Source organism: Apium graveolens, chromosome 11 (assembly GCF_009905375.1).
Source record: "Apium graveolens cultivar Ventura chromosome 11, ASM990537v1, whole genome shotgun sequence".
Taxonomy (NCBI): Eukaryota; Viridiplantae; Streptophyta; class Magnoliopsida; order Apiales; family Apiaceae; genus Apium; species Apium graveolens.
Window position 1 is genome coordinate 186,519,662 of NC_133657.1, and position 141,746 is coordinate 186,661,407.

General features: G+C 36.4%; 6 protein-coding genes across 6 annotated transcripts; 2 read left to right on the forward strand and 4 right to left on the reverse strand.

The window, feature by feature from the left end:
• The first annotated feature begins 72,043 nt into the window (after positions 1–72,043).
• Positions 72,044–76,949, forward strand: LOC141697287 (SEC12-like protein 1). Its single transcript, XM_074501581.1, has 10 exons — positions 72,044–72,368; positions 72,443–72,540; positions 73,498–73,618; positions 73,719–73,810; positions 74,362–74,461; positions 74,551–74,623; positions 74,698–74,818; positions 75,911–76,030; positions 76,430–76,500; positions 76,616–76,949. The coding sequence occupies exons 1-10, from the start codon at positions 72,216–72,218 to the stop codon at positions 76,810–76,812; spliced, it is 1,146 nt and encodes a 381-aa protein (XP_074357682.1). The 5' UTR covers positions 72,044–72,215; the 3' UTR covers positions 76,813–76,949.
• On the reverse strand, positions 76,865–79,524 carry LOC141697286 (hypothetical protein At1g04090-like). The gene is made up of 3 exons (XM_074501580.1): positions 79,363–79,524; positions 79,183–79,259; positions 76,865–78,744 (listed from the first exon to the last, which is right to left on the reverse strand). Exons 1-3 carry the CDS (start codon positions 79,413–79,415, stop codon positions 77,165–77,167), a joined length of 1,710 nt encoding a protein of 569 aa, XP_074357681.1. The 5' UTR covers positions 79,416–79,524; the 3' UTR covers positions 76,865–77,164.
• Positions 79,525–81,195: 1,671 nt separating this feature from the next.
• LOC141696633 (tRNA-splicing endonuclease subunit Sen2-1-like) lies at positions 81,196–84,069 on the reverse strand. The gene is made up of 2 exons (XM_074500750.1): positions 84,002–84,069; positions 81,196–82,267 (listed from the first exon to the last, which is right to left on the reverse strand). Exon 2 carries the CDS (start codon positions 82,186–82,188, stop codon positions 81,457–81,459), a length of 732 nt encoding a protein of 243 aa, XP_074356851.1. The 5' UTR covers positions 82,189–82,267; positions 84,002–84,069; the 3' UTR covers positions 81,196–81,456.
• Positions 84,070–101,439: 17,370 nt separating this feature from the next.
• On the reverse strand, positions 101,440–102,117 carry LOC141696262 (secreted RxLR effector protein 161-like). The gene has a single exon (XM_074500427.1). The coding sequence runs from the start codon at positions 102,115–102,117 to the stop codon at positions 101,440–101,442; it is 678 nt and encodes a 225-aa protein (XP_074356528.1).
• Positions 102,118–108,364: 6,247 nt separating this feature from the next.
• LOC141697726 (uncharacterized) lies at positions 108,365–109,551 on the forward strand. The gene has a single exon (XM_074502232.1). It carries the CDS (start codon positions 108,718–108,720, stop codon positions 109,348–109,350), a length of 633 nt encoding a protein of 210 aa, XP_074358333.1. The 5' UTR covers positions 108,365–108,717; the 3' UTR covers positions 109,351–109,551.
• Positions 109,552–109,879: 328 nt separating this feature from the next.
• On the reverse strand, positions 109,880–117,945 carry LOC141698303 (protein BTR1-like). The gene is made up of 8 exons (XM_074502975.1): positions 117,836–117,945; positions 115,789–116,027; positions 115,597–115,700; positions 114,358–114,551; positions 112,502–112,581; positions 110,947–111,060; positions 110,815–110,876; positions 109,880–110,299 (listed from the first exon to the last, which is right to left on the reverse strand). Exons 1-8 carry the CDS (start codon positions 117,906–117,908, stop codon positions 110,209–110,211), a joined length of 957 nt encoding a protein of 318 aa, XP_074359076.1. The 5' UTR covers positions 117,909–117,945; the 3' UTR covers positions 109,880–110,208.
• Between the last annotated feature and the right edge of the window lie 23,801 nt (positions 117,946–141,746).

The window sequence follows — 141,746 nt, forward strand, 5'->3', positions numbered from 1 at the left end:
ATTCCCCCGAAAAGTGCTTCACTATCAGCATAGAATAACTGAACACCCTCAGATGTTTTACTTCTAGATTCTTCGCCAAACTCATCCCAGCTAGCAAGGGTTCATCTTCGGCCTTATTGTTGGTGAGGGGGAAAGTGAACCGAATAGCCTAGCATATTTCAAATCTATCAGGATAAGACAGGATGAGGCATGCCCTATACTTTGACCCTGCGACTAAACAATCGACAAAGAGCTTCCATTTTCCCGGTTGTCAAATCAACTGCTCTTTGAGCATCAGGTCCTTCTATCTTGAGAAGGTACATTCTACCATGAAATCAGGCAGTGCTTGTGTTTAATAGATGTTCTCGGCACATAGTCCATATCATATTCACCCAACTCAATTGACCAGACGACCATTCTTCCCGAAGCCTATGATCTTGTCAGGATCTTTTTGAGTGGCTAGTCAGTCACAACGTGCACGATTCTTCCTTGAAAATGATATCATAATTTTTGGGTGGCCATAAACAACCCATATACAAACTTCTCGGTATTGAGGTACCTGGTTTTAGCATCTTTAAGCATGTGTGATACATAGAAAATTGGATGTTATTTTCCTTCATGTTCCTTCACCGGGACTGCTCCCAGGGTTCGGTCTGAAACAATGAGATACAGCTGAAGTGTCTCTTTCGGGTCTGGCCTCATCAACAGAGGGGCTTTAGTCCAATACTCTTTTACCTTCTCAAAGACTATCTAGCACTCAGGTCCTCATTCGAAGTTTTTTTAGCCTTTCAGTACATCGAAGAAAGGCAGTGCCTTCTCGACTGATCTTGATATAAAGCGCCGGAATGCCGCCAATCGGCCTGTTAGCTTCTAAATGTCCCTGATACACTTTGGGGGCTCCATATCCAACACTGCCTATATATTTTCCGGGTTGGCTTCTATGTCTTGTTCACTTACCATGTATCCCAGAAACTTTCCACTTGCTACCCCAACCCCAAAAGTACACTTGCTCGGATTAATTTTCATGTTATTTTTTCTTAGAGTTTCAAAACATTCTCAGAGATATTCGGCATGATTCTGAAATGGTGACTTAACGATCATATTTTCTACAAAACACTCCATGTTGCTCCCAATTTATTCTTTAAAGACTTTATTGACCATACATTGGAAGGTTGCCCCTGAATTCTTCAGACCGAAGGGAATTTTGATGTAAGGGTATGTTCCCTTCGGCATGATGAAGGTTGTCTTCGGAATGTCGGCCGTGTTCATGGCTATTTGATGGTAACCTGAAAAAGCGTCAAGAAAGCCGAGGACTTGGTAGCCGGCACTAGTGCAGACTGGACTTTTAGCGTCGGTTTAAATAGCACTAAGGCGTCGGTCAAGTGGCGAAGTAAGTGTGGGAGACGCTATAGGTATGGACCTACAACGTCGGTTAAACGAGCGACACAGAATCATTAATTGTGTCGGTTAAATGACACACGTCATAGGTTAATCAACCGACGCTGTAGGTTGACTTATAGCGTCTGTGTTATAGATCTAACCGACACTATTTTTTGCCTTACAATGCGTCGGTTGGACAAAATGCCGACGCTTTTGGTTTGATTAATTGTGTCGGTTATATCCAATGCCGACGCTATTGGTTCTCATCTGTTGCGTCGGTTCACTAAAATGCTGATGCACTTGCTTGTCACCTGTTGCGCTGGTTCACCTGTTTGTTAACCGACACTATTGCTTCTCACCAAATGCATCAGTTAGCAGAAATGCCGACACACTTGCTTCTAAACAATAGCGTCGCTTAGATAGAATGCCGACACTTTTTGTCACTGAAAAATAAATTTTTTCCTGTTTTCTATTGATATTTTATATATTTTCTATAAACCTGTTTCATTAGACAATTAATACTAAAATCCCAAAATACAAGTACAACAAAAAATTAAATTGTATGATAGGGATAAATAAATCCTGATTGTGTAATTAAATATCACAGTAATTATACATGATTTGGGCTGCTAGGCCCAATAAGAAGATGTATGACATTCAGACCAAAAAGGTTAACACATTGATCAGGCCTGATGGACCAGATCAGGCCTGATGGAACAAAGAAGGCCCAAAAACCCTGAATATTAATTAATTTCGTAATTAATTAATAAGGGAAAAATCAGGTACTGAGAAGAGTCCTAATAAGGACATAAGTCCTTGCAGATTAACCTCTAAGGGACCTAGAAGGATAAGGAATCAGTTTCCTACTATATAGGACTCCAAAGTCCATTCTAATTCTGAGACTTGGCTACCAAGTCCAATTCAAGGACCACCAACATCTATATAGAGGGTCTCACCCCACAAATCAGAACTACATTTTTTGGCTTGATTCTTTAATTCACGGAGATACGTAGGCATCTCGTAAAGGCAGAGTTAAGCTACGAAATACGAGAACAGCCATTAAAGGCCTTGAGCTCCCGAACCTTAGCAATAAATACAGCAAATAATAACCTTAGTTTTTTATCCATAACATTTGGCACCGTCTGTGGGAAAGCACAACAATAACCATGGTGAAAACACGGAGAACGGTTAGAGCCCTTGGAGGAGGAACACCAACGGGGACAACCCAAGTGATTTCTTCAATTGTGGAGGTACCTCCTCATTCAACCTATGCAACCACGCAAGGAGAAGCCCAGATAGGGGCAACTGAACCTCAGCCACAAGGGACGATTCCCTCGGCTACTCAAGGTACGAATCCCCAAGTTTAACAAGTACATGCACCTGAGAATTCTCGACCTATCGGGTACGAATATTCAACTATTGTTACTACTAACCCCCCTTATGGGATGCCCCTTTACCCCGAGGTTGGAGGAAGTGGACATGCTGGACGTAGTGAAGCACGAGGGCGCTCACCCCCATACATACGAAGTTTGGCTCCTATCCCTGAGGATCAAGAATTTTCTGGTCCTTACACGGAGAGAGACTCCGAATCTTCAGATGATGAAGTAGCCCCAAGAAAGAGACGTGCTGGCAAAGAGCCGATGGCTGATGGTAGCCAACGCCCTCAAAGCACCCAAGGGGCGAATCCCCAAGAAGTGCAGGAAAGAATCAGGGCTCACGAGGCTGAGATTCAAAGGCTGAGGCGCGACTTGGAGGCGCTCCAAACCACCAGACCCTCAGTACCTCCTAGGGGGAGAAATCCTCCTCCTATCATAGACCTGGATGGTCCAGTGCAGAGAAGGGCTGTTGTCCCAAGGGCTGATCCAAGCAATCTTCTTCCCCTTGGAGATCCTAATGATCCTACTCCACCCTTCACTGAAGATATAATGAATGCCCATATATCAAGGAAGTTCAAGATGCCAACTATAAAAGCTTATGACGGCATGGGAGATCCCGCTAATCATGTTAGAACATTCTCTAATGCACTGTTGTTGCAGCCCGTAAATGATGCTATAAAGTGTCGGGCCTTTCCTCAAACCATGTCGGATATGGCTCAAAGGTGGTATAGTCGTTTGCCCCCGAACTCTATTGGGTCGTTTAGAGAATTAAGTCAGGCTTTTATTAAGCAATTCATCAGCGGGAGAGTACATGAGAAAAGTTCAGCATCTCTTATGAGCATTGTGCAGGGAACAAAGGAATTCTTGAGAGACTACCTGAATCGTTTCACAAAGGAGGCTTTAAAAGTCCCAGACCTTGATGATAAGGTAGCCATGATAGCACTGCAACAAGGAACTAGGGATGAGTTTTTCAAGATGTCCTTAGCCAAATGCCCCCCTGAAAGCATGTTGCAGCTTCAGGATAGGGCAGGGAAGTACATCAAGGTGGAAGAAAGCATGAGGAAGACCGTAGTGAGTAATGAGCCCACTGGAGGCAAGAAGCGGAAAACTGATCTGGAGTATATCGCTAAGGAAAAGTATCCTAGAACCGAGCAAAACCCTGATTCAATCCCCAAGAAGGGAGGACCTGGGCAAAAGTTCACTGAATACGCTAAGCTGAATGCTCCTAGAAGCCAGATCTTGATGGAAATCGAGAAAGATAGAGATATTCGTTGGCCTAAGCCCTTGAAGGCTGACCCTGCAAAGCTAGATAAAAGCAAGTATTGCAGATTTCACAAAGATGTTGGTCATGGCACCGATGAGTGTAGACAGCTGAAAGATGAAATTGAGTTCCTCATTCGAAAAGGAAGATTGAACAAATATACTGGAGAAGGAGGGGATAGGAATAACAATGGAAGAAAGAACTTTGAAGATCTTAGGAGGGACCAAGATGATCAGGGGTGGAATCCCCAGCCTAGGGGACCTGTGATAAATACAATCTTCGGAGGACCACGACCCCGAGGGCCTATGATAAACACAATCTTTGGAGGACCAACTGCTGCTGGGTTATCCAAGAACTCCAGGAAAGCGTATGCCTGAGAAGTTATGCATATTGTTGGGGAAGCCCCGAAGAGGGCCAGGACAGGAGTAACAATGTCTTTTGATGATTCTGATATGGAGGGTGTGAAATTTCCCCATGATGATCCGTTGGTTATAACCCCGATAATAGGGAACAGCCCAGTGAGAAGGGTCATTATGGATAATGGTGCTTCAATGGATATCTTGCTCCATGAAACCTTTTTGAGGATGGGATATAATGACTCCCAATTGACCCCAACCGACATGCCAATATATGAGTTTACGGGAGTGGAGTGCCCCGTAGAAGGGATAATCAAGTTGCCAACAACCATAGGACAAGAACCAAGGCAAGCAACTCAGATGTTGGACTTCGTGGTGGTGAAGGCCGGTTCGACTTACAATGCTATCATAGGAAGAACAGGGATACACGCCTTCAAGGCAGTCCCTTCTTCCTACCATTCAGTTATGAAGTTTCCTACCCGGGATGAGATTGGAGAAGAGAGATGAGACCAGAAAATGGCTAGAAGCTGTTATGTGGCCTCTTTGAGGGCAGATGGAATTGGGGGGCAGGTTCTTCCTATTAAAGATCTGGATATCCGAGAGAATGATGAGAAAAGGGGAAAGCCAGCAGAAGACTTGGTTTCAATTCCTTTAGCCCCCGAAGATCCTGAGAAGGTGACTTTTATTGGAGCAACGCTCGAGGAGCCCCTTAGAGGGAAGTTGGTGAAATTTTTGCAAGAAAATAGTGACGTATTTGCATGGTCAGCAGCTGATATGCCAGGCATAGACCCGAAACTGATTACTCACAAGCTGAATGTGGACCCAAATCGGAAGACAGTGAAATAAAAGAAAAGAAGTTTTTCTCCAGAAAGGCAAGAAGCTATAAAACAGGAAGTGGAGAAGCTCTTGGAGGCTGGTTTCATTGAGGAGATTCAATTTCCAGAGTGGTTAGCAAACCCTGTAATGGTGAAGAAGGCCAATGGAAAATGGAGGATGTGTGTGGACTTTACTGATCTAAATGATGCATGTCCTAAGGACTGTTTCCCGTTACCAAGGATCAATACTTTGATAGATGCCACTGTTGGGCATGAAATGCTGAGCTTCATGGATGAATTCAGTGGATATAATCAGATCAAGATGCACATGGATGACATTCTAAAGGTATCATTCATCACTGACTTTGGTGTTTATTGTTATCTAGTTATGGAATTTGGCCTTAAGAATATAGGAGCCACCTATAAAAGGTTGGTAAATAAAATTTTTAAGAATCTTATTGGCAAGACTATGGAAGTTTATGTCGATGACATGTTAGTCAAGAGTCTAGTAAAGATTGACCATATAACCCATGTGAGGGAAGCTTTTGAGGTCCTGAGGTACCACAAGATGATGTTAAATCCTACAAAGTGTGCTTTCGGAGTAGGGTCTGGAAAATTTTTGGGATTGATGGTCTCCAAGAGAGGGATCGAGGCTAACCCCGATAAAATAAAGGCAATCCTGGACATGGAACCACCAAAAACTGTCAAGGATGTTCAAAAGCTCACAAGAAGGGTTGCTGCGTTGGGACGATTCATCTCCAAGTCAGGAGACAAATGCTTGTCATTCTTCAAGTCACTAAAGAATATTAAGGACTTTGTATGGAATGCGGAAAACCAGAAGGCATTCGAGGAATTAAAGAAATATATGGCCCAGGCCCCATTGTTGGCCAAGCCAGCTTTGAATGAAGTTTTATTCTTGTACTTAGCTGTTTCAGAGAGTGCCTTGAGTGCTGTATTGGTTAAGGAGGAACTGAAAATCCAGAAACCCGTATACTATGTCAGCAAAATTCTGCATGGTGCTGAGTTGAATTATTCAACTATTAAGAAATTTGCTCTAGCCTTGGTAATGGCTTCAAGAAAGTTACGACCTTACTTTCAAGCTAATCAATTTGAGGTGGTAACGAGTCAGCCCCTGAGAAATATCATTCATAGTCCCAAGGCTAGTGGGAGATTGATCAAGTGGGCAATAGAGCTGGGAGAGTTCGACATCAAGTATAAGCCACGAACGACAATAAAAGCCCAAACATTAGCTGACTTCATGGTGGAATGTACCATACCCAACCAAGAAGTCGGGGGGCAGGAAGATAACATACCTCAAGACAAGGAAGTTGATAAGGGGGATGAAGAGAAGGTTAATAAGGAAAAAGAATATTGGGTTCTCTATTTTGATGGAGCATCAAAAATGAATTCAAGTGGAGCAGGTTTGGTTTTACAAAGCCCTGATGGGTTCTTAATTGAGTATGCCATAAAGTTAGACTTCCCAACCACAAACAATGAGGTAGAATATGAAGCTCTGATAGCTGGTCTTGGCTTAGCAGGGACACTTAGAGTCAAGAACTTAAAAGTCTGTGAAGACTCGAAGTTGGTCATATCCCAGGTGAAGGGAGAGTTTGAGGCAATGGATGAAATGATGGCTAAGTATGTCCGCCTGGTAAGGGCCGTGATGACCCAATTTGATGAATGCCATGTTGAGCACATTCCAAGGGAGAAAAATGCTAAGGCAGATGCGTTGTCAAAGTTTGCTTCATCTGAGATGGAAGAAAGCTCTGGAAGTGTATACTATCGCGTTTTGAAAACACGGAGCATTGATGTTAAGCTTGTGGCTCCTATAGGCCTGGGGACATCATGGATTGATCCCATTAAGGCTCACATTCAAACCGGTTGGTTACCAAACGATGCTACTAAAGCACAAAAATTGGTTGTTCGAGCATTAAGATACTCTTTGATAGATGGAATTATGTATAAAAGATCTTTCGTGGTTCCCTACTTAAGATGTCTCAGGCCCGATGAAGCTCGCTTGGCTCTTGAAGAAGTACATGAAGGCATATGTGGGCAACACTTGGGGGGCAGGGCCTTGGCTCATAAGATAACCCGTTTGGGCTTCTATTGGCCAGAAATGATGGTTGATGCCAAAGAATATGTGAAAAAATATGACCGCTTTCAGAAGCACGCACTAGTTGTTAGACAACCCCCCGAGATGCTGACCTCTATCAACTCGCCCATCCCCTTTGCTATGTGGGGAATGGATATACTAGGGCCTTTCCCCATGGCCATGGCACAAAAGAAGTTTCTGATTATAGCCATTGATTATTTCACCAAGTGGATTGAAGACAAACCCTTGGCCAATATCACAACTAAGCAGGTTGCACAATTCATGTGGGAAAGTATTATGTGTCGGTATGGGATTCCCCGCATCCTAGTCACTGACAATGGAACACAGTTCAACAACGAGGAATTCAAGAAGTATTGTGAGGAAAATGAAATTGAGTTGCGATTCACATCTGTGGCTCACCCGCAAGCCAATGGGCAAGCGGAAGTGGCAAATCGAATAATCTTATATGGACTAAAGAAGAGGATCGAGAAGTCAGGGAATAACTGGGTGGATGAAATACTCCCCATACTATGGGCCTATAGGACTACCTGTAGAGTCACGACTGGAGCAACTCCCTTCATGTTATCATATGGTGCAGAAGCAGTTGTTCCTGTAGAGATATCACATTCCTCCCCCAGGATTCAAGCTTTCAATGCTGAGGAAAATGAAGAAGGGCAAAGGTTAGCCCTGGATCTAATTGATGAAGTACGAGATGAGGCATATGCGAAGATAGTGGAATATCAGAAAAAAGCTTTGTTCTACTACAACCTAAGGGTTAAAGAAAGGTTCTTCAAACAAGGTTACTTAGTCTTGAGGAAAGTGGAAGCTTCTGGTGTAGGACAGAAAAGGAAACTTGCCCCAAATTGGGAATGGCCGTACAAAGTCAAGAGTGTTCAGGGTAGAGGAACCTACAAGCTGGACACTATGGATGGTTTTGAAGTCCCGAGAACTTGGCATGCAGAAAACCTGAAGGTTTACTATGTGTAAAACAGTTAAAGCACGATTCTCACTTGTCAGAATGATAAGTAGGTTTAAAAGCACCTTGAAGCTTTGCTTGCTTAGGATTTTTCTATATAGAAGTTATGTTTAGATTTTATCAGGGTTGAACCCATTTCATGTAAGGTATCAAGAATACCAAGTTATAATATAAAGCCTTCGACTTAATCTTATCCTATTAGATTGATGCATTGTGAAAGATAAAACCGAGTTATAAACTTGAGTTTGAAAAATCGAAAGAAAAATACGACGATACTTGGGCAAAATATGACTGAAAACAATAAAAGTCAATTACAAAGTTCAATATTATCTAAGAAAGAAGAAATACATAAAAACTTAGGCCTTGGAAGGCTGGGATTCTTCGGAACCACTATCCGAAGTCTCCTCGGATGTCTCTTCAGTCGGTCCCTCGGAAGTCCCCTCGGAAGTCTCCGCAGAGGTTCCCTCGTAACTATCTTCAGACGCTTTGGATGCTACAGGAGACGCTGGTTTAGGAGACGCTTTCTTTGGAGGCTCTTCTACCCTGGCCTTCTTTATAATTAATAATATGACAAGAATTACAGAAGGGGGGTTGAATGGAATTCTTGAAACTTTTTCTTGAAATAAAATGTTCTAACTCAAATATAAATATAAGTGTATTGATTAGCACAATGCGGAATAAAACTTAAGTGAATCAAAACACAAGTAATTAAAAACAAGAGTCTTTAAAAACTTTCTGGTGGATTTGAATGATTCCACCAGAGATATATATTATATATCGAGAGAACTCTGTGTAATGCTCACAGCTGCTTACAGATATAGAACTACTGAGAATACAGAGAAATGCTAAGAATTCTGCTTATAAATGTTTCTCACTTTTTGTATCTCAGATCTATATATATATTTGCTACTTCTTGGTTTATATATTACCAAGATTACAAAGTCAAAAGATAGGATCATTATAAAAACTATCGGGTCTAATACTTTGCAACTTTGTTCTCTATTACCCAGTTAATAGGCTTCCTCATTCCATTTGCATACACTTCGACGCATGTGACTATGCTGTCACTGTCAACTGATATTTGAATTCTTTATCCGTTGAGTACATGATCATCCGTCGAGTTTATGATCATCCATTGATGGCTTTATTGATCATCCGTCGACTGCTATATTGAACATCCGTTGATAGCCATTTGATCATCCGTCGATGGCTTTGTTAATCATCTGTCGGTAGCTATTATGGCACTTGACTTCAATTCATTTATGCAGAATTACAAGACATCATCTATGTATAATTAATCAACCTATTCTGCATATCTAGTTAAAGTCAACATGACTTATATGCTACTACAGAATCTATACAAAGGTGTATGCAGAAATATGCTACAGACTCATTATTACATAAGCTACTCACTCGATGGATAATAAGTCATCATCCGTCGGGACTATAATGAGTTATCCGTCGGAACTATAATTCTTATCCGTCGAGTGCTACATTATTTCAATAAGTAAAATCTACTTAGGTGTTTTGTTCATGTAATCATCAAGTACACAACATATGCACAACAATCTCCCCCAATTTATGTCTACTGGAATTGTAGCCATAAATTAAGAGATACTTGATGATAACAAAACACCCTAAACAAACAACTTTAAAAGAAAGTAGATAATACTGAAAAGTGCTTCAAATAACAAAAATTGGACAAAGTTTTGCTCACAGTCATTTTTCAAGATGCTCTTCTAGCCTGAGCAGATTTATCTAGTTCCTTGAAGGTTTGGATCTTCTTCCAAGCTTTCTGTTGTTTTCTTCAATCTGATTTTGGAGCTGCCTATGGAATTCTAGTTCATCAGATTCTGAGAGATTTAGCTTTTCTTGCATTTCCAAAAGAGTCTCATTGCTAGAGATGCTCAATTGGTCTTCTAATCTAAAGAATCTTCTCACATCTTTGTCATCTATGAACTCCATCAGCCAGTAGGGCCTTAGATGCACTCTTCTCCCTGTGTAAGGGATGATTAGAGTCTTTGAGAGTGCATTTTTAGCTCTAACACTCCTTAGTTCTTCAATCTTCTTCAATACTAGTCTTCTTGCAGTAACATTGAACCCAAAGTTCTTCTTGAAGGATGAGTAAACTTTAATCAGTACAGCTTGGCTCTCTTGAAAAATCCTGTAAAGTGGCCACCGAATCTCCTTTCCTCCTTTGAACTTGAACACTAACCTTTCAGGTAGGTTTCTGTATGCATCAATACCTCTTACTTCATCTAGTTCATCCAGATAGAGATTTAGATCAGAAAATTCTTTGATGTCACACAAGTACAGATAGTCTCCCCTATTGACTTTGGGCTGAGCTTTGACTATAGATTTGGATTTGAGAGGTAACAGCTTCACTTTCTTGACTGCTCTTGACTTTGTCCTTTTTGGCTTGCTAAGGATTGGTAGATTGAAGTCTGGAATTGGTATGTTCTCCCATTCTATTGGCTCATCCTTGGGCACAATAGGTTCACCATGAATATTTCTGTAGGGATCCACCACCCTTATGTCTTCAAATACTACAGAGGGCTTTGTTGCTTGAGTTGTAGCTGGTGTGGATTCCTTAGAAAATTGATCTTCCAATTCCTTGTCAACAATATCCAGTCTCCTTTTAGTTCTTTTAGCCAATTCTTTCTTTCTTGGAGATTTCTTCTGTTCTTCAACTTGCTTCCTTGATTTAGTAGCTTTAGATGGTTGAGAGGGTATTTGTTGTGATAAATTTACAGCATGTAGCTTGGCCAAGATAGCAATCTGCTCTCTCTTCTGTTTAGCCTTTTTAGCATCTAGAGCAGCCTGCTTCTTTTCCTGCTTCAATCTAGCTTTTTCTTCTCTCTTTGCTTGAGCAAATTGAGGATGTCCAGCCATCACACATATTTCTTTCCCATTTCTACAAATCTTAGCAATCCTCCTTTTAGAAGCTGAATCAGCTGGATCTTTATAGAAGGCAATTGATCTTGACAGAAGCTTCTTCTCATCAGGCTTGGGTGTCTCATACACAGTGTTCAAGGGGTTCTTCAAAGATGATTTTGAGTAGTTTTCCCTTGGTTTAAGAATCATTTCAGCCTTTGGAGACTTGATGCAGGAAGATTGTCCTCTTTCCAGATAGTTCATGCTCATCTCATTCACACTAATTTGCTTGAATTGAGAGTGATGGATGGATGACTTAACTGGCTCCTTGACAAGTTCAAACTTCTTCTGTATCTCCTCATCAATCTTCTCCCAGTTGACCAAACTCAACTTTTCTTTCTCAGCAACTTTCAAGTTGGCTGCTGCTGCTTGAATCAGATCTATACCATCTGTGACTGGTGGCTTTGAGATAGTAATTGAAGGCACAATTACTTTACGGATTTGTATCTGAAGCTTCTCCCCCTCACTTGGTCCTTTCTCCCCCTTTTTGTTATCATCAAGTTGAGTTGTGGAGGGGGTTTGAGCTGCCACCAGTTTTTGGATTAGATTAGTCTGTTGGTCTTGATGGAGATGAATGGCAGTCAAAGATGCTTCGATAGCTGACACTCTTGTATCCAAGGATTCTATCTTGGTTGCAAGATCAGAATTTTTCCTTAATTGCCTCTTGATGTCAATCATTGCAGTGTTTGTAAGTTTAGAGTCTATTTTATCTGAAATGGCCTTCTTCATCTCCTCAATATCACCCTTCATGATGTCCACATCTCTAGCATGCTGGAGGCCCTGGATTTGCTGAAGTTGCAGGGAGGCTAGATGTGCCTGAAGAAGCTTCTTGGTGCTAGAATTGGTAGTAGTTTGAAGAGCAGTGTGAGTTTGATTTATTAACTAGATCAGGGTTGTCTTGAAGTAATGCTCATCACAGTGCTTTGAGAATGCCCATGATGGCATACCTGAGCTTGAGCCTACTTCTCCCCCTATGTCCATTGCTGCATATTCATTATCCCCACTCTCATCTCCAAAGAAATCAACTGAACCCCCAGTCTCATAGTCCACATCACCAGCTGTAGAAGGCAAAGCTGTGATGGCATCCTTAGCCCTTTGCATAGACTGGGTGGTATGCACCAGATTAAGCATCCTTTCTGCATTGTCATTGCCCTGTTTAGCTAGAATTTGATAAGCTGGAACAGGGTGAGTAAATGCCTCAGCATCCAGGGAAGCAGAATCTATAACAGCTTTAGGATGTTGAGATAGTCCTTCCCTGTCTGCATCCTGGACATTCATTGACTCACTAGCAATGACATCCATCCTTATTTCTCCAGTACCTACATTTCTCTCATTTTCTCCCTTTTGTTGCATCAGGGTCTCACCCTGGCTCCCCACCCTCACACCCTCACCTTCACCTACTAAGGTGGGACTCCTCTCACTCTCTTTTGCCAATCCTGAAGAAATGGATTGCAGATTTTTACTCATTTCCTCTCCTTTTTCCTAGGAGCAACCCAGACTCTCACTCAAAACACTCTTCTCTCTAAATCCCCTAAGAGTGACTGTACAACCATTAAATCTTCTGCACTTGAAAGAATTGAAGTTTGAAGTTGTGCAGAGATACTCGACGGATGAGTGATATCCATCGAGTGAGTGGTTTTGCTATCCGACGGATAACTGCTGTTAGGCTTATCCGTCGGGATACAATCACTACTCGACGGATGAGCAATATTCATCGAGAGAGTAGAAATGAATGAGCTGGGAATAGAAACTATTATGGACTCTGTGCTGATTGAAGATATTTTAGGCACAGATGACACAACAGTTCCTGAAAGAATTGGCAAGTGAGCCAACAAATCATCTAAAAGATGATGCTCACTTGCACTCGATTTTGGCTTCCCCAACAGAGTTAAAGAAGGGGAATCAGGAATTGATGTGTTTATCATATCCACATCCAGAGAATTTGTTGGTGAGTATGGTGTTTGAGGTGCTTCTATAACTAGAGATTTTGGTTGTGATTCCACATTTATTGGAGCCATATCAAGCTGAATTTGTGAAGGTGCAGTGACTGTGTCTTTAGCACCAGTTTGCACAGTGTGTGTCCCCTGTGCATCCCCAAAGGTTTTTGATTTCTTCTTTCTGGCATAAGTTTGGGGTGAGCTTGTGTCCCTAACCCTCTTGGACTGTGCTCTTGGTTGAGAGTTTTGTTCAATAGCTACATCCTTTTGGGAGGATGCAGCTAGAAATGAGCTTTTGTCCTTTTTAAGCACTACAGTTTGTTGGGAAACTGCAGTGTGGCTAGGCTGGGATTCACTCAACTCTCCAACCTTATTCTTGGGGTTTCTTTTATGTTCACCCCTTCCCTCACCTAACTTACCCTCCTTCACACTCCCCTCTTTGGCTTTAGTGGATTTTTCAACTGGCATCTTTTGGGAGATACCAGAGGGGGCTTTCTTTGATTTGGATTTTGAAATAATAGTAGGTTTGACAGCTTTGGTAGGCAACTGTTTGGTCATTGGCACAGTTATCATAACTACTCTTGAACTCAAAGAAAGTGTGGAGGTTGGAATAGTTGTAGGGATGGATGAACTTACCTCACTTACCTGAGGTGCTTGCATTACAGGAAAGTAGAACATTGGCACATCCTTGTGATGATTGGCCATGTTCAAATCTGCAATAATCCTTCTCTCTTGAACCCAACAATCCAGTTTGTTGTTTGGGTTCTCAAGCACAATCTCTTCACAGAGGTGGTTAGCCAATAACATAAGAAATCTAACATAATACACATTTTCACCTCTTTTATTTAACTCCCCTAATTTAAAACCTAACTCAAACAAGACAAGGTCACTGAAATTATAAAATTTATCTGTAACTAGCATGTATAGCATGTTAAGCATGGAAATATTCACTGAATCAAAATTACTGATCTTTCCTGAGAAAACCTTTGTAACTACATCACACAAGAAACTCCACTCTTTCCTAAGACCCATTCTTCTAATATCACTCAGTTTAGAAGTAGGAAGTGCATCGTGCATGGAATTGAGCATATTGATTATATCAGTGTCAGTGTGTGGTGAAGTCACATTGTTATCAGGAATTTTGAAGCATGCTTTTATCACATCACTATTTATACAGAATTCTTTACCTTTAATGGTTAGAGTGATGGTCTTATCTGTAGAGTTGTAGGTAGCAGTGGTCCACATCTCTTCAACAACTTCACAGAAGATTGTGGGTGATTCCAGCATGGCAAAATTGAGCTTGCAATTCTTTACAAAGTCCATCATCTTGTGATAGTCATCTGATTGCTGAATACCCTTGTTCACTAATGCAGTGAAATTGTTCTTCTCATAAATAAACCCAGTTTGAGACATAATCTTTACAACATGTGCCATTGTTAGAGAAAGAGAGTAAGTGCTTTGAGAGAGAATGAAATTAGAGCAGTTGAATTGAGAATGATAAAAGAAAAGCAATTGCAATGAAATAAGCTTTTATACTATCTCAAAAATAACTGATAAAAATAATAATGTAAAAATAAAGTAACCAATAGAAATTGCCTAAAATAGCCGTTTAAAAATAAACTGTAAAAATTCCACTCATTATCCGTCGTGTTATGCTTACAAAATGTAAGTATACTCGATGGATAATGTACAGGGAATTAACGGCTGAGATTAAGACAATTCGACGGATGAGGATAAACTGTTATCCGTCGAGACATAAAATATTCCAAAAAAGTAATTGATTTTTATTAGAAAATTGTATTTCGACGGATGACCAAACTCGATGGATAAGGGTCATTCGTCGAGATGTAAATTTTGACTTAGCCAAAATTTCATCCAAGACTGAAAAATCAATTAAATTTCTGGCTGCATTTCAACTTGCAAATTAACTCAGATAGATTTAAGAATAATTAAGCATACCTAACTCACTTACCAACCTTGAAAATGTGGATTCATCCAGTGGCTTGGAAAAGATATCTGCAAGTTGCTTCTCACTGGGAACAAAATGCAGTTCCATAGTACCATTCATTACATGTTCCCTTATGAAATGGTACTTGATATCTATGTGCTTTGTCCTTGAATGTTGTACTGGATTTTCAGTGATGACAATTGCACTTGTGTTATCACAGAAAATAGGAATCCTCTCAACTTGCAAACCATAGTCTAGCAATTGATTTCTCATCCATAAAATATGTGCACAGCAACTGCCAGCAGCAATATATTCAGCTTCAGCTGTAGAAGTAAAAACTGAATTTTGCTTTTTACTGAACCAGGACACAAGCTTGTTTCCTAGAAATTGACAGGTTCCTCTTGTACTCTTTCTATCAATTCTACAACCTGCATAATCTGCATCTGAATAACCAGTTAGATCAAAACCAGAATCTCTAGGGTACCAAATGCCAAGGTTTGGTGTTCCCTTGAGATATCTGAAAATTCTCTTAATAGCTATTAAGTGAGATTCTCTAGGATCAGCCTGAAATATAGCACATAAACATGTAGCAAACATTATATCTGGCCTACTAGCTGTTAAGTACAAAAGTGAGCCAACCATGCCTCTATAACTTGAAATATCCACAGACTTTTCAGTAGTGTTTAATTCAAGCTTAGTTGCAGTGATCATGGGAGTTTTTGCAGATGTGTAATCCATTATATCAAACTTCTTTAAAAGATTAAAAATATATTTAGTTTGACTAATGAATATTCCATCACTAACTTGCTTAACTTGTAAACCAAGAAAGTAAGTTAGTTCTCCCATCATACTCATTTCATACTTACTTTGCATCAATTTGGCAAACTTTTTGCAAAGTTTCTCATCTGTAGAGCCAAAAATAGTATCATCTACATAAATTTGAACAAGTATACTATAGCCATTAACATTTCTGAAAAATAAAGTTTTATCTACAGTACCTCTTGTGAAGTGATTTTCCAAAAGAAACTTTGATAAAGTATCATACCAGGCTCTAGGTGCTTGCTTCATTCCATAAAGTCCTTTCAAACGATAATAGACATGTTCTGGAAAATTTGGATCTTCAAAACCAGGAGGTTGACTGACATAAACTTCTTCCTCCAAATCTCCATTCAGAACGACACTTTTGACATCCATTTGATAGACTTTGAAATTTGCATGGGCTGCATAGGCTAAGAAGATTCTGATGGCTTCAAGTCTTGCAACAGGAGCAAATGTTTCATCAAAATCTATTCCTTCTTGCTGACTATAGCCCTTAGCAACCAATCTAGCTTCGTTCCTGACAACTATGCCATTTTCATCCATCTTGTTTCTGAATACCCACTTGGTGTCTATTGGATTCTTTCCTTTAGGCTTGGGCACCAGCTTCCATACATTATTCCTTTCAAATTGGTTTAGCTCCTCCTGCATAGCTAAAATCCAATCAGGATCCAACAAAGCTTCTTCTACCTTCTTTGGTTCTTCCTTGGAAAGAAAGCTGTTGTATAGACATTCTTCCTGAGTTGCTCTTCTTGTTTGAACTCTAGAAGAAACATCACCAATGATAAGCTCAAAGGGGTGATCCTTTGTCCATTTCCTTTGTTGAGGTAGATTAGCTCTAGATGAAGAAACCTCATTATTGTCTTGATGTGTGATTGAGTTTTGATTGTTAGAAACTCCCCCTGAGTTTGTGGATCTTTGATTTGAGAAAGGGGAGCTTTCTATAGGTGATCTATCTTGACTTCCTGCTCCTTTTGATAACCCGACGGATGGTGAATTTTGAGTACCGACGGATGAAGCTGGTTGTCTTCCGACGGATAACACAGATTGCCTCCTGATGGATGAAGCATTATGCAACTCGACAGATGTTGAGTTTTGTGCTTCATTGGTAGTAGATTTATCTGCATTATCCTTAGATACTATTTTTTGATCACTTTCATCATCACTGTCATCACTAACCATCTCCACATTATCGAATTTGAGGCTCTCATGGTAATCTCCATCTTTCAGTCCTTCAATCTTTTTATCATCAAACACAACATGTATTGATTCCACAACAATGTTGGTTCCTAGATTGTAGACTCTATATGCTTTACCAACAGCATATCTAACAAAAATTTCTTCATCTGCTTTAGCATCAAACTTCCCATTTTGATCAGTTTGATTTCTCAGAATATAGCATTTGCAGCCAAAGACATGAAGAAAGTTTAGAGTTGGCTTCTTGTTCTTGAATAATTGATAGGGAGTCATGCATCTTGCTTGATTAACCAAAGAAATATTCTGAGTGTAACATGCAGTATTTACAGCTTCAGCCCAGAAATATGTTGGTAACTTAGATTCTTCAAGCATTATCCTTGCAGCTTCAATAAGTGATATGTTCTTCCTTTCCACTACTCCATTCTGTTGTGGAGTCCTTGCTGCTGAAAACTCATGCAGAATCCCATTTTTCTCACAAAATGCTCTCATGACAGAATTCTTGAACTCAGTTCCATTGTCACTCCTGATTCTTCTAACCTTGAAATCAAGATGATTATTGACTTGCCTTATGTGATTGATGATGATTTCACTAGCCTCATCTTTAGACTTTAGGAAATATGTCCAAGAGAACTTTGAGAAATCATCTACAATTACTAGGCAAAATCTTTTCCTTGAGATGGACAATACATTGATTGGTCCAAACAAATCCATGTGAAGCAGTTGTAAAGGCTCTTCAATTGCTGAATCAAGTTTCTTCCTGAATGATGCTTTAATCTGCTTCCCTTTTTTGCAGGCATCACACAGTCCATCCTTAGAAAACTCCACTAGAGGAATGCCTCTGACCAGTTCTTTCTTTACTAGCTCATTCATGGTCTTGAAGTTTAAATGGGATAGCTTCTTGTGTCATAGCCAACTTTCATCCTGACTTGCTTTACTGAGAAGACAAGTTACAGATTCTGCATTAGATGAGTTGAAATTAGCTAGGTACACATTTCCTTTTCTCACACTAGTGAGAACCACTTTGTTGCTTCTTTTATTAGTCACAACACAGGCTTCTAAGCTGAAGGTTACTGAATTGCCTTTATCACAAAGCTGGCTGATACTCAACATATTGTGTTTGAGACCTTCCACTAAAGCAACCTCCTCAATGATGACATTGTCCTTTGAAATCAAGCCATATCCCACAGTATAACCCTTGCTGTCATCTCCAAAAGTGATACTTGGGACAGCTCTCTCCTTAAACTCTGTGAGCAGGGCAGAATCACCAGTCATGTGTCTTGAACAACCACTATCCAAGTACCAAAGATTCTTTCTGTTTCCCTGCACACATCAAAATCAAATCAAGTTGATTTTGGTACCCAAGTTTCCTTGGGTCCTTCCTTGTTAGCTTTCTTTTTCTGTTTCTTAGTCTTTGTCTCATTTGGCTTAGGAATTTCAGATTCATCCTTAGTCATTTGAGTTGAGCCTTTGAAACCATTCATTGCAACAGAATTATCATGCATATTGTGACTAACAGGAAATGGCATGCTATGTGTAAACATGTTATTCCAGTAAGGCATGCTACATGGCATTTGTGGCATACTATATGCAACATAATAAGGATTAGGTGCAAATGGCATATTAGCAAACTGTGCATTCATGTTCTGTGTAGACATAGCATTAACAGGCATAGGAGGCATGACATTCATGTTAGAAAATTGAGGTTGCACAGACATGGAAGTTGGCATGGTAGATTTGTAATTAACAGACAGATGATTTACACTACCACACTTGACACAGATTTTTCTAGGAGTATATTTATCAGGTGTGTAGTTATTGTGTTTGTTAATCCCTACTTTACCATTCCTGTTGTTTTTCCTTTTAGTCTCTGTTTTTACCTCAATCTTTTCAAGTCTGTCACTTAACTGTTTGACAGTCATGTGACCAATATTAGCTTTTTTCCCTTTCTTAACTTGACTCGACTCTCCTGAAACAAAGTTCTTGGAAACATACCCAAACTTCTCATTCAGCTTAACTAGTTTGGCTTTACTGATGGGCTTGCTCACAGCCGACGGATGATGATTTTCATCAATCGACAGATAACATTTTTTGTTATTCGACGGATGATCCTCGTCATCCGTTGAGTCTACATCTGTTAGCAGTCCATCTACCAAATTAGGTTCTAGTTTCTCTTTGTTCTTTTTCCAGGCTTCATCACAAAAGGACTCAATTCCTTGAACTTTGGTGATTTGAGCATGGACATCCCTCGATGTTTTCCATGCCTTAATCACCTCTTGTTCACGCTCGAGCTGCTTCTTCAATATTTCTTCCTTTTTCAAGGACTCAGTTAATTCCTCCTTCGAAATATTACACTCAATTCTTAATTTCTCAAAATCAATAAACTGAGACTCAAGCACATTATTCCTCTCACTTAAAAACAAATTGTTTTCTTTGATTTTAGCATTTTCTTTAGTAAGAGACTTAAGTGTAACACGCAAATGATATAACTATGTAGACATGTCATTAATGGCATCATTACACTCAGCTTTAGATAAATGTGCAAGGTTTGTAGTAATTACCTGATTGCTTGAGGAACTTGTTTCTGTCTCATCAGACTTGGCCATTAGGGCTAGATTGACATAGCTGACATCTTCATCCAGACCATCTGCTGCCCAGTCATTTTCTTGTGTAATAAAAGCCCTTTCCTTTTGCTTGAGTAGATCAAAGTATTTTTGCTTATAATCCACAGACTCAAACCTTTTCTTACTGGAATCTGACTTCCTACACTCACTGGCAAAATGCCCTGCCAAGCCACATTTGAAACATTTGAATTTTGACTTATCCACCATGTTTCTATTTGGCTTGGCTGTTCCAAAGTTCTTCTTGAACTTGAGCTTGGCAAATCTCCTGGAAAGGAATGCTAGGTGCTCATCAATGTCCTCATGTCATCTTGGCTCAATGAATCTTCACTTTCTACTGCAAGCCCCTTGCCCTTGTTCTCACAGACCCTTGAAGTTGATTCAACAACTTCCATCTTCACTTCCTTCTCCTTTTCCAACTCAGCAACTAGTGCAATGGATCCTCCTTTCTTCTTTCCTCTCTCCATCCTTTCATCCTGCTCTATTTCAAGCTCATAGGTTTTCAGGATGCCATACAGTCTCTCCAAAGTAAACTCCTTATAATCCTGTGAGTTTCTTATTGAGACTGTCATTGGTTTCCATTCCTTTGGAAGAAATCTAAGGAATTTCAGATTGGAGTCTTTTGTCTGATAGACTCTTCCATGCAACTTTAGAGCATTTAGTAGTTTCTGAAACCTACTAAAGATGTCAGTGAGAGACTCACTTTCTTCATTATGAAAATGCTCATATTGCTGAATCAGGAGCTGCATCTTGTTTTCTCTAACTTGCTCAGTGCCATCATAGATGATCTGTATTGTATCCCAAACTTCCTTGGCAGTTTTGCAGTTGATAATGTTGTCAAACATATCTCCATCAACTCCATTAAACAGGATATTCATGGCCTTTTTATCCTTCCTGACTTGTTCAATGTCAGGATCAGACCATTCATGCCTTGGCTTGGGGACTGATGGCTCGTTTCCTGTTGCAGCTTTCATTGGAACATGAGGGCCTCTTTCTATGCAGTCCACATAGGCCTCATCTTGAGAAAGCATGTGAAGATGCATCTTTACCTTCCAATGATGGTAATTATCTTTATCCAGAAAAGGAATCTTGACTCCAACATCCTTCTTGTTCATCTTGCTGTACTGTTTTAATCTTTAAACTCTTTGTAAGTTAAGAGCTTGCTCTGATACCAATTGTTAGTCCCTTAACAATATGACAAGAATTACAGAAGGGGGGTTGAATGGAATTCTTGAAACTTTTTCTTGAAATAAAATGTTCTAACTCAAATATAAATATAAGTGTATTGATTAGCACAATGCGGAATAAAACTTAAGTGAATCAAAACACAAGTAATTAAAAACAAGAGTCTTTAAAAACTTTCTGGTGGATTTGAATGATTCCACCAGAGATATATATTATATATCGAGAGAACTCCGTGTAATGCTCACAGCTGCTTACAAATATAGAACTACTGAGAATACAGAGAAATGCTAAGAATTCTGCTTACAAATGTTTCTCACTTTTTGTATCTCAGATCTGTAATAACCCCAAAAATTTTGGACTTTTTATAACCCTTATGAATAGTGATTTTGCTGATTATGCTGAATAAGAAAACTTTTCATGCCACACTATGTAGGGGTTCTTTTATTGATATTCTAAGATCTTATTAGTACTCTATATAGAATATAAGTGTATGTAAAGATCGTCAGAATCCAAATTCAAATACTTTGATTTTTCCCGAAAACCCACCAGATACAGAAATAATTAAGTATAAGGTAACATAATTAAAAGGATTTTAATTCAAGGATTTTAAGAGATGATCATAAAAGGAATATAAAATATTGAGAAAGGTTTAAGGGAACCTAAGTAATGAGATCCCGAGTATGATCCCTCAAACGATAAACGAGAACGAAAGTTAAGCGAACCGTAAAACAAATAAACGACCAAGGGACAAGCACATACAAGTAGAATGGGAAGCAAGCTTCTAAGAGAAGCTAAAACAAGTGGTTAAAAGAGAAGGTGATATCATCAAACCATAAGGGGAAGACATGTGGCTTGGAGGTGAGGTCATCCAAGTGATGTCATCACTTTATCAAAGAAATCTCCAAGTATTCATTTCACAAACACAAAAATCAAAAGCAACCAAAACAAACATATTTTCTTCTTCCCCCATCTTTTTGCCTCGACTTTTTAAAGAAAATCAAGGAAGAAAATTCCAAAACCCAAGCTCCACTTAATTAAAATTCAAGAGGTTTGTTTCTTTAGCTTCCATAATTCATAACTTAGATGAGCCATAAGTTTAAGCTCAAGATTCCATGTTTAACATAGCTAATCAATTCATCAAAGTTCTTGGTGAATAGTGTTTTCAAGAAACTAACTTTGTGTTTTCTTATGTTTTCTTCAAGATCCAAGCTTAGTAGAGATAGTTAGTGGTTATTTAAGGCTTCCTAAGTGATTCTCCACTCTCCAAGGAAGGTATAACTTCTCAAACCCTTAGTCTTAAGTTTTGTTGGTTTGGATTTCATAATGTTTAGATGATGGGTTAGTGTAATGGGTGTGTACTCATGTTTAGAGCTTTGTTTAGTAAGTGGTTTTATTGATTTTGTAGTTAGGAGTGATACTTGTTAGATTTGATGTTCTTTGTCTTATTTTGACTTGGTTTAGATGAATAAGTTGAGATCTTGAGTTATATTTAAATGATCTTGTATTGTGGTTGAATGATGGTGGAATGGTGTTGATTGGTGGTGGTTTGATGTTGAATTGATTTGGTAAAATTTTGGGAAATCGCGTAAACATAGCCGTCGTAATGCCCGATTTACCTTAGATTGTTTTTGTTCTTAACTTCAGGACCCATGAACTCACTGTAAGAGTCTGACCATTGCGGAGAAAGAAACTCCAGCGCGGGAAGCTAAAGGAATGGAGCGAAAACCTTAGCTTGTTTAGATAGTTCATGTTACGATCTTCGTTTTGATATGTGGTTCGCTTGAATCCGATGTACGGTTTAGGAGAAACGACCGTTTTAAGTAACGGCATTTCGCGAACGAACCATTACCCCTCGCCTTACTTTGAAACCTTGGTTAAGGCCCTTAAATGACTAATTGGAGTATGAAACAATTATGTAAAGTGGATTAGGCAGTTGGTAGAGTATCGCAAAAGAATCGCCTTAAAATTCTTAATGGTTAATTTATTAAAAATGGTGGAGCCGAGGGTACTCGAACGACTTATGTGATTCGTTAAGCGTAGAAGTGACCATAAGCGAACATTAAGGTTCAATTGATTAAAGTCTAGTTTCTTAAGCGACCGGGGTTTAATTCCGACTTATGTTGTTCTTCATAGGTTATCGTACCCACTCTAAGCTTAAGTCTATCCGGGAGCACTCAGGCAAGTTTTCTACCCGTTATACTGTTGTGGTGATGTATATATGTATATGCATTATCTTGTGATAGATGCATGATTGTTATTAGCAAATCTTGCGATATATTGGAGCATGCTGATATGGTTTATATGCATGCCTGTTTCATAATATTGATATCTAACTATTGATTCAAATGCTTATAAGTTGCATAATACCTATGCTAGAGATAAGCAGTAATTGCGTATACCCTTAGTATAGGGGACCCAAAGGTGAACATTTTTCTAAACCGAGAGTCGATGTTCCCGAGTATTATATATATATATAGATATAGTTTTCAAAACTATTAATCGAATAAGGTTTATTCGATAACTTTATTTTAATTAATGAATATTAGTTTTAATATTCATTCAAGGACTTATGACTCTGTTTATTTTATTTAATGAATATTAGTTTGAATACTCATTCAAGGACTTATGACTCCGTTTATTTTATTTAATGAATATTATTTTGAATATTCATTTGAGGACTTATGACTCCGCTTATTTTGTTAAATAATATTCTTTATTTTATTAAAGAATAATGTTTTGATAATCAAACGTATTTTCGATTATTCAAATAAAGATCGTACTTTCGTATAAGTATATCTTTGGTTATTTATTATTCATTTCAAGTATGAGTTTTAAAACTTCTACTTCAATTATTTTTATAGAGATTATCCTTTATGGGAATATTATTTAAATAATAATATTCAGATATTGTCTAATAGATCGGGACTGATTTATTTCATTAAATCAGCATTACTCCAAACATTCTTAAAAATGTTTTCGAGTCTTCAAAATGATTTTTAAAGGTTAGAGCGGATCCTAAAACTCGTTTTCAAATTTAAGATTTTCCTTTTTGAAGGGGACTTGAATACTCGCTCAAAAATCTAAGGGATCCGGCTCTGTGGTATATTTTATATTCGCAACGAGGTTGCTGTTTTGATAAATGAATTGATTACTTACCCAACGTTCGGGAAGTAAGTCCATCTATTTAAGTCCGCATAAGCAACATGGGCTCATTGGGCGTCCATGAAAGTGTAAGTGGCTCAGTGGGAGTCCATCAAATGCGTAAGTGGCTGAGTGGCAGTCCAGCATAAGGTCCTATTGCGGCCAGGGTGATGACCAGTGGGGAATTCGTCCATCTACTAGTAGAAAAGATTACTTATTGGTATCTTTGCCTGATCAGCAAGATATCAGGTTTATGCCAAGGTTTTCTCCTTTCCAGATTCATTGGATATTGCAACTCTGTTTATAATTTTCATAACAGAGGTTTTCAAGGAGTGTATGAAATGTATATTTATAGGTGTATATATATATCGGGACTTAATGAAGTATCTCGTAACTTCATTATTTATAATGATATTTCAAAGATTGAATCTATCCAAGTCTTTTCTTGTAGTCTCATCTATGTGATGAACTTTTGAAACTGATTATACCTTGAACGGTGGTAGTTCAAGTAGTATTCGGAAAAGATATAAGTATATTGGAGTATCTTGTAACTTCATCTTTTCAACTTATATCTGGTTAATGATTATCTTATGCATGACAAAGATTTTCACAAAAACGTTGAGACAAGGTTATATATATGAGATCACCTTGCAACGATATTTTTATACAGTTATAAACTGGAACTTTGTGTAGATTATACATGTCAGAGGATTTTAAAGATTGTGAATAGTATATATGTATATATATTCTAAATATTTTGCGACTTGGTCGCATTAAGATATCAACTTGGTTCATTTCTTCTTGACCAAGACTTTCATGAGTACTATGAGAATGCTCATATATTGTTAATTATTATACATATTATTTCGGTGGGCTTGTTGCTCACCTTTGCTTTCTTCTTTCATCACACAACAAGAGATAGACAAGATGAACAGGACCAAGCTCCTAATTTGCGAGCGGATAGGAAACGTTCCGCAATTTCCTGTATGCGTTGATGCCGCTGTAGCTGAGGTAGAAATTACCAATAGGCTAGGCGTTCAACTTCTGATGTACCAGACTTATGTATCTATATGAATTGTAATAATGGCAAGGAAATGTAAATTTATTCAGAAACCCTTTTGTGGTATAATGACTTATAATTGTGGAATAAAATGACTTGTGTTATTTTTGGTATTCATCTCTGAGACTATAACTTGTGGTGTGTGTGTGTGTATTGTGGGGTCACAGTACGCAGTGGTTGGTTGTTTCTTAAGATTAAGAGTTGTTAAGGGAATTGGAACTCGTGACAACCCGGATCCCCGACCCCAGATTTGGGGCTGTTACAAAAATGGTATCAGAGCTAAGCGTTATAAACCTCAGAGATGAAGTGACGTTAAAATAATAAGTTCACTAAGATAATAAGAACTCTTGCCAAGTTCATAGTCGGACTACCTAATGTAGTACTGACAGTTAAAACCCTTATGGGAACCCTTATAAATATCGTGATAAAAGCGTAGTTCGTTATCGTATATGGTAGCGGGACTCCGAACCCTGAGGTTGAGGAGCAACGGCGTGATGATGTTCTATTACTTATTAGGAGATCATAATGTGGATCCGATAGAGCGTCCTAATGAGGGACCGGATAATGCTCATGTTGAGGATGTAGCCGTTGAGGAGGTTGTCCCAGAAGAGACTGTTGCCGTGGATGATCCTGACAAGATTGAATAAAGGACCACTAAGGAATTGATGACCATGGTTAGGGCGACTACCAGAGGTAGGATTGGCCGGTCACTACCGGAGGTTCGTTCAAGTTTGTAAAGATAGTAGCCCCTTTAACGTGGCTTACTCATAAGACTGAGAAGTTCGAATGGAAAGAGAAATGCGAGAACAGCTTTTAAGAACTAAATCAAAGGTTAGTGACGACCCCTATGTTGGCGTTGCCGGATGGAAAAAGGAGATTTTGTGATGTATAGTGACGCTTCGCATAAGGAATTAGGGTGCTTCTTATACAGCACAGCAAGGTAATCACATACGCGTCAAGACAATTAAGAGAATATAAAATTCGATATCCCCGCCCATGAGCTTGGGCTCGTGGCAATAGTTTTTCCCTAAAGATTGGAGGCACTACTTGTATGGAGAGAAGTGCGAGATTTACACAAGCCATAAGTGCTCTAGTGCACTTTCACGTAGAAAGTGCTCAACATGTGCCAGAGGAGGTGGTTAGAGCTAATCAAGGATTACGATTATGAGATTCTTTATCATCCAGGGAAATCCAAAATGGTGGCTAATGACCTTAGTATAAAAGAGAGACTCAAGATGAAAATGTCTTTGGGAAAGTTGATAAGAGATTTTGATAAAATGGAAATAGAAGTGAAGGTAACCGGAGCCGGTACCGAAAAGCTGTTTGAGATTGCAATATAGCCCGAATTATTGGAGAAGATCATATTGTGCCAAGAAAAAGTGATGAATAGAGGCAGAGAACCAATGACCAGAGAAGAGATTAATACCTAGAAAGATGATGAGAGAATAATAAGGTATCCCTACAGAATTTGGGTTCCAAATGTTCAAGAGCTTAAGGACTGGATCTTAGATGAAAGTCATAGTTCGAAGAATAAGAGTTAGGGCAAACCCTGAATGTGATAGTCAGGGAGGACGCCATCAAGATAGAAGGAACCCATAACATAATGAAGTGGAAAATGAGGATTTAAAACATGTAGGATGACCCCGATTATGGGGAGGATGAGAAAACATTTCATACTGAGAAAACAGAAGTTGAGCAAGATAGGGAGAACCAGGACGGTACTCCTATGGGGCAATTCATGGACCTGCCTAAACAAAAATTATAATTTTATTCCCAAGCACCACCCTGAGGAAACAATGCGGTGGGAAATTCTTTCAGGACCTTTAAGTCGCTAAGCTCTCAGAGTTCCAAGGAACAAGCTGACCTAGCCGAGGCAAGAGCCTGGCTAAAGGAAATAGAGGAATGATTTTATATTCTAAATGATTGATGAAGCGCAAAAGACTATTTTTGTCACTTACCTTCCTAAGAGAGAGGCCACCCACTGGTGAAAGGCGAAGAAAGACACGGGGCCAGAGGTTATAATAAAATGATTAAAGTTTAGTCAATTGTTTTTGGGAAAGTACTTCCCAAGGTTATAGAGATAGTGTAAAAGCTTTAGAGCCAGAATAAAGGTGGACAAGTATGATGAATCATGAAGCTAAGTTGTAAAAGTTGTCAAGATTCGTTCTGATGACAAGAATCCCAGAACGACGTGATGTTTGAAGTCAATGAGTAGTGGGTTCATGAAATGATTGTAACAGAAAAGAAAATAAAGAGAAACTGAAGTGGAAAGGAAAATAAAGACAATAGAGTTTGAGGAATGATAAGGGAGTTGGGTATGAGGAAACCCTAAAGACTCGTAGCAATAGAAATAGAAAAGTATGTATTCATCAGGATGATGGTGATTCACCATAAGTTAAAGTTGATGGTTGAAGGCATAAGAGATACATATATTTTATCCCATGTAAGTTGGGAGGATTCGAGGAAACCTTGAGATAGTTCGAAGGATAAATAATGAGACGCGGATAGACTGAGGAGACAAGAAAGTAAGAAATTAGGAAAATTGGATGAAGAAAGTGACCTTCAAGAATGTGAAGTGTAAGACCGGTGGCATGATACCCAAAAAGGGAGACGCCAAGTATGAAAGATATCCCAACATTGAGATGACTGTTGAGATAAACAACAAAAGAAAATGAGGAATTATTAAGAAGAAGTTCACGTTGAACACGACCAATATCTTCCAGAACATCCCTGTTGTCATTACCAAATTAGGAAAGAAAAGCGGGTAACCATTGTTATCTTTTGAAGGCCATATGGGTTGACCTCATTTTGAATAAGGATGCTATTGTGAAATTGGTATAGGCTATCTGGGTGGGAATGATTGAATAAGATAATCTATCAAGGATATATGACTTGATTTATCCATGGAAGGATGCAAGTACCTTTTTAAAGGTGGAATTAATGATATAACTTCGATAACTTGAGATGAACCATAGGGGAGTGCATGAAGGTTGGCATTTCACCCTTAATAGGGACAGTATGAGTTTTGACTGTATGAATTGAAAGGATTAAGGTAACAACAACCTTTAACGATCAGTGGAGAAATTTTTCAAAAGTGTATAAACAATGGTTCTAGTATTAGTAAATGATATTTTGATATGCCCTGTATTTAGGGAATACAGGAGGAACGATTTAAGGATAACCTTAGAGGTTTTATAAGGAGAAGGGTAATATTCAAAGTTCTCAAGAATAGAAATTTGATAAAGGAAAAGTGGCGTAATTATAATAATGCCAGGTGGGCACGTGTTAAACCATAAGAAGTATAGATTGAACCAATGAAGGTCAGAATTTTTAAAGCAAGAAGGGCCCAAGATAAAAGACGTTCTAAGTATGATCGAGAGTCAGCCATGATAATATTTACATTTAAAGACTAAGGCAGTGACTTATGGAAAAATGGTGATTTTTTTTATCACAAGGACTTAAGAAAAGCATTTTTACATAAGCAGTGATTTGAAATGAGGTAGAAAATTTAGTGAAGGTGGTTAAAATGACATTGATTGTAAGGAAATATTACTATCAGGAAAGGCCAAAGAGGTGGCCGACACTTTAAGTATAAGAAGACAATTATCGGCGCTCGTGCCAGAGGAATACAGTGATAATGGTTAAAGCCGTGAAGATTGTATTATGGTTTGAAAGATTGACACTCCTTCTGATGATTGTGCGATACTCAACCGTGATAGTAGTTTGGTAAAGATTTAATTTATGAAATCGCCGTGAGCGAGCCATCTATCTTATAAGGTCATATCTTGAGATAAGCCAGGACCATGTTACGAAAGGACTAAATGAACCTTTGAGCTTCATGTCTCCTAATAAAGATATATGGTTAATAATGGTATTAACCTGCTATCGTTGCTTTCATTGAAACTCTTCTGCAATTTTATCTGCTTCATGTCAAGTATGTACGTCAGGATCAGGAGTATTCTTCATGGATCATGAATGGTGATTATGTTACCTCCTTAGAAGGATTCGATACGATATGTATGGACTCCGGATGGTTAGATATTAAGATTTCATGGAAAACGAATGACTACAGTAGGTCAATGGTGGACCATAGTAATGCAGGAATGATTCTACAAGTAATGAGCCGATTACTTACAACCGTGAGAGTTGTATTGGAATGGATGTTGAGATTGAGTACCACTAATCGGGTCGTGGTGGTGTATAAGTTATCATTGATAGACTAATTAAGTAGATTATCTACCTATTGAATACTTATTCCTTCTTATCAATAGAGAGTCGTATTACTACACGAGGAAGGTTGCGGTGCAATCATAAAATTCTAATAACGATGATGTTTAGAATGAAATCCCAGATTTGATTTTCGATGTCGAGGGAGTTTCAAAGGTGATTGTGTATAAGCTCGAGCAAGAGCATGGGTCCATAGAATGATGGACAGAATAGAAAAAAAATATTTAGGCATGTGAAATGCGATGCTATTATACTTGATGTTGATTTATATACATATATGTTTTGTTCTCCTATGATAAACCTCTATAGTTCAGAGGTAGATTCCAAGCCAGATATTTTGTGGCAGTATATATTTTTTATATATACAATTCTCCTCAATTCGTTATTTTCTCTCCTTTTCATTTCATGTAAGCTGAGAAGAACAACCCTTCCAGAAGGGGAGGTATTGCCGAATGACTATCTATCTATGTGATAGAAGCCTAGTAGGATACCACATGTTGTTTAATTGCTTGTCAAGTACTAAAGGCTGGCCACCTTCTGTACTAACTATGCTATATAACAAGTGTTCATGATCATAGTGATCTCTCAATAAATTCTTTTACTTCTATACGATGGATCAAGCTTTCAAAGATAGAAGCAGCTAGAAAGGAGTAGTATCAGTGTGGTGGTATTCCGAATCTAACACATTCGTGATACTAAGGTTGACGTGGTTATTAAAAGTTTATAAAACGCTAACGAGCAAAAGTATAACCAGTATAATATTAGGAATGGAAGATAGTAACGATTACGAACTGGAAAAGAATGGGTATTGAGAAGCAAGAGCTATAATGCTAGAAGCTATGATGAGAGTCTGTGCAATAGACTTGAAAGAATTTGGAATGGTCACTTAGCACGGATTGAGTTTTCTTACGACAATAGATGGTATGTCAGTATCGAGATATCACCTTATGAGATCCTTGAGGGAAGATAATGTCGATCCCCCTTATGTTAGGATGAAGTTGTAGAGCACAAGATGCTCGGACCCGAAGTGGTCCAATGGACCAAAGACATAGTGGATCTAATCAGAAGACGGATGACAGCAACCCCAGGATGGATAAAAGAGGTATGCTGATTTGACTCGAAAGGACAAATAGTATGGAATAGGGGACCTAGTAATGTTAAAGGTATCCCTTGGAAAGGATTGATGAGGTTCGAAAAGAAAGGAAAGCTAAGTTCACAATTTGTTGGACCCTTGGATATATTAAGACGTATTGGGAAGTTAGCATATGAGCTAGACCTACCCCCCAAAACTGTAGCAAGTTCATAACGTGTTCCACGTATCAATGTTAAGAAAGTGTAATCCGGATGCCAGACAAATAGGGGCATATGAGCGCATAGGCATGCAACCAAACGTAACCTATATGGAACAACCGGGAAAGGTTATAGATTGAAAAGGAACAAGTGCTTAGGAGAAAGGTTATCAAACTAGTCAGAGTTTGATGGTAGAACCACAATGTGGGAAAATTGACTTGAGAGTTAGAAAGTGCAATGCTAAGAAAGTATCCCTATTCATTTTTATCTGATTCCGGGACAGAATCCTTTTAAGGAGGGGAGACTGACTGTAATAACCCCAAAAATTTTGGACTTTTTGTAACCCTTATGAATTGTGATTTTGCTGATTATACTGAATAAGAAAACTTTTCATGCCACACTATGTAGGGGTTCTTTTATTGATATTCTAAGATCTTATTAGTACTCTATATGGTATATAAGTGTATGTAAAGATCGTCAGAATCCAAATTCAAACACTTTGATTTTTCCCGAAAACCCACCAGATACAGAAATAATTAAGTATAAGGTAACATAATTAAAAGGATTTTAATTCAAGGATTTTAAGAGAGGATAATAAAAGGAATATAAAATATTGAGAAAGGTTTAAGGGAACCTAAGTAATGAGATCCCGGGTATGATCCCTCAAACGATAAACGAGAACGAAAGTTAAGCGAACCGTAAAACAAATAAACGACCAAGGGACAAGCACATACAAGTAGAATGGGAAGGAAGCTTTCAAGAGAAGCTAAAACAAGTGGTTAAAAGAGAAGGTGACATCATCAAACCATAAGGGAAAGACATGTGGCTTGGAGGTGAGGTCATCCAAGTGATGTCATCACTTTCTCAAAGAAATCTCCACCAAGTATTCATTTCACAAACACAAAAATCAAAAGCAACCAAAACAAACACATTTTCTTCTTCCCCCATCTTTTTGCCTCGACTTTTTAAAGAAAATCAAGGAAGAAAATTCCAAAACCCAAGCTCCACTTATTCATAATTCAAGAGGTTTGTTTCTTTAGCTTCCATAATTCATAACTTAGATGAGCCATAAGTTTAAGCTCAAGATTCCATGTTTAACATAGCTAATCAATTCATCAAAGTTCTTGGTGAATAGTGTTTTCAAGAAACTAACTTTGTGTTTTCTTATGTTTTCTTCAAGATCCAAGCTTAGTAGAGATAGTTAGTGGTTATTTAAGGCTTCCTAAGTGATTCTCCACTCTCCAAGGAAGGTATAACTTCTCAAACCCTTAGTCTTAAGTTTTGTTGGTTTGGATTTCATAATGTTTAGATGATGGGTTAGTGTAATGGGTGTGTACTCATGTTTAGAGCTTTGTTTAGTAAGTGGTTTTATTTATTTTGGAGTTAGGAGTGATACTTGTTGGATTTGATGTTCTTGGTCTTATTTTGACTTGGTTTAGATGAATAAGTTGAGATCTTGAGTTATATTTAAATGATCTTGTATTGTGGTTGAATGATGGTGGAATGGTGTTGATTGGTGGTGGTTTGATGTTGAATTGATTTGGTAAACTTTTGGGAAATCGCGTAAACATAGTCGTCGTAATGCCCGATTTACCTTAGACTGTTTTTGTTCTTAACTTCAGGACCCGTGAACTCACTGTAAGAGTCTTACCATTGACATTTTTAGATAGTTCATGTTACGAGCTTCGTTTTGATATGTGGTTCGCTTGAATCCGATGTACGGTTTAGGAGAAACGACAGTTTTAAGTAACGACATTTCGCGAACGAACCATTACCCCTCACCTTACTTTGAAACCTTGGTTAAGGCCCTTAAATGAATAATTGGAGTATGAAACAATTATGTAAAGTGTATTAGGAAGTTGGTAGAGTACTCGCAAAAGAATCGCCTTAAAATTCTTAATGGTTAATTTATTAAAAATGGTGAAGCCAAGGATACTCGAACGACTTATGTGATTCATTAAGCGTAGAAGTGACCATAAGCGAACATTAAGGTTCAATTGGTTAAAGTCTAGTTTCTTAAGCGACCGGGGTTTAATTCTGACTTATATTGTTGTTCATAGGTTATCGGACCCACTCTAAGCTTAAGTCTATCCGGGAGCACTCAGGCAAGTTTTCTACCCGTTATACTGTTGTGGTGATGTATATATATATGCATTATCTTGTGATAGATGCATGATTGTTATTAGCAAATCTTGCGATATATTGGAGCATGCTGATATGGTTTATATGCATGCCTATTTCATAATATTGATATCTAACTGTTGATTCAAATGCTTATAAGTTGCATAATACCTATGCTAGAGATAAGCAGTAATTGCGTATACCCTTAGTATAGGGGACCCAAAGGTGAACACTTTTCTAAACCGGGAGTCGATGTTCCCGAGTATAATATATATATATATATATATATGTATATATTTATATATATAGATATAGTTTTCAAAACTATTAATCGAATAAGGTTTATTCGATAACTTTATTTTAATTAATGAATATTAGTTTTAATATTCATTGAAGGACTTATGACTCCGTTTATTTTATTTAATGAATATTGGTTTGAATACTCATTCAAGGACTTATGACTCCGTTTATTTTATTTAATGAATATTATTTTGAATATTCATTTGAGGACTTATGACTCCGCTTATTTTGTTAAATAATATTCTTTATTTTATTAAAGAATAATATTTCGATAATTAAACGTATTTTCGATTATTCAAATAAAGATCGTACTTTCGTATAAGTATATCTTTGGTTATTTATTATTCATTTCAAGTATGAGTTTTAAAACTTCTACTTCAATTATTTTTATAGAGATTATCCTTTATGGGAATATTATTTAAATAATAACATTCAGATATTTTCTAATAGATCGGGACTGATTTATTTCATTAAATCAGCATTACTCCAATCATTCTTAAAAATGTTTTCGAGTCTTCAAAATGATTTTTAAAGGTTAGAGCGGATCCCAAAACTTGTTTTTAAATTTAAGATCTTCCTTTTTGAAGGGGACTTGAATACTCGCTCAAAAATCTAAGGAATCCGGCTCTGTGGTATATTTTATATTCGCAACGAGGTTGCTGTTTTGATAAATGAATTGATTACTTACCCAACGTTTGGGAAGTAAGTCCATCTATTTAAGTCGGCATAAGCAACATGGGCTCAGTGAGCGTCCATGAAAGTGTAAGTGGCTCAGTGGGAGTCCATCAAATGTGTAAGTGGCTGAGTGGCAGTCCAGCATAAGGTCCTATTGCGGCCAGGGTGATGACCAGTGGGGAATTCGTCCATCTACTAGTAGAAAAGGTTACTTATTGGTATCTTTTCCTGATCAGCAAGATATCAGGTTTATTCCAAGGTTTTCTCCTTTCCAGATTCATTGGATATTGCAACCCTGTTTATAATTTTCATAACAGAGGTTTTCAAGGAGTGTATGAAATGTATATTTATAGGTGTATATATATATCAGGACTTAATGAAGTATCTCGTAACTTCATTATTTATAATGATATTTCAAAGATTGAATATGTCCAAGTCTTTTCTTGTAGTCTCATCTATGTGATGAACTTTTGAAGCTGATTATACCTTGAACGGTGGTAGTTCAAGTAGTATTCGGAAAAGATATAAGTATATTGGAGTATCTTGTAACTTCATCTTTTCAACTTATATCTGGTTAATGATTATCTTATGCATGACAAAGATTTTCACAAAAATATTGAGACAAGGTTAGATATATGAGATCACCTTGCAACGATATTTTTATACAGTTATAAACTGGAACTCTGTGTATATTATACATGTCAGAGGATTTCAAAGATTGTGAATAGTATATATGTATATATATACTGAATATTTTGCGACTTGGTCGTATTAAGATATCAACTTGGTTCATTTCTTCTTGACCAAGACTTTCATGAGTACTATGAGAATGCTCATATATTGTTAATTATTATACATATTATTTCGGTGGGCTTGTTGCTCACCCTTGCTTTCTTCTTTCATCACACAACAAGAGATAGACAAGATGAACAGGACCAAGCTCCCAATTTGTGAGCGGATAGGAAACGTTCCGCAGTTTCCTGTAGGCGTTGATGCCGCTGTAGCTGAGGTAGAAATTACCAATAGGATAGGCGTTCAACTTCTGATGTACCAGACTTATGTATCTATATGAATTGTAATAATGGCAAGGAAATGTAAATTTATTCAGAAACCCTTTTGTGGTATAATGACTTATAATTGTGGAATAAAATGACTTGTGTTATTTTTGGTATTCATCTCTGAGACTATAACTTGTGGTGTGTGTGTGTATATTGTGGGGTCACAGTACGCAGTGGTTGGTTGTTTCTTAAGATTAAGAGTTGTTAAGGGAATTGGAACTCGTGACAACCCGGATCCCCGACCCCGGATTTGGGGCTGTTACAAAAATGGTATCAGAGCTAAGCGTTATAAACCTCAGAGATGAAGTGACGTTAAAATAATAAGTTCACTAAGATAATAAGAACTCTTGCCAAGTTCATAGTCGGACTACCTAATATAGTACTGACAGTTAAAACCCTTATGGGAACCCTTATAAATATCGTGATAAAAGCGTAGTTCATTTTCGTATATGGTAGCGAGACTCCGAACCCTGAGGTTGAGGAGCAACAGCGTGATGATGTTCTATTACTTATTAGGAGATCATAATGTGGATCCGATAGAGCGTCCTAATGAGGGACCGAATAATGCTCATGCTGAGGATGTAGTCGTTGAGGAGGTTGTCCCAGAAGAGACTGTTGTCGTGGATGATCCTGACAAGATTGAATATAGGACCACTAAGGAATTGATGACCATGGTTAGGGCGACTACCAGAGGTAGGATTGGCCGGTAACTACCGGAGGTTCGTTCAAGTTTGTAAAGATAGTAGCCCCTTCAACGTGCCTTACTCATAAGACTGAGAAGTTCGAATGGAAAGAGAAATACGAGAACAGCTTTTAAGAACTAAATCAAAGGTTGGTGACGAACCCTATGTTGGCGTTGCCGGATGGAAAAAGGAGATTTTTTGATGTGTAGTGACGCTTCGCATAAGGAATTAGGGTGCTTCTTATACAGCACAGCAAGGTAATCGCGTACGCGTCAAGACAATTAAGAGAATATAAAATTCGATATCCCCGCCCATGATCTTGGGGTCGTGGCAATAGTTTTTCCCTAAAGATTGGAGGCACTACTTGTATGGAGAGAAGTGCGAGATTTACAAGACCCCGGATTTGGGGGTGTTACAAGATCTATATATCTATTTGCTACTTCTTGGTTTATATATTACCAAGATTACAAAGTCAAAAGACAGGATCATTATAAAAACTATCGGGTCTAATACTTTGCTACTTTGTTCTCTGTTACCCAGTTAATAGGCTTCCTCATTCCATTTGCATACACTTCGACGCATGTGACTATGCTGTCACTGTCAACTGATATTTGAATTCTTTATCCGTTGAGTACATGATCATCCGTCGAGTTTATGATCATTCATTGATGGCTTTATTGATCATCCGTTGACTGCTATATTGAACATCCCTTGATAGCCATTTGATCATCCGTCGATGGCTTTGTTAATCATCCATCGGTAGCTATTTTGGCACTTGACTTCAATTCATTTATGCAGAATTACAAGACATCATCTATGTACAATTAATCAACCTATTATGCATATCTAGTTAAAGTCAAGATGACTTATATGCTACTACAGAATCTATACAAAGGTGTATGCAGAAATGTGCTACAGACTCTATACAAAGGTGTATGCAGAAATGTGCTACAGACTCATTATTACATAAGCTACTCACTCGATGGATAATAAGTCATCATTCGTCGGGACTATAATGAGTTATCCATCGGGACTATAATTCTTATCCGTCGAGTGCTACATTATTTCACTAAGTAAAATCTACTTAGGTGTTTTGTTCATGTAATCATCAAGTACACAACATATGCACAACAAACGGGCTCAGGCTCCTCCTCAGAAGAAGATTCCTCCTCTTCAGAGCTGGACTCGAGCTCCTTCCTCTTTTGGCCTTGGCCTTGACTCCCCGATGGGCCGTCCTTGATCAAATCGGCGAGCTTATCTGCAATGCCCCCAAGAGCTAGAACTCGAACAGGACAAGGGAAGGAAGATGGTTCAAGGATTTCTGGAAACTCATCCTGAATAGCCTCCACAGCGGCATCCCAGCCTTCCTTGTAGCTGACTGGATGAAGGAGGGCATCATGCTCCACCATTAAATCCTTGAATTCCTGAGTATCCATCCAGTCGTCAAAGGCCTTGTCCTTTTGAGCCTTGAGGATAACATTCTCAGCCCGGGCCATTTCCAAGTCAGAAGTTGATGAGGCAAGTTGGGCTTCAAGGGCCTCTATTCTTTGGTTGGCCTCCTTCAGCTTTTTGTTCGTATCCTCGAGACCAACTTTCCAAGCCTTGGCTTGGTGAATCGCCCCTTGAAAATGGGCGTTCGCCTACAAGATATGCAGCAAAAGTAAGAAATGGGAAAAATCAAAAAGGCAAAAAACTATAAATGGCAAAGGAAAAAGACGTGCCGTCGTCAAAGCCTGAGCTCCGAAAAGCTCGTTAGCCTCCAAGTCCTGTTGAAGGACAAAGTCTTGGTAGTCACCCGGGGAAATGGAATGCATGGACCATTTCTTGGCAAGCGCCATGTTACCAACAATCGAATCCTTGCCCCGGATTCCTCAAGCAGGTTGGAAGAAAGACCCTGGTTTTTGTTTGGTACGTAAAACTTGGTTGGGGCCTTCCTCGCCTGGTTCCTTTTCCTGGAGTAGGAACTCCGGGAAACGATCCCCAAGGCGCGGTCTTTAAAGACCTTTCCAGCATGCTTCATCCTGGTCATTTCCAGGTCTTTAGGCTTTGTAGCCTCCTCAATCTTTTCAGCCACTGCAACAAATAAGATAAGTGAGTTGAGAAATTAACAAAGTGGAAAATGGAAGAAATAAAGACAACTAGAGAAGGAAGGAAACATACTCTTTTTAGGAACGGGAGAAAGGCCGCGTTCTACAAGAACGGTCTCCCTGATAAGATCCCAAAAATGGGAAGTCCCGTTATCTTGAGTAAGGAGGTTGAAAGCTCTGATCTTCTCCTCAGACAAAACTATATTATTAGGACTCTCATCTACGGCTAGCCCAAAAGACGAGCAAAATAGGGTGCCCCAATCGCCACCCTCCCAAATGACGTACAGAAAATCTTTCTTCCACCCCAAATTGTTGTCAGGGATGGAGTTCCCGTTCACTATGTGGGAAACGGTTGGGCGTTGGTTTAAGGAAACCCACCCCGGATTCTTGTCAGGACTATTCTTGAACTGGAAAATCTTTCTGAAAACAGCAACAGGGGTAGGGACATTGTGCTTGGCGCATTGCGACAGATAGCACAGAATCAACCTCCAAGAGTTAAGAGGGAGTTGTCAAGGGCTGATGCCCACATCAGCTAGCAAAACAGGGATAAATGGGTGAAAGGGGAGTCTGATACCTACCCTTAGAGTATCCCTGTAGACGCATAGTGCGTCCTTCCTCCGCTAATTGGCCCTGTCGGTCGGACCTGTAAGAACTAGCTTGAAAGGATCCTTGATTTTGAAACAACCACTCAACTTGTCCAGCTCCTTTGGATCCCGCAAGGCACTGATATGGTCGTGCGCATCTAGATGCGCATCAGACGGGTACTCGTCCCCTCGGGTGTTGATCATATCGATCAAGGAAGTGTACCTCGATCGAATGGGGAATTCATTGGACTTTCTGGCCACATTCATCTTGGCCAAATGAGTCATTTTCTTATTAGCCATCTGAAAAAGGGCACATAAGGAGATAATTTTAAAATGCAAACAATGCAAAAACAAGCACAAGAAGAAAAAGGGAGAAGTGTTACCTGAAGTAATGCTCCTAAAAAAAGGCTTTGGGGCATAAAATACTCTGACCTACTGTTATTTCTCTGAGATTCTTAACAGAAGAAAAAAAGAAGGAGAATTTAGAAATGAGAAAGTGAGGATCAATAGACTCTACTCACTCCTTTATATAGGAGAAAAAATAAAGTTGAAGGGACAAGGAGCCCAGTAAAGATAAAGGCCCAAAGGAAAAATCCCAGAAATGGAACATTCCAGAATATTCCAAGAAATTCCAAAGAAATTAAATAAAAATTTCTGAGAATTCTTGAGAATTCTAAAGAAGGTGTTTTAATATATTAAAGCTCATATTAATAAGAGGCCCAATGGAAGGCCCAAATCCAGTTAAGATTTGGAAAATCGAAGGCCCAAATCCAATTAAGATTTGGAAAATAGAAAGCCCAAATCCAATTAAGATTTGGAAAATAGAAGGCCCAAATCCAATTAAGATTTGGAAAATAGGAGGCCCAAATCCAATTAGGATTTGGAAAAATAGAAGGACCAAATCAAAGCCCTAAAAAAGATAAAGCCCGAGAAAGGCCCAATCCAAATTGGATGAGAATGAAGCCCAATAAGACCAGGATTGAGGTCGAATTCTAGGTCATGAATTCTGCTCGAATTCTTTCGAACAGACACCCGAAACTTACGGGTATAATAGACCAGGATTGAGGTCGAATTCTAGGTCATGAATTTTGCTCGAATTCTTTCGAACAGACACCCGAAAATTACGGGTATGATAGACCAGGATTGAGGTCAAATTTCAAGTATTGAATTCTGCTCGAATTCTTTCGAACAGACACCCGAAAATTACGGGTATGATAGACCAGGATTGAGGTCGAAAGTCAGACCAGGATTGAGGTCGAATTCCTTAATCAAGCACAATATTTTTCAAGAATGGGTGCAGAAACCTAGACTTAAATCCAGGTCGAAGAATCGACTGGGATCCTGGTCAAAACCCAGGTCGTGAATCCTAGTCGAAATCTAACGACCAGGAAGCAAATAAGCACAGAAGTCTCGACTAAGATCTAGGTCGAAGGTTCGACTAGAATCCTGGTCGAAACCCAGGTCGTGGATCCTAGTCGAAACCTAACGACCAGGGAGCAAAGAACGACACAAGTTTTCGACCAAAATCCAGGTCGAAGGTTCGACTAAGATCCTGGTCGAAATCCAGGTCGTGGATCCTAGTCGAAGTCCTTCGACCAGGATTGGAAAGCTGGCCCAAAATTCAACTAGGATCCAGGTCGAAATTTCGACTAGGATCCTGGTCAAAAAAGGGCTGAAAATTTGAGAATATTTGTGAAAAATTGCAGAAAATTTGGAAAAATCTCGGGAAAAGGGAAAATTCCTGAAAAAATACCAGAAAATTCCTAAAAATAGGGAGAAGGAAAGAAAATAGAAAGGGAAGTTTTTAAACGACCCTGAAGCCGCATACAAGGCAAATCGTTGTAAACGTGTAGGTCGCTCGACACTTTACGCAAAACGATACCCTGAAAGGGAATGAATGAACTTAACTTTTGCGGAATCTTATACGGTTTCCCAAAAGTTGGGGGGCAAATGATAGGGATAAATAAATCCTGATTGTGTAATTAAATATCACAGTAATTATACATGATTTGGGCTGCTAGGCCCAATAAGAAGATGCATGACATTCAGACGAAAAAGGTTAACACATTGATCAGGCCTGATGGACCAGATCAGACCTGATGGAACAAAGAAGGCCCAAAAACCTTGAATATTAATTAAATTCGTAATTAATTAATTAGGGAAAAATCAGCTACTGAGAAGAGTCCCAATAAGGACATAAGTCCTTGCAGATTAGCCTCTAAGGGACCTAGAAGGATAAGGAATCAGTTTCCTACTATATAGGACTCCAAAGTCCATTCTAATTCTGAGACTTGGCTACCAAGTCTCCTATACCAAGTCCAATTCAAGGACCACCAACATCTATATAAAGGGTCTCACCCCACAAATCAGAACTACGTTTTTTGGCTTGATTCTCTAATTCACGGAGATACGTAGGCATCTCGTAAAGGCAGAGTTAAGCTACGAAACACGAGAGCAGCCATTAAAGGCCTTGAGCTCCCGAACCTTAGCAATAAGTACAGCAAATAATAACCTTAGTTTTTAATCCATAATATTGTACAACTTAAAAATTATATATTATAATAAATTTAAAAAAGTTAAATATACCAATCTTGGAAGAAAAGTATATATTGAATTACAAATACCATCCAACTCTTTCTATTATATTTCTCTTACAGATAAAATAACACATAATGTGTCTCCCCTAACAAGTACTTCAAAATCTTCAAGTCCCCTTTTTCTTTCTGTAAATCGAGATCACAAAACTACATATTGTCTTTTGACACGAACATGAGATGCTTTTAAATGCTTGAACATACGTTCTCATTTTTCTCTGAAATGTTCAATAAAAAATAAATTCACAATCATGCAAATTATAACCAACACGAAGATTCTATATTTCAGTTAAATGTTTGAAATAGCAAGGTAAGAAATGCTTTTATGCTTCTCCACACATATTGTAAATAAATAAAATCAACCAACACATCCAATTATAAAATGGTTATATGCTTCTATCAAGTACTTATAGCACAAATGGAGGATCTAAAAGTTTAAAAGAAATTACCTTGTCAGAAACATTCTAAAGTAAAATTTTGTGCCCAAAGCTCTAGTATCTCTTTAATTTCCTTTTTGGTATAGTTCCTTGAACCAAGACCCTTCAAAATATGAAAGACAAAGTATTAAAAAATTCTCTATTTGAACAATATTTGTAAAACAATGTGGAGATTATTTTTCTTACCACTTTCCAATTTCTGGTGGAATTTTTTTGAGAAAGCATGATTATGTCATGCATGTACCTCATAACAAAAAAACCACACTCCGTGCCTCCTTCTTGTTGAGGACACTGCGCATAAAGCAACATCATTTTTCAAGTTATATATAAAAAAAATAAAAATCAAAATTAAACATGTAAACAAGTAATATCTGAACCTCCGAATGATGCTAGAGAAATTCTTTTCTATTATTCATTAATCCACCTTCTCGTACGTATAATTTATACGCCCTGTGAATTAAGCATACATATTCACATTTATTATGAAATTAGAATAATACATTATGCAAAGTTATATTTAACTTACGTCAGGGCATGTGTTGCCAAACGTATTTTCCATTCTTGTTTCAATGGATCAAACACATATATAGCACTTTCCTTGAGACAAAACAGAAGCAATATCCAATGGTTGTTACAATGATACAAACATATTACACTAGTAATAAAATTACTGATAGAGACTTATTTTGTTCGTACTCTTGGATGTATGGTGCTAGGATAAAAGGTTTTTTTTTTATTTTCTACCAAAACATTTGCCATGTAATCAGCTGCTTCCCGTTGACGTTGATAGTCACGATTATGTGTTATGGCTAATCTAGATGGCAACATGAATCCAAATGTATCCTTGCACAAAGTTCTAACGTACCTACAAAATTTACTTATCACAATAGGCATGTGTGTTGATAGATTTTAAAGTAATTAAGGAAGAAAAAGATTGGTCTTACTTTAGAAATATTTCCAATACGGATATGTTTAACTAACTCATTTTCAAAAATTGATCAACATTTTCAGGCTTGATGTATATTGGATCCTCTCCATTTTCTTCATACTTAAAGACCTCACTTTTTTAGTGGGAGGTCTCTTATTAAGCAAGAAACGTAGAGATCGACAATGCTCACTTGAGTGTATGGTATCATTAAGCAATGGTGGGGTTTTCCTTTATAGGATTCACTGAACCTTTGCTTTCAACTTTTTTTGGCACCTGGACATTTTTCTTGAGGATAGTCTCACTCTTCTTCTTCTCCAATAATATCGGCTCCTATAGTCAAAAACAATTACAAACATGAAAAACTGCAAATTAACGAGAGAACAAAATTCTTGAATAAACTTTCACCTCATAAGACATATACCTGCCCTAATGTCATAAGATCCTTCGGCCATTGAACAAAGCTACCCGCTGCATTTCCTACCGTCTCATGTTCATCACATGGCACAGGAAGTGGGGTTAGTTGATATTCAGCTACAACATCATCAACTGATACTTTGATATTGTGAGGCATAATCAGGCTATTATGAATCATATTAACCCCCCCCCCCACTATTTAATGGAAAAACAGTCCCCCTTGCTGCAAAAACTCCCCCTTTCTCCAAATGTATCACCCAAAGACAGCAAAGTGTTGGAGCCTGGAATGCATAAATTAGCACAAATACAAAATAAAAAATATCAAACCGCTAGAATCCTCTTTGTAAATTAAGAATTAACATTTAACCTTAGAGTTTAGATATTCCAAACAGAAAGGTTTATTTATTACCTTGAGATTTATGAAATGATCTTCTCCATGTACTGAATCATGTACTGACTGACAACTGCTTCGAACAATTTAATTTTTTGGTGTACCAAAATTATTCATAAACTGATCACCTAAAATTGACACACCCATCTGCTTCAATTGATCAAATATACCTTCAAGCTTTGAATTCATCATTTCATTCATCTTCTCCTCAAACTCCTTATGGACTTTCTTAGTAATTTCTTGTATAATTGTGGCCAACTCATCCACCGAGACGAGGCCACTATGTTTAGTTTTCCCTAATCCAAATACATCTTTAATTTTGGCTCCTCCACCAACCCCTCTAACACGTCATCCGTGCTCTTTCTGACCAAGTGCACGTGACAAAATGTCATCGTGGCCTTCTGGAGTCCATGAACCATCTGAAACCTGCCTCTGCAACTCTCCTTGTTCATAATATTCATTAGAAAGTGAAGCAACATTAGCCATCAATACTATATGTAATTTAACACAAGAATAGTTTAGTAATTTACCATTTTGTCAAACACTTCCTTCGTCTTGTCATTCAGAAAGTAATAACCTCCGCCCTCCTGAGGTTTTGTACGTGCTCTAATCCAATCATAGCTACGTTCGGTAAGCTCACTCAATAAAGTTGATGATTTAGTGGATTCATAACCACTCAAAGAAGCTATGGGGTCATCAACACACCACTTTGTCCTCCTTGTCGCATATCCACTAGGTCCAAGATAATGTACATGTTCATTATGTTGTTGACTTAATTTTTCTTTTTCACTTATTTCCTGTTTAACACAAAAAAAGGTGTGAGTAAAGGAAGAAAATAAGACAGGGGAGAACCATAAACTTCCACAAGTAAACAAGACACCTGAGAATTTTAGGGGCATCATTTTACCTTAAACTCCTCTGTTTCACGCCTTTTTTTAAATAATTCCCACATCTCCTCGCTGATGAAATTGTATTTTTCACATGGATCATTCCCTTTGCGCAAGTAATTTTTGGTCAACTTACTCTTGAAATCCATCCACTGCTTCCCTGCTCTTTCTAAGACGTTCTTTTTATGCGAATCATCCAGTTTCCAATGACTCCGAACATAAAGATAAAATTACATATTTAATCTAATATGCAGACATGCAGTGTGCGTGTGAACAAGTATATACCTTACAAAGAAAAAGAAATACAATGACAACAAATGGTAACTATGCATAAAAATAATTCACTAAGCTTACTCCACAAAACTACTTGCCAGACTTTAAAACTTAATTACTATATAAATATTCAGTAACAATAATCAAACATGATTTAAAAATAACAAACCAGTAAAGCAGAGTTCAGGAGAAGCATTACAACATCACACATGCTGCAATAGGTAGTCCCCATTGTAAATTTAATGTTAACCTCATCCAAAAGCGTTACTAATTTTAGTCAAAAATATTATCAGCTCATTGCAGCCATCTCTCGCAACAGGGATAAGCATATGCTGGTCTCTGGTGGAGTAGGATTCACTGTGCAGCTCAAACCGCATCATTCAAGGCTGAGGAAATATACGTAAATAGCGCTGTTTTCACCTCTTCTTCTTTGAATGGCCTAAGCAGCATGCTATTTTGTTCCTCTGAAATGAAATTGATTCACTCCTGCTATTTTTTAAAGGCCAGTGCATCAAAAGAACCCCCATTTATAGTAGAGGGAAGCAACAATATAGAAACACAAACTACAATCGAAAACAACAGCCCTAAACAACAGTGGGGAAACAACCCTAAGTAATCTATAAACTAGAATAATATACCCCTTATATAGTAGCTTCAAAACCCCGCATACTACCATGGCTCTCTTCTCATAACCCATGTAAATTTCCCCTGCAGATATTACGAGTATCAAGCAAAAGCTTAGTACAAATGAAAAAGGAGGGCGACTGTTTAATCATGGCACTGTCTACTTCCTGTTCCAGCCTATACAGAGGCAGCATCAAATTGTCCAATCTCGTATTTGAGAGAAACTTCCACCTTAATTATGTCTCGATAATCCACCAAATCCAACAATACCAATAGGTCATTCATTATTACCAAAACACTTACCAAGACTAGTTAAACCCATACAATGACAAAATATCCTAACAAAATATTTCAGAATACAAATATCCTGACAGAATACAATGACAGAATATCCTGACAAAATATAACAGCACAAGCAGCAGTAACATAGGGCAACAAACAATTTAGACAGAAAACATAGGGAGATGGAGATATATAGCCGACAAACAGAATGACATAACAAGGTATCTGAACACTGAATCTGACTAACCCCCTGGCCAAAATTACAGCAGCATTTGCAAAACAGAGAATGACGGGATAAGCAACTGTAAAGTGAAATTACTATTCCATCTTGAACATGTAATCCAGGTAGACTAACTGAATGAAAAGAAGATATGAAAGAAGAAAAACAATAGCTTTTGCCAGTGACCTGCTGAACTACTAACGATAAAATTATTTATTAAATTATTTGTGTAACTAAATTTGTTGTCTCAGTTGTTTGAATCAAATTTTTATACATGTTTGGCTAGGGAGCTAATATTGTTAAGTCTCATTCAGTTAATCTGATAATCTTTATTTTCTTCGAGTTCTTGAAATTTATGTCGAAAACAATCTACGATATCGATATAATTCTAATAAACTAAGATTATAAACATCAATGCCATCCAAGCTAAGGAAGGCCATTGAAGCAGTAAAAGATCAAACCAACATCAGCATTGCTAAGGAAAGTCCATCTAGTCTACACACATCCACCATTTGTTGTTTATTTTCTTGACCACCACCACGTTAGCGAGCCAATCAGGGTATTCAATTTCCTCAATGAACTTGGCTTACAACAATTTCTCAACTTTGGCTTTAATGACCTTTTGTCGCCCTAAAGCAAAGGTTCTCTTCTTCTTCCTTACGAGTTTAGCCTCGGGCTTCACATTAAGGCAATGCTTAGCTATCTTCGGATCTAATGCGGGCATGTTTTCGGGACCCCATGTGAAGACATCATGGTATTGCCTTACAACTACAATGACTTTCTCTTTTAGGTCAGGCTCCATATTTTTCCCGATACGGACCATCTTTCCCGAGCATATAGCATAGAGCTCGACCTCTTCCACTTCAGCCGCCGGTTATACAATCGGGCAAGACAAGTCTGCCCCAAATTTCTCCAGTTCAATATTCAACAACTGTTTATTCCCGCTCGGTTCGGCTTCCGAACGCTTTCTTTTCCCATTTAGGTCGTTCTCCTCATATTCCCAGTCTTTTTCAAGATCTTCAAGCATAATAATTCTTGATGTCTTTTGATTCCCCTTCATCTCCCTAACCCCTTTTTCCATGGGGAATTTCAGCTTACGATGAGGTATGGAATTTACGGCTTGAAAAGCAGATAAGAGTGATCGACCAAGAAGTGCGTTATAAGGGCTCTCAACCCTCACAATATAGAATTTGGCCTATTTTCAGCAGTATAGGGTATTTTACCGATAAGAATATGTAAAGTGATCATACCTTCACATAGGATGTGATGTCCACCGAAGACCTCGAGGGGTGCTTCACGGCATGGCTCCATTTGTTGGTCGATTAGGTTCATCTTAGTGTATGTCCGATGGAACAAAATGTTTACTGAGCTTCCTCCATCCATCACCACTTTCCATATCTTATTTTCTCCAGTTATGGGATTGATTACCAGCAGATCCTCGTGACGGCATATGACATCCTCGTAGCCCTCTTCGGTAAAGGAGATGGGCATGGCCTGTCTTGCAAGGCAGAACTGATACAAATTGTAGACTTGGAAGGCGTACCTCTTCCTAGCATTCTTGTTGTCGAGACCAAGGGAATTTCCCCCCAAAATGGTCTTCACCTCTCCCCGATACTGTTCTTCTGCCCATCTATATCTTACATCACTCTGTTTCAGCTTGTTTCTCAAATACTTTACAAACTCATTCAACTCATTGGCCTAGATCATCTTCTCTATTAGCTTCTTCAGGTGGAAGCATTCATCAGTATTATGGCCCTTATCCTGATGGTAATCACAGTACTTATCAGCATTTTTCTTGTGATCGACCATTTTCATTTTGGCAGGGCGGACGAAGCCTGGCTTGCCTTTAATCTCTGGATAATCTTGGAGATTGGCGCGTTAAGAGGTGTGAACGCGGTTGAGTCTCTATCTCTTCGCCTTTCCAGGCCCCGATCAGTTGGTTTCTTCCCTTCAGTCCTGCGATCGTCCCTTCAGTCACGGTTGGACCCTCGGGAGTACTCGTAGCGGCATGGCTGCCTGCCTTGGTCATCTCTTCAGGATTCTTTATACCCCTTCAGAATTTCCATTTTCCTCCAAATGTTCTCACCCCTTACATATATGTCATTAAGGGATTTAGGGGGTAATCATAAATGGAAGATAACAGTTTTTTTACTTTTAATTGGGTCCAATCCAATGCTCAGATACCCCATATCTTTCGTCTTGTTCAAGTTCGTGACCATACATGCTTCCTCCTTGAACCTGGCTAGGTAATCTCCTAGAGACTCGTTTGTCCTTTGTCTATAATGGATGAGATTCTCAGTGTCTTTCTCCCTTCGGCACAAATGTGAATAGTGCCTTATGAACTTTCCCTTCATCTGTTCATAAGAGTGGATCGAACGCGGCCGAAGCAATTTGTACCACATCGAAGCCCGTCTGTTCAGGTATGTCTTGAACATCTTGTATAACATCATTTGACTGTGGCCCATGCTCGTCATCACCAATTCATACTTGTCACAATGGTCTTCGAGATCTCCCCACCCATTGAACTCAGTCATCTTCAGGAACTATTTCTCTTCCCCTGGAAGAGGCCGATATGCCTCGATCTCTTCCTTCACCACCGACTCTTCTTCCTCCTGATCAGAGTCTGAAGTCAATGCGGTGCGAGCCAGATTCCGTGAACTCATCTTAAAAATTGGTGGTTGTGATTTTGGAATAGTAGCTCGGAATTCTTGAATATAAAAGTATGTTCTTTTAATGGAGATTAGAGTGCTTGATTCAGAATTATGGGCTATTTTCGAAGGGGTTAAAATGGCTAGAGGATTGCTAGTGCAATCTTTCTCTATTGATTCTGATTCTAAAGAAGTTGTTACGTTATTAACTTCTAGTTCTATTGGTTGATGGGATAGTGATGGTCTTGTTCAAAGAAATTTCAAAGAGCTGGATGGGTTATAAATTATGATGGCTTTAATTTTTCTCCTAGAAGTACCTATTTAGTTTCTCACCTTCTAGCTAAAATTGCTTTGGATACAAAAGCAGGTAATGTTTAGAATGGGGTTTTACCCTCTCTTGTGCATGTTGCGGTCTCTGCAGAAGCGCCTATTCCTTGATCTTGTATGTTTGTTTGGTCTTCAAAAAAAATATATCAAAAGAGAGAGACAGTCGACATCATCAAAATTGATGTGTCAAACTCTTCTTACATGGCTTACATCATCTTTCACTGTCTTTTCTTTACTAATTTATTTATTTTGTCTCTCCCCGTTAATTCTCTTTCATACTCACTTCTCATCCATTTCTTTCTCATTATCATTTTTAAAATATTTCTTTTTCATCTATTTTTATAATGTTATTTTATTTTTCATCAGTGTCTATCAATTTATTTTTTACTTTATTATTTATCAACTTATTTTCATTAAAATTATTCAAATATATATTAAAACAAAAACTCACTAATTTGAATATCTAGATATCTACAATAATACCAAAAGAGACAGTTGATATCATATAAATTACCATATCAAGGCTTCCTCAAATTATTTACATCGCCTTTCACATCACTTGCTATTAAGAGAGTTTGACACATCATCATTGGTCTCTCATCCTCATTTTTATCTATTTTTTTATAATTCAATTGTATTTTTCATTAAACGTTAACACCATATTTTTAAATTTATATTTTGTTACTTATTATCAGCAAGATTATTCGAATATATATTAAATAAACATCCACTAATTTAAAAAGTTATTTATACTAATACTAAAAAAGATCATTGATGTCATCAAATTTGATGCGTCACGATTTCTTTATTTCTTATGTCATATTAACTACTTTTTTAGTTTAATTAATTTGAATAATGATAAAGATTAACGAGAATTCTATGATATCCTAAATGATACAGAACAAATTAGTTAACCGATGGACTCCTAATTTTAATCATTTAATAGCTAATCTAAATACGAACACATAAGATCATGTATCGATTATGATTCATGTCAATTAAACTCTTTAATCATGAACATGAAGTTTGTTAATTCCCAAATTACATATTACCCTTTTTTTATTTTTCTCGCCACGGAATTTTTAACATATGACATTTTTTAATCAACTTTACCTAATAGTTATATAAAATTAATAAATTAAAAAAAGTAGTGTTAGTTACCGTAAATACGTTCCTAAAACTTTCCTGAATAACGTTGCATGACATTTGTCACGTTTTAATTTATAGACGCGTATGTTTGTGTGTGTATATATATACACACACACGAATTTCATACAATTATTAAGAAATTTACTAAATGCGGAGCTTACACATCAACATTTATGAATAGTTTTGGTAACCGTTTTGAGGACTACAACATTTCTAATATCCTATATATATTATTTATTATTTATTATATTATTAACATTGTTTAAAATTATTTTATACTAAAATTGAAATTATATAATTTTAACATGTAAAAGTTATCATAACTGTGCATACGGTTATTAATCTAGTTCATTATAATTAGAATGTAGTATGGAATGAAAAATTTGGATATTTATTTTATGATAAATTATCATCACATTTCCTTTAACTTAATTATAAAACGTAGGTCTACCATTCCAAACCCGGATGCCATTTTTCTAAAACTCTTCCGCCAACACCCCTAAGCCATTTTGCTGACTTCCCTCCCTTTTTTATTGAACTTTTACTACAAAATGGGGTTGTGTAGTAGTGCACATAAGGTGTTTGAACGAGATGAGATTTGTTATTCGACTTTGATTATTGGGGAAAGAGGGTGTGTTGGGGAGATGCAGATATTGACTTTAGTGACGAGCAAGTGGTTGTAGGAACTATGATGATTCAGCTTATGTAATTTATCAAGTGTGTTAGCCTATGTATTTTTAAAGAGTTTGTCAAATTAAAGCACTTAAGTTTAAACTTTTTCTTGGATGAAATTAGATTATAGCTGTATTTTGAAAATGATTATGTTTCATCTTGCTTATTTTATGCAAGAAAAAAGAGCGATATACTAAAACACACGATCATTTTGTCAAAGTATATATCACTGGCTCTTCATATTTTTCCTGCTCATTTTGTGTTTCTTCGGTGGAATATCTTTGCATTGTCATAAATCTTATTTTCTTTCTTTGGTGAGTCTTCTTGTAATATCTGGGGTATAACGTATATTTATTTTTGTCAATAAATAAATATTATGTGATTATTATGTGAATTTTTGGTGAATTACCTGTTAATTGGTGTATATGTTTAATGTTTATATGTGATAAAATTTAGGAATTTTAATTTTTATATGTCTAAATAAAGTATAGATAATTTTGATATTTTTCTATTAATTTATATGTTGTGTTAGATATATTTGATAATGTCATGACTAATATGATTTATGTTTAGTTTTCAGATCTTACTTAAACAGGAAAAATCAGTACTTAACTAAAATCAGCACTTATACTGAAGTCAGAACTTAAGTTATCAGTACTTAAGATTCATGAGATATTTATCAGAAGATAATATCAGGACTTAAAGGACACGTTCAGATAAGGAAGGCGGCTGATTGAAAGGAAAAGAAGATCAAGACAAACATAAGAAGAGATATGCATGAAGAAGAAATTATACGAAGAATAGAATACTTGAAAAAAAAGATATCTGATTGATATATTTTAGGAAGCAAAATTATATTACATATCAATTAGCAATTATCTTGTAACTGTGTAGTATATAAACACAGACATAGGGTTTACACTATAAGTGTTATCGTCATCGAGAATATTATTCATTGTAACCCTAGCAGCTCTCGTGATATTTGTTCATCACTGAGAGAAGACAGTTCTATATTGTAACAGAGTTTATTGATTTGAATAAAGTTTGTTTTCTGTTACTTGTGTTATTAGAATTCGATTTGATTGTGCTATACACTGTATTCACCCCCCCCCCCTCTACAGTGTGTGTGACCTAACAAGTGGTATCAGAGCCTATCTGTTAACACAAAAACAGTTTAAGATCCAAAAACAATCTTGTCTGAAGCAAAAACTCCAACCAAGCCCACCAAAACAGAAGAACCACCAAAGACACAAATTCATAGTCAATATGAGACTATTAGAGTTCCCATATTGAAACCGTCTGAATATCCCATATGGAAGGTGAGGATGACTATGTTTTTGGAAGCTACAGATCCAGAATATCTTGACAGAATCAAGGAAGGACCTCACAATCCAACAAAGCTCGTTGTTGCAGTTGCAGGTGAAGCAGCAAAGTCTGTACCAAAGGAGAAGAGTGATTACAATGCTGAAGATATCGCTTCAATTGCTAAGGATGCGAAGGTACGACACTTACTGCATAGTGCCATTGATAATGTAATGTCAAATAGGGTAATTAACTGCAAGACTGCAAAGGAGATATGGGATGCCTTGGAAACAAGATGTCAGGGAACTGATTCGATCAAGAAAAACAGGAAGACAATACTTACTCAAGAGTATGAACACTTTGACTCAAAGACAAGTGAGTCATTGACTGATTTATATGACAGATTTGTCAAGCTCTTGAATGATTTGTCACTGGTTGATAAGGAGTATGATCTTGAAGATTCAAACCTTAAATTCCTGTTAGCTCTTCCTGAAAGCTGGGATTTGAAGGCAACAACTATAAGAGACAACTATAATCTTGATGAAACGACTCTTGATGAAATTTATGGGATGCTCAAGACTCAAGAACTTGAGATGGAACAAATAAGCAAGAGGAAAGGAGGAAAGTCAAGGACAGTTGCTCTTAAGGCTGAAGAAGAATCTCCCAAGGCAGCTACCTCAAGGAAAGGCAAGGGTAAAGCTCTCTTCACAAAGTCTAATACTGAGTCATCAAGTTCTGATAGTGATGATGACTCAGAAACTGAAAGATTGCCTGAGACGGATGCTGATGAAGAGATAATGAAGCTGTGTGCTCTTATGGTGAAAGGAATCACGAAGATTGTATACATGAAGTTCAGGAAGGGAAAGAAGTTTTCCAGGAGAGGTGCAAGTTCTGATAAGAAGAATTTCAGAAAATCTGAAGGCAAAGGAGGAAAATCTGACAGAGGAGATTATACAAATGCTAAATGCTACAACTGTGGTGAAAAAAGCCACATATCTCCTGATTGCAAGAAAGTGAAGAGTGATAAAGGCAAGGCTCTTGTCACAAAGAAGAAAAACTGGACAGACACCTCAGATTCTGAAAGTGAGGAGAACTATGCCTTGATGGCAAATACTGATATGGCAAATGCTCAAAGCAATACTAAAGCTGCTGAGTTAAAGGTACCTCAAATTACTTATGCCTTTCATACTGATGATATTAATGAGTTGAGAAGATATCTTAAAACCATGTTCATTAGCTATAGAGACCAAACTTTAACATGTGAAAGATTAACTTCTGAAAATCTTGCATGTAAAAAGAGGAATGATTATTTAGAAAAAGAGTTAGTCATGTTCCATCAAACTCAGAAAGATAGAGATGATGCTTTCTATGTTAGGAATGAAGTACTTAAAATGAATGAATCTCTAAAAGCTGAGTTAGAAAAGGAAAGAGAGATTATCAAGACTTGGACTAACTCTGGCAGAACAACTCAGAATTTTTTAAGTAGTGAAAACTGGAAAGAGGGCCTAGGTTATGGAGAGGATAAGAATGATAAAGGAACTGTAGATATTAAGCCTATAGTTGTTAAACAAAAGCCAAAGTTAAAACCTGTTAAGTTTGTAGCTGTAAAGTCTGATATTGAGAAATCAGAAGTTAAAAAGGAATTAACTTCTGACAAACTAAAACAGGAAAAGACAACTGAAGTAAATGTAGACTTAATGACAAAGAAGCAGCTTAAGCATAAGCTGAAAGATGTTAAGAATGCAAACAAGGTAAAATCACCTAGGAAAAATAGGAATGGAAAGGAAGGTGTGAATAAAAGCAATGATTATAAGCCTGTTCCTGATGCTCCTAGAAAAATGTGTCATAACTGTGGAAGTTCTAACCATCTGGCTTCTTTTTGCAGGAAGAATAAGAACATAAACTCCTTACCTTCAAAGTCAGGAGTTAAGAGTCAGTTTGTTAGATATAAGCCACAAAATCCTTGTTTTCATTGTGGTAGTTTATGGCATTCCATTTATACTTGTAAGGAATATCATAGTCTGTACTATGATTATTATCAAATAAAACCTTCTTTAAAGAAAGTTAGCATTGTTCCTTCTAGTGTAAATTCTGATTCAAAGTCTGATAGTGTAAATTCTGATAAGAAAAATGTTAACATAAACTCTGATGCTAAATCCGCTGCAAATGTTAACAAACTTAATAAGGCCAAAGGATCCAAGCAAGTCTAGGTCCTTAAAACTAATCCTTAGTGTTCTTTGTGATTGCAGGGCAACAGGAAAAACATCCTAGTTCTGGACAATGGATGTTCAGGACATATGACTGAAAATAAAGCCCTGCTATCAGACTTTGTGGAGAAGGCTGGCCCAAGTGTTTCTTATAGAGATGGCAACATTGGAAAAATGTTGGGATATGGCAATATCAATCTTGGGAATGTCATCATTAAAGAAGTAACTCTAGTCTCAGGACTTAAACACAATCTGCTGAGTGTTAGTCAAATCTGTGACAGAGGTTATCATGTGGATTTCTTTGAAGAACACTGTGAAGTTGTAAGTAAATCTACAGGCAAAGTTATTCTGAAAGGATACAGGCGTGGTAACATTTATGAAGCCAAGCTTTCAACAAGTACTGATGGTTCTGCAGTCTGTCTGATTAGTAGAGCATCAATTGAAGAAAGCTGGAACTGGCACAAGAAACTTTCTCATTTAAATTTCAACAATATAAATGAATTAGTCAAGAAAGATCTTGTGAGAGGACTGCCAAAGTCAGTATTTGCTCCTGAGGGCCTTTGTGATTCTTGTCAGAAGGCTAAACAAAGGAAATCTTCATTCAAGAGCAAGACTGAATCATCAATTCTTGAGCCTTATCACCTACTACATGTTGATCTATTTGGTCCTGTAAATGTCATGTCTATTTCAAAGAAGAAATATGCCATGATCATAGTGGATGAGTTCACCAGATACACATGGGTGTATTTCTTGCACACAAAAAGTGAAACTGCATCTATCTTGATTGATCATGTCAGGCAACTGGATAAATTGGTCAAAGATTTTGTGAAGATTATAAGAAGTGATAATGGCACTGAGTTCAAGAATTTGATAATGGAAGAGTTCTGCAAAAACCATGGAATCAAGCAAGAATTTTCTGCTCCTGGAACTCCACAGCAAAATGGAGTTGTTGAAAGAAAGAATTGAGCTCTTATTGAAGCTGCACGAACTGTGCTTGATGAAGCAAAGCTTCCAACCTATTTCTGGGCTGAAGCTGTGCAGACTGCTTGTTTTACTCAAAATGCAACACTCATTAACAAGCATGGAAAGACACCATATGAGATGGTGAAGAAAAAGAAGCCAAATCTGAAATATTTTCATACATTTGGATGCAAGTGTTTTGTTCTTAAGACTCATCCTGAACAGCTATCGAAATTTGATCTAAAAGCTGATGAAGGAATCTTTGTTGGATATCCACTTTCCACAAAAGCCTTCAGAGTCTTTAACTTGAGAACAAGGGTGGTCATGGAATCTATCAATGTCTCCTTTGATGATAAGAAAATTACTGGACTTGAAGATTTCAATGATCATGATCAGCTGAGATTTGAAAATGAAGACTTAAATTCTGATACTGAAAATCCTGACAGTCTAAATCCTGATATTGCAAACTCTGATGGATTGAGCTCTGATGTTATTGAAACTGTGGTGACTACGCCAAAGGAAGATGAACCTGTGCAGGGGGAGCATACTAAAGATCCAACCACATCTCAAGAAGCATCAGAACATACAACTGGCTCTTCAAGTTCTGATTCATCAAGTTCTGATAAGCCAAGTTCTGATAATTCTGAAAATTTAAATTCTGAAGGATCCAACTCAGAGAGCATAGTTTCAGGGGGAGCATCAGAAGATGTTGATGAAGATGGCATGGATCATGGGGGAGCATCCAGTTCTAGAGAAAACCTTCCATCTACAAGGAAGTGGACTAAATCACATACACCTGACTTAATAATTGGAAATCCTGATGCAGGTGTCAGAACTAGAACAGCTACTTTAAGTGAATGTCTTTACAATTCTTTTATTTCTCAGACTGAACCAAAGAAAGTGGAAGAAGCTCTTCAAGATGCTGATTGGGTGCAAGCAATGCAGGAAGAGTTAAATGAATTTGAAAGAAACAAAGTCTGGACCCTAGTGCCAAGACCAAAGAACAGATCTGTTGTTGGTACAAAGTGGGTATTCAGAAACAAAACTGATAGTGATGGCATAATTATAAGGAATAAAGCAAGGTTGGTTGCAAAAGGATATTCTCAACAGGAGGGAATTGATTATGATGAAACATTTACACCAGTTGCTAGATTGGAATCCATAAGGATATTTTTGGCTTATGCTGCTCATAAAAAGTTTACTGTCTTTCAAATGGATGTGAAAAGTATTTTTCTCAATGAAGAATTGGAGGAGGAAGTATATGTTGAACAACCTTCAGGCTTTGTCGATCCCAATTATTCAAATTATGTCTACAGGCTTGATGAAGCACTTTATGGCCTTAAGCAAGCTCCTAGAGCATGGTATGAGACTTTAGCTCAGTTTCTTCTGGAAAGTGGATTTAACAGAGGAACTATAGACAAAACAATATTCTACATCAACCATGGAAAGGACTTACTTCTGGTTCAGATTTATGTTGATGATATCATCTTTGGTTCTACAAATGACAGACTTTGCAAAAAGTTTGCCAAACTGATGCAGTCAAGATATCAAATGAGTATGATGGGAGAACTTAGATATTTTCTGGGATTTCAAATCAAGCTTCTCAGCAATCTCAACTCGATGAAATCCAATCCTCAGTGGAATTGCTTGTCTCTCTTCTCTTACCTGCTGATGTCAAAAAGGGGGAGAAGGTAATTAAGTCCAAATGCAAAACTGTTAAGACACTGAAGGGGAAGGATGATGAAAAAGATGACCAAGAAAACTCTGGAATGGGTGGAGGTCATGGTCAAGGTAGTGGTTTCTCATCAAGAAGAGCTGAAGCTACAGGTCATAGAACAAGTTCTAATAATGGAAAAAGAATTAGTTCTGATACTAGTAAAAGGATAAGTTCTGATGAACTTTTGGATCTTGATAAAGAATTATCAAGACAGTTATTTCTTAAGGAAAATCCAGGAATGGACTTTGAGAGTCTGATGGAAGAAGAAGCTAGACTTAAGTCAGAAAAGGTCAATTCTAAATCTGAAGCTTCTGTTGGTAAAAAGAAACTTCATAAGGCCAAAGGCATTGTGATAAAAGAAAGGACAAATCCTGAAGCAACCAAGGTCAAATCACAATTGCAAATAGATCCAAGGTCCAAGGGCAAAGAAAAAGTTGGTGAACCTATAAAGGTTTATGTGCCTCCTGTGGATGAAGAAATTACTGTTGAAAATGTTGATCTTACTCTGACTTTAAGGAAGATTTCTATGACAACCTCTGACATGGTTCAAGTTGTTCAGAGTCAAGATATAGTTAGTTCTGATATTACAAAGAAGCAAGTAACCTCTGACATAGCTCAAGTTGACTTGATATCAGAAGATAAGGAAAAGGAAACCTCTGACATTGCTCATGTTAAACCCTCAAAGTTACTCCTACCAGGTATCACCAAAGCCAAACAGACTCAACCTTTGAAGACTGCATCAAGTGGTTTTGAAGTAAGAGTGGTTACTGGAAAGGAAGCAAGAGATAAATCTGGATTGGGTAGTGCTGATGAAAGAAGAGTACAGAACACAACCAATGATCCAACTTCCTTAAGTGAACCAGGTATTGGAGCAACTCCTGAAAGATTGAATAAATTAGAATCTGTACAGATGGTTTTCCATACCTACTTGAAAGAACACATCTTGTTGTACTTCATGACAAATGGCAGGGTTAATCATATAAGGGAAAATGCTATTCCACTAAAGTATTTTGAAGAATTGGAACATGTATTATTCTTACTTTAAGTGAATGACAGAATAACAGAAAGTGCTGCAAACTATTTGAAGAATCAAATTCATAGACAGAAAAGGCTTTATTCTGTAAAGTCTGACAACACATATCTTCCAAAGTACAAAGATCACAAGGGTGATATTGTTGAGATGAAGCCTAACTCTGCTAAGATTATAACTACCTTTCTGGGTTATAAGGCTGTAGAATTCAATCTTGAGTCTGATAAGGCGTATTTGATCAGACTGGATCAGGATATAAGGAAAGCTAGAATTAATGATCTCAGGGTTGTATTTTCCAAACTGGTGAAGATTCTGTAGAACTTAAAGATGCTAAAAGGAGGATGATTGATGAACTCAGATATGCTTAGAGATGTTTGTTAAAGAACTATCTCAGAACAACTCCTGACATCAGAGAGATCAGAAAGTGAAGCCAAGTCAAGATCTACAACTGCTCAAATTCTGATATGAATACAGACTGAAGTTGTTATCAGTAGTTAAAGTTGGTAAAGCTTTAAGGACTATAAGTTGTAGTTATCTAGTCAAATTATCATGCATTTGTACTTAATGTTTTTGACATCATAAAATATCTGTTAAACTTGTATATTATGCTAATTTACAAGTTGGGGGAGATTGTTAGTTATATTTGATAATGTCATGACTAATATGATTTATGTTTAGTTTTCAGATCTTACTTAAACAGGACAAATCAGTACTTAACTGAAATCAGCACTTATACTGAAGTCAAAACTTAAGTTATCAGTACTTACGGTTCAGGAGATATTTATCAGAAGATAATATCAGGACTTAAAGGAAACATTCAGATAAGGAAGGCGGCTGATTGAAAGGAAAAGAAGATCAAGACAAACGTAAGAAGAGATATGCATGAAGAAGGAATTCTACGAAGAATAGAATACTTGGAAGAAAAGATATCTGATTGATATATTTTAGGAAGCAGAATTATATTCCATATCAATTAGAAATTATCTTGTAACTGTGTAGTATATAAACACAGACATAGGGTTTACACTATAAGTGTTATCGTCATCGAGAATATTATTCATTGTAACCCTAGCAGCTCTCGTGATATTTGTTCATCACTGAGAGAAGACAGTTCCATACTGTAACAGAGTTTATTGCTTTGAATAAAGTTTGTTTTCTGTTACTTGTGTTATTAGAATTCGATTTGATTGTGCTATACATTGTATTCACCCCCCCTCTACAGTGTGTGTGACCTAACATGTTGTTATATGATAAAGGATTTATAGATTTAATAAATTATTTTTCAGATTAATTCTAAATTATTTTGAATCATCGGGAATCGTCCAACTTTAACCATTTTTAGAACTAGGAAGTATCAGAAAAACTCCTTTCTAACCTAATTTAATTATTCCGAGCATTTTCCGTGTTTTGACTTTTTCGATCGGGAGTACGATTTTACCTGTGCAATTTCCGGCGCAAAATTTTACGATCCAACTTTCGTTTCGGTAAATCGATAAAACCCGTATTTTCGAGAAACGGAATATTTTAATTAAATTATTATATTATCTTCTCATAATTCGTGTAACCAAAGCGCTGAGACCAAGATTGTAGGTACAAAAAACCTGGTTTTGATAATTATCCAAAAACCGGTACCGAATTGGATCAGTTTAATTAATACTTAGTGATTAAGTATTCTATTTTCATATCCGACATTATCCAACGGGTTACCAATATTCCAAAAATATAAATATTCAGCACAGTATCTTATTTTGTACAGATAAACATAAACAAACAGTAAAATTAGATAATTTTCCAGAGAAAGCAGAATTATTCATCGTGTTCTTCATAATCAAACGTGAATTCGAAGACGTTATCGAACTCCGATTTGGGCATGCAAGTAGTCAAATCGAAGCTCTTGAAGAGTACAATCAAGTTTTACAACCTATACCACTGCAGAAATATTAATTAATTCTCTATTTATTTTATAAAATTCGAATTTAATTATGATTAAATTATGACTTTTTGATTTTGAGGTTGTTTATGTGTTTCGATGATTGCATGTTGTAGATCATGAAACTCTGGTGAATTTGGTATATTATATGTTGAATTTTGAGTTCAATAACATAGAGAAATTAAGGTTTGATTCTCGAATTCATAAGAGCATGCTATTGAAAACGTTACAACATATGTCGGGAATTAGGGTTTATGTTCATATGAATGTTTTCGACCGATTTTTGGGTATTTTTAAACCGTTAATTCTGGGTAGGTTATAAAACTACTAACAAGTTTGGTTTTATAAGAGGAATCGTGTGGTGTAGTTGGATTTGATAAAGAAGGTCGGAACCGCGTCGCCGGAGTTCTTAAACTCGACGACGACGCTGATATTTGATCGAGATTTTCGGCCGATTTGTTGATTATCTGTAAAAAAAACCAAGTACAGGGAATGATTGTTAGCACTGTTAAGTACAAATCTGCACCTTTTAGAATAGACCTGGGCATGAGCAGCCGGCCGGGGGTGTCGCCGCCGGTGAGACAGCCGGAGAAGACGACCGGGGGGGGATTTCGGTTTAACTCCCGTTGTTTTCCCCAGTTTCAGTTTTCTTACCAAGTTTAGCAAATGTTACATTTTTAATTTTTACGATCAAAGTTTTAAAAACTTACACTTTACTCCTTGAGAATTATTATTTTAGAATTTGATTTTTACTTATTTATCTTTAATTTTAAAAATACTTTTTAATAATTTAAAATTTCAGAAATAAATCTGAATTATTTAAATAATTAATTTTAGTTAATAATTAATTATTTGATTGGGCAATTAATTTAACTATTAATTGATTAATTAATTATTAATTAATTTAATTAATTATTAATTAATTTAATTGATTATTTAATTGGATTTAATCATTCCTTTTGATTTAAAAATTCTGAAAAATAGTTTCGAGCTTTAAAATATCTTCTAAATTATGTTTAAGGCCCGATAATCACTATTAAATGATTTTAAAGTCAGATTCGGGTATTCAAACCTTGTTATTTATTTATAAAATGATTCTGGTACCCGTTTTAATTCCGAAAAATGTTCAAAAGTTCGTATTAAATACCAGAAAAATCATTTTAACTTTGAACCTTCTTTGAAAAATTATTTTAATTGAATACCTTGCATGTTATGTGCTATGTGCTATCTGATTTATGTGTCATATGCCTATGTGTTCATTGTTTGACGGTTTTTGTCATAACTTGTAATCCGTAAATCGGATTTGGGTGAAACGAAGGGTAGATAAAAGCTTATGACGTCTATGTGACAATTAGAATAATATGAGTTGAGTATTGATAGATACTTGTGATGCCTAGAAGAAGGAACGAGGCGTAGAAAAAGAAAGCAAGTGATCAGTGAGTGGAAGCGAGGCATAGTAAAAGAGGACAAGTGGTTGTTGAGTAGAACCGTCAGACGAGTGCAAGTGAAGTTGGAAATCATTTGTGATAAAGCAAGTGTTCTGAAACCTTTTTGAGATATATTGCAAGTACCCTGATCAGTTCTTACTTTATATTGCAAATACTTTGAATATACCTGAGACATACCAAATGTTAGCATGTGATAGTTGAGTTGCTTAACCCTAAACCCTGATCATATCATTTGATACTTAAGCTGTAAGCCTTATTCTTTGTAAACCATTGATTGTTGAATACCCAGTCACTAAACCACACAAATACGATACTACTCCACAAATACATATACACCATATACCAAACACTGGAGCAGAATTGCTTAAACAAACAGAAACTTATATATTCTACAATCCCTTGTAACATCAAAAGAACTAAAGCTTGTATAACCATTGGACCATTGTTCATTTATTACCTAATTTTTTTACAGTCTTGAAGCCATTATTCATACATACCTTGATATACTCTAGTGATACTCATGAATTACATTATGCTCTGAAACAAATGTTATCAATGTTGATTATGATTTTGTTTTATTGAATTGCAATGTTTTATCATATCGAATTGTTATAGAATTGGATACTTTTCTAAATATGGACCAGATTCGTGGTCAGACCAGATTCATGGTCGTATTAGGCCAATATGTGCCTTGGATCCAGTATATAGAGCAGAATTGTGTACCTTACTCGAGGTTAGTGCATGACTGATCAGCAGCCTAACCTTGGTTTTTAAAACTAAAAGTGAATATCCAATTCTAATAATTGTTTAACAAGAAACTTGATTCTTTTGAATCATTCCATTTGATCAATGTTTAACCTCAGTTATTGTCATTATGACTTGATGAGCTAGTTAGATCAATCTTGCAAATCTTTTATGTTATTCTACAGTTAAAAAGGAATTAGTTGGTAGCGAGGATCCCCAGACCAGTGTGCGAGCTAGGACTCCAGGTTGAGACGGAATAAGCTAGCAGGAGCTTTATGTTGTAGTTTGAGTTATGCAAGCTTGTAAGAGTGATTTCATTATCAGTTGTAAGTTAAACTAGTTGGGATTTGGTACGATGTAATAAAAGTTAAGGTTATGACTTGTTTTCATACTTTAACCTGTTACGATCTGTGGTTGCAAATATAAGGGTCATTACATATAATACTTCATATACAGGTTTATATATGGTGTGTGTGTGTTGTGAACCCCAAACTTCTGACTCGGGTTTGGAGGGCGTCACACTTCTTCTAAATGATTGACTTAATTTCCACCAGAGTGCTTATTCTTAATCCACTTAATATTGCAGCAATGGTAACATACTCGGCATCGACTTTTAATTTTGAATATCTGTGTCTCTAATTATGATCTTCAGTAAGGGTCGTACAAATTGTGATATTTCACCATAATGTGAAGTTGCACAGTTCATTACTTGGTAATGTTGGTTGGTAATCTTATGGCCGACTTTTTTAATATGTATCCTAGGGCACACGCTAAATTTTTTTATTTGATGAGTTGTTAAAATTTTATTGGTGGAGATTTTTGTGTATGCAGAGGAGTCCATCATTATTAATAAGTTCTCCACCAATAAAATTTGATAAGTCATCAAGTACGGAATTTTAGCATGCGCCTTGGGCACACTAGAAAATTGTTTTATGACAATCCATCAACTCCAATAGCTAGGCAACTTGCCTTCTCATATCAAACATGACAATCTCTTGGCAACTTGCCTTCTCATATCAAACATGACAATCTCTTGGCAACTCTATTAAAGATGTCCTTGTAAACTTAAACGAGTTTATTGTGAGTAAATTTATTTTTTTAGTAAGTTAAAATATATGTATAATCATGGCTTTATCTTGTGATTTCACAATGATTTTTGTTTTTTTATAATATATATGTTGTGATGATTTATAGACTATAAACTTCAAAAAATCAAATGATAAAAAGGCCGCTCTATAATTATATTCTAATTTTTGAATAAATTTTTAATATTAAAAATAATTAAACCTTTGGAAATCTTTGGGTTGGTTTAATAAAACTAGTTTTATTTTTCAAATTAGTTTTTTCTCAATTTAATAATAATTATTTAATAATATAAAATTTTAATTTTATAAACAATTAGATTTGATGAATACTAACAGAATAGTATTTCACACATAGTTTCTTTGTCGTGTTCATATAAAATATATTATCATCCAAATAGTATCAAGTTGTTTGTATGTATATTTGGCATGATATCGAGAACCTACCTAAAAAATTGTTTTAAGAGTTTTTAAATTGACACCCTAGTTACTCCAATATCTTTATATATATAAACTACTATAGTAAACTTAAATCAATAATAATATGATGATATTAAAACATTAATTAGCCTGAAAATGTAGAAGTTATTTATATTGGAAATTCACAATAAAAAGGTGACATATTCATGTAAAATTCATTCTCATGAAAATACAATTTTTGTTTAAGGGGTCCTTTATTTTTATCTTAAACCTTGTTAATAATCTTATTTGAATAATTAAATTCATTAATATCTTAGGAACCCAATTTTGATTGATTATTGATTAATTTCTTCTTAACAGTTGTGTGAAAAATTTAGTGCTAAAGAGCTAAGATGGCACATAAGGCTTTTTTTATTCTCTTTCATATATTCATGGAAGTTTACATATTTGGTTATTTAGCTATTACAGAGTCTTCTTTTTCTTTTGAAATTAGTGTATTTGAAAATGAACTATAAATTCAATAATTATATACCCATGTAGCTATTTGTTTATGCTTTGTGTTTAAATATTTATAATATATTTTATAATCATTATTTTTATATTTTTAAATATGATATTCTTAAATTAATATAACAAAATTCCGTTAGCTAATTTATTAATTCTCTTATTAATTGTAGTTGAAAACATTATAACATATCATTAACTATGTTCACAAAATAATTTTGATAAAGTTATTTTCTATCATGGTTAATTTTTAAAAATACTCCTATTAAGATAAGACATAAATATATTTACCAAATAATCTTATTCATTATGTATTCAAATTCTTAGTTATTCAGAATTATTATTAATGATTCATAAATAATGATTCACTGTTAAAAAATAATTCAAATTTAACGAATGATCCCTAACTTTCATTATGATTACAATGTTCTGAACACATGAATATTTAGTTTGTAAATTTTAGGGAAGAGTTTTTTTTATGTATAGCAAATTTTAATGACAATTATAGCATTATATTTAAAATAATTAGTATTTCAATCTAGCAGCATATTTTATTATCATTTTCAGTTTTGCTTTACTCCTCATAGTGCATGTTTGGCACCACCTCATTCTGTCATATATGGGTCGAAAGCCCATTATCATTTTGGGTGTCCCGTTTGGCGAAAGATAAAAATGATCATTTAGCCACAAAAATGATAAAAATTTGAAAGTGGGTTCAACGGTACAATCCTATTTTCAGCTCACGTTTCAAGACAATCCAGAAAGCTCTGTCTCCTATCTCTCATTCTCCATTAACCCTAGCATCCGCTTATGCATAATTTCTTTTACTTCTCTTACAAAATTTTGCCTACTCTCTTTTAAAAAGCTGCATATTATCGATTGACCACATATACTTGTCATCATTTTTTTGTCGATGACCGACATCGAGGCGGAAGCGTTGTCTGGATCCGGATCTGCTAAGTGGACCGACGAGTTACATGACATCTTCTGTGAGTTATGTGCTGCTGAGGTTTTAAAGGGTAACAAAGTAGGAGGAACTTTGAACAAACAAGGGTGGAGTATGGCTCACCAAGAATTCAAGAAGCAAAAATCAGTTGTGAAGTACACTATTAAGAAATTCAAGAATCACTGGGATGCAATGAAAGCTGATTACCAGTTATTCATGAAGATTAAATTTGGGGAGAATGGTTTGGGGTGGAACGAGAATACGAAGATAATCAAAGCATCTACTTCATGGTGGGCAGCAAAAATACTTGTAAAATCCTCATAACGATTGTCAATATTTTCTGTTTGTTTTTTAAGATTGAGCTTATGTCATTTGTCGAATAAAAAAAATTGTTTATGTTGTCTGCAATATTTGTTAATTTGTAGCGTTTTGGGTAAAACAAACATCTCTTACTTGATGCATCTCTGATCTCCTGCAAAAATAAATATGTTGATATAATCACTATGTTTACCGATAGAAAACGAGGGTATGTGCCAAACGATTTAGCTATATAACAAGTGAAGCGAGATCTGAGAAAGTGTTTAATGATCTTATGATTATTAAGGTCTGGTTAGTATTCTTGGTAGGGAAAATTTTAAAACTGTAGAAATTTAACTGAGTTGTCCTCTCTAGGTGCTGCCTGTGAATTCATCTTCATTTTTATTCGACTAACAATAACTAGCTAGTTTTAACAACTCCAATTAGGCAAGTCTCAGAAATTCGTACTAGGGGCAGCATTCTTATAATAATAAGGATGATTATACAAATGTTATTCGATCTGCAACTTGATTTTCTATATATCTAAAAATATTTTGATGAAACATCCATTAGCATTCATTGACATAGCTGGGCCATCAGTACACATGATCATATAATATTATTGAAATTATAATACGTCAGGAATCTAATGAAAGATGAAAGACTAATGACTAGTGTTAGCCGCTGATCAGGTGCAAACATTAAATCTGAAAAAAAGACAAGGCAATTTCAGTATCATTTCGGCATCCAAATTCTGCAAATCAGTTATAACTACGAGACTATAAATTATCCATTGCTTAAATTGAAACCTAAATTAATTTGTATCTGAATCTAATATCTGTCGACATGTGTGCATAATTATGCATCAACACCACTTATTGACAGAGATCCCTTCAATTATCAAATTATGGCCCTATTGATACTATCCTTGACATCATATTGTCATGGAGAATCATGACGGGATTAATTAGTGATTCCAGGCCCAAGCCCTGTGAAAACCAACACAATTACTTTCACAACTGAGTCATATTTATCATATTTATATGTCTGAATTACCAGAGCATGTTTTACATTTGTTTCTCAAAATATGTACCAATACATTATACTCTTTTTACTTTGCTGCACCAGGAGAATCCAAAGTTCGGGAAGTACAAAAACAAAGATCTTTTTATGTACATGCAATACTACGACTCACTGTTTGGTGACATTGTTACAACCGGTGAAAGAGCAAAAGCTGAAAATATATATTCTACAGTGCACTTGGAGTGGGAGAAGAATTCACAGAGGTGCTTGGTGATGATGATTATGGAAACGAAGACAGTGGCGATAGTGATGACAACATCATTGATCCATTACCAAATTTTTTTCATCAGCTTCGTTAAAATCTGGCAGAAACAGTGGTTCTAAATGAAAAAAATCTGGAGCCCAGTGTGTGAAGGAGGGGCTTGATGACTTGTAGCTACAATGTCCTGTAGAAGTACCAAAACAACTGCAGCTAATGCAGATGTGAGTTTACTAGAGGTTGTCGATCTCCTTGATGCCATGGAACATGCCAAAGCTGGTACTGACCTGTACTTCTATGTCATGCGTTATCTCTTTGACAAGGGAATTTCTAAAGGCGCGTAATGATGAGATTGTTATTCCCTAACAATACAATAAGAATTACAAAGGGGGGGTTGAATGTAATTCTGGCTATTTTTGAGATTTTAAAAAATGTTCAAACTTAATATATATAACAGTGTTTGATTTGCTGTAATGCGGAATGGAAGAATAATAGAAATCAAAATACTAAGTAATAAAACATAAGCTTTAACAGGGTTGGCAAAAAGAGTACTAGTGGAAGCTGTCAATTTTTTGGTCAAATATTTGTATATTGGTACAGTTTGAAATATCAATATGTGTCAACTTCCACAACTGAGGTTGAATACATAGCTGCTGGAAGTTGTTGTGCTCAAGTGCTTTGGATTAGAAATCAACTAATGGATTATGGCCTAGTGCTACACAAAATTCCAATTGTGTGTGACAATACTAGTGCTATATATATTATTGCTAATCCAGTCAATCATTCTAAAACTAAGCACATTGATGTAAGGTACCATTTTATTAGAGAACATGCTGCAAATGGTACTACTGAGCTCATTTTTGTTCCAACAGAAAAATAATTAGCTGACATTTTCACTAAACCTTTGGATGAAGCAACCTTTACTAGACTTGTTGGTGAAATTGGAATGTTAAACTCTTCATCCTAAAGGCAAGAACTCAGTTAATATGTTGTAGCAGATTAATTTCTGATAAATCAAAATTAATTTGATTTAATTGGAAATTAACTGGAATATGATTTATAAATATTTTAGAATTTTCTGTATATTTATCTTTCAAAATTCAAAATTCAACTTGGAATTTTTCAAATTTTGAGAAAAACTGTCCAAATGTTAATTCACATTCTCAATATATGAAATTAATATGACAAAACTAAAAAGAACAAAAGTATATAGAGAACCGAGTTCTCGATTGAGTTCTCGATAAGTCTAAATGACTTCTCGACAAGTCATTTTGAGACTTCTCGATAACTCTTTTCCTGACTTCTCGACAAGCCTCATTATGACTTCTCGATAAGTCTTGTAGAGATCTCGACATATGATTGATTCATAGAGTTCTCTACAAGTATACATTTTAGACTTCTCGATAACTTAGAACTAAAATAATTTAATTTAATAAATTATTTTAGCAAAATATTTTTGATATAAAATCATTCTAATTTCATTTTGATTTATTCAAATAAAAAATTAGAAAAACTCAGTCCATTCAGGACAAACTGGGTATTTATTTGACATCTCGATAAGTCACTATCTAGTTCTCGTCAAGAGTCAGGAAAGTGACATATCGATATGTATCTATTCTCTCACGTGACTTCTCGATAAGCAAATCCCAAATATTTATTTCTACTACTCTACAAGTCACTTACCCTTTTCTATAAATACCCAGACATCTCGACATAACCCCTCTTTACGCTTTCGAGATCTCAATTGACCTAGTTTTTGCAAACCTTAACCGTTCTATCTCATTTCGAGTTCTTTCTCTTTCAAATTTCTTACCCTCTCAAATTCAAACACTTACAATGGCTTCGAACACTGTTAAAGTTGTTATCCCTAATGATGGTACCAACTACCTAGCTTTCACAGATGTTAACCAAGCTTCTAATAGTTTCAAGAGCTTTGTCAAGTTTTTGTCTGAGACATATTTTGCAGGTGATTTGACTGCCAATCCAATTCTGTACTTGGATGTTCTCAATGACTTCTGGAATTTAGCTGTGGTTAGGACAGTTGTGCATGAGACTCAAGCTGCATCTCTGGTGGTGAACTGCTCAATCCAAGGCCAACAAGTGGAATTTGATGAGAATGCTGTCAACAAGGCCCTAGGTATCCCTACTGAAAGCATGGTGGAGGTACCAACTCAACAGGAGTTAGGTGAATTTATGGACTTCATAAATTACAGTGAGAAGATCAACCTTTCCAGCTTGAACAAGAAGCATCTGAGGAGGGAATGGTCATCCTTATTTGATTCAATGGTGAGAGCCTTCACCTGCAGGAAGATTGGGTATGATAATATATCCAGTGTGGTTTAAAAGCTGGTGTTCTCCATGTCTCACAACAGGCACATTAGTGTGGGGCTATTGATCCTGGAAGAACTCAGCACAAGGCTCACAATGCCTTTGGCCATAAGAGGTAAGGAAATTTTCTTTTCTAGGTTTATTATGTCTACTTTAAATCATAAAGTTGCAGACATATTTACTTAATGGTATTGATAGGACTAAAATAGGCAATTGTAAACAAGTGTCCAAAATTTTATTTGGTTCACTAATTATAAAGAATAAGGTACCTGTAGGTCTGAGAATCACTAACTTTATGTTAGAAAGATTCAGGACCAACCCTTACCCTATGCCTGGCATGAGGTCAAGTGTTATATCTAATACAATTATGGCTCCTGTAATTGTGGAAGTACAAATGCAGGATAACCAACAGGGGCCTTCCACAAATGAGACCCTTCTTTCACTACCACTAGAAGCTAGGAAACCTACCACTTCATCCTCTCAACAGGGTGGAGTGAGTAAAAAGAAGAGAAAGAATGAACCCTTAACAGTAATTGCTGAGAGTGGTGAGGAATAAACAAAAACTGAGTCTAACCTGGTCAGAAAACCAAAAAAGACTAAGAAAACTGAGTTGACCACTCATGGATCTACCTCTGCATCCTCCCAAAAGGATGCAGTTGTAAAAGAGGAAATTAAACAGACTCTAGAGGCATCCTCTCAACAAGGTGTTTCCATTGAGCAAAGCACTCTCCCTAGTGCAGTATGTAAAGAGTCTGCACCACAACTTGAGCACTCTCAAGTTGATGAAAGAAGAAATAAGGTTGGCACTAACACTGAGAGCACATCACTTGAAGCTCCCTCATCCATTCAGGGGGAGCTGCCAACACTTAATGCTAACATCACTAATCTCATATCTCAAATTTCTTATTCATATAATGAAACACTTGAATCCACTTCTCAAGTGTTGTCAAAATCAAGTGGCACAGTTCAAGAAACTGTGATCACTACCCAGGAACTTCATTTAGATGGTGAGAGGCTACTAGCTGGGGTAGAACTTGATGGCACCATCAAAACCACATGGGTTTCATCAGTTTTAACTGAAGACCTTGTGGATGTTTCTCAAGAACCATCATGTGTTAAAAAAAATTCACAGATTGAAAGGTTTGAGGGTAGTACTCCTGAGGGGGAGCTATCTAAATCCTCTCCAATTCAATTGGAGGTTCCTCGGGTAGGGACAACTCCCCTCAAAACCCTAGATGAAATTGCTCTGTCAATAGATATTGGGAGTAATATTGCAAATGATCCAACTATTGGGGAGGCAAGTATAGCACCTTCAAGTGCCAGTTTTTTGCAAGAAGAACAAGGGTTTGAGGCCATGGTACATGACATTAACTTGGTCAACTCCCCTCCAATTTAAATGGAGGTTCCCATAATTGGTGAACAACACACTGTCACAATCACAGTTCCAACTGTGAGTTCAACTGTGACTCCAGTCACAGGGTTACCTACTACATCCATACCCTCCACCTCACACCAAACAGACATCTCATCCACCTCAAACACTACACCTCAACCTTCTCACCTTCTAGCTCAATGGCTGCAAGATGCTCAAGCCCAACCAACAACTGTAATGATCTTTTGGTTGAGCAACTTGCAGGCCTAGCCAATATTACCCAACAACTCCTTACAACAGATAGTTCAAACCAAGACTATCAAGCCATACTACTTTCATACAAGGAGGATGTTGAGGAGCAGCAGAAGAAAATTGCAGATGAAGCAGATAGTAATGTGGATGCATGGCTCCCAAAGGATTTTACAACAACTATGGAGGAGGCCTTAACAAAATTCAGAGAAGAATATGTCACCATCCTGGGTAGTAATTTTAAGGTTCTCACTCCTCAGGAAGTATTTGATGTTATGATAGAGGTGTACAAAGCACAGTTGAAGGCCTTTCATCACATTGGAAGAGCCATGGAAAGCACTCTGGTCAAGCATCAAAATAAAGTGAAGTAGTTGGTAAATGACATGATTGATCAGCTGATGCCAACATTTCAAGACATCAAGACCAAGTTCAAGAGATTCTCAGACAGACTTCAAGCCCTCTCTCTCACTCCTGTAGAAGAAAATATGTCCAAACTCAATAAATATTTCATAGTTGTGCATGAAGTTATTCAGAAGTAAATCACTCAAAATAATGACTCAAAGGTCAAGCTGGATAAACTTTACCAAGCTAGGTTTGAACCTTCAGCTTTGGTCATAGAGGAGGTGAAGAATGTTGTGCAGAATTCTGTTGGTCCTTTGGCGGCATCAAGCCCACAACAATCCTTGTCTACCTCAATACCACTACAAATCTAAAATTTACAAGCTCAAATCTCATCCCCACGATCTTCAAATGCTTATTTGATAACTCAAGTCTCCCAACTAACAGCTTTGGTGCAGAGTCAACAAAATGATATCAAGTCCCTAGTAGACTCCCATAAATATCTCCAAATGCACAATTTTGTATCTCTGGGAGCTATAGCGGAGGTAGTTGGTCATGCCGAGGAAACTCCTTTCCTCCGCCAGCGACTTGGGGGTTGACCATTCCCGGACAGACTATGGGGGCTTTGAACATTCCTTTTCCTGCCCTGCTAGAAGCAGTTAGGTCAGAAATTCCTACTCCTCTAATCTTGCCTGCTACGAAGACTAAGGGGAAATTCCTACGAATCATTCAATAATATAATACATACATGATAATATGTAAATATTTTAATTCCATTAATCTCAATAATATATAAATATTCTCTTTTACAAATTATTTTTATAAAATAATAAATATATAATTAGTCCGTGCACGGGTTATAGGCTAGTATGCTATTATGGAAATTAATAATAATAAACTTGTTTGACATTCATTTAACGTGTAAAATGAAAGTCAAACACCAAAAATTTAACGAGCAGCTATAGTATCATGTTTATATATGCAAGTGCACAATATGAAACTATTGTGATTCAGGTGAAAGTCAAATCAATAGAAACTATTAGAATCACATCAAGACGTTTTATACTACTATTTTTTACAATAATTAGATACTTTATAAAATAATTCGAATTGAACCTAATATAGAAAATTATAAAAGAAAATATTTGTTTACTATTATTAAACTATCTAATCATGATTTATATTATAGTACTTAAAAATATTAAGTTTCAATTAAATTTATTATACATCAATTACTAAATTATTTCCGGTACGATATACAATCTTATTACTTTTTTTAGTAGTATTAATATTTGAGAAAAATGCTGATAAGTATTTTGGAATATGAGTATATTTTTACAATAAACTTATAATTTTTTAATCAAATTTATACAAATATATATATATATATACACCCTCGTGTATTTATATAAAAACTTTTTTGTAACATACGACCTAATTATTAAAAAGAATATTAATTTCTGATCAATTATTTTATTTCAAGAATTATTTGTACTCGAAATATTGAGAGCAAAGACGGATTTAGTCTATTTTTATAAAAAATTAACAAAAATGATCAATTTCTGAAAAGTTAGCGAACTTTAACCGATGTGATAACCAACTGTCAATAAACTATTCATTTTATATGGGATACCCAATTATCAGTGGAGTATCCATATAAAATACTCAATTACCGGTGAAGTACTTATACAAATTGAGATATATAACTGAGTATTCAATCGGTTAAAATTGATCATTTTTTTTGTTTACTTTTTTAAAAAATCGATTATATTTATCATTTTTTTCAAATATCAATAAAAGCGTCGGAGAAGGGGGCAAACAAATACTAGACGGGGGCCGGATAAAAAACCGAATATCCAAATATCCATGATCCAACTATAACAAGAGCGTTGAGCGTTGACCGTTGACATTTCATCACCATCTCTTCTTATTAACATCGACACACGAAGCTTCAACATCAACAACAATAACAACCAACAAGAAACAAGAAGAAATTAAATAAATAAACCATCCCACTGCCTTCTTCTTTTTCTTTTTCTTCTTCTTCATCTTTTCCTCACTTAATTAAATTTAGTTTCACCTTTTATTTCGTAAAATCTAATAAATAAATATAATTATGGAGGGAAAAGTAGGCTGTGCGTCGTGGATCCGACGGCCAGAAAACGCCCATCTCGTCGTCTTGGGAACCGCGAAGCTCCTCAATCGTCCTGCTTCCCTTCAAATTTTCAATTTCGATCCTGTTACTACTTCTCTTTCCCAATCTCCTAAGGTATGTGTTATGTTATATACTGAGTATGTTTGGTTTGGTTCGGGATTAATAATTTTTTTGGTTTGTGTTTTTAGGCGAGTTATGAATTCGAGGAAGGGAGTGAAGCTTTAAATATAGCTGTGCATCCTAGTGGCGACCTTTTTATTGTCTCCACTACTTCTGGACACTGCATGTTTGTTCCTCTCCTTTCTCTTGAACCTACTTCGATAAGTTGAATCTCGATAAATGAATAATCTCGTCAACTCAATAATATTTTCCGGTCCCAGCGTAATAGTCAAAGTGTAGTTTTAAAAGTTTTCTTGTTCCGAGGTTATTCATATTTCCAGATAGGTTTTAGGTTGAAGTGTAGTTTTAAAAATTTTCTGGTTTCGAGGTTATTCATATATCGAGATAGGTTTTAGGTTAAGTGAATTTAGTTGATTTTGTTTGTTACTTGGACTTCTTTACCTGACTTTTTTTGTTGATTGTCATTATATTATTATATCATATGGTTGCTTATTGTATATTACTACTATTGATTAGTTAAATTTAATCAGGCGATTTGTAAGGTTTCAATTTATGATTTCTTTTGAAAGAGTAGGAAACACATTCTTTAATACAGTAATAGAATTTAGAAATTGTTAAGCACGTAGGATATATTTTCGATCCTAGGTCCATAATAAAGGATGTGGAAGTAGAAGAGAAAGGGGACATATGTTTCCATGTTTGATTGTGAACGAGACTGTGCACTGTTTATAGATTCGAAAAACTTGGTAAATAAAATCTAATATTACTCCAACTACTTAATAATGTTTCGGTATTAAATTTTATACAAAAGACTTTCTGTATGAGGAGGAGCCTCTTCATGGGGAGTTGACTTGCGTGTAATTATCAAAGCCTCTGGATCTTTTTCGTTGTGACTATCATTGTTATCCCTGAATCATTTAGTTGACTTAACCGGTTGCTGCAAAAGTTCATACTTTATAGTAATATGATTACAATGAAGAAGCAAAAATCAGATTCTATACTTTTACTTGGTGTCATATAGTCTGTGGATATGGCCAATCCTTTGCAGTATTATTATGCTATCTGCCCCCTAGTTACTCATCAAAAGGCCAAAGAGGGGACTAATTTTTCCTATTGCATACAGGTTGTTTGAGTTTTATGGTCAACAACTGTCGCCAAAAGAATTACATCCCCTTCAAGGTGTAGGTCAGCAAAAATGTCTTGCTTTTAGCACTGATGGATCTAAATTTGCTACTGGTGGAGTGGTAAGTACTCTTATAGCTGATAAAAACTGGCCTTTTTGTAAAATGAATGTTATTATTTTTGTCAACTTCTGTATCCTTACTATTTCACTGAATATGCAAGGATGGACATCTACGGATTTTCGAGTGGCCAAGTATGCGCGTCATTTTAGATGAACCAAAAGCCCACAAATCATTCAATGACATGGATTTTAGGTACGATATAGGATCACTAGTCCTTAATCATGTGAAAAAATAGATCTAAATTAGATAGCTAGCTATTCCAGCTCATGTTGCAAATGAAAATCTCATTTTGTACCTTAAAATCTCATTTTTGTTTACCTTTGAGTTTAAAGATTAACTAGTATGTGCCTATCATTGTCTTTTTCTAAGAATCTCACCATCCCCCTCCCCCTCCCCAGATAAACATATATATTAATTTTTTTAATCACATCCATAAACTCCACAACATCATTTGAAGTATTTTTTACTTATATAAAGAAAGGTAGTGCATGATATTTTCTTTTGTCTGAACTAAGGTTGCTGTCTGTTTTCTTATCGTGCCAATGATCGCATCATGGCAATGTAAAGATGTAATGTAGGACAAATAATAATATCAACCCTTCTTACAATATGTGCCAAGTATGCTGTTTTCCTCTTTAATATTTCTGTCTATTAACCTGCTTATAAAGAATAGAACTTCGTTCAATCCAAATTATATAGAATAGTTCCAAGGATTCAGGGTTCCACATTTTCTGTATTTGCAGCCTGGACTCGGAGTTTTTAGCTTCAACATCTACTGATGGTTCAGCAAGAATTTGGAAAACAGATGACGGTGTTCCAATAACCTCCTTGACCCGCAATTCTGTATGTTAAATTTTGGTAACAGATTCTTACCCCCCACCCCACACCCTGCTCTCAGCATATTGACAATTATATACTCTCTCATTCTACAGGATGAGAAGTTTGAATTATGTCGTTTTTCCAAGGATGGTACAAAGCCATTTTTGTTTTGCACTGTTCAAAAGGGTATGTACCAATCTTTTTGCACTGTTCCATGTTGTTTCGTCAATGCTCCTACTTATCTCTACTTTATGCGACAGGCTTTAAAGCTCTGACTTCTGTCTGGGACATAAGTAACTGGACTAAAATTGGTCACAAGAGACTGCTGAGAAAACCTGCATCCGTAATGTCTATCAGTTTGGATGGGAAATATCTTGCACAGTAAGTGGTTAGCATTATCTGTAACCATTGTCTGTGAATGTTACTATTAGTTTTTGTATTTAGTAATATGTCTCAATCAACTGGTGTAAACCATGGTAAATTGTTCTGTGTCATTATGTTTGTTAATTTATTACTCTAAATTAGTTTACCTGTCATACAATGTTACCCGTATCACTTCGCTTAATATTTGAAATTTATTGTAACCTGTGTCTCTGTTATTCAAGTGCATGTGTGTGTATCATAATTCAAATTCATACAAGTGTGATCTTGTCATATGAGGATGTTACCTACAACACATCATTAAAGTCAAGATTTATAATTTAGAAGAAATTAATATATAAATAGATTTCAGATATATTAGAATCGATAATTTATGGGTTTTAGACTATTTATCAAAGAAGATCATATCTGACTTTTATCATTTTCAGAAATTAGTCTTGGGTCATTGTATTTCTTTAGGCAGTTGGTTTTGAATTATGAATAATTGGATAGTTATTTTCTAAAAGCAGTAATAGGATAGGCTTAATTCTTGATATAGAAAAAGGTCAGAGCTTTAAGCTTTTAAGAGTCTGCAGTGAGCAGCCTTGGAGCTTCATAAAGGTCAAGGTGTATGAGACATCCTATTGTAGCTGGTTTCGTACATGATGAATCTCGAGTCTTGGCCATGTTTATAATGTTTATTATGTAAATATGCTCAACCATGTTTCGATTGATGTAGTCTTAAATGTTATTTGTGTAACTACAGTTACCTACTTACCTTTGTATGGGTAAAGCTTCAAATTGCCAAGTGCCAAGCCAATTAAATTTTTGCTGGTTGGCTTTTTGCAAATCTCTTGTATGAAGTTGCATAAAGGTTGAGCAAATATATCTAGCAAGTGATTGAACTGGAATTGTGGGGTGTACTGTTGTTTTGTGTAAAGGAATATAATTTGAGCATATATTGAATATTAATATTCTCAGGTACATAAATCAATCTGCGAATATAAAATTAATTCTGAGTGACGGATAATTACTAACATACTAAATTTATAGAACAGATGTTGCATTTTTTCTCTAAACTTCAAAGTATGTCTAACATTTTGCTTACTTTAGGGGGAGCAAAGATGGGGATGTCTGCGTAATTGATGTGAAAAAGATGGAAATTTGCCATTGGAGTAAGAGGCTTCACTCGGGCTCTTCAATTGCATCACTGGATTTCTGCCCCAGTGAAAGGTAAATTATGGATTGACAAATTGCAGCGAGTTTTGTTAATTAAAGAAATTAAGGTTAACTTTAGGCTCCTAATCAAATTTTATATATTAGTATGCATATTCTTATCATCTAGAATATCTAGATTTAAATATGTTTTCGTGGTTGTTGCTCTCTTTCTTGTACCTATAAGAGTCCCAATTGCAATATGTCATGGAAAGAGCTTATTTCTATTTCATCACTGTACCACAATTTTTTTGATAGAAACGTGGCTTGAAAAGTAGAAATACATATTATACTTCAGATTTTGTGTCTTTTTACAAGTCAACTTTGGCTTCTTGTTTGGTGTCAGTATTCTTGGTTGGTCTCTTGCTTACATTTTTCACTTGACATCTATTAATCTGTCTGCATGAACTTTTGCAGGGTTGTGCTGACGACTTCTTCAGAATGGGGAGCTATAGTGACTAAGCTTTCCGTTCCCGCCGATTGGAAAGGTGCTCCCTCTCACTCATAGATATACACACATACATATTTCCGATTGGAAAGCATTGATTATTTCTCTTCATGTTTAGTATCTGAAAATATTACCTGTTTTTTTCTTTTGAGCAGACTGGCAGATTTATTTAGTACTTCTGGGACTCTTTTTGGCTTCAGCAGTTGCATTTTACATTTTCTTCGAAAAGTCTGATTTGTTTTGGAATTTTCCACTTGGGAAGGATCAAACTACAAGGCCGAAGATCAACACAATTTTGGGCGATCCACAATCTGAAGATTGGGGAGCCTTTGGACCGTTAGATATTATCTAAACAACAATCTTCATATTTTGAAGATTTTCTTCAAGAGGTTTGAACAGAATAATTTCAGTGTTTAGAGGTGCTTTGGCAGCCTTTGCTTTGTAGTCTTGTAATTTTACATCAAAGAAATGTAGTATGGTTCTTTCTTAGTTCTTACTGAATGTTACTTTACTTACCAGCAGCCTAACCCTTAGGTGGGCAAAGAAATGGTTTCTTTCTTAGCTAGGCAAGAAATTATTGAAAATGTTAAAATTAGCTGAAACAAAATGATTAAAATGTATGAATGAGTGAAAGTTATATGACAATTGTTCTATGCACAAATGCCTTTGTTTTGTTATTCTTTACTCTGTGTGTGTGTGTGTGTTTAAACTTCATCCCCTCTCCAATTATTTTTCATCTTGGGGCCAGTAGGACCATCTTCCTCGAACACTTCATTTGGTATTAGATTCACTAAGCTGTGAAACATAGTTTTTAGCTCCCCTGGTAATTGTTCTTCAATTTTTTCGAGCTCCTTCCCGAGTTCATACGTGATCTTTGGTCCCCATTTTCTATTGTAGTTCAACCATGCTGGTTCGACAACTTCATCCCTCGTATCATCTGAAACAATTGAATACCTTTCTCCTACATCCATAACATTATCACTTTTTGAAGTGTCGTTTCTTATTCCAGCCAACTCATTTCCTTGTAACACTAATCCTGGTTTATGATACAATGCATGGCCATTCAAAGACGAATATGCCACAGGCTTGTTAGTACCATTGTCATATTCAAGCAATGACGAATCAATCCATGTCCCGCCACTATGTTCTGAGAAGAAAACACGGTCTAAAACTCCATTAAAATTACTGATTCGTAATGTCAAATGTTCCCAGTCGCCAACATGTTCACCTATTCGACCTAATGGAACATCAACCAGTCCGAGTTTAGCAGTTGCTGGTCCGTTAAACGAATAAAAAATCCATATCGCTAAATCGGTAAATGTGGCTCCTAGCATTGGCTTGATGTGAATGTAAGCCTCTGAACCTTGCAAATCTCCTTTCTTTACTCTCTCCTTGGCTGCAGGATCAATAGGAAGGTCTAGCCAATACTCGTCATCATTCGAACCACCTTGTGGCAGGTTCAAACCATTCGGTTCAACCCGGACAGGACTCAACTCATCTCCCTCTATATATAATAGTGCCCCATTGTCAAAAAACCAATTTACAGAACATGGGTGGTAAGTTTCATCAGGGTGAAGGTAAATTTTCGGAGAGTAACTCTGTAGCAATGTCTTAACATGCTCTATGTTAGGCGCATAAGATAAGGTGGTAAAGTTATTGTTTTTCAAGCAAGCCAAGGATAAAGTAGAACTAGAACTAGTAGTGTTGTTTTGAAGTATAAATGTACCTACACAAACACCTTGTGCTTTTGGACCTCTAATTTTAGGTCTTAATCCATAGACATTGAATCCATCTTCACTAGTCTCTGTATCTTGTCCCCAAATCCAATCATCAAACTCGGATTCATCCGTGAGATCGGATCGAACACATCGGATTTTATCCAAAGAAGGCTTTACTTTTGATGTTGTAACAATGTGACCAACAGCTTTGTAACCATCGGGTGGTACTGGTAACCAAATATACCCATAACCATCTTGCTTTATCTGCATGGACTCACTACTCCAAACTAAAGTATAATCGATTGGCTGTAACAAAGCTCCTTTCTCCGAAGGATTGCCGGAGTTTTCATCTTGTCCAACAAGAATCCATCCGGAAAGTGGACGGTTGTTGGGTTGGCTATAGCAACCAAGCATGAAAAATCCATCTGGCACTGAACTGGGCTCGAAGAACGTTGCACCAACATTATCCACTCCCCCTTCATAAGTTGCCCAAATTTTTCGAAACGAATTTATTTGACATACCTGTAGCCCTTCTAAGTCAATGATTCCACTTCCAAAGCCATTACCTATAACATGAACTTAAAATTTTAGTTCCCTTGTACCACATATATACTATAGTCTATAGGCCTCTGCCGGTAACTATCTCACTGTCGCGGGTTTGAACCTTGTCAAAAAAAAGGAGGTGTGTGATCGTGTGATTAATTATCAAAAACAAGCTTGTGTTATTCAAATTACAATACTGTCATCAACACACAGAAGTGCAGAGTGCAGTCGCAACTTTTTAGTTAGTATATTTATATTCATCATTGTGAAAAAATTGAAGTAGCTGCAACTGTTATATAGTTTCAGTTATCAAAAAGAAAAAACTGCATTTTTTTAGTTTATTTCTTGCTAGATAACTTAGCTCTGCTTCATCAAAATTCTTGGATCCGCCCCTGCGCGCACATTTTTTTACATACTTAACATGCATAAAAAGAGGCATAAATAGTGTTTGAGGTACCAACCTGTTGGCCAAGTGGGAGTTGGATTTGGAAACCTGAAAACAGTGCTGATTGGCAAATCTTGAATTTCCTGGTCATACCTAGAGCCAGAAAAACATGAAGTTTTTAAACAATTCCCCATTGTAACAATGTAATTTCTCTGTATAAAATTTCAGAATGACTTCTAAATAATTATTCTAATACATGAAACCATGAAAATGGCATATTCCAGAGGATTTGGATCTTGTAGTTATCATGTTGCAAGCTACTGCATCATTATATTAATTGATTGTTCTAGATTTATTATGTGTAGAAATGTATTATAGATGACTTGTACACATCAAGTGTTTGTGTCCCTAAAGATTAGCATCTGCTAACCAATAATTGCTTGTGGTTTTTATGTTAAGTTCATTGTGTAATGTTGCTAACTTCTCAGTTTCTGCTTGTTTTTGCCTGGACGCAACTTGTTTAGTAGCATTAAAGCTTGGATTTATCTTAATAATCATGTTTAAAATATTTTAAAGTCTGTGATGCGATTTAACTACAGATTAAATAGTAGTCTTAATAAGAGTTGCATTTAAACTTCTAATTAGTTCAACCACACAGAAGCCACTGCACAAACATATGAGCTGAACTTTTTTTTTTCTGGCAAACTTTTTTTTTCTGATATAGAACAAGAGTGTCCTATTGGCATAAGATGCGTCAGCAGTTCCGGAGAACGTCACGACTGTTTGAAAAGCTGACTTGGTGGTGTGCGGAAGACTCTCGTATCAGTAAATCACAAAACTTATATTGAGAGCGTATTTTAGATTTTGATGCTATTACTAGCGAATAACAAGTATACCTCGCTATAAACTCTCCCATTTTCAGATCAATTTTGTGTGTACAAGAATTGCTAATTCATCTAAGCAATAAGTTGAGTGTAAATTTGTGCTCACTTCTGAGTGTAAACTGTCTCTTTTGCTTCAAATTTAAATTTTGGGAAGCAATTTGAAACTTTTAAGATACAATATGATAGAAAACTTTGCATCAACAAGATTTTATAAAGTTAAAAATGCATCAACATCCATCAATCATCTATTAGGTTTATCTTACCTTATTAGAGATTATTTGTAATTTTTAAAATTATTATCGTTACTTATAAGTAACCTTTTAATTGTTTTGTAATCGTGCAGTTGGGGTTTCTTTACCAGCTACATAAGGAGCATTAGCAGAATCTTTTCAGAAAAAGGGTGAAAGAAAAAACTCATTAAAACAAAACCGGCTAATCTAATGCACATCAGAGCTGAGCTAACCTTCAATCTACCACTTGAATTACCTTCTCCGCTGAAACAAGCAAAATTGATTCAACTATGCAACAAAATCCACCCTGTACACAAAGAGAATCACGTCCAATAGCGATCACAAAGACTGAAACTCAAAAACAGTCTTTGGACTTGGATCACGAAGAGCTTTTAGCTTGCGACTCCTTTAATGATTTAAGATAATAGCAACACAAATGGAGAATGAATGTTTGTTAATTCTGGAAACTAGGAATGTCTTCAATCTGATTTTAAGTTTATGCTTTGAATATTTTGCAGCATAACATCCTTTAGAATATGTTAGTATAAAAAAATTGATGAACTTTTACTTTTTAAGATGTTAAACTTTGATCGATTAACTTATACTTGTCAGAATCAGATGAAAATCTGAAGCATTTTACAGAGACTCAACCCAAAGACTCTGCATCAACACAGAGACAATCCGCATAGAATTAAAATCAACTACGATATTTTATACTCCCTCCGGCCACTGAGATGTTTACGTTCACTATTTGCACGCATTTCAAGACTTCTATAAAGTATAGTTTCATTATGTTTTTTTTAGTTTTTTTTTCTAAATAAAAGTTTAAACATAAAACTTTTATTCAGAAAAAAAAAATTAAAAAAAATATGGAATTATACTTCAAACGAGCATTGAAAAGCGTGCCGAAAAGTAACGTAAACAATTCAGTGGGGACTGAGGGAGTAATCTTTTAAGTCAATATCCACAAGTCACAAGATAGCGAGGTAGGATTACAGAGAGATGGTCATCAAGAAAATAATGCAAATACTGAGGCTGGTGGTTTTTATAGGTTAGCAAAACAAGAACTCCATGAATAAGATTACATTATCTATGAAGAAAAATTTGCTAAAAGCCTGTTGCGGGTTCTGTAGGATAGATACAATCTGTAGATCTAAAGTCTAAACTCCCCCCCCCACCAAAAAAAAACAAAAACTTGAGGGAGCTGGGGAACTGGTATATGACTTGTTTTTTATATTATAAAGTAAATTTTTGAACTTTCCTTTTATCCTCACGACATTGCTCAGGATTCCATCTTGTAACAGTTCTCTCTTCCACAACATAATTTTCTAAGCATAAGGGAGATGTTGGGATCTTACCATCATTAGTTACATGAAGAACTAATAATGTCTTCGCAACACTGCCACAAAGCCGTAGTGTGCAATGCATATCAGACCAGGTCTTCAATCTACCACTTGCATTACCTTCTACTTCAGCTGAAACAAGCACGGCATATTCAGAATGCACTAGAGATGGATGATGTCGGTAGGCTACAAAATCCACGCCATATTGAGATCCTGATCTCACCACCCAATTTTTTATTCGAAGATGAGAATAAGCCTTGTAGAAAGCAGGAAATGTTTCTCTCGTGCTTACCATGTAATTCCACAATTGATTGTTGTCTTTAACAAGATTACCTTCACCTACAACTTTGAGACAATTTAAAGAATAGCACAAGTAAAACACTTCCTCCAGGCTGAACTGAAACCATTGATTATCCTTATCAGCTGTGATGATTGGTCGACCAAAACACGCGTGATTAAGAAGTTTGGTTTGTTCTGTATCCACCCCAAGAAGTACGCTACAGCCGGAAAGTATTCCTTGAGAATCTGAATGAACAAGAGATGACTGAAGCTGAGATACAATCTTTGTAATTGGATCAGCAAGAGCTTTAGCTTCTGCCTCCTTCCCTTTCCATCTTGGCCCCATAAAACTCTATGCCAAAAATAAGCGTTGACAAAAAGGAGGTTGTTCCGATTGGGAAGTTTGTCAAACTATGTTATGCAATCTGTTGTACAATGGTTTGTAAAATTATTACGCAACCAAATTATTAATGACACAAAAACGAACACCAATACACATTTAAAGATTTTCAAACAAAGTTGACAAAAGATTTTTATATGAGAGCGACCAGGCTCACGCTTTTTGCGTATGCTTCTATGTACAAACAGTTCCATAGGTGCTCTTTTTAGCACCTAGACGAAGAAAAGTACATTCTTCCATGTATTTGTTATCAAATTGTGTGCTTGTTATAGCTCCAATAATAGTTTAACAGACAATATCTTCACCTCATACAAAAAAATATTGATAATTTATTCAAGATAGTTACGGCCTCAAACTATCAACATCTTTTACACAAGGCAAACCATGAAAAAGGAACTAAAATGAATATATCTAGCATAGATATATAGTTTTATATAAACACTTTTGGCTCCCCAATTAAATGGCATTCATTATGATTTCTAGGCCACCACGTGAATCATATTTTCCTATTCCTCCTTAAATCAACACATAACATTTGAACTAAAATTTTCAAATGTGATAGATGTATCCTCTGTGTCTCGTTTCCGTTTCTTACAACTCTTGGTATTAATTATGGCAAGAAAAAGCAATAGTCTAATTCCCTAGAGATTATTGCTCAGGACCTAAGCAATTCCCCAACCCCTTGGTTCAAAATCCCCGCAAAGATGAATGAAACAATGACACCATTAAAGAACTGCAAATTTTACCCACAGTCGATATGGTAATGTACTATTCTTACTAGTTTTGTTACAATCAAAGCCAGGCAATAGATTTTACCAACTTCAGAGTTCTACAACTGCTACAAGGGTCAGATCCTAGCCGATCATAGCTAAGACTGAAGCATCAATCTTTGTAGGCTAAATAATCACAAGATTCGAGCATAATCAGGTGCCTAGTGATTTCTTTTTAAAATTGACTTGCCTTTACAAAATGATCTATCATCTATATAAAGTTCATAGCTTGTTAATTGTTTCGTAAAAAAAAATAAGCAAATGGATACTTTCTATCAATCAATGGACCCTATGCTATATTCTTCATCTAAAATGGCCACCGCCTATCTGAAGATGACGGACTTTAATAATTTATAGATTCACTTGCAAGCATTTGCAGTATCATACTATCATATACCTCATAACTTGGCAACTTCAAATTTTAGTTAAGCAGTTGTATACAAGCATATGCATTTACCTCAGGCACAGAAAGGAGGGAGATGCCCGATCGGATTCGTTTATTTACCTCATTCTCGTCTATCTTGTACTGTACATAATTAAATATATCTTTTCCGCAATGTAATATTGAAACGCACTTTAACTACGCAACAGCTTATGCTCATCAGTCAACGAAACAAAACCTAGATTAAATTACGAAAATGCAGAACCATACGGCACCTCACAAAATCTAAGCATTGTGTATCTACCATCTTTGCCTATCGACTTTAAAAATTACAGTAATTCAAAAACACGAAACATGAAAAATTGCAAAATTTGTAATGTGAACTGATTTCTTGTTTAATTCAGGATTAGGATTGTAGTTGATACACACATGTAAGCATTACTTAAGAAGTAGCAAATAGTCTATTAATGATTGGCAAATACAAACCCTAACTAACAATCAGCAATTATATATAAGAAATAAGTGAAATAAACAAGTAAACAAGTAGAAAATTAGCCTAAAACATAATTAAAATTAAATAAAAACAGAGGAGGAGAAAGGGGTTTACTGTTGAGGCGTCTTGACTGTCGAGTATCAACACCTTGCTCAGCCTGAAAAGTGTTGTTATTAACAAGGTTTTGTAAATAAAGTTAGATTTTAATTTTGATTTATAATTAAACATTTAAGATTAATGGATTAAAATTTGATTATTGTTAAGTAGTAATTGAATTATTTTGGATTTCGTTTCTCTAAATTTACTAATTCGGTTTTATTTTGAGTCTGCCTGGTTCGAGTACATAGATGTTGATGTGCTTTTATTTTTTTATTTTACCGATCAATTTTGAACTGTAGCTAAGTGACGGATTCAACTCTAAGTTAAGGTGAATCGAAAATTATATTCAAAAATTCGTTTATCAATATTTAGAAATTTATTTATCAATATGATTACATCAAAATCGGGTCAAAAATCTTCTTTTACCAAAGTAAGACCTCATTTGATAACAACTAAATGACACAAGTTATGAGTTCATTCAAATTGGGGCTCATCCAAGCTGTTTGATAATATTTTATGAGGACTGGATCATAAAAAAACTGCTGGACGACCAAAAAAACCCCTGGACTCCTCCTCCTTAATTTTGTCGCTCAATCGTCCAGATATCGATTCCTAAAGTATCACGCTTCTATCCTATACATCATATTCGCGGATTTTTTTTTTTTGGCGCCAGTTCTTATCACTTCTTGTTCTTATCACAGTTCCTTCTTATCCATTCTAGATATTTAATCGGCTCTCTGGTTTCTTCTCATCACAGTCGTCAATCCAATTCTCATCATCAGATACGAGCCTTTCTTGAACTAAATTATCAATGATTATAATCTTACTTTTATGTATGAATAGTTATGTTATAATCTCTTTGATGATTTGATTATTGACCCTGATTTGCTAATCGGGGTCTTGAATTTGATTAAGAATCGACCCCGTGTTGCGCTTAGGTTCTTTAGATGGGCTGAAAGATAGTCTGGTGTTAAGCATTCTCAACATGTTTTTTATACCATTCTTGATATTCTTGTTAAGAATCATTTTTTGCCTTCTGCTTATTATGTTATGGAGAGAGTTGTTAGTGTAAATTTATATGGAATTGTTGATGTTTTGGTTGATGGGTATTTGGATTTCAAGACATCGAGATAGTTGCTTGATCTTTTATTATTATTAGATACTATAGGAGCTGATGTTTTGGTTGATGGGTAATAATTTCAAAGGAGTTGTATCTTGTCCTTTACATAATATTAGATATTATAGTTGGTGTTGGTATCATGAGCTATGTTGGACCAGAGCTATAATAATAAATCTGCTTATATTTGAATTGTTGTAGTGTTTTTAATATCTCAACATGTTGGCTTCAATTAAAATGTTGATTGAGATATAGGAAATAATATTCCATAACGCTAATATAAATTGAGTTTTGCTCTTGTGATGCCTATGATGTCTCTACTAATATAAATTGAGTCTACACTTAATTTGATTACCTCTTGTTCAGTAACAGACAATTTATGTCTATATTCTCCCTCAATATCCAAAAGGGGTTGCTCGTACGATCTTTGCTCATTTTCTAACTCGCTACTTTTGGCTTGCAATTCTTTTGCAAACAACTATACATTAGCAAGTAATGTTTTCTCTGATTCATGCAACTGTTCTGACTGAAGTAAAAAGATCATGTTTTCCTCCATTTGTCCTTGAATTGAACCTTCTAATTCGCTGAACCTCAAGTGTTGCACAGCCATATCTTGGCTCATATCTAGTTGCACAACCAAATGAGTATATGTTTCATATTTTTTTATTATTGTGCTACAGGGAGCAATTGGTGCACTTGATGGTACACTTGTTCATGTTGTTATTCCAGTTGGCCAATAAGCTCGATATAGAGGACGAGGAAGAGGCGAGTGTTACCAAAATATTTTAGGTATATGTGATTTTAATTTGATATTTACATGATTCAAGAATATTGACAGAGGTAGCCCTCGATCCTGATTCCGGATTTCCGGTTCCTCCACCAAGTATGTATCTCTTACTATTTTTAAACGAGAATACTTTAATAGCGTAAAGTAAAGAATAATTTTTCTAACTTTGTATTGCAGATAAATATTATCTTTGTGATGCAGCATATACGAACACCCGTGGTTATTTAACCCCGTACCGTAACACAAGATATTGGTTAGCAAATTTTGATCGTCAACGTGCCTTAACTAAGGAGGAAAAATTTAATCATGCCCACGCAAAATTAAGAAATGTTATCGAGCGTGCTTATGGTGTGCTAAAAGCAAGATTTCCAATCTTGAAACAGATGGCTCCATATTCATTTTCTACGCAACGAGATATTGTGATTGCTTGTATTGTTGTTCACAATTTCATAAGAAAAAAGAAATTAGCAGATGAATTATTTGATTGTTGCGATCAAACCAGTGATGAAGAAGAAAATGACGAATATTTGGAGGGACCAATAAATGAAACACAATGGGAATATCAAGTCACCCAATACATGAATGATCTTCGATATCATATTGCTTTGAATTTGTGAAAGTATTCTTAATAATTTTATAATTTTCTATTGATTGTGTTTTGTAATAAAATTTATTAATGACATAAACATTCTCTTCTATTATTATTATCAAAAATATCTTGCTAAAATAATTTTTAAATAAAATTTTACAAATAGCAAGTTAATATAGAAAATTATCATCATTCAGATAATTTAGAAAAGTTTTTAACAAACAGTATCATCCGTTCAAATTTTCTTATTATCTCTTTGTCCAGATCATCCAGAAATTTATGTCGTTCAGAAAATGTCATTCAGATTTAAAAAATGACTCCTAAGTAAAGAATCTTTCATTGTATTCTTAAAATATTACGGTATGTCCTATTAATTTATATACGCATAATACTTATATTGAATTCCTTAAAATGTTGTGGCCGATTAATAAGTTTTCAAAATCTGTATCCTTTCTTAATAAACTAATCATTTTCTCAATGATCACACAGTTTGATACGAAACTCAAACACACGTCGGACTCTCATATTCTTTAACGTCCCGGAATATTATGTACAGTTTTGAGATTTTGTCCTAGATTTAATGAAAAAAAAAGACTCATTTATCATAAAAGTAGTGCTTCACACGTTATTTTTGACCTAAATTATTATTTTATTGTCCCAATTTAATATTTGTTACTGGGTTATTTTAAAGATATATATCGTTTAAATATATATATAAAGAAAAATTTAAAGGGGTTGTCTGACCTCTTTTGCTCATATTAGGATTCCCCTGTAGTTATGCTCATACGATGATGGTAAAAGAAAATGAATGTTATTTTACTTCAAAAACTAGAAATATAATTTCAAAACTAAAGTTGTTTCAGCAATATCAAAATCTAGCTTTTAGATAATAATTATATCATATTTTATACACTTTGTATACTTTTTTATTATTATCTTATAGCAAAATATTATTAGTTACATAAACATCTTGTTTTTCAAATTTTATTTTTTCATAAAATAAAGCGAGGGAAATGAAAAATTGAATGTACGAAAGTTTAATATTCTCTAAACATCCATCATTAATTCATTATGCACATTAGTTGATATTAACTTAAAATTCGTGCGATATACGGATTTTTTTTAATATTATGTAACTTTTAGAAAAAAAAATTGAATTGAAATCTTAAATTTGTTCATTTAATTTTTTTTAAATAATATAATTGCATGTTAAATATATTAATACTCATATATGTTTATAAATTTTTAATAAGAGATATTTGAAAAAATGATATAGTTTTATTGATACATAGTTGTTTGGTTGTCAGGCCTTTGTGCGAGTGGTTCAAAGTAACAGGACCCTCAAATTTTGAGGGACATATTCATAGATGCATGGGTATATTTTTGTAACTACAGGCTCACATAATAACCTGCAAAACACATGAATCAAGCTAAATCTTTAACCTTTAAGCGACATATATAATCATAAATTCTTTTCTCATAAATTCGAACTTTTGACCAAGAGAATAGTTTTCTCCCTTTTAATCAACTGAGTCTGTTAGGAATATATGTGCATTAGTTTGATGATATGTTTAACAAAACACTTAAGTAGAAATTCAGTGTCTGTAGCCTCAACGGATAAGACCACTTTGGCTATCCGTTGATGGTGTAGCTTTACTTAGAAATAAGTCTAGTGTTGTAGCATATTTCAGTCTCTGTATTTAAGATGTAATTCTTAGAAGTTGAGAGAAACTATGAGTCATGTTGACTACTAGAAGATATGCAGATAGGAAGGCCAATTGTAAATATTTCATGCCTTGTAATTTTGTATAAATGAAGTGGTATCAACGGATGACTTAAAGACCTTCAACGGATGAGAAGCTAAGCTTCAACGGATGTCTCTAAAGCTTCAACGGATAACATCCTTCAACGGATGAGTGCATCAACGGATGAAAGCTTCAACGGATGTTCTGTTGATTAACCGTTGATAAGTGGTAGTTGTACCTACAAACAGAGGCACGTGGGTGAACAGAGATAACTGAAATGTGGCAGCCTAATTTCAGGAACATCAGAAAAAGCAGCCGTTCTACTCTAGTATAAAGAGACATTAAGTCAACAAAGTACTGGAGTGAACTGGAGAAGAAACAAGTGGAGATCTTACTTTATTATTTTATTATATCCTTGTCTTCACTTGTAAACTTGGTGATATATAAACCAAGTAGTAGCTAGTAATTAGATAAGAATTTTTCCAGAGCTGTTTAGAAAAATCTTGAGAGAAAAATTATCTAGTTTGTACTAGGATGCAGCTGTGATCAAATTCTTAGATCACAGAATTTCTGAAATACCATCTCTGGTGGAACAACAAATCCACCAGAAAAGTTTTTAAAGGTTTATTGTGTTCTTTACATTTGTGTTTGAATATATATCTGTCTGTATCAGCTTAAAGCAATTCACACACTTGTTCATCTTGAACACACAGTCTTTATAAACTGCTCAAAACTTGAAAAAGTTTTGAGATTTACATTCAACCCCCCTTCTGTAAATCTCATTGTTAGTTCTCTAGAAATAACAATTGGTATCAGAGCAGGCTCTTGACAAACAAAGAGTTTAAAGATCTTGGAATCTAACAAAGATGAGTAAGAAGGATATTGGAGTAAAAATCCCAGTTCTTGACAGAGACAGTTATCACCACTGGAAGGTGAAAATGCACCTTCATCTACTCTCCCAAGATGAAGGTTATGTAAACTGTATTGAGAATGGTCCTCACATTCCCCACAAAGTAGCCACAGTTGCTACGGCCACAATTGCTGTTGGTCAATCCATTCCAAAACCTAGAGCAGAATGGACAATGGAAGACACAGAAGAAGTCCACAAGGATAAAAAGGCTATGAACATTTTGTTTAATGGTCTTGACAAGGATATGTTTGATAATGTGATAAATTGCTCAACTGCCAAAGAGGTTTGGGACACAGTTCAGCTGCTGTGTGAAGGTACAGAACAAGTAAAAGAGAACAAGATGCAGCTTCTCATTCAACAGTATGAGTATTTTCATTTTGAAGAAAATGAATCTTTAAATGACACATTTAACAGATTCCAAAAGCTGTTGAATGGATTGAAGCTGTATGGTAGAGTGTACCAGGTGAAGGATTCAAATCTTAAATTCTTAAGATCCTTGCCAAAGGAATGGAAACCCATGACTGTCTCCTTAAGAAACTCTCAGGATTATAAGGACTTCACTCTTGAAAGATTATATGGAATCTTGAAGACTTATGAACTAGAGTTGGAAAAGGATGAGGTATTGGAGAAGGGGAGAAAGAAAGGAAGTTCAGTTGCATTGGTAGCTGAAAATGAGAGGGAATGCAGACAAGAAACTGTGAGATCTACATCAAACTCCAAAGATGGTACAAGATATCAGGAATCAAGCAAAGGAAAAGAGCAAGTTGCTGAGAATGAAGACAACTCCAGTCAAGATGACTCTGATAGTGTTGATGAGCATCTTGCATTTCTGTCCAGGAGATTTGCAAAGATGAAGTTTAAGAAAAACACTAGAGCCACTAAACCTCATAAGAACATGGTGGACAAATCAAAGTTCAAGTGTTTCAATTGTGGTATAAGTGGACACTTTGCAAGTGAGTGCAGAAAGCCAACCTCTGAAAAGAAGAAATTTGACCAAGTAAATTACAAGAAGAAATATTTTGATCTGCTCAAGCAAAAGGAAAGGGCTTTTATTACTCAAAAAAAAGATTGGGCAGCTGATGGAGAGGAAGAGAATGAAGATGTGGAGTATGTCAACTTAGCTCTCATGGCTGATTCTGAGGAAAATGAAGTTAGTTCATCAAGCAATCAGGTAACAACTCAGGTAATCACTACTGATGTAACACAACTTACTAAAGAAGAGTGCAATGATGCTTTTAATGACATGTCTACTGAATTGTATCATTTGCGTGTGTCTCTTAAATCTCTTGCTAAAGAAAATAGTAGGATTAAAGAGAACAATCTGTTTTTAAGTAATAGAAATGCTATGTTAGAAGATAAGTTGATTGACCTAGAGAAAACCAAGCTGCATTGTATATCTGTTGAGAATGAACTAGCTGAATCTATTAAGAAAGTAGAAATACTTTCTAATCAATTAAAGAGAGAGCAAGAGGTGATTAAAGCCTGGAAAACATCTAGGGATGTTAGTGCTCAAATTGCCAAGGTCCAAGGAATTGAATCATTCTGTGAAACTGCCTGGGATAAAAACAAAAAGAAACTGGAATTAATTGATGGGCTGTCAACGAATGTGGAATCAACGGATGATGAAGGTTATCCGTTGAAGGAAGAAAATGAGCATCCGTTGAAGGTTCCTCAATTAAAACAGGAAGATGTTTCTATTAGTGAAAATCTAAAGAAACTCAACAAAAAGTTTGGTTCAACTTCCAAGAACTTTGTTAAAGAAGAAGCAAGCACATCCAAAGATGTCAGTAAGGTGAATATAGGGCACATGACCTTAGAACAGTTAAATAATAGGCTCAAGATGGTTGAGGATAAAAAGGAAACTAAAAGAAAATCTAACAGAAATGGGAAGGTAGGTGTTAACAAACATAACAATTACACACCTGATAGGTATGCTCCTAGAAAAAGCTGTGTGCATTGTAGTAGTGTTAATCATCTATCTGCTAATTACAAATCTATTAAGAAAACCCCCATAACTGTACCCTCTTCCATGCCTAACATGTCTGCATCATCTCTACATGCTATGCCTACTATGTCTCAACAGAATCCTTATGCACATTTTGCAAACATGCCATATTTTAACAATCCTTATCTTGCTGCATTTAGTATGCCTCAAATGCCATACAATATGCCTATGTGGAATAACATGTATGCACAATCCATGCCTTATCATATTCCAAATGTGCTAAATGATTCTATGACTAACCCTACACCTCAACCAACTACATCTAAGACCAAGGTTGACTCAAAGTTACCTAAGTCTAGAGATGCAGGAGGAATGAAGTCTAGGAGAAAGGCTAACAAGAATGGACCCAAGGAAACTTGGGTACCAAAATCAAATTGATTGATTTTATGGTGTGCAGGGAAATAGAAGAAATCTATGGTACTTGGACAGTGGCTGTTCAAGACACATGACAGGAGATTTCTCCCTGCTCACAGAGTTTAAGGAAAGAGCTGGCCCTAGCATAACCTTTGGAGATGACAGCAAAGGGTTTACTATGGGATATGGCTTGATTTCAACAAGGAATGTTATCATTGATGAAGTTGCATTAGTTGATGGTCTCAAACATAACTTACTGAGCATCAGTCAACTATGTGATAAAGGGAATACAGTTTCCTTCAATTCTGAAGTCTGTGTTGTCACTAGTAAGAAAGATAACAAAGTGGTTCTAACTGGAGTTAGAAAAGGAAATGTGTACTTAGCTGACTTCAACTCTGCAAATGCAGAATCTATTACTTGTCTCTTCAGCAAAGCAAGTTCAGTTGAGAGTTGGCTATGGCACAAGAAGCTATCCCATTTGAATTTCAAGACAATGAATGATCTAGTCAAAAAGGACCTAGTAAGAGGAATTCCTCTTGTTGAATTCTCAAGGGATGGTTTGTGTGATGCTTGTCAGAAAGGCAAACAAAGGAAAGCATCATTCAAAAAGAAGCTTGAAACAACAATTGATGAACCATTACAGCTGCTACATATGGATTTGTTTGGACCAGTCAATGTATTGTCAATTGCAAGAAAAAGATATTGCTTAGTGATTGTAGATGATTTCTCAAAGTTTTCATAGGTCTATTTTCTTGGATCAAAGAATGAAGCAAGTGAAATCATTATCAATCACATCAGGCAAGTCAATAATCATCCTGACCTGAAGGTTAGGAATATCAGGAGTGACAATGGAACTGAGTTCAAGAATTTATCAATGAGGCTGTTCTGTGAAGAAAATGGAATAATGCATGAGTTCTCAGCTCCAAGAACACCTCAGCAAAATGGGGTAGTTGAAAGAAAGAACAGATCTTTAATTGAGGCTGCCAGAACAATGCTTGAAGAATCAAAGTTACCAACATATTTCTGGGCTGAAGCTGTTAATTGTGCCTGTTTCACTCAAAATATCTCTTTGATCAATCAAGGTAAAGGCATGACTCCTTATCAGTTGTTCAAGAGAAGAAAACCAACTCTAAACTTTCTTCATGTCTTTGGATGTAAATGCTTTATACTAAGGAATCAATCTGACCATAAAGGGAAGTTTGATGCAAAGGCTGATGAAGGGATATTTGTTGGTTATTCAGCTGGAAAATCTTATAGGGTCTACAATCTAAGAACCAACATTGTTATGGAATATGTGCATGTTGTGTTTGATGATAAAAAGATTGATGGACTAACAGATGAGGGACAATATGAGAGACTCAAATTTGACAACATTGAGATATATTGTGATGATAGTGAAGAGGAGACTGATGGAGATAACACTTCAAAAGGGATTCAAAACATGCCCTTGGATAATGCACAAAATACTGCATCCGTTGAAAGTCAGAATTCTGCATCCGTTGATAGAGGCAATGCAGTATCCGTTGAAAGACATGGTGTATCATCCGTTGAAGTACTAAATGAAGCATCCGTTGATCATAGTTTATCAACGGATAATCGATTTACATCATCAGTTGATAGAACTCCAAGTTCCCTGCAAAGGACCAACAACTCAGGGGGAGTTTCAACTAGTCAACACTCTATCTCACATCATGACAATACTGAGGCCACCTCATCTAGAGCACATCTTCCACTTCAAAGGAAATGGACCAAGAATCATCCCTTTGAACTGATCATTGGTGATGCATCATCTAAAGTGCAAACAAGAAGAGCTACTCAAGATGAATGTCTGTATAGTAGTTTTCTATCTCAGGAGGAACCTAAGAAAGTGGAAGAAGCCTTATTGGATCCAGATTGGATATTAGCTATGCAGGAAGAGCTAAACCAATTTGAGAGAAACCAAGTTTGGAAGCTGGTACCCAAACCAAAGAACAAGAGTCCTATTGACACAAAATGGGTATTCAGAAACAAGATGGATGAAAATGGCATTATCATAAGGAATAAAGCCAGATTGGTTGCTAAAGGCTATTCTCAGCAAGAGGGAATAGATTTTGATGAGACATATGCTCCTGTTGCAAGACTTGAAGCCATCAGAATTTTTCTAGCCTATGCAGCTCATGCCAATTTCAAAGTCTATCAAATGGATGTCAAGAGTGCATTTCTAAATGGGAAATTAGAGGAAGAAGTCTATGTAAGTCAACCTCCAGGATTTGAAGATCCAAATTTTCCAGACTATGTATATTATCTGTTGAAAGCACTCTATGGACTGAAGCAAGCACCTAGAGCCTGGTATGAAACCTTATCAAAATTTCTTTTGGAGAATCACTTCACTAGAGGTACTGTTGATAAAACTCTCTTCTTTAGGAATGTTAATGGCTCTAGTATACTTGTTCAAATTTATGTAGACGACATAATATTTGGTTCTAAAGATGATAAACTTTGTAAAAAGTTTGCTAAGCTAATGCAAAGTAATTATGAAATGAGCCTTATGGGAGAACTAACCTATTTTCTTGGTTTACAAATTAAACAAGTTAGTAATGTAATTTTCATTAGTCAAACTAAATATATTCATGATCTTTTAAAGAAGTTTGACTTAATGGAATGTTCATCTGCAAAAACTCCCATGGCCACTGCCACCAAACTTGAATTAAATAAGACTGAAAGGTCTGTGGACATTACAAGTTATAGAGGCACGGTTGGTTCACTTTTATATTTAACTGCTAGCAGACCAGATATAATGTTTACTACATGTCTGTGTGCTAGATTTCAAGCTGATCCTAGGGATTCTCACTTAATAGCTATCAAAAGGATTTTCAGATATCTCAAGGGTACACCAAATTTAGGTATTTGGTATCCTAGAGAATCTGGCTTTGATCTAATTGGTTATTCAGATGCAGACTATGCAGGTTGCAAAATAGACAGGAAAAGTACAACAGGCTCCTGCCAATTCCTGGGAAACAAGCTTGTATCATGGTTTAGCAAAAAGCAAAATTCAGTCTCTACTTCTACAGCTGAGGCTGAATACATTGCTGCTGGAAGTTGCTGCTCTCAAGTGTTATGGATGAGAAATCAACTCCTTGACTATGGACTTCATGTTGATAGAATTCCTATCTTTTGTGACAATACAAGTGCCATAGCCATAACAGAGAATCCTGTACAGCACTCAAGAACCAAGCACATTGATATCAAGTACCACTTCATTAGGGAGCATGTCATGAATGGTACAGTGGAACTACATTTTGTTCCAAGTGAACAACAAATTGCAGACATATTTACCAAGCCACTTGATGAATCAACATTCACAAGATTAGTAAGTGAGCTAGGTATGCTTAATTACTCTTAAAATTCATGTCCTTATTGCAATTTGAATTGAAGCCTGAAATATATTAGTTGCTAGAACAAATTTGACTTTTAACAAAGTTTATACCATCAACGGATGTTTCCTATCCGTTGAAAGTCAAAATTGCTCTATCAACGGATATTCATTATCCGTTGAAAGACAAATACATTTCTGGAATTTTTATCCGTCAACGGATAAAACTGAAGTACCTTTCAACGGATGACAATTTGCCTTATCCGTTGAAATGTCACATCAGTCGATTCAGGTGTTTCACAGCCGTTGATTCTATTTTCTTAACCGTTGATACTCATACATACATCTGTATGTATTGGTTTTAAAGGTAGTTGTTAGAATACTTACAGTTTATTCTTAAACGGCTGAAATTCACTAACATATACTTATTGATTAATCTTTTACTAATTTTTTTTTTGAAAGCATATAAGCCCTTCTGATTTTTCATTTTTACTTTACGCTTTCTTAAAATTTCAAGCATTTACCATTTTCTCTCTGCAAAACCTTCAAGTTATTCTCTGCAATTTCTACTCACAACAATGGCACCAGTCGTGAAAATTATGTCTCAATCTGGGTTCATCTATGAGAAGAACAATTTCATAGCTTTGGTAGAAAAGAATGAAGCCCATTCAGACTATCACAAAATGATGGACTTCATCAAAAACTGTAAACTTAGCTATGCAATGCTGGAAGCCCCAACGATTTACTGTGAAGTAGTTGAGGAGATTTGGACAACTGCTGAGTTCAACTCCATAGATATGACTATCTCCTTCACTCTCAAAGGTAAAAATCACTGTATTAACTGTGATGATTTACAAGCATGTTTTAAATTACCTGAGAACAATGCCATGACACCACACACTGATAATGATGTATCCAGCATGTTAGATTCCATAGGTTATTCTCTTAACTCTGCTAGTTTAGGGAGTATTAGAAGAAAAGGCCTTAGGAAAGAATGGAGTTTTCTTGGGGATGCCTTTATAAAGGTTTTCTCTGGGAAAATTAGTAATTTTGATGCCATAACTTCATCTCTTGTTAATATGCTCTATATGCTTGTTTCTGATAGGTATTTTAACCTTAGCAACTATGTGATGCTAGAATTGGGTACTAGATTAGGTAACAAAGCTAATAGACCTAATAACATCTATTATGCTAGATTCTTTATGTTATTGGCTAACCATGTTGCTGAAGGTTTGGTCATAATCAATGAGAATAATAAACTCAAGTGCTGGGCACAAGAGAAAAGAGTTCTTGCAGATTTATTGAGAATGGATCTCAACAGCAGTGTGCCATTGGTATATTTACCAATCATGAATGCACCTCAGGTAGGTGAGGTAATTGCTTCTACAACTCCTACTTCTTCCAACCCCTCTATTTCTTTATCTTCTAGTGTGGCCATGAAATCTGTGACAATGCCCCAACAGATTTCTACCAAGGTCACCAAAACTAAACTTTCAAAATCAAAGACAAAGAAAACCACCTCTGTTGTTTCTCAAAAGACAACAGTTGTAACACCAACCATTAACCCTGAGGGGAGTGAACAGGGTGTGAGTGGTGAGGGGAGGGGTGAACATCAAAGAAACCCCCAGGATAAGGAAGGAGAGTTAAGTGCTTCCCAAGCTAGCCAAGCCACAGTTTCTCAAAAAGCTGTGGTGGTTGAAAAGGTATCTAGCACATCCCTAGTTGCATCCTCCCAAAAGGATGTTACTATTGAAAATAGTTCCCAACCAGGAACACAGAACAAACGAGGGAGGGACACTGAAGCCAAACACTCACCAACAAAAGCTTTTATTAGAAGAAAGAAGGCTAGAACCCAATCTTCTACACAGGGTGCACACACTGCACAGATACATCCATCTGTATCTATGCCTTCTCAAACTCAGTTTGATGTGGCTCCAATAAATGTGGAGTCACAGCCCCATTCTCTCACAATAATCACACATCAATCACCAAACACTTCATCACCATCTCTGGATGTGGATATGTTATTCCCATCAATTCCTGATTCTCCCTCTTTACAACTCAGGGAGGAGCCCCACTCAAATACAGGTGATCATCATCTCTTAGATGATTTGTTGGATCACCCGCAAATTCTTTCAGATATAATTGAAGGATCTGTGTCACCACATCTCAAATCAATCTACACAGATTCAACAGTTATATCACTTTCAATTTCAACTTCTTTTCCTTCTTCAACGGATATCACTCATCCGTTGACAAGTGGTTGCTCTTCAACGGATAAGCTTAACAGCAGTTATCCGTTGATAACATCAGTTTCACCTTCAACGGATATTCCACATCCGTTGATAGTCTCTCCACACATAACTGAATCAATTCCAAGTGTAGAAGACATGAATACTGTGCAATCACTCTTAGGATTGAGGGAAGGGAGTGAAAATTTGAGTGAGAGGCTGGGTTGCTCCCAGGCAAAAGGAGAGATTGAGAGCTCAAAAATGCATGCTATTTCTTCCAGCATGGCAAAAGTAAGTGAGAGGAGTACCACCTTAGTAGGTGAAGGTGAGGGAGTGAGTTGTGTGAGCCAGGGGGAGCCCCTGATGCAAAAAAATAGAGAAAAAGAGAGAAAGGCAGGTACAGTAGATATAAGGGTGGAACCAGCCATTGCTAGTGAGTCAATGATTGTGGATGATGCTGAAAAGGAAAGACAATTTCAGCAACATTACAAAGCTGTAATTGATAACATTTCCTTGGATGCTGACACTTTTACTCATCCTGTGTCAGCCTATCAAATGTTGGCTGCTCAGGGCAATGAGGAGGCAGAAAAGACACTACATCTAGTACACACAACAGAATCTCTTCAAAGGGATAAAGCTGCTATTAACAAGATGCCTTCTACAGCTGGTGAGCCATCTGAGGAATTTGGAGTAAATTCTGATGATGATGACTCTGTTTCTTTTGATGGAAGCATGAACTTAGGGGGAGATGAAGGCCCTAGTTCAATTCCAAATCTACCTGAATGGGCTTTGACAAAGGAGTATAGATCAGGGGAATTCAATGTCTCCTTAGTCAAATAAATCAACACTATTCAACAGGCCATTCAGAACACTTCACATGCAAGTATCAAGGCTATCCTTCAAGCTCACCTGGACTCACTGCATCTCATGAAGTTGCAGCAAGTAAAGCAGAATCTGAGTATGGATGATCTCAGGAAGGATATTGCTGACTTGAAATCCTACAGTTCTGAAAAATTGGATTCAGTCATGCCCTATGGTACATTGCAGGACTTGGTTTTGAGATTGAAAAAGGAATCAGTTACTGAGAAAAGGCTGGCCAAGTTGGAAGACAGAGTTCAAGTTATTGAAGATTCTGTGGCCACCATTCTTCACAACCAACAATCTCAAACCAGTCTCCTAATGCAGCTGGCAAAAACACAAGGCTTGACCCCTCTCCTTGATGATAACAAAAAGGGGGAGAGTAAAAGGGAAGGGGAAGGAGATCCATCTACAAAAATCAAAATATCTAAAGTGCTAGTTCCTGCCATCACTACTTCTCCGATCATTCAAATCAAAGGAAAGCCTGATGGAATTGATTTGATTCAGCTAGCAGCAGCTGAAATTCAAGTGAAAGAGCAAAGGAGGAGAATTGATGAAAGGTTGCAACTGTTGTTTGGCTCTACACAAGATAAATCAACATCTGTGAAATATAGCACAAAGATTGAACCAATCAACATGGAGCTCAAGCCAGTAGGGAGACATAAGGATGGAGAAGCTTCTTCCAAAGAACTACAAGCTATAATTCTCAAGCCCAATAAAAGATCCAATAAGGACTCTACAAAGAATCCTATAAAAGAAGTGGACTTTCCTCCTCCAAAAGCTGATGAGAACAAGCTTTTAGGTAGGAGTATTGCTTATCTCAAAGAGACCATGGATGAGGCTGTAAGGAGAAATAGGGCTATTATCTCTAGAGAGGGAAAGAGCATATGTGTGATGCAAGGACATCCCAAATTCTCAATAGCCAAGAAGGAAGAAGTCAAGCAACTAAAGGCTGACAAAAGAGCACAAGCAAAGCTTGAACAACAGCTAAAGTCAAGTCAAGTTGAAGAAGAGAAAGGAATTGAAGTCAGGGGTGGAGACAAGATTGTAAACCTAGATGAGGTTTTTGGGAGTATATTTGGTGAGAGTATGGAAGAAAGAGAGGAATGGCAGAAGGGAAACAGAAGAAAGGCCAAGGCACATAGAAGGAGTGAAGATAATACTGAAGTAACCAAATCTATATCTAAACCACTACCTTCCATACCTGAACCTCTTGTTGCTAATCCCACTATAAACATCCATGGTGAACTAATCATTCCAAAAGAGGAACCTATTGATTGGGACACCATCAAATTGCCTACCTTTCTAACCACTCTTCCACTACCAAAGAAACAGAAAAGAAAACCCAAATCTACACCTCCCATAACCTCTAAGAAATTCACTCAAAAACAAAAGGCGAAGCCTAAGCCATCCATTTCTAAAGATGATTATGTTCACATCTGTGACATAAAAGAAATTTCAGACATTGAACTCTATCTGGATGAGCTGGAGGATGTAAGAGGAATAGCTGCTTACAGACAGCTACCAGAGAGATTAGTGTTCAGATACAAAGGAGCTGGGGAAAGAACATGGCCTCTCCACAGGATTCTGAATGAAGGCTACTCTACCTTGATTAGAGTCTTTTCAGCTATACAAAAGGATTCTGGCTTTATCAGAACTGCCAAGACTGAAATTCTCAACAAGATTGCCAATATAAGGAAAACTTGGAGGGAGCCCAATGCTTTACCCATGACTTTACTCATTCAAGAAAGGGGAATTACAATTCACAAATCACCTCATTGGTTGATGGAATTTAGAGATGATAAAGGAGTCAGAAGATTTTCAGACTTGAAGACCAACTCAAGATTTCCAGCAATGAAACTCTCAAGGAAATGCAATCTAAGTTGGATATCAGTGTTGAAGATGAAGCTGAATTCTTCAGACAACTCCAACTCCAAATTGAGGAAAATGACAAAGGGCTAGGAAAGAAAACCAGGGAACAAAGAAGAAAAAGATGATTTGCTCAGGCTAAAGGAGTATCCTTGGAAATACTGTAAATCTTCAATTTCCTCCTAGTACATACATTTTTGCAGCATTTTCAAATTTCTACTTAGTTTCAATTCATATATCTGTTAAGTGTTTTGTTATCATCAAGTTAACCCTGAATTTATGCCTACAATTCTTATAGACATAAATAGGGGGAGATTGTTAGGAATATATGTGCATTAGTTTGATGATATGTTTAACAAAACACTTAAGTAGAAATTCAGTGTCTGTAGCCTCAACGGATAAGACCACTTTGGCTATCCGTTGATGGTGTAGCTTTACTTAGAAATAAGTCTAGTGTTGTAGCATATTTCAGTCTCTGTATTTAAGATGTAATTCTTAGAAGTTGAGAGAAACTATGAGTCATGTTGACTACTAGAAGATATGCAGATAGGAAGGCCAATTGTAAATATTTCATGCCTTGTAATTTTGTATAAATGAAGTGGTATCAACGGATGACTTAAAGACCTTCAACGGATGAGAAGCTAAGCTTCAACGGATGTCTCTAAAGCTTCAACGGATAACATCCTTCAACGGATGAGTGCATCAACGGATGAAAGCTTCAACGGATGTTCTGTTGATTAACCGTTGATAAGTGGTAGTTGTACCTACAAACAGAGGCACGTGGGTGAACAGAGATAACTGAAATGTGGCAGCCTAATTTCAGGAACATCAGAAAAAGCAGCCGTTCTACTCTAGTATAAAGAGACATTAAGTCAACAAAGTACTGGAGTGAACTGGAGAAGAAACAAGTGGAGATCTTACTTTATTATTTTATTATATCCTTGTCTTCACTTGTAAACTTGGTGATATATAAACCAAGTAGTAGCTAGTAATTAGATAAGAATTTTTCCAGAGCTGTTTAGAAACTCGGTACGTAAAATCTCATGCACGACCATGTTGGTTGCGATAATCATACTCATATAGTCTCGTAATGAACATGGGACGTGAGCATTAAATTTAATATTGATCTGAAATTATAAAGAATATACTACATTATTAGTGAGCTTCATAATTTTGACTGTACTTGATACTGCTCCGCTATTTGTTAGTTTGGTATATGTTCATTTTTTTACCCTTGTTAATTTGGTTCACATGTTCATTTTTCCGGTTACAGCCTTACAGGAGATAGTAATATGATTCCCGAACTGTTAGATTACACAATCTTCATCGAACACTTCATCTTTATTAGTTGTTTACACTGTAATCTGCTTATTAGGGGGGGCGAGATGAAATATATATTTTTTATAAACCGGAAATTGTATCTTCTCAAATCTGTTACAAGCCACATGTTAAATCTATCTATATATATATATAATGTGACAAGTCTAACAGAATTAGGCGGGAATAACTAGACTGACTAATTTCTAAATTGCAGCTGTAATGCAAGCTGTAATGCCTTGTCACTAACTAACAGCCCCCCTCAAGTTGGAGGTGGAAGAGCAGGACACACACCCAACTTGGCCAAAAGAAATTGCAGTTATGTAGAAGACATAGCTTTGGTAAACAAGTCAGCATGTTGCTCTGATGTGGAGATATGAGTAGTAATGAGTCCAGTTTGAAGATTCTGACGTACCAAGTGACAATCAATTTTGATGTGCTTGGTACATTCATGAAACACCGGATTGGAGGCAATGTATAGGGTAGATTGATTGTCACAAAAGAAAGGAACCAGAGTAAAATTAATCAGGTGCAACTCTGTGAGAAGAGAAACCAACCATGTAATCTCACAACAAGTATCTACAAGGCTATGATATTCTGCTTCAGCAGAACTTTGAGACACCGTCTGTTGTTTCTTACATCTCCAGGAGATTAATATGCCTCCAAAAGTCACACAAAAACCAGTTAAAGATTGACGAGTGACATGACAACTTCCCCAATATGCATCACATAATGCAGTGAGCACGGGACTGGCCTTGGATGCATACAATAATCCTTGAGAAACAGTTGTGGACAAGTAACGAACTAACTTCAAAGCAGCATACCAGTGAATAGACTGTGGAGAATTCATGTATTGGGCAAGTACATGGACTGAGTAAGATAGATCAGGGCGGGAAATAGTAAGATATATGAGTCGACCAATCAATCTTCTATATGCAGTAATATCCTCAAGGTAAGGACTATCAGAAGTATGAATTAAAGTATGATGTTGTTCCATGGGTATAATAGAACCAGTTGTGCAAAATGAACTCAAAATCCTTAAGAATATCAGCTGCATACTTTTCCTGGTTCATGTAAATACCAGTTGTAGTACGAATAACTTGGATGCCCAAGAAATAGTGCAAATGACCTAAATCCTTGACTTTAAAATGAGTGCTTAGAAAATCAGTAACCTAAGATATGAGAGAAGTGTCACTCCCTGTCATGATCATATCATCCACATAAATGAGAAGATAAAGTTGAGCAAAATCACGTGAATACACAAACAAACTAGGATTACCTAATGTTTAAACAAATCCAAATGATAGAAGGGCGGATGACAATGCAATGAACCATTGTTGAGGCACTTGTTTAAGGCCATATAACGATTTAAGCAATCGGCACACCAAACGCTGATTAGAATACTTAGCCCGGATATGCTCGGGAATTGTATAACCTTGGGGACAAGGCATATAAACCTCTTCTTCAAGAGTACCATGGAGGAATGCATTAGTAACGTCAAGTTGAGTAATAGACCAGTTAAACATGGCAGCAAGGGCAAGTAACATCCAGAATGAAGTCATCTTGGCAACCGGAGCAAACGTCTCAAAATAATCAAGATTTTGAGTTTGAGTAAACCCCTTTGCAACCAAACGTGCTTTATAACGATCAATTTTTCCATCTGGTAATTATTTAATCTTATATAGCCACTTGCATCCGACTGTCTTTTTACCAGGAGGGAGAGGAGTAACTTCCCACGTCTCATTAGCCTCAAGAACAGCTAATTCAACGTTCATAGCCTCACACCACTCTATCACATTAATGGCATGCTTTTAATACTGTGGTTCATCAATAGGAGTGCTGGTTACAGAGGAATTAGTTGATGATAAAGAGGTACCAGTACAGAGATTACAATGATGAGTTAAACTGGAAGGCAAATCGGTGAAATCACGAAATTTAGTTGGAATGACCTTAGAACGATGAGGCATGGTAGATGGTATAACAGGACAAGGAACTGATGCAGTATATCCTGAATTATCTGCAGACGGAACTACAAAAGGAGTCTCATTGGGCTCATCAGAATTATCTGCAGATGACACAACAGATGGAGTCCCAGTGAGCTCACCAGTAGTTTCGGAAAGAGACATAACAAGGTCATCACTCATTAAAACAAAACTCAAAGGATCCTCATCAATAACCAATGAAGAGGCTGGAAATAACTGATGGGGATCAGCAGCCGTAATTGTTTTAAATGGAAATATATTTTCCAGAAATCGAACATCACGAGAAACAAGCATTTGGTTTGTTTCTAAGTTCAAAATTCGATAACCTTTAGAACCATATGGGTACCCTAAAAACACTCCTTTAACAGCTCGACTGGCAAACTTATCAGAAGATTGTGGTACCACTGTTGCATAACACAGGGACCTAAAAACACGCAACTCATCATAAGCTGGGAGTTTGCCTAACAGAATCTCATATGGACTCTTATCAAGGAGTTTAGCAGTAGGAGTCCTGTTAATCAAGTATGTTGCCGTGAGTAAACAATCACCCCAGAAAACAACGGGTAAACAAGCATGAAAATGTAAGGCCCGAGCACATTGTAGAAGATGACAGTGTTTACGTTCCACCAAGCCATTTTGCTGGGGAGTGTATACACAACTGGATTAATGAATGATGCCTAAGTCTGCCAAAGTAGTAGCCAAATGCTGATTCATAAACTCAGTCCCATTATCAGTACGCAGAACTTTAACACTAGTATGGAACTGATTCTTGGCTAGATTAAAAAATTCTACAAGTAAGTTGGGAACCATAGACTTCTCTGACAACAAATAAACCCAAGTGCTCCTGGACTTATCATCTACAATGGTGAGAAACATATTACACCGTCCATCAGCCCTAAATCGATAGGGACCCCATAAGTCAGCATGCACAGGATCAAAAATATGAGAACTTTGATGTTGACTAACTGGAAATGGGAATCTAGATTGCTTTGCATAGTAACAACTATCACAAGTGCTTAAAACTGGGGTAGTAAACTTGACTGGTAACTTGTGTACCACAGATGCAGTGGCATGGCCCAACCTTGCATGCCACACATCCAAACTGTGCACTTGAGCAATAAAAGCATCAAGGGAATCTAACTGAGGAGGAGAAATGTGAGAAGACCTAGCTGTCATCACATTTGTCATCGATATTTCCTGAGAGTTGATCTTGTAGATAACACTTGTCAGCCAGGAAAGTAACATGACATGATGTGTCCTTCAAAAGTTTTGAAATAGAAAGTAGATTATATGCAAATGTTGGCACACACAAGATATTAGTCAAAACTATAGAATTACACAACGTTAAAGTACACATATGAGTAACTTCAGCTGTAGCACCATTCGGGAGTTGTAAACTGGAAGAATAAGGTTGAACATGATCCAGTAAATGAAGAAATAGAGTAATATGATCCGTTGCTCCCGTATCAATAATCCATTTATTCAGAGAATATGAAGATGGCAAAGTATAGACCTGATAAACAACATGTGTCACCATCCCTGCAAACCAATGATTACCCAAATGTGTTGTTGTTGTGGCTTGCAAAGAGCCATCAATCTGATCATATTCAGACTTAGATAAAGAAGATCCTCCAATATTTTTCTGTAGCAGTTGAATTAACCGCATACATTGTCCTTTAGACAAACGAAAACCATCAGCCACATGAAGACCTTCACTCACAGAATCAGTACTACTTAGAGGAGTAGACACATGTGTTTGAGTCACATTTGCAACTACAGGATTGCATTGCTGCAGATGTTTTGGTTTTGGTTTACCAAAAAACTTATGCCAGGATGGGAAACCGTGAATGCAATAGCAAGTTGCTTTGGAATGCCCAGACATATGACAATACTCACATACCAAATCAGATTTCTTAGCACCTTTAACTGATTGCTTAACCAGATAAGATGCCTTAACAGTCATGGCTAGATTTTCAGAGGCAAAACTGTAGGGATGAGACTCACGTTGACTCTCCTCTTAGAGTAAAATAGCATAACTCTGATTTAGAGACGGAAGAGGTTGCATCATAAGCACTTGATCTCGAGTATTCACAAATGAGTCATTTAAACCTATCAAAAATTGAGTTAGTTGCAGAGCTGCATCTAAAGCATCCAACTTAGTATTCACTGCAAACGTGCACAAATTGCAGGCATATCTAGGTTTTGACACTAAACATTCTAATTCATCATTAAGTGTTCTGAATTTGGTATAGTAGGATGAAACATATAAGGTGCCCTATGACAGATGTGCTAGTTCTTTCTGAAGATGAAATAACTTAGGCACATTACTTTGTGCATAACGAACAGCTACATCTAACCAGATTTCTCTAGCAGTTGGTAAATACACGATACTGTTTCGAATATTTGCAGACACGGAATTAAGCAAATAAGAAGTAACCATATTGTTACATCTCAGCCAGTGCACTAAAAGAGCAGATGTACTAACATGCTTGACATAAGAACCATCAATAAAACCTAATTTCAGTTTTGAAGACAACGCAATTTCCATAGATCGTTGTCATTGATAGTAATTACTCTCGACAAGTACTATAGTAGTAATCTGCATTCCAGGACTATCTGATGGATGCAGATAGTACGGATCATGACAATCAAGTATTTTTAGGAGTGAAGTAGAACCTACTATAGTTGCGGAATATGATGCACTTGTAGACATACTTGACTAAATAGACACAATATGTATTCAAGTAGAAACAATCACTAATTACACACTGAGGTAACCGTTCAATTGACAGTTATATTGATGAATATCTTCATGTAGTAACGAAGAACTTACAGATCGAGTACTACTGAAATCAGAAAAACTTATAGATCAATCTTTGATTATGAAGATCAACAGGTGTAATCACTGAATTGAGCGCTTTCAACACTAAATCTGATCTAGTGAGGCTCTGATACCATGTTAGATTACACAATCTTCATCAAACACTTCATCTCTATTAGTTGTTTACACTGTAATCTGCTTATTAGGGGGAGAGAGAGAGAGAGAGAGATGAAATATCTAATTCTTATAAACCAGAAATTGTATCTTCTCAAATCTGTTACAAGCGACAGGTTAAATATAAATATATATATATATATATACACACACACAATGTGACAAGTCTAACAGAATTAGGTGGGAATAACTAGACTGACTGATTTCTAAACTACAGCTGTAATGCCTTGTCACTAACTAATACGAACCCTGTAATAAGCATGATATATCGGATATTTTTGGTTGAATTAAACTTGGATTCACTTTGTAAGATAAACTTCGACCCCAGCTTTCTTAACCCCTCATAAATTATTGTCGTGATTTGATAAAAAAAATTATTTTTTGTTGTTAACTCTTTGACTTAATACCTGAAATATGTTATTATTAATTTGTTTTTATCGTATTTTTCAAATCACCGTGCATTATATGCATTAACAATTTCTATTTTTATATATTTTCGTCCAAACTTCAATTCATATTAATAATATATGTGATCCCAGCGAAATCGTTGTCTTGGATCATATTTCTTTCTCCCTCCAAAAATAAAGATGATATTGTTTTAAGACTTTCATTGGTCCAATTTTTAGTGTGAATTTCCGTGACATTAATAAATGCTTAAAACAGATATTTTTCGAGCTCATGATACATATATCGGTTCTTTCTTATATCTACGCATTTCACCGCTTCACCGAAAGTTTCATTTGCCCCGATCGTTCCTAACTTGGTAGTTTTCATTGCATGTCCAAGCCCAAGAATTTGACGAGGGAGTTAATAAATCACCTATAAACGCTTTACGCTCGCTCATTTCAAATAACACAAATAACACTTACATTCTCTGTATTATCACGACCGCTGACACGGAATTAGTCGATGCTTAATTTAAAGATACCATCATTGAGTTTAAACATATATATCCTTCGTCCCATTTATATTGTTCACGATTTCTTATTAATTTGTCTTGAAAGTACTGGCCACATTTCTATATCATAGCAAATTAAGTTCTATAAATGTTAATATTTTTCAAATATATTAATATTTGGTATTAAATTAGGTAATTTTTACTTGATTGGTAAATACGTGAATTTAGAACGGTGATCAATATATGCGGGATGGAGGGAGTACATAAGACGAAGTGTGGAAATTGTAGGTATTAGCTAATTGATATGTATGATCCTAGTTAAGTTTGAGAAGATCTCGACACATTGTAATCCCAGATTCAGATTCAATTCTAAAAGTAATCTGGAACAATATATGACATATTTTTAAACAGGGCATTATGATTGGACTTACCTTCTGTATTGTGCTGAGATAACATTATAGCAATGTGTCAAATCAATATTGGCACAAATTAAACAAACAATATTAAGTGAAGAAGTCAAAACCTATATAGTAAAGCACTAGAAGTGAAATAGAAGATGTGGCGTGTTTGATTTTGTTCATGCATAATAATGAAGTCCACTATGAAATGGGCCTATAGAGAATGTAGAATCACCATCTGTCAAGCCTCTAAACGTAAACACCAAGAGTATGCCCACTAGTAAAGTGTATTTTACACTTTGATTGTAATTTATCTTGTGGGTCTTCGTCCTTTTTGTGGTTTTCAAATATATATTGTTTGAATCTGTATGAAAGAGATTGGTGGGCATTGTCCATACCACGCGTATGGCCTCCAGTCATTCACAGACATATGTGATTTGACACTTTGAAGAACTATATAAAGATTATGGTGATTTTTAGATATGATTAATTATTTGTATAACTGAAGTAATTTTGCCTCTTATTAGAGGTAATTATTTTAGTTATACATTGGGATTTTTATTGATACTCAAATTATGAATTTATTCTTGTAATCCTACCATGTGACGGTTAGCCCCTGCACATATAATACTAATAGAGTATCATGGTTCAACTATTTTGTTAACTTGGCTTTATGCCACGGGCAACAAATCCATCCTTTATTCCTTTCGTTTTCACTATATGACAATAGGAGTGGTTATATATATTTTTAAATGATTTATTACATGCGCACTTTCGAACTCTTAACTTCTTGATAACGTAGAATAGCTAATTATAACCACTAGTCATGAGAGTCTTTTTCATTTATGAAGCCAGCTGTTACCGAAGCAATGCATGGACAAATTGATCTTTTCATGAAGACGCACACAGACACACACACATTAAGTCTACAATATTGACTTGAGATGTTGTTAGTGTTTCGTCCATATTTTGTTTACGGCGGTGAAGTTAGAAGTGGGAAAAAGCTAGACTGCAATAAGAATTTGTATGAACACAGAAACATATAATGAGTCCCCCACTTATCACAATTGACACTTACCACCACTACCGTTTAGGCACCTACCACTCCAACAACACCACTAACTCTCTCCTTATGGGACACCTTCGTTTTTTCAATCAATAAAGCACAATTTAAACAGAAACTACTAGAATTCCCATGCAACTTTACTGTTGAGCAATGCCTATATAAGTAGTCCCTTGCTTCACCATAATTTGTCCTACATTCAACTTGTACTTCGCTAACACAAAGTCGAAAAATTTCTCTCTTTTGTGTTTCGGAAAGTTTATGAAAATGGCTAGTTCCAAGGTGATTGCTTCTGCATTTCTGGTTCTATTCTTAGTGGATGTTTGTTTCGCAGCCAGATCTCCTAAGGCTTTGTATGGTAAAGGTGGCGGAGGTGGGGGCGGAGGGGGGAAAGGAGGCGGCGGGGGAGGAGGTGGGTCGGATTATGGGTCTGGTTCAGGATACGGTTCTGGGTATGGATCAGGAGGTGGTTCAGGGTATGGTGGGGAAGGGGAAGAGTATGGTAATGGTGGAGGGGGAGGGGGAGGAAGTGGAGGAGGGGGTGGTGGGGGAGGTGGAAGGGGGACAGGTGGGGGTTACGGATCAGGTTATGGGTCTGGAAGTGGATCGGGGTACGGATCAGGTGGTGGAAGAGGTGGAGGAGGTGGTGGGGGTCAAGGGGGAGGAGGTGGAGGGGGATCTGGTGGTGGTTCCGGATCAGGTAGTGGCTCAGGGTATGGTAGTGGCAGTGGCTCAGGGTATGGATCAGGTGGTGGAGGTGGAGGTGGAGGTGGCGGTGGAGGTGGAGGAGGCGGTGGCGGTGGTTCTGGCTCTGGGTCAGGATATGGTAGCGGATCAGGTTACGGATCAGGCTATGGATCGGGTGGTGGTGATGGTGGTGATCATGAACCATGAACAGTTTATGCCATGCATATATTAACTAAATTAAGAGGCCAATTGGCCACTATATTTGCGCAATAAGTTGGCTTTTATCGCACATTCGTTTATATATGTGTAGGTGAATGCTGCATGGGTGTTTTTCCCACAGTATCACTCAATTAATGTATAATGATTATACGTACCTCATTGTTCAATAACAACATATCCTGTTTCAAACTGACTTGCATGCTAGATAATACTCCTGTACTAATAATATTAAGCACGGTTTAAAATTACCTTTTATCTCCTAGCTTCGTTAAGTTGGTTTATACTTTAGGACACTTCGAGTAGTGAAAATCTCTCCATGAATATAGCACAGCCGCAATTTCTGTTAACTTGTGCAAAAAAAATCTTGCAGCCTGCAGGGACTTTTGAATCACCTTCACGCGGTGAAACTGACATATTTGCAATCATCAAATAAAGTGGTCAATTATAACCTGTGATGAGTATAATAACAATATATGAAAATAACGAAACCAATCAGATTCATATAACACCCAAAAAGTAAACAAAAGCTTTAACAGGCATATTTGCCAAAATGTTTACTCCCAAGAGGTTAGCAAAGCTACATATATCGTACAATTACAATTGCTCCTACAGGAAATTGTAGCTGGATTATTGTTGTATAAAGGCCTCTTTTAGGAATAATGTCAATTGGAGACTACAATCTGTTGCCAAGGTAGTCTCCATGTAGAGCATTCATATAACTATGCGCGCATATCTGCTAGTTTACTCTCAACTAACTCCAACATTTGTAAAAGAAATATAGAACTTGCAGAAAGGTTTACCAATAAACCTCACAACAAAAATGGAACAAAGATCTTCCTGATCACTCTAGTACTGCTCAAAAGCGGAATCCACTTTGCGGTTTATCATGTCCTCGGCTACACGGATTGCTCTTTGTGACCCTGTGATCGTCACTTTCCTGCCAAAATTTGGTGGAAGCACATTAGAACAATAAGCCTCAAACAGTGCAGGTTCATGCCAGATAAGCTGAAAAACACTTGTGTTAGAAGCATCTTTAGAATGCTGCTTTCAAATATTTAAAGGTACCTAGGGAGGTACTTTCTATTACTAACACTAATGTTGTATTTGGTTGGGATGAATAATAATATCGCAGGGAATGAAATGAAATTTGAGCTATATTACGCTTAGATGTTCAATATTTTGATTCCTTCTCCTGCACACCTAAACTAGAGCTCAAGCCCAATTTGAAAAGGAATGCTCCATTAATTTTCCAACATACCTATCTTCTTCACAATTCTCATCATAGACAATTTGCACTGGCTCAATTTTTTTTCAATTCTTACCTCCTACCTTCATTATTCCCTTTTAATTTCATTAATTCCATTTATTCTTCCCAACCAAACACAACATAAAAAGGTTACTTTAAGCTTAAACAATCAGGGATAAGTGCATCATTTTTATTAGGTTCTATACCTGTCAGTTGTCCCGGATATAAAATCATCTCTCTTTGATATCTTTATCGAGGCCCCACTAATCTGTAAAAGAAAATAAGTAGTAGGAGTTAAAAACTGGCCATAAAAAGCCAACAGGAAACAGCTGATATACCTCGATAATCTCTCTTAGATTCTTTCCTCCACGACCAACAACAAGCCCTATACATTCATCAGCAACGCCAACGGTGACAGAGTTACTCTTGCCATCCTGCAGAACACCAGGGCCCTGGTTATAGAAACCAGAAAACAGATAAGTTATAATCTCCAGATATAATTACATAATTACAGTACACAGTGCAGTATATATGAATCAGCTCATCACTGTAGTATTTTGTAATTGGAAACTATTACATGAACACAAAAGGTAAGAGGATATAAAAGGCAATCAGAAAACAAGTGCAAGGACCGGATCTACTATACGATTCGAGGTGTTTCACTGTCTTTTTTAGCTTTAGTTCTTTTTAGGAAAAAATATGACCAACTTCTAGGACAACCACCCTATCATTATTGTGCAATTGTACATGCATGGAAAAGAACTTCAAGAATTACCATCCAGTAACTATTAGGGTAACAGGTACATAGAAGATCAATTGCCATCTCAAGCCAAAACTTGGCTATCATAAAACTATAATATGATTTGGTTTCTACCAAGATAAACTTTTAGTTAGAGAATGCCAGCAAGCTTATTTGATCAGCTGCCCAAACCAAATCAGTATGCTCAACTACTCCGTAGCTTGAATATTTAACATTTGCATACATTTACTCAAAGACGGGTCTTAAAGGATACCATCAAGACTGATAGTGATGCAAAACAATGATGGTCAAGAAGTTGGATAGAAGACTAAAAATCAAGGCAATACCAAAAAACGACATAACATCCTCTGAGCTTAGCACTTTAACTCAAGCCTTACTGCATAAGGTCATTACAGAACCATTGCTGGTATATGTTATGACTTCATGTTAGTACTGAGACCTTTCTTGAATTATATTTAGTGATAATATGTTCTTCATTGCTTACCGAGTTTTTTGATTCACATTAAAAGTAGTATCAACTATGAAAACAATTTTGATGCATAAGGAATCATCTTGTAGTTTTATGTTTCTCAAAGTGACGTAAATTTCAATAAAAGTGTATTTAGTTACATATGCTGAAAAGCCACTTGAAATTAAACAAGGATACAAAATCAATGAAATTACTTGAGTCAAATTGTTTTGGTTCATTTGACCTAAAAGTTTTTAGGACTGAAAACAGTAGACCAAAATATTACCACAGATAGCTTATAAGCACTATTAAATGTGTCAAAAAAGGCTGATCCTCCAGAATGTAGTATCTGCACCTTCATCCCAGTATATGAGCTACTCTTCCTCTTTTCTTGATATTATAACCGGATTAATAGTGAGACATCTAATAAGTTCTTACATGTGACTTGAAAAACTATATTAAGAAAGTTAATTTTTAAAATATACAAATATATGTGTACATCAAGTGGACTAATTTTAATCTTTTTAAACTCTTCATTTTTACATACAGAGCATTTCGCATGTGCGTGGATGGTTAATTTGTTAGTCACAATCTAAACTTTTAGCAGTCACTACATTGGTACTGTGAAGACAACTAGAAGCAGGTATTAATAATTTTTGTAAATGTACTTACAGATAGAACTAACCTTGTTATGTCGATACTTGTTCTGATAGCTGTTGGTGAACATCTTGGCTCCAACTCCATTATAGTAGGCTACATTAAACCCTAATATTGAAACAATATGCAACCCATAAGTTAAATAAATAATAAAGAGATAAATCAGATTATGAACAACTGAGAGCTTGTGTGGCTTCTCTCCTCTCCCAGGTGTCTTATGGATGTTGTACGTATGATAAAAAAGAACCCTCTCTGAGTACCAATCAAAGAGGTACCTCGCATGCCTGTAACTTTGTAAATAACGACTCTGTTAGAGCACCTTCTACATTTTAGCTAACAAAAGCTCCTAAATCAAACTTGGTACAACCTTTTTAGTGCCTGAATAATATGGCATACAGAAGCACCTAATGACAGTCATGAATGCAGCTTTATACTTGAGGGTAAGTTAATGAAGGAAATAAAACAACCAACCCGACAGACAATACTTGTTAAATTACCAAGTACATATAAGTTATATCTCTCAGATATTAATGGTATTCCAACCAAAAGTGTAGTTCAGTCCTTTAAAATACCTCGGGTATGACTCTAATTCAACATTCTGGACAAGCATGGACACCTAAAAATTTTTAAAAGAAAATTACATTAAATTAATAGACACCAAGGTTCAGAGTACACCGCAGGAACCCCCGGTTCCATGAGGCTCCATCCCTGCCTACTGAAATGCTTTTTGTATCAGCTTCCCAAGTTTTAGACATACATATACGATTATTCTTCTAACAAAATAGTGTTTATACAAAAATTACATAGAGCTTTAACTTTTAGCAAATATATCATCAATTATAATAAATTCCAAGCCCTGACGATCCTGTCCAAGTTTAGTCAAAGATCAATATTTACAAAATATATAGTTCTTTGATACATTGACTCTTACAAATATAGCTTCTTCTTCCTTTTTTGTGAAATCGAATATATATAAGCATTTCCCCCAATTCAAAAGATATTGCAATTCTGTAATTTATAGAAACAAAACAGATATCTAACTTAAAAAAGGATGGAATACTATATATCAGATGATCTCCTTTATGGAATATTCTGTTATTGTGGTCTTGCAATTTAAAAGGTAAATACCAAATCATTTGCTCATGCATATAATCATCTATGGGAAAAACAGAAATAGCTATAGATAGGTATGTGTAAAGTTGCAAACTAGCTAAAATTTGGGGATCATCGTCAAGAATGTTTGGCGATGCTTAGTGTTCTTAAGGACTCGTCACAAGAAAGCTAAACCGTCTATTACATCGACAACTTATTATAGTGAGCACTGTGATTCAACAACATCTGCTTATGATTTATTCGTAGATCTGAGCTTTGTTTTTACAGTGTTCATACTTGGCCTTTCTTAAATTACAAAAAATTAAAATAATAGTCAAAAAGAAAGATCATTGGTCTTATGAGGCAATAGTACAACAGCAATACAGTAAAATGAATTGAGCTAGCTAAGCAATTACTGTTTCAATTCCTTCCCAATATATGAAGACAATGAGGACTACAAACACATGTGTATTGTATTGTATACGTTCGAACAACCTACTGACAGTCTATCTCTTATCTACAAATTCTAAGTGGAGTTTATCCCTTACCTACTAATTCTAAGCGGAATTAACTTGCTTATCCAGTAAAAAATCAATTTTTAATATATGTCATTTTTCTAAATATAATTACGTGAAGTACATGCTCTTGGCTCCTGAGAGGCCATGACGAATGTCCTATGGTACATAAACACAATTACAAGTCATTTTACTTCTTTCTTTTGGCCTTCTAGTAGATAGATCTGTGATCAGAATGAGCTCGAACTGAACAAAATTAAAGATTATATATTCGTACCAGCATATGACAACGGAACATTCATGGATTGTGTATAGTAAGGATCTTTAGTCAACTTCAGCAAAATTAAGTCAATGGCCCGCATCTGTTCTGAAATAGTACCAACCACTGCCACTAGCCTATCAGACAAACCGGTATAGTGGTCATTCTGAGAGGATATTTTAATGCCTGCTTGGGACAATTCTACGAGCGACCTGTTCACGGATCACATGCACACAAATATTCAGTAAAACTACAACATTAAGCTAAATAAATATCGCTGATCCTTCAAGTACGATGTTGTAGATATAGAATTCACCTGATTCTCTCATTACCAAAAGTGAAATTCCGTTCAATACAAGGAACAAAACTTAAAATAATAAAATGAAATATGCCCCGTCTCACACTCAGACAATTAATAAACATATATTAATATTTTAAGAACTCATGCAACATTAATACACGACGTTATTTGTAGTTCTCTTTGTTTTGACTGATTTAAAAATTGCATGCAGATAAACTGTAGATGAAATAACACCAATGCTCCACTGGTTCTCTGTCAGTGCTTATACCAAAAGGCAATCCAAGTGATATACTCATTTGTATATGGTTTTCAGGCAGAAACCATGAAAAATATTCTTCCTTGGAGCAAAAATCTTAATAGAAAGTACCAACCAACAGAATTTACTCATTTGTAATTAATAGTGTAGCTTGATTTAGTGAACTTACATTTTACAAATAATTACTATAAACATGTAAAAATACAAACCTAAAAAATATCTTACCTTAACATGCAATTTTGGACAGTTTAAAATGGGTATTATATATCATTATTTTTCCTATAATCGAAATGAATCATCTAATGGATCAGATGCATGCCAATAAGGCTAAAAAGCACGAAAAAACATATTGCAAGCACGGAAACCCAAAATCTATAAGCTCCCTATCTTGCATTGTCAATAAAAAAAATAGATTAAAAAAGAGCTTAAACTAGCACAAGAAACAGACTCAAATACAGTCACTACAAAATTCATGAGCAGAGCATCAATCATTGTTCAGCAGGGATGGGGTATGCAATAAAATAGATAGAAACTACTGAACATAACAAGTGAGCAATTAATTTAAACAAAAAAGAAATCAAATCATTTCTTGCAGTGCGCTTTTACAATACTCAAAAAAATAGATTAAAGATATAAGATACAAAATATCTCCTTAAAAATGACTAATAAATGGACGACAAGTAATAGGTATTGTGCATACTTTATAGTAGACCCTCCCTTTCCAATGATTCCACCACAACAGCTATGAGGTACTACAAGTGTGACCTTTGAACTTGGCTCATCCTCACCTTCTTCACCATATGTCTAAAGGTAAACAGAATTATATGAATTTAAATTGTACTTTGTGGTGAAATCAACTAGAAGCTAACACGAAGGGAGTTGCTCTGATTACCTCATTAAGAAACTTCTCAAGGATCAACTCAACCGCCTTGAGCACGCAATTGATTTGTCCGGAAACCATAATGATCCTATCAGATGTTCCCGGAAAGAATTCATAATTCCTTGATAACTGAATGAGTGTTTCAGATTGTGACTGGAAGTCAGAAATTGTGCAACCACCTTTCCCAATAACTATACCAGCTTTGGCATTCGATATAAGGAACTTTATGTATGTAATCTTCTCCCTATAACCTAGACAATGAATGATGACAGAATAAGACACAAGATCTTAGTTAACATTTATACAGATGTTAATATTATATTATAATTATGCATTTATACAGAAAAAAATATGCATTGCAAAAATTAAGATATATAGCATTTCTGTGCTACTTACAGGTATCTACTATTAAAGAAGAATGCACCTGCATTCAATTCACTAAGCCATCAACAGGAAATCAATGCAAGTGAATCCAATATATGAGCATTTATAGGAGTTTTCCTTCAAATATATGTTAAGAATATGGTATTGGGACGAAAAATAAGATCTCAGGCCAGCATGTTCCATTTCTAAAGAAATTGCACATAGATTACACTCCGAGCATCATTTCTTTTGTGTGTGAACTAAATTTGAATATCATATATATTCCAATAATATACTAGGGAGAAGTACTTCCCTAGTAAATATGATTTAATGGCTTAAATGCAACGATAATACACTGTAACCTTAAATTCACTGCAGGCCGTCTACTAAGTAGTAGTCAACAGTTTTGCTAGACCAAACTAATTTTACTATTAATCTTTCTCCAATCTCTTTATATCTAAGGTACTAATTCTCATATAATATGGAAACATCACAGCAAATTTTTTTTCACGAAATCACAAGTACATCACCCAATCAATCACTGCAACAATGGTCTTTAATATTGTTCCAACTTGTAATTACAGAAAAAAAACTTAAGAATGCAAAATAAATTTATAGTGCAGCAATATGCAGCAGATAAATCACATGTGCAAATATACACTATCAAAGAACAATGCATATGCACGTCAAGTCGTCAACTGACTAAAGCAACAAACGGAAATCACAAGCAAACTAAAGCAAGTGAATTCGACTTATGGCCGTTTATAGACTTATGACCGTTTATAGATTTATGACCGTTTATATGTGCTTTTATTCAAAAGTACATCAAGAAAATGGGAGGGAAAAACAAATAAATCAGGGCCATCAGGCTATGTTTATAGCGGAGTTTAACATTAATCAAACTCCAAACATCATTTATATCACGCGTGGACTCCATTAACACATCACATGTTTTCCAACAATATACTAGAACAAAGTAGCTTCCCTATTCACCGACTTAAATGCAACAAATACATAAACCGCCTTCGTAAATGAACTGCAGATTGCTGATTAGGTAAAGCATCATAATGCGGAGACTGAATCCGTATCTCTAGCCAACACTTCTCCTAGACTAAATCACTACAGAATGACCTAATCAAACTATCAATCTTCTCCTCTAATCTCTTTTATCTAAATTAATTTTCTCATATATTAAGTAAACCGTAAACACTACAACAAAATCTCATTCACAATTTCACAAATCGAAACAGGCATGTCATCTCTAATTAACCTTTACGCGGTGTGCATAAAGCAACCAATTACTGCAATAACGACTAGACAACAACAAATTCAAAATCAATCTCGTTCAAATAACCGATTCATATCTCCGCATAACATCAACAAACAATCACTTCCTTTGCATTCACAATTCAGTTTCACGACACTGTCAATTACTTAACTCAGTGAAAAAAATAAACCGAAACACGAGAAGCAACAAACGTTCCCCAAATTCAGGTTAATTACATCGCACAACAATTACAAAATAATCACTACGTTGTAAATTACGCAGAATAATCGACATCGTAAATTTTGTAAATTACACTACTTCCGAAGAATAATAGAAATAAATACGTAACATAACAAAAATTATAAATCGCATGCAAATGAGTACAAAATTTTAACTAAACATACAAATATTTAAAGTTAAAATCGATACCTCTTTTAGGTGACGAGGGTTTATTATTATTACGGCGAGCGCCACTAGCGAGACGAGAATCGTGCGATTGCATTGTTGTGTGCTGATATTAGATAGGGTTTATATATGAGATACTATATGTATTTTACATTACATTGAGGAGTGTAGAGCGGGATTTATATAGTGACAGTTAGAGTTGGCAGGTGGACTGGGGCCACTGGGCTGGGATTCGGGCCATTTGGATTAACCAAAACTTTACGAATTTGGTTAACGGGTTGGACAGGGCTCGGGTTCGGTTTGACTTCATTTAAATAAAGTAAAATGAATCAAAAATAAAATTGTTATTCCCAAATAATCTAACAAAAAATTACAGAAGGTGGTTGAATGTAATTATGACTATTTTTTCAATTTTAAAAATTGTTCTACTATAAATATATAAGAGTGTTTGATTTAGCTAAAGTGCAGAATGAAAGCATTGAAGAAATCAAACACAAAGTAATCAAATACAAGTATTTAAAAATTTTCTGGTGGATTGAACTTTTCCACCAGAGATATATATTAATATGAGAACTTTGTGATGCAAAGTTTGCACACAGTTGCTTACAAGTTGAACTTACAAGAACAGAGAAATTCTTTACATATATGGCTTTTTAAATTTCTCTGGTAATTGCTTGCTAACTTGGATATAGTTCTACTTGCTATACTTGGTTTATGTATCACCAAGTTACATGATATAAAGACAAACAAATAAGACAAAATAATTTTAGTCTAATTTTATGCTCCTTCATTTCTCTATCCAGCATCTTTGAATATCTTCAGTTTAGCATAAAAATGGAGATGCTTCTTTGTTCCCTAAACCTGTAAATAAGCTGCCACATTCCATTTGCATACAATCAACGTATATGACTGTCAAGTCACTATCAACTGCTCTTTGAATTTGTTCATCCGTTGGAACTCAGTTAGATCATCCGTTGAAACTCAATGGGATCATCCGTTGAGACTTTGTTGGATCATCCGTTGAGAGTGTGGTTGATCATCCGTTGAGACTTTAGTTGAACATCCGTTGAAACTTTAGTTGATCATCCGTTGAAGCCTTGTGGAACATCCGTTGAGACTATCTTCATAGCAGTTGACTCCATTTCATTTATACAAGATTACAAGATATCTAATATTTACAATTAACCAACCTATCTTGCATATCAATCTAGTAGTCACCATGACTTAAAACATTCTACAACATCTAGTTCTCTAAGGCATTACAATATGCAGAAATGTGCTACTAAACTTATTAATACATAAGTTACCCTTTCAACGGATATTGAAGTGATCATTCGTTGAAAGCTACAAACTCACTAAATTAAAATCTACTATATATTTTGTTTAACTTATCATCAAGTACACAACATATTCCTAACAATCTCCCCCAATTTATGTCTACCGGAATTGTAGGCATAAATTAAGAGAAATTTGATGATAACAAAACACCCTATGAATACAGACTGAATTATAGTAGATAAAATTAACAAGTGCTGCAAATATTATTGAAAAATCTTACAGAGGAAGGTTTGTAGAGAATCACAAGTCATTTTCAAGGTACTCCTCTAGTCTGAGCAAATTTAGCTTATTTCCTTGACTGTCTAAACTTTTTTCCAAATTTCACATTATTTTCTTCAATTTGGTGTTGGAGTTGCCTCTAGAATTTAGATTCGTCTTCATTTTTCTGATCCAGCATTTCTTGCATCTCCATGAAAGTTTCATTGCTTGAAATTTTTAGCTGATCTTCCAGCCTGAAGAATCTTCTGGTGTATTTTTCATCTTTGAACTCCATCAACTAGTAACGCCTCAAATGCACTCTACTTCCTGAGTATGGAATTGTTAGGACTCTTGGGAGTGCATTTGGTCCTCCCCAGCTATTCCTTATCTCCTCAATTTTGTTCAACCATTTTCTTGGCAACAATGTTGAATCCAAAATTCTTCTTTATTGAGGAGAAAATCTTTACCAAAACAGAATAGCCTTCACTGAGAATCCTGTGAAAAGGCCAAGTCATCTCTTTTCCACCCGTGTACCTGAAGACTAATCTTTCTGGGAGATGTTTGTAAGCATCAATAGCTCTAACTTCTTCTAGCTTGTTGTAAAAGACATGCATGTACTTTAACAAGACTAAGACAATTTGTCAACCCTAAGTAAGTTGTATTGTTATCTAAATTTGTATTTTGTACTTGTAACACTTAAAGTCTGTAAAAATGCAAAGGAGCAGACTGAAATCTTTTTCCTAAAAGAGTATCAAGCCTAAGGATTCTATCTGGAAGAAGATCAAGAAGATCATGCCTCAGAAGAATTTTGAAGAAGCTTGGAGTTGAATAAATCTGTTTGGAGAAAAATACCCTAAGTCAAGATCTCTACAAGTCACATATTTAATGTTATAGAGAAGTCATTCGAGAACTCCAGAATGGCTTATCGAGAAGTCATTCAAGTTGCAGAGAGCACCGACGGATGAGGAACATCCATCAGAATAGTAGTTTGGCTAGTCGACAGATGACTGCTGTTAGGCACATCCGTCGGGATACAATCACTACTCGACGGATGAGCAATATCCACCGGGTTAGAAGAAATGAATGAATTCAGAGTGGAGAAGTCAGGAAAGCTTACTAGAGAACTCAGGAAAATATCGACAAGCAAAATTGAAGAAATGAAGATTGGAGATATCGACAAGTCATGTTAGGAATGTATGTGCATTAGTTTGATGATATATTTAACAAAATACTTAAGTAGAAATTTAGTGTCTGTAGCCTCAACGGATAAGACCACTTTGGCTATCCGTTGATGGTGTAGCTTTACTTAGAAATAAGTCTAGTGTTGTAGCATATTTCAGTCTCTGTATTTAAAATGTAATTCTTGGAAGTTGAGAGAAACTATGAGTCATGTTGACTACTAGATGATATGCAGATAGGAAGGCCAATTGTAAATACTTCATGCCTTGTAATTTTGTATAAGTGAAGTGGTATCAACGGATGACTTAAAGACCTTCAACGGATGAGAAGCTAAGCTTCAACGGATGTCTCTAAAGCTTCAACGGATAAAGTCATCAATGGATAACATCCTTCAACGGATGAGTGCATCAACGGATGAAAGCTTCAACGGATAACATCCTTCAACGGATGAGTGCATCAACGGATGAAAGCTTCAACGGATGTTCTGATGATTAGCCGTTGATAAGGGGTAGTTGTACCTACAGACAGAGGCACATGGGTTGATAGAGACAACTGAGATGTGGTAGCCGAATTTCAGGAACAACAGAAAAAGCAGCCGTTCTTCTCTAGTACAAAGATGCAATAGTCAACAAAGTACTGGAGTGAACAGGAAAAGAAGCAAGTGAAGATCTTATTTTATTACTGTATTTTATATTGTTCTTCACTTGTACACTTGGTAATATATAAACCAAGTAGAAGCTAGTAATTAGATGTGAGATTTTCCAGAGCTGTTTAGAAAAATATTGAGAGAAAATTCATCTAGTTTGTACTAGGATGCAGCTGTGATCAACATTGTTTAATCACAGATTTTCTAAAATACCATCTCTGGTGGAACAACAAATCCACCAGAAAAGTTTTTAAGGTCTGTTGTGTTCTTTACATTTGTGCTTGAATATATATCTGTCTGTATTAGCTTAAAGCAATTCACACACTTGTTCTTCTTGAACACACAACTTTCATAAACTGCTCAAAACTTGAAAAAGTTTTGAGATTTACATTCAACCCCCCTTCTGTAAATCTCATTGTTAGTCCACTAGGAATAACAATTGGTATCAGAGCAGGCTCTTGACATACAAAGAGTTTAAAGATCTTGGAATCTAACAAAGATGAGTAAGAAGGATATTGGAGTAAAGATCCCAGTTCTTGACAAAGACAGTTATCACCATTGGAAGGTGAAAATGCACCTTCATCTACTCTCCCAAGATGAAGGTTATGTAAACTGCATTGAGAATGGTCCTCACATTCCCCACAAAGTAGCAACAGTTGCTACAGCCACAGTTGCTGTTGGTCAATCCATTCCAAAACCTAGAGCAGAATGGACAATGGAAGACACAGAAGAAGTCCACAAGGATAAGAAGGCTATGAACATTTTGTTTAATGGTCTTAACATGGATATGTTTGATAATGTGATAAATTGCACAACTGCCAAAGAGGTTTGGGACACAGTTCAACTACTGTGTGAAGGTACAGAACAAGTGAAAGAAAACAAAATGCAGCTTCTCATTCAACAGTATGAATACTTTCATTTTGAAGAAAATGAATCTTTAAATGAAACATTCAATAGGTTCCAAAAGTTGTTGAATGGACTGAAGCTGTATGGAAGAGTGTACCAGGTGAAGGATTCAAATCTTAAATTTTTAAGATCCTTGCCAAAGGAATGGAAACCCATGACTGTCTCCTTAAGAAACTCTCAAGATTATAAGGACTTCACTCTTGAAAGATTGTATGGAATCTTGAAGACTTATGAACTAGAGCTGGAACAGGATGAGGTATTGGAGAAGGGGAGAAAGAAAGGAAGTTCAGTTGCATTGGTAGCTGAAGATGAGAGGAAATGCAGACAAGAAACTGCGAGATCTACATCAAACTCCAAAGATGGTATAAGAAATCAGGAATCAAGCAAGGGGAAAGAGCAAGTTGCTGAAAATGAAGACAACTCCAGCCAAGATGACTCAGATGGTATTGATGAGCATCTTGCATTTCTGTCCAGAAGATTTGCAAAGATGAAATTCAAGAAAAACACTAGAGCCACTAAACCTCACAAAAACACTGTGGACAAATCCAAGTTCAAGTGTTTCAATTATGGTATAAGTGAACACTTTGCAGGTGAGTGCAGAAAGCCAACTTCTGAAAAGAAGAAATTTGAACAAGTAGATTACAAAAAGAAATATTTTGATCTACTCAAGCAAAAGGAGAGGGCTTTCATTACTCAAGAAAGGGACTGGGCAGCTAATGGAGATGAAGAGGATGAAGATGTGGAGTATGTCAACCTTGCTCTCATGGCTGATTCTGAAGAAAATGAAGTTAGTTCATCAAGCAATCAGGTAATCACTACTGACTTAACACAGCTTACTAAAGAAGAGTGCAATGATGCTTTTAATGACATGTCTACCGAATTGTATCATTTGCGTGTGTCTCTTAAATCTCTTGCTAAAGAAAATAGTAGGATTAGAGAGAACAATCTGTTTTTAAGTAATAGAAATGCTTTGTTAGAAGATAAGATGATTGACCTAGAGAAAACAAAGTTGCATTGTATATCTGTTGAAAATGAACTAGCTGAATCTGTTAAGAAAGTAGAAATACTTTCCAATCAATTAGAGAAAGAGCAAGAGGTGATTAAAGCCTGGAAGACATCTAGGGATGTAAGTGCTCAAATTGCTAAGGTCCAAGGAATTGAATCATTCTGTGAAACTGCCTGGGATAAAAATAAAAAGAAACTGGAATTAATTGATGGGCTGTCAACGGATGTGGAATCAACGGATGATGAAAGTTATCCGTTGAAGGAAGAAAAGGAGCATCCGTTGAAGGTTCCTCAATCAAAACAGGCAGATGTTTCTAAAAGAGAGAATCTAAAGAAACTCAACAAAAAGTTTGGTTCAACTTCAAAGAACTTTGTCAAAGAAGAAGCAAGCACATCCAAAGATGTCAGTAAGGTGAATGTAGGGCACATGACCTTAGAACAGTTAAATAATAGGCTCAAGATGGTTGAGGATAAAAAGGAATCTAAAAGAAAATCCAACAGAAATGGGAAGGTAGGAGTTAATAAACACAACAATTACACACCTGATAGGTATGCTCCTAGAAAAAGCTGTGTGCATTGTAGTAGTGTTAATCATCTATCTGCTAGTTGTAAATCCATTAAGAAGACTCCCATAAATGTACCCTCTTCTATGCCTAATATGTCTGCATCACCTCTGCATGCTATGCCTGTTATGTCTCAACAAAATCCTTATGCACATTTTGTAAACATGCCATATTTTAACAATCCTTATCTTGCTGCATTTAGTATGCCTCAAATGCCATACAATATGCCCATATGGAATAACATGTTTGCACAATCAATGCCTAATAATTTTACAAATGTGCTAAATGATTCTGTGACTAACCCTACACCTCAACCAACTACACCTAAGACCAAGGTTGACTCAAACTTACCTAAGTCTAAAGATGCAGGAGGAATGAAGTCTAGGAGAAAGGCTAACAAGAATGGACCCAAGGAAACTTGGGTACCAAAATCAAATTGATTGATTTTATGGTGTGCAGGGAAATGGAAGAAATCTATGGTACTTGGACAGTGGTTGTTCAAGACACATGACAGGAGATTTCTCCCTGCTCACAGAGTTCAAGGAGAGAGCTGGCCCTAGCATAACCTTTGGAGATGACAGCAAAGGGTTTACTATGGGATATGGCTTGATTTCAACAAGGAATGTCATCATTAATGAAGTTGCATTAGTTGATGGTCTCAAGCACAATTTACTGAGCATCAGTCAACTATGTGATAGAGGGAATACAGTTTCCTTCAATTCTGAAGCCTGTGTTGTCACTAGTAAGAAAGACAACAAAGTGGTTCTAACTGGAGTTAGAAAAGGAAATGTGTACATAGCTGACTTCAACTCTACAGATGCAGAATCCATTACTTGTCTCTTCAGCAAAGCAAGCACAGTTGAAAGTTGGCTATGGCACAAGAAGCTATCTCACTTAAATTTCAAGACAATGAATGATCTAGTCAAAAAGGACTTAGTTAGAGGAATCCCTCTAGTTGAATTCTCAAGGGATGGTTTGTGTGATGCTTGTCAGAAAGGCAAACAAAGGAAAGCATCATTCAAAAAGAAGCTTGAAACAACAATTGATGAACCATTACAGCTGCTACATATGGATTTGTTTGGACCAGTCAATGTATTGTCTATTGCAAGAAAAAGATATTGCTTAGTGATTGTAGATGATTTCTCAAAGTTCTCATGGGTCTATTTTCTTAGATCAAAGGATGAAGCAAGTGAAATCATTATCAATCACATCAGGCAAGTCAACAATCATCCTGACTTGAAGGTTAGAAATATCAGGAGTGACAATGGAACTGAATTCAAGAATTTGACATTAAGGCTGTTCTGTGAAGAAAATGGAATCATGCATGAGTTCTCAGCTCCAAGAACACCTCAGCAAAATGGGGTTGTTGAAAGAAAGAACAGATCTTTAATTGAAGCTGCCAGAACAATGCTTGAAGAATCAAAGTTACCAACATATTTCTGGGCTGAAGCTGTTAATTGTGCCTGCTTCACTCAGAATATTTCTTTGATCAATCAAGCTAAAGGCATGACTCCTTATCAGTTGTTCAAGAGAAGAAAACCAACTCTAAACTTTCTTCATGTCTTTGGATGTAAATGCTTTATACTGAGGAATCAATCTGACCATAAAGGGAAGTTTGATGCAAAGGCTGATGAAGGGATATTTGTTGGTTACTCAGCTGGAAAATCTTATAGGGTCTACAATCTAAGAACCAACATTGTTATGGAATCTGTGCATGTTGTGTTTGATGATAAAAAGATTGATGGACTAACAGATGAGGGACATAATGAGAGACTCAAATTTGACAACATTGAGATATATTGTGATGATAGTGAAGAGGAGACTGATGGAGATGACACTTCAAAAGGGATTCAAAACATGCCCTTGGATAATGCACAAAATACTGCATCCGTTGATAGAGGCAATGCAGTATCCGTTGAAAGACATAGTGCATCATCCGTTGAAGTACAAAATGAAGCATCTGTTGATCATAGTTCATCAACGGATAATCGATTTACATCATCAGTTGATAGAACTCCAAGTTCCCTGCAAAGGACCAACAACTCAGGGGGAGTTTCAACTAGTCAACACTCTGTCTCACATCATGACAATACTGAGGCCACCTCATCTAGAGCCCATCTTCCACCACAAAGGAAATGGACCAAGAATCATCCCTTTGAACTGATCATTGGTGATGCATCATCTAAAGTGCAAACAAGAAAATCCACTCAAGATGAATGTCTGTATAGTAGTTTTCTGTCTCAGGAGGAACCTAAGAAAGTGGAAGAAGCTCTATTGGATCCAGATTGGATATTAGCTATGCAGGAAGAGCTGAACCAATTTGAGAGAAACCAAGTATGGAAGCTGGTACCCAAACCAAAGAACAAGAGTCCTATTGACACAAAGTGGGTATTCAGAAACAAGATGGATGAAAATGGCATTATCATAAGGAATAAAGCCAGACTGGTTGCTAAAGGCTATTCTCAGCAAGAGGGAATAGATTTTGATGAAACATATGCTCCTGTTGCAAGACTTGAAGCCATCAGAATATTTCTAGCCCATGCAGCCCATGCCAATTTCAAAGTCTATCAAATGGATGTCAAGAGTGCATTTCTAAATGGGAAATTAGAGGAAGAAGTCTATGTAAGTCAACCTCCAGGATTTGAAGATCCAAATTTTCCAGACTATGTGTATTATCTGTTGAAAGCACTCTATGGACTGAAGCAAGCACCTAGAGCCTGGTATGAAACCTTATCAAAATTTCTTTTGGAGAATCACTTCACTAGAGGTACTGTTGATAAAACTCTCTTCTTTAGGGATGTTAATGGCTCTAGTATACTTGTTCAAATTTATGTAGATGACATAATATTTGGCTCTATAGATGATAAACTTTGCAAAAAGTTTGCTAAGCTAATGCAAAGTAATTATGAAATGAGCCTAATGGGAGAACTAACCTATTTTCTTGGTTTACAAGTTAAACAAGTTAGTGATGGAATTTTCATTAGTCAAACTAAATATATTTATGATCTTTTAAAGAAGTTTGACTTAATGGAATGTTCATCTGCAAAAACTCCCATGGCCACTGCCACCAAACTTGAATTAAATAAGACTGAAAGGTCTGTGGATATTACAAGTTATAGAGGCATGGTTGGTTCACTTTTATATTTAACTGCTAGCAGACCAGATATAATGTTTGCTACATGTCTATGTGCTAGATTCCAAGCTGATCCTAGGGAGTCTCACTTAATTGCTATCAAAAGGATTTTCAGATATCTCAAGGGTACACCAAATTTAGGTATTTGGTATCCTAGAGAATCTGGCTTTGATCTAATTGGTTATTCAGATGCAGACTATGCAGGTTGCAAAATAGATAGGAAAAGTACAACAGGCTCCTGCCAATTCCTGGGAAACAAGCTTGTATCATGGTTTAGCAAAAAGTAAAATTCAGTCTCTACTTCTACAGCTGAGGCTGAATACATTGCTGCTGGAAGTTGCTGTTCTCAAGTGTTATGGATGAGGAACCAACTCCTTGACTATGGACTTCATGTTGATAGAATTCCTATCTTTTGTGACAACACAAGTGCCATAGCCATAACAGAGAATCCTGTGCAGCACTCAAGGACCAAGCACATTGATATCAAGTACCACTTCATTAGGGAGCATGTCATGAATGGTACAGTGGAACTACATTTTGTTCCAAGTGAACAACAAATTGCTGACATATTTACCAAGCCACTTGATGAATCAACATTCACAAGATTGGTAAGTGAGCTAGGTATGCTTAATTACTCTTAAAATTCATGTCTTTATTGCAATTTGATTTGAAGCCTGAAATATATTAGTTGCTAAGAACAAATTTGACTTTTAACATAGTTTATTCCATCAACGGATGTTCCCTATCCGTTGAAAGTCAAAATTGCTCTATCAGCGGATAATCATTATCCGTTGAAAGACAAATACATTTCTGGAATTTTTATCCGTCAACGGATAAAACTGAAGTACCTTTCAACGGATGACAATTTGCCTTATCCGTTGAAATGTCACATCAATCGATTCAGGTGTTTAACAGCCGTTGATTCTATTCTCTTAACCGTTGATACTCATACATACATCTGTATGTATTGGTTTTAAAGGTAGTTTTTAGAATACTTACAGTTTATTCTTAAAACGGCTGAAATTCACTAACGCATATTTATTGATAAATCTTTATTTTATATTTTTGTTTATTAATTTGAGAAAGCATATAAGTCCTTCTGATTGTTCATTTTTACTTTACGCTTTCTTAAAATTTCAAGCATTTACCATTTTCTCTCTGCAAAAACTTCAAGTTATTCTCTGCAATTTCTACTCACAACAATGGCACCAGTCGTGAAGATTATGTCTCAATCTGGGTTCATCTATGAAAAGAACAATTTCATAGCTTTGGTAGAAAAGAATGAAGCCCACTCAGACTATCACAAAATGATGGACTTCATCAAAAACTGTAAACTTAGCTATGCAATGCTGGAAGCCCCAACAATTTTCTGTGAAGTAGTTGAGGAGATTTGGACAACTGCTGAGTTCAACTCCATGGATATGACTATCTCCTTCACTCTCAAAGGTAAAACTCACTGTATTAACTGTGATGATTTACAAGCATATTTTAAATTGCCTGAGAACAATGCCATGACACCACACACTGATAGTGATGTATCCAGCATGTTAGATTCCATAGGTTATTCTCTTAACTCTGCTAATTTAGGGAGTATTAGAAGAAAAGGCCTTAGGAAAGAATGGAGTTTCCTTGGGGATGCCTTTATAAAGGTTTTCTCTGGGAAAATTAGTAATTTTGATGCCATAACTTCATCTTTGGTTAATATGCTCTATATGCTTGTTTCTGATAGGTATTTTAACTTTAGCAACTATGTGATGCTAGAATTAGGTACTAGATTAGGTAACAAAGCTAATAGACCTAATAACATCTATTATGCTAGATTCTTTATGTTATTGGCTAACCATGTTGCTGAAGGTTTAGTCATAATCAATGAGAATAATAAACTCAAGTGCTGGGCACAAGAGAAAAGAGTTCTTGCAGACTTGATGAGAATGGATCTTAACAGCAGTGTGTCATTGGTATATTTACCAATCATGAATGCACCTCAGGTAGGTGAGGTAATTGCTTCTACAACTCCTACTTCTTCCAACCCCTCTATTTCTTTATCTTCTAGTGTGGCCATGAAATCTGTGATGCCCCAACAGATTTCTACCAAGGTCACCAAAACTAAACTTTCAAAATCAAAGACAAAGAAATCCACCTCTGTTGTTTCTCAAAAGACAACAGTTGTAACACCAACTATTAACCCTGAGGTGAGTGAACAGGGTGTGAGTGGTGAGGGGAGGGGTGAACATCAAAGAAACCCCCAGGATAAGGAAGGAAAGTTGAGTGCTTCCCAAGCTAGCCAAGCCACAGTTTCTCAAAAAGCTGTGGTGGTTGAAAAGGTATCTAGCACATCCCTAGTAGCATCCTCCCAAAAGGATGTTACTATTGAAAATAGTTCCAAACCAGGAACACAGAACAAACGAGGGAGGGACACTAAAGCCAAACACTCACCAACAAAAGCCTTTATTAGAAGAAAGAAGGCTAGAACCCAATCTTCTACACAGGGTGCACACACTGCACAGATACATCCATCTGTATCTATGCCTTCTCAAACTCAGTTTGATGTGACTCCAATAAATGTGGAGTCACAGCCCCATTCTCTCACAATAATCACACATCAATCACCAAACACTTCATCACCATCTCTGGATGTGGATATGTTATTCCCATCAATTCCTGATTCTCCCTCTTTACAACTCAGGGAGAAGCCCCACTCAAATACAGGTGATCATCATCTCTTGGATGATTTGTTGGATCACCCGCAAATTCTTTCAGATATAATTGAAGGATCTGTGTCACCACATCTCAAATCAATCTACACAGATTCAACAGTTATATCACTTTCAATTTCAACTTCTTTTCCTTCTTCAACGGATATCACTCATCCGTTGACAAGTGGTTGTTCTTCAACGAATAAGCTTAACAGCAGTTATCCGTTGATAACATCAGTTTCACCTTCAACGGATATTCCACATCCGTTGACAGTCTCTACACAAATAACTGAATTAATCCCAAGTGTAGAAGACATGAATACTGTGCAATCACTCTTAGGATTGAGGGAAGGGAGTGACAATTTGAGTGAGAGGCTGGGTTGCTCCCAGGCAAAAGGAGAGATTGAGAGCTCAAAAATGCATGCTATTTCTTCCAGCATGGCAAAAGTAAGTGAGTGGAGTACCACCTTAGTAGGTGAAGGTGAGGGAGTGAGTTGTGTGAGCCAGGGGGAGCCCCTGATGCAAGAACATAGAGAAAAAGAAAGAAAAGCAGGTACAGTAGATACAAGGGTGGAACCAGCCATTGCTAATGAGTCAATGATTGTGGATGATGCTGAAAAGGAAAGACAATTTCAGCAACATTACAAAGCTGTAATTGATAACATTTCCTTGGATGCTGACACTTTTACTCATCCTGTGACAGCCTATCAACTGTTGGCTGCTCAGGGCAATGAGAAAGCAGAAAGGTCACTACATCTAGTGCACACAACAGAATCTCTTCAAAGGGATAAAGCTGCCATTAACAAAATGCCTTCTACAGCTGGTGAGCCATCTGAGGAATTTGGAGCAAATTCTGATGATGATGACTCTATTTCTTTTGATGGAAGCATGAACTTAGGGGGAGATGAAGGCCCTAGTTCAATTCCAAATCTACCTGAATGGGCCTTGACTAAGGAGTACAGATCAGGGGAATTCAATGTCTCTTTAGTCAAACAAATCAACACTATTCAATAGGCCATTCAGAATACTTCACATGCAAGTATCAAGGCTATCCTTCAAGCTCACCTGGACTCACTGCATCTCATGAAGCTGCAGCAAGTGAAGCAGAATCTGAGTATGGATGATCTCAGGAAGGATATTGCTGACTTGAAAACCTATACTTCAGAAAAATTGGATTCAGTCATGCCATATGGTACATTGCAGGACTTGGTTTTGAGATTGAAGAAAGAATCTGTTACTGAAAAACGGTTGGCCAAGTTAGAAGACAGAGTTCAAGTTATTGAAAATTCTGTGGCCACCATTCTTCACAATCAACAATCTCAAACCAGTCTCCTAATACAGTTGGCAAAAGCACAAGGCTTGACCCCTCTCCTTGATGATAACAAAAAGGGGGAGAGTAAAAGGGAAGGGGAAGGAGAGCCATCTACAAAAGTCAACATATCTAAAGTGCTAGTTCCTGCCATCACTACTTCTCCAATCATTCAAATCAAGGGCAAGCCTGATGGAATTGATTTGATTCAGCTAGCAGCAGCTGAAATTCAAGTGAAAGAGCAAAGGAGGAGAATTGATGAAAGGTTGCAACTGTTGTTTGGTTCTACACAAGACAAATCAACATCTGTGAAATACAGCACAAAAATTGAACCAATCAACATGGAGCTCATGCCAGTAGGGAGTCATAAGGATGGAGAAGCTTCTTCCAAAGAACTACAAGCTATAATTCTCAAGCCCAATGAAAGATCCAATAAGGACTCAACAAAGAATCCTTTAAAAGAAGTGGACTTTCCTCCTCCAAAAGCTGATGAGAACAAGATTTTAGGCAGAAGTATTGCTTATCTCAAAAAGACCATGGATGAGGCTGTAAGGAGAAATAGAGCTATTATCATTAGAGAGGGAAAGAGCATATGTGTGATGCAAGGACATCCCAAATTCTCAATAGCCAAGAAGGAAGAAGACAAGCAATTAAAGGCTGACAAAAGAGCACAAGCAAAGCTTGAACAACAGCTAAAGTCAAGTCTAGTTGAAAAAGAAAAAGGGATTGAAGTCAGGGGTGAAGACAAGACTACAAACCTAGATGAGGTTTTAGGGAGTATATTTGGTGAGAGTGTGGAAGAAAGAGAGGAATGGCAGAAGGGAAACAGAAGAAAGGCCAAGGCACATAGAAGGAGTGGAGATAACACTGAAGTAACCAAATCTATATCTAAACCACTACCTTCCATACCTGAACCCCTTGTTGCTGATCCCACAATAAACATCCATGGTGAACCAATCATTCCAAAAGAGGAACCTATTGATTGGGACACTATCAAATTGCCTACCTTTCTAACCACTCTTCCACTACCAAAGAAACAGAAAAGAAAACCAAAATCTACACCTCCCATAACCTCTAAGAAATTCACTCAAAAACAAAAACCTAAGCCTAAGTCACCCATTTCTAAAGATGATTATGTTCACATCTGTGACATAAAAGAAATTTCAGACATTGAACTCTATCTGGATGAGCTGGAGGATGTAAGGGGAATAGCTGCCTACAGACAGTTACCAGAGAGATTAGTGTTCAGATATAAAGGAGCTGGGGAAAGAACATGGCCTCTCCACAGGATTCTGGATGAAGGCTACTCTACCTTGATTAGAGTCTATTCAGCTATACAAAAGGATTCTGGCTTTACCAGAACTGCCAAGACTGAAATTCTCAACAAGATAGCCAATATAAGGAAAACTTGGAGGGAGCCCAATGCTTTACCCAGGACTTTACTCATTCAAGAAAGGGAAATGAAAATTCTCAAATCACCTCATTGGTTGATGGAATTTAGAGATGATAAAGGAGTCAGAAGATTTTTCAGACTTGAAGACCAACTCAAGATTGCCAGCAATGAAACTCTCAAAGAAATGCAATCTAAGTTGGATGTCAGTGTTGAAGATGAAGCTGAATTCTTCAGACAACTCCAACTCCAAATTGAGGAAAATGACAAAAGGCTAGGAAAGAAAACCAGGGAACAAAGAAGAAAAAGATGATTTGCTCAGACTAAAGGAGTGTCCTTGGAAACACTGTAAATCTTCAATTATCTCCTAGTACCTACACTTTTGCAGCATTTTTAAATTTCTACTTAGTTTCAATTCATATATCTGTTAAGTGTTTTGTTATCATCAAGTTAACCCTGAATTTATGCCTACAATTCTTATAGACATAAATAGGGGGAGATTGTTAGGAATGTATGTGCATTAGTTTGATGATATGTTTAACAAAATACTTAAGTAGAAATTTAGTGTCTGTAGCCTCAACGGATAAGACCACTTTGGCTATCCGTTGATGGTGTAGCTTTACTTAGAAATAAGTCTAGTGTTGTAGCATATTTCAGTCTCTGTATTTAAAATGTAATTCTTGGAAGTTGAGAGAAACTATGAGTCATGTTGACTACTAGATGATATGCAGATAGGAAGGCCAATTGTAAATACTTCATGCCTTGTAATTTTGTATAAGTGAAGTGGTATCAACGGATGACTTAAAGACCTTCAACGGATGAGAAGCTAAGCTTCAACGGATGTCTCTAAAGCTTCAACGGATAAAGTCATCAATGGATAACATCCTTCAACGGATGAGTGCATCAACGGATGAAAGCTTCAACGGATAACATCCTTCAACGGATGAGTGCATCAACGGATGAAAGCTTCAACGGATGTTCTGATGATTAGCCGTTGATAAGGGGTAGTTGTACCTACAGACAGAGGCACATGGGTTGATAGAGACAACTGAGATGTGGTAGCCGAATTTCAGGAACAACAGAAAAAGCAGCCGTTCTTCTCTAGTACAAAGATGCAATAGTCAACAAAGTACTGGAGTGAACAGGAAAAGAAGCAAGTGAAGATCTTATTTTATTACTGTATTTTATATTGTTCTTCACTTGTACACTTGGTAATATATAAACCAAGTAGAAGCTAGTAATTAGATGTGAGATTTTCCAGAGCTGTTTAGAAAAATATTGAGAGAAAATTCATCTAGTTTGTACTAGGATGCAGCTGTGATCAACATTGTTTAATCACAGATTTTCTAAAATACCATCTCTGGTGGAACAACAAATCCACCAGAAAAGTTTTTAAGGTCTGTTGTGTTCTTTACATTTGTGCTTGAATATATATCTGTCTGTATTAGCTTAAAGCAATTCACACACTTGTTCTTCTTGAACACACAACTTTCATAAACTGCTCAAAACTTGAAAAAGTTTTGAGATTTACATTAAACCCCCCTTCTGTAAATCTCATTGTTAGTCCACTAGGAATAACAAGTCATTTCTTCACTAGAAAACTTAGAGTTATCGACAAGTCTACATTCAGTAGAGAACTCTGAGTTATCGATAAGTCAAAGTGAAGATGTGAAGACTAGAGATCTCGACAAGATGAAGACCTCTACAAGCCAAGCTTAATATGGAGTGCTAGAGATCTCGATAAGCCTATATACTTATCGAGATGTCAAGTGTTCTATTAATTTAAACTGGAGATCTCGAGGTACGGTCTCAAAGTACAGAATTGCAGATCGGTTCAATATCCAAGTTAAACAATCAACAAACAATCCAACAGCTGGATTGACAAGTCTACAAAAAGCAGCTTGAAGAGTGTGCAAGATCAATGACAAAGATTAACTGACAGAGGAAGATTAAAGTGAACACGGGATGCTAAAGATATGCTAGGCCAGAAATGGAAGATTTGTTTTTCTATAAATAGAAATGACAAGTGACAATTTAGAAAAGCTAATAGCATGTTTATTATCCACTGTGTAAACCAGTAGTTAACTGATTTATAAAGTTAACACTGGTCCTTTAGTTAATGGTAACAATTAGATCAAATCTCTTGTATCACTCTCAAGAAGAAGCTGAGCTCTTTAACATCAAAGAGCTTAGAAATTTTATAGCAAAACAATCTTAATTTTACTATAAAATTAAGTGAGTTTTGAAAATCTATGTTCTTTAATTTTTACAAGTTTAAATTCTGCATGAACACTTTTCTATACAAGATTTAATTTACTTTGTTCAACCATTAACTTTCAAGAAAATCCTAAAATCAGAAAAACACATTCACCCACCCCCTCTGTGTGTGATTCATTACCTAACAAGTGGTATCAGAGCAAAATCTGAAAGTATACAAATTCAAGATCTTGGAAGAATGAATACACAGAAAATCAGTAGCATCAAAATTCCTACTTTTGACAAAGCTAACTACACTCTTTGGAAATAGAAAATGATGTTGTTTATCAAGATGGCTAATCCACTCTACATTCAGATCCTCAAGAATGAACCCTTCATTCCTGTGGTAAGAGTTGAGGAATCTACAGATGGAGATATGGTCATACCAGCTCATTATGCTCTTAAAGATCCAGCTGAGTATTCTGACCCTAAAACAAAAAAAGTATCCCTGGATAGCAGCTTGTAATTGATATTGATTGAGTCACTTGACAATGTGATGTACAACAATATTGTTAACTGTGACAATGCCAAGAAAATATGGGAGAAGATTGAAATACTCTGTGAAGGAACTGAGGAGGTTAGATCTAATCAAAGAAGGATACTGATTTCACAGTATGAGGGTTTCATGGCTAAGCCTAAGGAAAGCATTATCGATGTGTTTGAAAGATTCAATAAGCTGATAAATGACTTGCAGCTTCATGATAAATACTATGAAGCTGAAGAGGTGAATCTAAAGTTCTTGCTTACTCTCCCTGACCATTTGGAATGGAAAATCTCAGCAATCAGGGAAGGGAGAGACTTGAGCAGAATAACTCTGGAGTTCTATATAGAATTCTCAAAATATATGAACTAGAGATGATTCAAAGGCAATCGTTGAGGTCTGGTCAAGGACATGTTGTGGATGGCTCAAGTGCCTTATTGTAAATGAAAGCCAATCCTTCAATGATGAACTAAGATCTCAAACTTCAGTTGCCTCAACAAGTGGGCAGAGAACAAATGATTCACAAGAGCAAGTCATACTAGAGTTGGAAAAGGATGAGTTCTACACTCTTGAAGAAATGGATGAGCTAGATCAGTCAATGGCATATTTAGCTAGAAAATTCTCTAACATTAGAGTAAAGAAGCCAAGGTACTTCAGAAGTAAAGGACAATCTTTCAACAAAGATAACAGCTGGAAAGAGAAAGGGAAGTACAATTCTGACAGCAAGAGTGGTTACAAAACTGGATCTGTTGACAGATCTAATATAAGGTGCTTCAATTATGATGAACTAGGCCACTTTGCTACAAAATGTTGAAAACCTAAGAAGGTAAAGAAAGACAAAGCTTATCTTGAACTGGAAGTAAAGTATGAAGCTTTTCTGAAAAAGCAACAGAGCAAAGCTTACATTACGGAGGGAAAGAGTTGGGATGATTCAGATAATGATGAAGATGAGGAAGTTGGAAACTATGCTCTAATGGATTTGGAGCAAGGTGAATCATCCTCATCAAAAGCACAGACACCAACTTTTACCACCATTTATTTAAACGTGAATCAATACAAGAAAACTGTTGAAAATATTAACACAAAAATGTTTCACATTCACACAAGCATGGTTGCTGCTAATGAAGAAGTTAGCAGATTAAAAAAGATAATAAGAAGCTCGAGAGTGAGAAGCAAGAAACTGAATTATTGCTAGTTGAGCTTGAAGCTTTAAAACAAGAAAATGCTTATCTCAAGAACAAGCTCAAGTGTGCAAATGAAATTGAAGTAGTGTTAAGGGAGAAGCTAGAAAAGAATGAAGTAAAGATGAAATCTTTCAGAAATGCATCTGAACTGGTCGGACAGTATCATGAGAAGAATAAGCCATGTGCAAACATTGTTATTGGCCTTGACTATGATGACATGAGTTACAAAAAGAAAACTGTAGGTGACAAAGGGAAAGCAAAGAAGACTGAGAATGCTCCAACCTTTTTGAAAGAGGTTAATGCACCTATATTCAAAGCATGTCTAGTCAACTTCAGTGAAGAAGAATTGATTATCAAGCAAGAAATTGCTGATGAAGATAAAAAGAAGAAAACTGAAGAATCAGTTCAGACTTCCACTACTGAAGATAAGCTCATGAACAAACAAAGTCCCAAGACTCATGTTCAAGAAACCAAAACTGAAGATGCAAGAAAGAGAAAGAAAAATAGAAATAGGAAAATAGGGATAAACAAAAGCAATAATTTTGCTTATGTTGCAAATGCTCCTAGAAAGAATTGTAAAAAATATGGTTCTTCAAATCATCTAACTCACCTTTGTAAAAAGGTTGTTAGCAAGCCAGCTGAAGGAACTTGCAAATACAATGAAATAAATTCAAATGATCCCTATTCATTCTGTGACAAGTTTGACTGCATCCCTTGCAACATGAAGGTAATGAAGAGTTGCCACAAACTGAGAGTAGACCTTAAAGAATCAAGAAATGAGTCCACATCAGAAGGAAAACATGCACAACAGTCACTGAATTATGTTTCTTCTAAAATAACTCATTCTACTTCTACTGAACAAGTTACCAAGAAGAAACTACCCAACACTGCTTGGGTTTCCAAACACACTTAAGACTCATTGTGTGCAGGGCAAGTGAAGAAAGTCATCTGGATCATAGACAGTGGATGTTCTAGGCATATGACTGGTGGTAAAGCCTGGCTATCATAGTTTAAGGAGAAAGCTGGCCCATTGGTGACCTTTGGATATAACAACAAAGGATTCAAAATGGGATATGGCAAAGATTGTTCTGAAAATGTTGTCTTTAAATGATGTATCACTGGTAGCTGATCTTGAAGTGAGTCTTTTCAGAATTAGCATATTGTAGACAATGGTCTCAAGTCTTATTCAACAAGAAGAATGCACTGTTATCAGCAAGAAAATTGGTGAAGTTGCTCTAAAAGGAGCAAGGAAAGGAAGCTTGTTTGTTGAAGATTTTGACTCAACAAATAAGGATGGTATTTGTTGCTTCTATACCAAGGTATCAGGAGAAATAAACAAGCTCTGGCTTAAAAAAATCTGTCTCACTTGATTTTCAAGAAAATTAACACCTTGTCAAAAAGAAGTTGGTAAGAGACATGCCTAAGATGGAGCTTGCTCAAGTTGAAGTTTGTGAAGTCTGTCAGACTAAGGAATTGAAGAAACTACTCAACAAGAGAATCATGGAAATGGAAGCTCATCTCATACACCTGAGTTTGATTGCACAACCTCATGGGGAGAAAGAGGGTCTTCAGATACTGGAAGAAAGCTCAACTTGGGATTATGGTATCCTAAGGGAATCAGTTTTGGAGTTGTTGGTCTCACATGTACAGATTTTGCTAGAAGGAGGGCTGACAAAAAGAGTTCCAATGGAAGGTGTCAATTTTGTCTTTCAAAGACCCGTATCCTGATATAGCATTAAACTCACTTTTGTACCAATTGAAAAACAATTAGCTGACATTTTTACTAAACCTTTGGATGAAACAACTTTCACTAGATTTGTAAGTGAAATTGGATTGCTTAATTCTTCATCGTAAGGCAAGAACTCAGCTAATGTTTTGCAGTAGATTAATCTTCATTAAATTAAAATTAATTTGATTAAATTGGAAATTAACTGAAATATGAATTATAAATATTTCAGAAATCTCTGTATCTTTGTTTTTCAAATTCAATTAACTTGGAATTTTTCAAATTCTAAGTAAACTGCTCGATTGTTAATTAATATTCTTAATATGTAAAATTAACACAAGGCAGAATTACAATAACCAAAAGTATTTAAAGAACTGAGTTTTCGATAAGTATAAATTGACTTCTCGACAAGTCATTTTAGGACTTCTCGAGTGAGTCCTCGATAAGTCAATTTACTGACTTCTCGAGTGACTTCTCGATAGGCTTAAAATGACTTATCGATAAGTCCTTGTAGAGTTCTTTAGTAGTGTTCATTCACAGAGTTCTCTACAAGTACAATTTTGACTTATCAATAACTCAGAACTGAGATAATTTAAGTTGATAAATTATTTTGGTAAAATACTTTTGGAAGATTTATTCTAATTTTATTTTGAATTTATTCAAATAAAAGTTAGAATTAGTTCAGTCCACTTTTTGGATAAACTGAGTATTTATTTGACATTTCGATAAGTCAAGTTTGAGTTCTCTATAATAGTAATTTAAAATGACTTCTCGACATGTACTTCACTTCTCAAAATGACTTCTCGATAGACAAATTCCAAATGTCTATTTTGAGTTCTCGACAAGTCATCTTCTTTTACTATAAATACCCAAACTTCTCGATACATACTCTTACTTACAGCTTTCGAGATCTAAAGTGACCTAGCTTTCAACCCGAAACCGTCTTCTCTCTCATTTTTCATCCTTTCTCAGAAATTTTTCTTACCCATTCATTCTCATCAATCAACAATGGTCCAAAATATTGCTAGGAAATCTATCCCAGAGAAAGGAACCAACTATCTTGCTTTCACTGATGCAAATCAAGCTCTTGATAGTTTCAAAGGGTTTGTGAAGCTGCTGTCTGAATCCTATCTTGCAGGTGCTTTGACTGCAAATCCAGTACTGTATCTAGATGTGCTGCATGAATTCTGGACTACAGCAGTAGTGAGGACTAATATTAATAAAAGCTTTCTCTCTCTATGGTGGTGACATGCACAATTGGAGGCTAATGAATAGAATTTAATGACCAAGATGTGAATAGAGCTTTGGGGCTGCCAACTGAGAATCTGGTGGAGGTACCAACTCCTGATGAGCTGACTGAGTTCATGGACTTCATCAATTATGGTGGGAGAATCAACCTGTCAAGCTTAAACAGAACCAATCTAAGGAAGGAGTGAGCATTCATTTTTGACTCTATAGTAAGGGCCTTTACTTGCAGAAAAACAGGATATGACAATATCTCAAGTGTTGTGCAAAAGCTAGTGTAAAAAGTTGCCCACAACAGACACCTGAATGTTGGTCTACTGATCCTGAAAGAACTTGCAACCAGGCTGATTATGCCTCTGACAGTTAGAGGTAAGGAAATTTTATTTCCTAGATTTATTATGTCCACTTTAGAAAATAAAGTAGCTGACATACACCTACTGAATGGTATATATAGTACTAAAATACGCAACTGTAAGCAAGTGTCCAAAATAATATTTGGCTCATTTACTACAAAGAATAAGGTGAATGTAAGTCTGAAAATCACTCCATTTATGTTGGAGAGATTTAGGACTTACCTTATCCTATGCCTGACATGAGATCTAATGCACAATCTATTACAGCTATGATTCCTGAACCTGTGGAAGTACAAACACAGGATCACCAACAAGGATCTTCCAAGATGCAACCATTCTTTCACAACCTTTAGAAGCTAGAAAACCAACTACCTCATCTTCTCAAAAAGGTGAGGTCAGTAAAAAGAAGAGAAATGGGATAGATCTAGCTGTGATAACTGAGAGTGGTGAGGAGAGAGCTGAAAGAGAACCACCTCCGGTCAAAAGATCCAAAAGAAGTAAACAAACTGAGCTGACCACTCTATCCTCCTCTACATCCTCCCAACAGGATGTAGTTGTAAAAACAACCAGGAGTGGATCTGCACAGCCTGCACAAGAAGCAATTCAAGTGTATGGTATGAGAAATAAGGAAGGCACACATTGTGAGAGCACATCCCTTGAAGCTCCCTCATCTATTCAGGGGGGCTGCCAACATTCACAACTGAGTAACAATCTCTTCTATCTAATATTTCTTCCATTCCAATTCCACTTGAATCTATTTCTCAAGTGCACCAAAAATCAAGTGACTTAGCTCGAGAAGCTTTGCTCACCACCCAAACACCTCATTTAGATGGTGAGAGGCTACATGCTGAGGCAGACCTTGATGACACCATCATAAATATGGAAGGTTCATCAGTCTTTACTAAAGACTTCATAGATGCTTTTAATGCACCTTCATGTACAAAACAGTCTTCACAGACTGAAAGGTTTGAGGGTAGTACTCCTGAGGGGGAGCTATCTAAATCCTCTCTAATTCAATTAGAGGTTCCTTATGAAGGAACAACTCCCCTCACAACCCTAGCAGAAATTGCCTCTGCAGTTGAAGCTAGGAGTACACTTGCCCATGATCAAGCATAGCACATTCAGGTGCCAGTGTGTTGCAAGACACACAAGGGTTTGAGGCTTGTTTACATGACAGTAACCCAGTCAAATCCCCTCCTATTCAATTGGAGGTTCCCACTACAAGTAGAGGACAACACACTATCAAAACCACAGAGTAATCTGTGAGTCAAACTATGATCTCAGTCACAGGAGTTTCTGATGAACCATCCATCTCTCAACCTCAACAACCTCACATACTCTCTCAATGGCTATAAAAATCTGTCTCTAAACCAACTTCTGTAGATGATTTACTAGTAAAGCTGATCTCTAGACTGGCCAACATCTCACAACATCTTCTGACTTTAGACATGAGCAACCAAGATTATCAAGCCATCATGCTTGCTTATAATGAAGAGGTTGAGGAGCAAAAGGAGAAAATTGTCAATGATGCTGAGCCAGATGGGAATGTGGATGCATGGTTGTCTGAGGACTTTGCCTTAGAGATGAATCAAGTTCTGGCCAGATTTAGAGAAGAGTATGTTACTATTCTGGGAAGCAATGCAAAAGACTTGAGTCCAAAAGCTGTCTGTGATGCCATTACAGATGTATACAAAGCTCAGCTCAAAGCATTTCATCTGTTTGGTAAGGCTCTTGAAATCAAACTCACTGGCCATGAAGACAGAATCAAGAAACTGGTGAATGAGAAAATGGACATGATCATACCATCTCAAGAGAAGATCTCTTCTAAATTCAACCATTTTTTTGAGCAAATGGCTAGGATGAATCTTACCTCTATTGAGAAGGAAGTCGAAAACCTCAAACTATCCTTCACCAATCTCCATGAAGTGATCCATAAAAAAATTACTCACTCAAATGAGATCAAGGTCCAGCTGGATCAACTTCACCAGAGCAGTTATAAACCCTCAGCTTTGCTAGTGGAAGGGATCAAAGAGGCTATAGAAGAACACTTTGGCACATCTAGCAGCTCTTATCAGCCTGGATCCACTTCAACAAATCTGCAAATTCAGTCTCTACAGGGTCAAGTCACAACATTGCAAGACTCCAACTCCTCTCTCACTACACAAGTTGAGGCTTTGACATCTCTTGTCAAGAGCCAACTGACAGATCTCAAAACTCTGGTGGATTCCCATTAGCATCTTCAAATGCAGAATTCTATAGCTTTAGGAGCCATCATGGTTAACTCAATTACCCACTACCTTCGTGCCTGAACAGCAAGCTGAAATCCC

Excerpts from the sequence above, each read along its gene's own strand:
- LOC141697287 (XM_074501581.1), top strand. The coding sequence starts at position 72,216 with ATGGAGGGAAAAGTAGGCTGTGCGTCGTGGATCCGACGGCCAGAAAAC. Across the intron at positions 76,031-76,429 it reads GATTTCTGCCCCAGTGAAAG|GGTTGTGCTGACGACTTCTT; the intron begins GTAAATTATGGA and ends GAACTTTTGCAG. Across the intron at positions 76,501-76,615 it reads CGTTCCCGCCGATTGGAAAG|ACTGGCAGATTTATTTAGTA; the intron begins GTGCTCCCTCTC and ends TCTTTTGAGCAG.
- LOC141697286 (XM_074501580.1), bottom strand. The coding sequence starts at position 79,415 with ATGATAACTACAAGATCCAAATCCTCTGGAATATGCCATTTTCATGGT. Across the intron at positions 79,260-79,362 it reads TGCCATTTTCATGGTTTCAT|GTATGACCAGGAAATTCAAG; the intron begins GTATTAGAATAA and ends TTCTGGCTCTAG. Across the intron at positions 78,745-79,182 it reads AACTCCCACTTGGCCAACAG|GTAATGGCTTTGGAAGTGGA; the intron begins GTTGGTACCTCA and ends TTCATGTTATAG.
- LOC141696633 (XM_074500750.1), bottom strand. The coding sequence starts at position 82,188 with ATGGGGCCAAGATGGAAAGGGAAGGAGGCAGAAGCTAAAGCTCTTGCT.
- LOC141696262 (XM_074500427.1), bottom strand. The coding sequence starts at position 102,117 with ATGGAACAACATCATACTTTAATTCATACTTCTGATAGTCCTTACCTT.
- LOC141697726 (XM_074502232.1), top strand. The coding sequence starts at position 108,718 with ATGAAAATGGCTAGTTCCAAGGTGATTGCTTCTGCATTTCTGGTTCTA.
- LOC141698303 (XM_074502975.1), bottom strand. The coding sequence starts at position 117,908 with ATGCAATCGCACGATTCTCGTCTCGCTAGTGGCGCTCGCCGTAATAAT. Across the intron at positions 116,028-117,835 it reads ACCCTCGTCACCTAAAAGAG|GTTATAGGGAGAAGATTACA; the intron begins GTATCGATTTTA and ends TTCATTGTCTAG. Across the intron at positions 112,582-114,357 it reads TGTTCCGTTGTCATATGCTG|GGTTTAATGTAGCCTACTAT; the intron begins GTACGAATATAT and ends TTTCAATATTAG.